This window comes from Stenella coeruleoalba (genome assembly GCF_951394435.1).
Source record: "Stenella coeruleoalba genome assembly, chromosome: 6".
Lineage (NCBI taxonomy): Eukaryota > Metazoa > Chordata > Mammalia > Artiodactyla > Delphinidae > Stenella > Stenella coeruleoalba.
Genome location: NC_137151.1, coordinates 6,315,958 through 6,457,610, shown reverse-complemented (window position 1 = coordinate 6,457,610; position 141,653 = coordinate 6,315,958). Strand labels below are relative to the sequence as shown.

At 40.7% G+C, this 141,653-nt stretch overlaps 2 protein-coding genes across 6 annotated transcripts; one reads left to right on the top strand and one right to left on the bottom strand.

The window, feature by feature from the left end:
* The first annotated feature begins 27,325 nt into the window (after positions 1–27,325).
* SFT2D3 (SFT2 domain containing 3) lies at positions 27,326–30,176 on the top strand. The gene has a single exon (XM_079924106.1). It carries the CDS (start codon positions 27,668–27,670, stop codon positions 28,322–28,324), a length of 657 nt encoding a protein of 218 aa, XP_079780232.1. The 5' UTR covers positions 27,326–27,667; the 3' UTR covers positions 28,325–30,176.
* A 1,760-nt stretch (positions 30,177–31,936) lies between these two features.
* On the bottom strand, positions 31,937–135,438 carry WDR33 (WD repeat domain 33). 5 transcript variants are annotated; one of them, XM_079924101.1, is made up of 24 exons: positions 135,294–135,438; positions 93,092–93,318; positions 91,789–91,857; positions 91,100–91,204; positions 88,537–88,632; positions 88,198–88,349; positions 86,387–86,484; positions 52,887–53,013; positions 51,463–51,617; positions 51,291–51,369; positions 50,757–50,867; positions 50,298–50,392; positions 49,998–50,084; positions 49,627–49,766; positions 48,834–48,986; positions 47,114–48,199; positions 43,847–43,955; positions 42,453–42,557; positions 42,186–42,293; positions 40,189–40,627; positions 35,684–35,847; positions 35,483–35,575; positions 34,415–34,630; positions 31,937–32,502 (listed from the first exon to the last, which is right to left on the bottom strand). In XM_079924101.1, exons 2-24 carry the CDS (start codon positions 93,293–93,295, stop codon positions 32,273–32,275), a joined length of 4,221 nt encoding a protein of 1,406 aa, XP_079780227.1. In that variant the 5' UTR covers positions 93,296–93,318; positions 135,294–135,438; the 3' UTR covers positions 31,937–32,272. The 5 variants fall into 5 exon arrangements, with proteins under 5 accessions (XP_079780227.1, XP_079780228.1, XP_079780229.1 ...); XM_079924102.1 differs by having other exon boundaries at positions 34,415–34,561; XM_079924103.1 differs by having other exon boundaries at positions 34,415–34,531.
* Positions 135,439–141,653: the final 6,215 nt, after the last annotated feature.

Below are 141,653 nucleotides of genomic sequence, written 5' to 3'. Positions count from 1 at the left end.
CGCCCCACCCGGCGCTCCCCCTCCGCTGTCGCGGGCCGCCCTGGAACGCGAACACACGCAGGGGGTGGGAGGACGGTGGAGAGAGCGGCGCTGCTGAGACCACCTCCCTCCCCGCTGGCCCCCAAGCCCGGAGTGCCCGCTGCGGCCCCGGGCAGGAAAGGGGGTCACGTTCGCGCTTTAATTCCGCAGACGGATGTTTCTGGGCACCGACTCCCTCCCGGGGCACTGGGGACTCCCAGTCCACGCAGTCTCGCCTCCAGGGAGGTCAAGGTCGAGGGGCGCCCCTCGGAGTCAGGAGCCAGGTTCTGCATACTTAGATGCCAGGCCAGGAGATTACCTAGTGCCCTCCCCAGGAAATTACCATCTCATCCAAGTCTGTGAGCAGCCCCCTAACCCAGCAGAAGGTACTTTGTAAAGACAGACCAAACGCCGAAGTTGGGGAGGAGGGCCAGGTACTACTCCTCCTGCCTGTGATGAAGCGCTCGCTATTGGTAAGCTGAAGAGCCATTAAAGTGACCTGGCGATATAAAACCATTTAGGGAATCTATTCTGAGAAAAGTATTAAACAAACAAACAAAACAAAAACCTCACTCTGCCTAAAGGCAGATATTTCTAGCGGGGCTGTGGAGTGTAGCTCATAATTGAAGACGGCCCAAATGACACCGTCGGGGGGCGGGGGGGGGGGAGGCCCAAATGACACCGTCGGGGGGCGTGGGGGGGGGTGGGCGGGCAGAACTGAGCAGCCTGGTCTATTAACCCGACTGAACGTCGCGCATTACTTCTTGGCAACAAAGACTGTCTAGAAATGGCCATGCAAAATAGCAACCTATGAATAAACGGGAATTCAGAAAGACGAATTGATACTACCGTGCAGCCTTATATCTACAGAATAAGCTTGGAAAAGGCACCTGTTCCTAAGTAGCTGATATCTTGAAACTAGTGTGGTTTGCAGTTGTTCTTTTTGCGAACGTGTCTTAGCTGATTCACTGTAATTTGATGGTTAAGTGTAAAACGTGGATGATTTCTTGGGTCGTCTGCCTGTTGAGAGACAAATGCTTTCCATAACTGCGAACACAGAGAAGCAAGTGTGCTGGGGGCTGTGCACCAGAAATGGACTGGATGCTTAAGCAAATACTGGGGTCCTGTGGGAACCAAAGGGGATGAAAAGTAGACGGCAAAACACCAAAGGGACCTGCTGCCTACCTGTAGGGGATCCCATGCCTGCCCTCCAGCCTTCCAGCCCCCCTTTGTACTGTTGCTGAGCAGGAGACTATCTGCCTGTGGCCAAACCAGAGCCCTCTGCTGCTCACCCATCATCCGGAGTGCCTCTTCCCTGTGCCAGGGGCAAACTCAGCTGGGTGACAACTGTGGCACCGTTCAGCCCCACTGGAGACGTGGAGCCTCCAGGAGTCATGGGCCAGCCTCCTACAGTGCACCTACAGGTCAGATTTGCAAGAAAGAGCAGGCAGTTGCCTGGCAGTGGTTATTCAGATGTTCACTCACTCATCACCCCTTCATTCAAGACTGTTCATGGTATATCAGCACCAGGGGTACAGCTGTGAACAAGAGGACCTGGGCCAAGCTCTCACTGAGTTTAGCTGGGGGTGGGGAGAGACTGTAAACAAATAAACATGATTTTAGACAGAGACAAGTGCTGCAAAGAAAAGGCAGTGTGCGGGGCTGCTTTAGAGTGGAGGGGCGAGTGGAGGTGACGCTTGAATGAGGAAAGGAGTTGGCGGAAAAAACAGCAAGTGCTGGGTTTTTTTGTTTGTTTTTGCTTTTGTTTTTTGCTGCCCTGAGGTCAGAAAGAAGGTGGTCTGGAGAGCGGGAGGGCGGGGCATGGGGAATAAGGGAGAGGGTAGGGCCAGAGTGCAGGGGCGGAGTCTAAGCAAGGACGGACAAAACACTGACACCGGGCTTCCCTGGTGGCGCAGTGGTTGAGAGTCCGCCTGCCAATGCGGGGGACGCGGGTTCGTGCCCCGGTCCGGGAAGGTCCCACATGCCGCGGAGCAGCTGGGCCCGTGAGCCATGGTCGCTGAGCCTGCGCGTCCGGAGCCTGTGCTCCGCAACAGGAGAGACCACAACAGTGAGAGGCCCGCGTACCGGAAAAAAAAAAAAAAAAAAAAATTAAAAATAAAACACTGACACCAACATGGATGAAATCTCCACACATGACTCTGAGTGAAAGAAGCCTTACGCAGAAGAGCTCCTGCTCCATTTATATCAAGCTCTACAGCAGAAAAACTAGCCAGTGGTGGAAAAAAGTCAGGATGGTGGCTGCCTCAGGGTGTGCGTGGGGGGCAAGGGTTGGCTGGAAAAGGACATGAAGAAACTTTTGGGGGTGATGATAATGTTCTATATCTTAATAGGGGCTTGGGTCACACAAGTGTATGCTTTTGTCAAAAATCATGAAATGTACAGTTAAGATTTGTGCATTTAATCTTGAGAAAGAAAAACAGAGCTGGAGGAATCAGGCTCCCTGACTTCAGACTATACTACAAAGCTACAGTAATGAAGACAGTATGTTACTGGCACAAAAACAGAAATATAGAGCAATGGAACAGGATAGTAAGCCCCGAGATAAACCCACGCACATATGGTCACCTTATCTTTGATAAAGGAGGCAAGAATATACAGTGGAGAAAGGACAGCCTCTTCAATAAGTGGTGCTGGGAAAACTGGACAGCTACATGTAAAAGAGTGAAATTAGAACACTCCCTAACACCATAGACAAAAATAAACTCAAAATGGAGTAAAGACCTAAATGTAAGGCCAGACACTATCAAACTCTTAGAGGAAAACATAGGCAGAACACTCTGTGACATAAATCACAGCAAGATCCTTTTTGACCCACCTCCTAGAGAAATGGAAATAAAAACAAAAATAAACAAATGGGACCTAATGAAACTTAAAAGCTTTTGCACAGCAAAGGAAACCATAAACACATGGTTGCACGTCCCAGGGAAGGTAGTGGGGGAGTGGGCACTGTGAACCTGGAGCTCAGAGAGGTCCCATCTCTGCAAAGATGTGGAAGGTTTGGTGCAGATGGAGTTTCAACCCTGGGGCTCATGAGGTCACTGAAGGTGTCTGTGCTGAGCCAGGAGCCCTCCAAGGGTGAGAGGTCAGGGGACCAGGGAGTGAGGAGGAGAGGGGTGAGGTATCACAGAAGCCTGGAGGGTATGACTGCTCCCATGTGCAAGCTGCTCTGGTTGCAGGACAGGGAGGGACCTGGGTTTGGTGTCAAGAGCAGGCCAGTGCGTGTGAAGGGACCTGAGTCCAGCTGGAGGGGTGCGGTGGGACCCTGCAGTGTCCCACTCCTAGGAGCACTCCTCACTGTGGCCATGCAGACGGTGCTCCCCTGCAGTGGGACATGCAGCACCCTAGGGGGAGAATGGAGGTGACAGATAACGTTATAACTGCTTGGAGAAATCCTGCTCTAGGGGAGCAGAGACGTGGGAGGGAGGGAGGGGGAAAGGGTGCAGTTCGGAGGCTGGGGTTTGACAGGGAGGGAGCCCCTGATGACACTCAGAAGTGAGGCGTGAATCACCCACTTAATGTGATGATTCAGAGCATGACAGATGAGGCTTTGAGACAGGCAAGGCTGAGCCACAAAGCAAGCAGTGGAGCGACACGGGAGCTGTCCTAGAAGGGAGGCGTGGGGTCCCCCCCGGGCGCAGGCTCCACACCTTCTGGGCATCTGTGAGCACCCCCTTCCCAGGGGTTTCCCTGGCTGCCCCGCCCATCCACCCTCTCACTCCCCACTCCAGCCCAGCTCCACACCTGAGCTAGCCCTGTGCCCAGGGGTCCCATGGTGGGGGCTGGGGGTCATGGGGGCCAAAGGAGGGGTTGGGCCTCCCTCAACCAGCATGGCCTCATCAGTAGGCTGAGGAGAGTGGGAACTGGGGGTCTCCAGGTGCCTCGAGTGGCCTCTCTAGGCCAGGGTCCTTCCCCCATGTGGCAATGGGATGGAGAAGGAGGTCTCAGGGTCTCTCCTGCCATGGCCCTTCCCAGCAGGCAGGACGGGTGTCACGGCCCATGTGATGTGAGGGCCCCAGGGGTCTCTCGCCCTGCGTCTGGTCTGGGCATTTCCCTCTCAGGGTGTTGGGGGTGGTCAAGCCCTGGTCCTCGTAGGGGAGGAATACATAACTCAAATTAGCCAGCTCTTTCGAGGGTAAAGTTTGTTCCAGAAGTGGCCTGCGAGAATCCCTGGGGAGGGCCAGGGAAGCACCTGGACTGTTCCAGCCGGAGCCTCTCCCCAGCCCAGGCTTCCCAGACTGAGACATGAACAGCGGGCAGCACACCCACAGACACCAGAACATTTGTCATTTTGACAAATACATTTTTCCATTTTAAAATGTGAGCATGCCCTCAGAACATACCGTCTGACCAGCACAAAACGTCCTTACTTCTTCTTGGACCACGCAGCGCTCCATGAAATAAGCCGGTGGAATCGTAACCCACTAATTCTTGTAACACTTGTAGAACAAACAGAGGACCCAGAGCCCTTCTTCAGGGTAAGGAGAACACAGGACCCTTCTTCAGAGTCTGGTTTACTCAGGGGTGTTTTTGAGCCAAGGAGCTTCACCACTCATGGCTCGGCGGCCTTTCCAGAGGCTGCCTGCCTTGCACTTGGAAGAGAAAAATGCATGTCACTCTTACCTTGGCTCTGGGGCAGACTTGACTCCCGAGTTTGGAACAAGAGTGGCCGGAGAACAGCCCCCAGCAGGCGTTCAGCAATGCCACATTTTTGCACTTCAAACATCATGGCCTCCGTCACCCGACAAGAAACCACCTGTGCACGGTGACCACAGAGTTCTTCACCTGCAGGGTCCCCAGCCTCTCCCTGCTTCTAAAAGCACCTTTCTTCCCTGCGCCGAGGTCTGTTTCACTTTCCCTTTTCCACGAGGACGACCAACCGCCAACCTCCCCATGGGAGCATCTCCATCCCATGTGCAGAATAAAGACCGGCTGTGCCCACGCCCACCCGCAGCCTGTCCATCCGTGGCCTGCCCAGCAGGAGGCCCAGCATCTGGCCAAGGTAAGCCGGGCATTCCCCCCCAGGGCTGGTCCCTCTCCCCCTTAGCGACATTAGCGTGACCACTTAGAAGGCATCAAGGGAATGGCAGGGAGAACCAGGAACAGGGCCCCACGCACATCTCCAGAGCAAAAAGCACCACTCGCTGGGCACCACGCAGCGTCTCTACCTCAAAGGGCTGAGTCGCCACCCGGCCTCGTCCTGCTGCTTCCATCGCCGAGCACCGCCCGCCACTTCTCTGGGGAAGAGCAGCTGCCTGGCCCTCCTGGCGTGGCCACGTGGAGAAGGCCTGGGCAGCCCCTGGGAGTGTCCAGTCACCACGGGGTACCCAGGCATTTCAGCCCCATCTCTCCCTGGACAGGAGGCTGGGCTGGAGCTGGCGCTGGGGCAGGAGGCCCTTCTGGGATGGGGAGAAGATGGAGGAAGCCGAGGAAGGAAGGGCCGGCCTCCCTGGGGAGGTGCCTGCTGGGCGGGCCATTGAAAGCCTATTCCCTGCCGGCCGGGAGCCAGGGCTGCAGAACAAATGGAGCGACAGCTGTCCTCTGAATTCAGAGGGGCCGGCAGAGGCGCAGCCGCCCCTGCTAAACTGAGCGTTCACTAAACTGGCTTCATGAGCCCCTGGGAAACCTGATGCTTAGAACAGGTACGCAGGCCAAAGCCACCCCGCGACAAGGGCACAAGAAGAGAGAACCTGCAACCACATGGAATAACCCAAGACCGCATACTAAGACACCTCCCTGCCAGTTACTGTTTCCCCGAGAAGGAAAGTCTCAAGATGATTCATGTCAAATCAGTTATAATCTTCTGCTATAAAACTTTCATTGTATTGGGAAATGCCCAGAAGTAGAAAGAAAGTAGAAAGAGGAAAAATTGAGTCGCACCGTCCAGGATGGGTGCTGACGGCACCTTTGTTCCAGTCTCACTTGGGCAGAGTTATTTGGTGATCTGCTTGCAGAGTTATCTTGTGCTCCTTTTGTGTTTGCAATTCCATGCTCTGTTTCTTCACGGCAGATGGCCGCACTGATGGGCACTGAGCAGGGCAGCCCCAGTCGTCCAGCTCTGGGCATCAGTCACACTGCGGAGTACCTAAATGCTGCTCCGGGATCTCCCTGGATTTGCGCTGCCGGCTAGGGGTGGGCCGGCATGCGTGTGCACCGCTCTCATGAGGATGACTGGTCTTCGTTTCTCAATCAAACGTTACACCCCTCGAGGTTGGAACTGTTGAACTTTCACACAACATAGCACCCAAGAGGGCCAGCTAGATCTAGAGCAGGCGCTCAGCCGTTTGCTGGAACCAGTGATGTTATACTCTGTTGACATGTTGTTTAAAGTGACTTGCCATCATGCTGTAAATATGCTAGACGCCACAATGTAAACTCTCCCAGAACAGACTCCTGCCCTGTTCGCTGCTCTACCCCCGGGACCAAGGACAGGGCTCTCTCTACTCAGAGAAGCTGCTCAGTAAATATTTGTTAAATGAACATTGTTTTAAACATTCTTGGTCAGTTTTATACACGTATGATGAGCTGCCTAATTGTAGAGTACATATCATACTCCTGTTGCTGAAAGCATCTCAAATATCATTTTACTCAACACATCAGTTCCTGAACTGAATTTGTAGAACTGAAAGAGTTTACACCCAAGGGAATCTATCATTCGAGGAAATCTTGATGGAAAGTGTTCTTTGAAAAATGGAATCTGTTTGGAAATGCAATTAATGCTCAAAGTCATCTTACACATGCCGGACTTTCATAGCTGTTCGCTAGTCTGAGATTTGCCCCGGGAGAAGCCGGTCTGGGAACACCCCCAGCCCCGCCAAGGCACAGTAACTTTAACTGACCAGCTACAGGGAGGCCCAAGGCCTCTGACCGGTGCCGCCCAGAGAAGCTGTAATTCCACCCGCGTGTCTGTCGATTAGGACCGAGTCCGTAAGGGTGGGGTCCAAGCACGAGCGCAAAGCAGAAATCAGCTGCACATCTTTTCCCCTGGGGCCACCCCCAGAGTTGTCTACGTGAAGACACTTGGAGCCCAAGGATTCTGCTGGGCAAGAAGGGTGCAGACACCTGGGACAAAAAGGGGCTGGGCCGGCATCTAATGGTTACGCTGAGGCTTAGAAACACTGTATCAGGTGGAAAAACCCACGCTCTGAAGGGCAGTGTGGCATCGTGGTTTGAAGAATATAGACCATAGAGTCAGGCTACGTGGGTTCAGATACTGTCTCACACTTCCTGTGTGACGGACAACTGCTTCCCTGCTCTGAGCCACAGTCTCCTCACCTGTAAAACAGGGTTGATAACAGTAATCCTAATAAAGATTTTGTGGGGATTAAATAAACTCATATATGTAAATGGTTCTCAAAAGTATTGAGGATACCAAAGATAGTTTGGTACCAAGGATATACCAAGGTGGAGCAAGGATACTTTTATTTATGTGGGTTATATCTATCAATATTTACCATATTAGAAATTAAAATGAAAAAATTTTAATTAGTTATCAATTCATTTAAAAATCAATAAGAATGGGGACTTCCCTGGTGGTCCAGTGGTAAAGAATCTGCCTTCCAATGCAGGGGACGTGGGTTCAGTACCTGGTTGGGGAACTAAGATCCCACATGCCCCGGGGCAACTAAGCCCGCGCGCCGCAACTACTGAGCTCGCGCGCCTCAGTGAGAGAGCCCGTGTGCCGCAAACTACAGAGCCCACGCACCCTGGAGCCCACGCGCCACATCTAGAGAGAGAAAACCCACACGCCACAACTAGAGAGGAGCGTGGGTGCTGCAACACAAGATCCCGCGTGCCTCAACAAAAGATCCTGCATGCTGCAACGAAGACCTGACGCAGATTTAAAAAAAAAATTCAATAAGAACATTAGTACGTATTAACATGATACATGTTTATGAAAACTAACTATATTTTCCAAGACAAAAAATAATTACTAAGACTTCTATACCCAGCCAAGATGAAGTGGCAGGAACCAAACAAAATATGTAAAACAAGAGACAAAGTATATGAAGCAATTGTTTTCAAGATACTGAACATTAGGATGGTGATCATAAGAGACAGAACAGACAAGTGAACAGTGATTGCCCCAGCTTACTGCCTGAAGAGCGCTCCCAGGCCCGAGCCTGGAGAAAAGGAACCCAGGCAGAGCTGAGAGGACTCCCTTAAGGAGATGCAGCAGAGAGCCCAGGGAGGCAGAGGCAGCTGGACTTCGTGGGACTGGATCCTGGGAAGGAGAAGGTTGCACAGAGAGAGAACTCCGAAGATCAGAGGGTCCGCCTCAGGCACTCAGCTGAGTGCTGACAAGCACGTGCATGTGAGAAACTACTCCCTCGGGAAAACCACTGGAAATAGTGCGAGGAAACAGTGTCTGGTACCTTCACGGGGCCAAGAATAATGCCGATTTCCACCAGCCAGATTGAGAAATCCCAGGATGGAGGAACGTAAACTACCCAAACTGAACACAGAGGGATAGACTGAAAAAAATGTAGAGAACCCCAGGGACCTGTAACACTATTACAGAATGGTAAAATGTCGACACTAGTGGACTGTGCATAGGTTATGTATATATGACTTTTTAGAGCAAGTACTAAAAAATCTATACAAAGAGTTACACCTAAAAACACTACAGATAAAGCAAAGTGGAATTCTAAAAATATGTTCAAGGGTAACACGGGGAGGCAGAATAAAAAGGAATGATACATACGCAGCTTGGACATATCTCAAGAGCATTATGCTGGGTGAAAAAAAAAAGCCAGTCTTAAAAGATGACCTACTATGCAATTCATATAACATCTCTGAAATAACAAAGTTATGTTATAGAGAAGGAAAACAGTTTAGTGGTTGCCAGGGGTTAGGAATGGTTGGAGAGGGGGTAAGTGTGACTCTAAAGGAGTTTTCTGATCCATTAACATGGGTTGTCTCTCCATTTATTTAGATTTTATTTAATTTCACTGAACAATGTTTTGTAGTTTCCAGTGTACAAGTCTTGCCCTACTTTAGATAGTTTATTCCCAAGTATTTTATTCTTTTGGGTGTGATTGTAAATGCACTTGCTTTCTTAATTTCCTTTTCAGATATTTCCTTGTTAGTGTATAGAAATACAATTAAAATTTGTACACTGATCTTGTATCCAATAACCCTGCTGAACTTGTTTATTAATTCTAATAGTTTCATAGGGGATTCCTTAAGTTTTTCCACATAACAGATGTCATCTGCAAATATAGTTTCACTTCTTCCCTTCCAAACTTGTTGCTTTTTATTTATTTTTCTTGCCTATTTTCCCTGGCTGGAACCTCCAGTACACTGTTGAATAGAAATCTTGTTCTTGCTGTTAGCCTGAAAGTAGAGTCTTTCACCATTAAATATATTAGCTGTGTTTTGTAGACCTCTTTTATCATGCTGAGGAGTTTCCCTGTCTTGCTTCGTTGTTATATATGTTTTATCATGAAAGGGTGTTAGATTTTGTCAAATGCTTTTCTTGTATCTATTGAAAGGATCATGTCACTTTTGTCCTGTATTCTATTAATGTGGTGTGTTACATTGTTTGATGTTCATATATTATTCCAATCTTGCATTCCTGGGATAAATCCTAGGGTAATGGTGTGTAATCCTCTGTACATGTTGCTAGATTTGGTTTGCTAGTAATCAGCTGAGGACTTTTGTGTATATTCATGAGATGTTGGTCTGTGGTTTTCTTTGTTTTGTGATGTCTTTCTCTGGTTTTGATATCAAGTACCTGATCTCATAGTATGAGTTGGGAAGTGTCCCCTCCTCTTCTATTTTTGGAAGAGTTTGTGAAGGATTGGTGTTAATTCTTTAAACGTTTGGTAGAATTCCCCTGTAAAACTTCTGGTCCTGGGTTTTCCTTTGTGGGTAGCTTTTAAATTACTAATCCAATCTCTTTGTTTGTTATGAGTCTTTTCAGATTTACTATATTTCCTTGAATTCGTTTTGGTAGTTTCTGTTTCTATGAACTTGTCCATTTCATCTAGATTATCTAATTTATTGGTATAGAACTGTTCATAGTATTCTTTTTTTTAATATTTATTTATTTGGTTGTGTGGGGACTTAGTTGTGGCAGGAGGGCTCCTTAGTTGCGGCATGTGAGCTCCTTAGCTGCAGCTCACCGGCTCCTTACTTGCAGCTCACTGGCTCTTTAGTTGTGGCACACAGGCTTCTTAGTTGTGGCATGCGAACTCTTAGTTGTGGCATGCATGTGGGATCTAGTTCCCTGATCAGCAATCGAACCCGGGCCCCCTGCATTGGGAGCATGGAGTCTTATCCACTGCACCACCAGGGAAGTCCCCCAGAGTATTCTCTCATAACCCTTTTATTTCTGTTAGCTTGATAGTGATTCCTTTCTTCTTCTTTTTTTTTTTTTTAGTTGTGGCATGCAGACTCTTAGTTGCAGCATATGGACTTTCTTAGTTGTGGCATGTGGACTTCTTAGTTGTGGCATGCATGTGCGATCTAGTTCCCTGACCAGGGATCAAACCCAGGCCCCCTGCATTGGGAGCATGGAGTCTTACCCACTGGACCACCAGAGAAGTCTTGTGATTCCTTTGTTTCATTTCTGATTTTAGTCATTTGTGTGTGTGTGTGTGTGTGTGTGTGTGTGTGTGTGTGTGTGTGTGTGTGTGTGTCAGTTTAGCTAAAGGTTTATCAGTCTTGCTGATCTTTTTAAACTTTGGTTTCATTGACTTTTATTTTTCCATTCTCTATTTATTTCCACTTTGCTTTATTTTGTTTCCTTCCTTCTGCTTGCATTGGGTTTAGTTTTCTCATCTGTTTCTAATTTCTTAAGGTGAAAAGATCGGTTATTGATTTCAGATCTTTCTTCTTTTTTAACGTACACTTTAACAGGTACAAATCTCCCTCTGAGCGCTGCTTTTCCTTCATCCCGTAAGTTTTTGTATATTTGTCTTCATTTTCATTCATCTCAGTGTATTTTCTAATTTCCTTTGTGATCTATTCTTTGACCCTTGTGTTCTTTAGGACTATGTTAATTTCCACATATTTGTAAATTTCCCAAATTTCCTTCTGTTATTGATTTCTAATTTCATTCCATGTTGTCAGAGAACATATTTTGTATGATATTAGTCATCTTAGATATTTTGAGGTTTGTTTTATTGGCCTAGCATATGATCTATCCTGGAGAATGTTTCATGTGCCCGTGAGAAGAACGTATATTTTGCTTTTTTGTTGTTGTCGTTGACTGCACCATGCAGCATGTGGGGTCTTAGTTCCCTGACCAGTGATCAAACCCACATCCCTTGCATTGGAAGTGCGGAGTCTAAACCACTGGACGGCCAGGGAAACCCCTGTATTTTGCTTTTGTTAGGTGGAGTGGTCTGAAGATGTCTCCTTCCCTTCTCTGTGTTATTGTTATACACATTACATCCATATATATGATAAACCCAAGAACAAATTCTTATAATCCTTACTTTACGTAATCCTATGTCTTTTAAAGATTCTGTGAGAAGAAAGTGGAGTAATTATATATTTATAAAATTATACTAAACGTTTTTTAGCATTTCTGATTCTATTTTTCTTGTGGATTTGAGTTACCATCTGGTGTCATTACCTTATTCCAAAACAGCTTTGTTCCCACCTCCCTCCTCAGTGCTGTTATTGTCAGATAACATTTTGACAAAATTTCTATAAGTGAAAAGCCTAAGAATACAGTTACATACATATATCCTAGGTAATTACTTTTTAAACAAGAGAAGAAAAGAAGGGAAATATGCAATTATACTGTCTTTTGAAATTATCCATCTTTACTGACACTTTGTTTTTCACATGGATTTGAATTACTATCTTGCGTCATTTGTTTTCAGTCTGAAGAACTTATTTTAGTACTTCTTATGTCAGGCTTGCTAGCAATATATTTTTTCAGGTTCCCTTAATTTTGAAATATCTTTATGTTTTGAAAGACAGTTTTGCTGGATATAGAATTCTTGGTTGACAGGATTTTACTTTAAGCACTTTGAATACCATCTTCTGGCCTCCATTGTTTCTGATGAGATGTCAGCTGTCAATCTTACATGTGATGAATTGTTTTCCTCTTGCTGTTTTTTAATATTTTCTCTTTATCTTTGACTTTCAATGTTGTGACTATGATATATCTCAGTGTGGATCTCTTTATGTTTATCTTACCTGAAGTTCCTTGTGCTTATTGGATGTACAGATTAATGTCTATGATCAAATTTGGGAAAATTTCAGCCATGACTCCTAATAATTTTTATGCCCCCTTTTCTCCCTTTTCTCCATTATGCATATGTTGGTGCACTAAATAGTGTCTCACATTAGTCTGAGGCTCTGATTATTTTTCTTGTTTTTCAGATTGCATTATCTCTATTGAACCCATCTTCAAGTTCACCAGTTCTTTCTTCTGCCAACTCAAATCTGTAGAAAGCCCCAATGAATTTTTCATTTTGGTTATTGTACCAGAATTTTCATCTCCAGAATTTTTATTTGGTTCTTTTATATAATTTCTCTTTATTGGTATTCTCTATCTGACGAGACATTGTCATCAAGTCTTCTTCTTTTTTTTTCTTTCTTTTTTTTTTGGCCACGCCACACGGCTTATGGGATCTTAGTTCCTGGACCAGGGATTGAACCCAGGCCATGACAGTGAAAGAGCTGAGTCCTACGGACTTCCCTGGTAGTCCAGTGAGTAAGACTCTGCACTCCAAATGCAGGGGGCCCGACTTCGATCCCTGATCAGGAAACTAGATCCCACATGCATGCCACAACTAAGAGTTTGCATGCCACAACTAAAGATCCCGCATGCCTCAACTAAGGAGCCTGCATGCTGCAACTAAGACCCAGCACAGCCTAAATAAATAAATAAATAAGAACCTGAGTCCTGATCACTGGACTGCCATTGAATTCCCAAGTCTTCTTTTAATTCTTTAAGCATGGTTTCCTTTAGTTCTTTGAAAATATTTATAATGGTCGCTTCTTTTCCTACGTATGGGTCACACTTTACTGTTTTTTTGTGTGTGTCAAATAGTTTTTGTTGAAAACTGGATGTTTTAGATATTATACCAGCAACTCTGGATACCAATTCTCTCCACCCCCCAGGAATTGATGCTGTTCTTTGCTTGGTCATTTATTTGTTCAGTGACTTGCTGAACTAACTCTGTGAAGTCTATTTCCCCTGCAGTGTGAAGCTTCTGAGGTCCCTATTCAGATCTTGTCTTGCTTTTATATTTTAGTCTGGCTTCCCAGGGGTCACCCCTGAGTCAGCATAAGCCACTTATTGGTCAATGGGTGTGCTTAAGCCCCCTTGAACAGTTGTATTTTTTACCCTTTACCATTGGGTGTATGTGTGGTTTGGATGCTGCTGTCACAGCTTGAGGATCTTTTTTTTTCTTGGCCTATGTTCCGCCAGAGACCAGTAGCTTGGATTGTCCCCATCTGATCCCTCCTAAGGATGTTCAGCCTTGGCCATGCACACAGTCTTCCAAACTCCTTTAACTTTTATGTTAAAGCCTGACTTCCTAGGCATTGCCTCTGCGTGAAAGTAGCTTATTGTTCAACTAGTGTTCGGTCAGAAGTTCTGCTTAAGGCCCTTGTGCCAAAGAGGCTTCCACATTGTGCTGAGTTTTTGTTCAGACTGGAAAGTGTTTCCAAGACTGCTCACATCCTGCTGTGATTGCCCCTAAGCGGGTGAAGCCTAATGCTTGTATACAGACTTCCTGACACCCATGGTTGACTGTGATCCCTGGTGAATTTTTCTTGGCTGTCTCTTTCCCTGGATTTCTCTATCAAACTTCTGGTTGCTCTGCCGTTTTGCTTGTTGCTACTAGTATCATGGAGCTGTGAGTGCCTTCTTAATTGCTCTCAACCAAAATCTCGTTTTCAACAACACCCTTAGCATGAAATTTTCCACCCTCTCCTCCAAGTAAAATCAGTCCCCCTCGGACAGAGCTGGAAGCTCTTAGTTCTTATGGTCTGACTCTCCCCTGGAGAGAATCTCTGCACCACCACACAGGATCTAGGCTTAGGGACAGCAACCCACTTATCCTAAACTGAACATGTCTTCTCTAAAAGTGGGCTCTGGGCTAAGAGTAGCTCCTGGTCTTCTTGGCCTGCCCCTCTCGGTGTGGAACCTCCCCCCATAAGCAATCTGGGGTGGGGATTGCAGCCCCAGGATTCTCAGCCTGTGCACCTGGAGTAGAGCCTCTGCTCTACTGGTAGGGTCTGGGGGGGAGTCCCTCCTCTTCTTGCCTGCACCAAGTAGCGTCCCTGGAATAGAGTTTCTGTAAGGTGGAGCCGACAGGGGAGGGAGTGGGTTGTAGCTCAGTTGCCAAAGAAATCTTACTGAGATTTAGGTTTTCTTGAATGAATGTTTCTCCATTTGCTGTATGCCCTTAGGACAATTTCCAGAGGCTTTTAATTATTCTTTTTAATCATTTTCTCCAGTTACATGGTTGTTTTGTTGGGGGGAGAGTCCACCATGCCCTTCACTCCAACATTCCAGAAGCAGATTCACTTCTGTGCTTTTTTACTGTATTTTCATCCAGCAATGTTGAATGCATAGGCTTTACTGGTCTCTCAGCTATTGTGCATATTTCTCTAGTCAAGACTGCCTGATAACTTAACCTGTAAGGTGTCCTAGCAGTTTTTTCATATCTAATTTTAAAAGATGGGAGATATAAAGTTGGTCTTTCAAATATTTAAATCATTCAATTCCTTTAAATTCAGAATTCTTGGTCTTAAAGTGATAATGCAACTTAAGCGGCACAGTAGTACTGAAGATGTTCCATTGCATAAGATACAACAAACTAAAGTACGATTTTAGCACTGTGGAAGACAAAATGCACTGGACAGTTAAGGAGATGATTCTATTCAGCCTACTGCGCTAGGGAAAAGGGTTCAAAGAAGTGGAAGGGGGTCTGGGACTTTATAGAGGCAGATAAACAAGGGAGTCATGAAAAAGGGTGGAGGCAGGTCCAATCTGCAAGCACAGGGTGGTCCTTCACAATTAGCCATCTCCCAGAACATTAGGGGGTCAATGTGGTTATTCCCCTCAAATTTCAGTTGTTGCTGAACTCAGAGGCAATCATAAACCTCCTGTGCAGGTGAGGAAGGGCCTAAGTGTTTATATCTCAGGCATTCTTGTTGGCGTTTTGTAAAACCATTTGAACCATCTGTTGGAAGGTGGTGAAGGTCAGTTCTTTCAGGGTCCTAGAGATCAGACTTCTTAAAAGAGGGAAACCTAAATGAAAAAGGAATATAAAAGCTGTATGAAAGTAAGAGCCCCAGATTGAATGCCGAAAGTACCTAGTCCAGCAGATTCTAAGAGATCAGTGGAGGAAAATCTTTCAGCTATGCAGTAGCACTGATTATTCAGCCTCTTAAAGCCCCCTTGCTAGATGTCAATGCTTTTGGTAATGCTGTTCACAGTCTTGGTTGCCTCCATACAGGACATGTATGATCCGAGCCTTTGGCCCACCTGTCCAGGGAAATCCAGCTCATGAAATGTCTGCTGCAGCAATAACTCCTTCCAGATCTGTAACAAGTCACCAAGCTTCTCCAGATCCTGGGGAAATGGCCAGGCAATCCAGAGACCCAACAGGGATCTAGCTGGTCAGGCTTCAGCCTTAGTGATGCCAAGTTGGGTGGGAAGGAGGAAAACTGGAAACATTCATTTGGAGGATTGTTGCCAGGTGCTGACACAAACTGGAAACACTGAAAATTCAGTAAGGTTTGACAATTTGGGGAAGGTAGCAGGGTCCAGTTCAATGTGCAAGTAGGTACCAAAACCGATTCTTCCAGTGTCAAGGAAGTCAATTAAATCTCTACCAGATAAGGGCTTCCCTGGTGGTGCAGTGATTAAGAATCCACCTGACAATGCAGGGGACACAGGTTCGAGCCCTGGTCTGGGAAGATCCCACATGCTGTGGAGCAACTAAACCCGTGCACTACAACTACTGAGCCTGCACTCTAGAGCCCGTGAGCCACAACTACTGAGCCCACATGCCACAACTACTGAAGCCCATGTGCCTAGAGCCCACGCTGTGCAACGAGAAGCCACCACAATGAGAAGCCTGTGCACCTCAACGAAGAGTAGTCCCCGCTCACCGCAACTAGAGAAAGCCCGCGCACAGCAATAAAGACCCAACGCAGCCAAAATAAATAAATAAATAAATATATATTTTTAAAAACCTTTACCGTATAAGACAAAGTTTGCACCTCCATCAGTTACCTACAATTTACAAAGGAAGTGCAAAGTGGCTCAAAGGCGATGAACAGGGCTGGAATCTGAATACCTAGAAGACTGTGCAGTGCATAGTTTTCTACTGAAACACAATTTTTGCTCTCAGGTCTCTAATCTCAAAGATACACTAATCTTGCCTGCAAAATAAGTCTGGTCTCATTAGATCTGGCCTGGTGTTTTCACAGATGCAGCAAGAATGGTAATTTACCTTAGGCCTTCTAAAGTTCGCTTTACTGGAAGTTTTCCTAAGGAATCTGAGTGCACTTTTTTTTTTTTTTTTTTTTTTTTGGCTGAGCTGGGTCTTTGTTGCTGTGCACAGGCTTTCTCTAGTTGTGGGGGTTACTCCTTGTTGCGGTGCGCCGGCTTCTCATTGCAGTGGCTGCTCTTGTTGCGGAGAGCAGGCTTTAGTGGTTGCAGTACACAGGGGCTCAGTAGTTGCGGTGCAGGGGCCATAGGGCACGTGGGCTTCAGTAGTTGCAGTACGCAGGCTCAGTACGTGTGGCGCATGGGGTTAGTTGCTCCACACGGCATGTGGAATCTTCCCAGATCAGGGATTGAACCTGTGTCCCCTGAATTGGCAGGAGGATTCTTAACCTCTGCACCACCAGGGAAGTCCTCAGAGTGCACTTTTTTTTTTGCGGTACGCGGGCCTCTCACTGCTGTGGCCTCTCCCATTGCGGAGCACAGGCTCTGGACGCGCAGGATCAGCAGCCATGGTTCACGAGCCCAGCCGCTCCGCGGCATGTGGGATCTTCCCGGACTGGGGCACGAACCCGTGTACCCTGCATCGGCAGGCTGACTCCCAACCACTGCGCCACCAGCGAAGCCCCAGACTGCACTCTTTTTTTTTTTTTTTTTTTTTTTTTTTTTTTGCGTTACGCGGGCCTCTCACTGCTGTGACCTCTCCTATTGCGGAGCACAGGCTCCAGACGCGCAGGCTCAGCGGCCATGGCTCACGGGCCCAGGCGCTCCGCGGCACGTGGGACCCTCCCAGACCGGGGCACGAACCCACGTCCCCTGTATCGGCAGGCGGACTCTCAACCACTGCGCCACCAGGGCAGCCCCAGACTGCACTTTTAAAAAAGCTTCTTGAGGTTAGGAAACCAAGCAAAGAACCGCCACCAGATCTCACTGCAGTACCTATAGACTTAGGTGAATTCCTCTCTTCTCAGGGTGCCCAAGATATCTTAAGGTTCCTGGGCCTGCCAGGAAGTGACCTCCTTACTCACCTGTAAGGCTAGGAGACCTGTAAGCCAGGAAACAGGCTGCTGTTCCAAAGAGGGTTTTGTAAGCCTTGGCTCCATAAAGTCAACCTTAGCTTCTTAAAAGTGTCTGGTCATATCTGGTTAAATGATCATCATGCTCAAATACGATATTCCAGGCAAGGCTTTGGTTCCATAACCAATATTTCCAGCTACATCCATTAACAAGGAAGACAATCTTACTGAATTTATTATAACAACTTATACTGCTATGAACTTAAGAGAACTCAGTAAGAGTTCCTACAGGTAGGAGTTCCTACCTGTACGGGTCAGGTAGGAAAAACAAGGTATTTTATAAACTGCACATTTCTGTTTATAAAATCATAGTCTACTACATTGTTATGAGTTGCAGATAACTTCAACGAACAGAGGAAGGAGTTCCTTATATATCCAAATAATTTTCAGAAGTTAGAGACTGGATGAGAGTTCATTACAAGACTAGTGCAATTGACAAGGAAATCTGGTTATTTCTGCAGCATGCAAAACAATTAAGTCAACCCCCCCCAATTTAGATAAAATAATTATATACAAAATTAGCCCTATTTTCAAAGAAGAATAAACAAGAACAAATGCTCTGTGATTTTCCAGGTATCCTCAGGGAAATTCAAAGTCAGTTTTAGGTGTAGAAGATAACCCTGAAGGAACATCATTCTCAAATACGACATTCCAGGTGAGATTTCGGAATTTTGTTACTTCATTTTATTATACATTTAGGATTCAATATGAGAACATAAAAATGAAAGTTATCAGATTTAAGATAGGAATCAAATCATGGGTGCCTGAGAAACAATATTTGGCTATTCATTTCAAAGTGACAATAAAACATTAAAAAAAATAGACGGTAATATGATTGCAAAGAACCTTAGCCCATTCTTAAATGAGAAACTCTGTTTTCTATTGATAAATAATCAAAGACATAATACATGAATATAAACCAAAGAAGGCTATTCTGGTCAGATACAGAATTTTTGTTGTCTAGATAGATTAAATAACAGAATAAGTGATCCTTTATGTTGTAGGTGAAGGTAATAACCAGTAAACCAAGGAGACAAGCCTATCAAATTGGGCAAACTTTGCCAACATTTTAACTTCTCAAATTCAGGTATTATAAATCAAGGTGAATAAAATTCACTTCCAAACTTAGTCTTTCACTGCACTCTTTCATATTCCAGGACAAACACCGTACTCTAGACCAATCTCAAGGTGTCTTAGCTCATTCAGGCTGCTGTAACAAAACACCACAGACTACGTGGCTGACAAACAACAAGAACGTGTTTCTCACAGTTCTGGAGGCTGGAAGTCCAAGATCAAGCACCAGTGTGGCGTGGCGAGGGCCTTCGTCCGGGTGGCGGATTTCTCCTTATACATGCACATGACTGAAAGGGGTAGGGAGCTCCCTGGAGCCTCTTTTGTAAGAGCACTCATCCCACTCATGAGTTAAGCACCTCCCAAAGGCCCTACCTGCTAACACCATCATCTCTGGAGGACAGGATTTCAACGTATGAATTTTAGGGGGGCATTTTCAGCCCATAGCACTGGAGGTCCACATGGTCAGAACTAATTCTATAATATTACTAAGATATTAACGTGCAATGTGTTCATTGCTCCTACTGTCAAATGAATCAGTGAGTAAGCATTTCAAAGTTTTCTCAGTTTCCGCTTCCAGTATAGTAAACGTCAATAGTTACAACCACAGAGAAAGCTTTTCTCGGTCCTCAGTAAGCTTGAAGAGTGAAGAAAGGGGATGGAGACTAAAAAAAAAAAAAAAAAAAAAAAAAAAATCACTTCTTTAGGACAAAACTACTGTTTTCCTTGAAAAATAGATATATGCACTCAGTTGTATTTCTCTAAAATTCTTTCTACTTAGTCTAAACCACAAATTAATGATACTTTTTAGCAAAGTGACTAACTCCCGGTTGAGAGATAACAGGGTGGACAATTGTGCACTGTCTGTCCCACAGCAGCTCTCTATCGCAGACTAGCAGCACTCGTGAAGACACACAGGACAGCTGTGTGTGGCCTTACACCTCACAAACTGTAAGAAATGAGCGGAAGTGCGCATGTTCATTACAGACCCAAAGATACAGCCCTCTGTAGCAAATAAAAATAAGAAGCAAAAGAATGCAAAATTTAGGGACTTCCCTGGCGGTCCAGTGGTTAGGACTCGACACTTTCACTGCCAGGGCCTGGGTTTGATCCCTGGTCAGGGAACCAAGGCAAGCTGTGTGGCAAATACATAAATAAATAAATAAATAAATTATGCTTAGTAACAACGTTTCAGCATTCTCTTACTTGGAGATGATCTAGGTAGTTTTGCTTAATTAACTCAATACACTATAAGTACAAGGATTAAGTTACCTAAACATCTTGGCAATTATCTTCAAGAAAAGTAATTACTGTTGAAATAAAGTTTGTCAGAATAATGATTTGATTTGGTTAGATACAAACAGGTGTTTCATAATCTTCAACACTTAGTGTAAGTAATGCTAGCTTATTTGATCACTAAACCTGCATAAATTTAAGAAGAATATACCCAAGTAGAATAAAAATGTAAGCACTTAATGGTCAGAGAAGACATGGCTGTTTTTATTAAACCAAAAATATTAAGCTAGTCTCATTTGCCTAAATAATGTGAACTTATTCTTAAAACATTTCTGAGTTAATTTCTGTAAGAATGTATTTTTTCTTTCTGTTCTTTGAAAGTATTAGAAGTTCCCTTTCCTTAACTTCTGGAAATTTTAAGAATATTGCATTTATAAGGTGCTTATTTATCTCTAAGTCAATGAAAATAGAGCTCCTTTAATTTAAGCAATTTCATAATCTGATCCGGCAATACCACCCAGAGGTAGGAAAACATCACACACTCACATAATGAGAAGTCAAGGCCTTTCTGAATGACAGACACAGACCAAGAGCTTATAGCTCCAATTCTAAAATTTCAGCCCTGGGCAGCAGTCAACAGAGATGAACAGAATTCACTAGTCCACATCAAAGAGCTGTTCTCTTCCCAGTGGATACGAATCTTTAATTGATGAGCTCAAAGTAGATGAACAGAAAAGAGTAACAAACAAGACTTCCTGTCTTTTTTTTTTTTTTCTTTTTTTGCTGTACGCGGGCCTCTCACCGTTGCGGCCTCTCCCGTTGCGGAGCATAGGCTCCGGACACACAGGCTCAGCGGCCATGGCTCACGGGCCCAGCCGCTCCGCGGCACGTGGGATCTTCCCGGACCGGGGCACGAACCTGTGTCCCCTGCATCGGCAGGCGGACTCTCAACCACTGCGCCACCAGGGAAGCCCCCTGTCTTCTTTTACCCAACAGAGACCTGATCTCTATAACCCAACTGGTCAGACCATGAAACCAGGTGAGCACTCAAAAAGAATCAAAATAAAACCCTTCTGTGCTACTGATGGACACAGTCCAGAGTACAGGAGCAGAAGTCAGAAATACCATCGGTCCCAAATCTACAGTCAGGAATGAAGAGGCTCCCCATGAGGGTGGAGGAAGCAGGGATCCAAGCACAGGCTTTGCTCCTGAACAAGTCACGGCACCAAAACTATCAAAGACAAAATGCACTGACAACTAAGGAGGTGGTTTCACTCGGGCTGCTGTGCTGTTCATTAACGAGCAATGTCTCAAACAGGAAGGGGTCTAGGGTATTACAGAGGCAAGTGGAGAAGGGGTCATGGGGATGAGGGGTGGGAGGGGGCCCTGTCCCAGACATAAAGATTGGATTTGAGACACGGGGATCTCTCAACTGCCACTGCTTCCAGGAGCACAGGGCTCAGACAACGTTCAACGTGGTCAACATCTATAAAGCCAACGAAAAGAGAGCTTTTGTCATCTTTCCTTTGCTAATGTATAGTTTTGCCCAGTTCTACGGAGTTGACTCCTGTCTTGCAGAGAACAACTCTGCTATACGTCAGTTTCCCTTTTCTGGGATTTTTTTTTTTTTTTTTTTTTTTTGGCCGTACCATGCGGCATGCAGGATGTCAGTTCCCTGACCAGGGATTGAACCCGGGCCACCACAGTGAAAGCCCAGAATCCTAACCACTCAAAAAGAAGGGAACTCCCTTTTTCAGCATCTTTAGATGTAGATGGTGCAACTGTAGGTTGAGAAAGCATGCCTCCTATTTTACAGTCAAAAATCCATCTTAAAATATAAAAAATTAGTATAAATACATTTTGTTTACTTGAGCATAAAATGCTAAATTCTAAATTAGTAACAGTTTTAGATAAAATGTAAATGTACAAAGGTTTCTGACACAATTTTTTTCAATAATACTGCAAAATAAGAAAACAATTTGTATGTACTTGTGTTCACTTAAGTTCAAGGAAAACGTCAGGATTTCACAGGCTATTAATTGGACAATAGTGAGATTACAGAGCCTGTGGCTGGTATACCGGAAGAGGCCTAGGAAGAGCACAGTACAAGGACTGAGACGAACTGAATTAACTGCTCTACGGTCACACATCCACACGCCCAAAGCCCCACCTCAGCAAGTCCTAGAACACACACACACACGCACTTCCCGAGCGCAGTCGCTGGCCGCGCAGCCCACTGGGTGCTCCTCTGCCCCTGGCTGGGCCACGCCTCCGGCAGCTCTGCACCCCGGGGCTGTCCCAGCCGGGCACCACCAACAGCCACACTGTCACGTCTTCTGCTCCCGTGTCCTGTCGGTGGCGGGCTGTGCTCCTGGTCCCCCGGCATCCTGTGCTCTCAGGCCCCCACACAGATCACCCTGCTTCTTCCGTGCCCACCGAGCCTGGGACACAGGGAGAACCGTGGGCCCCTTCCAGGTGACCAGGTCCCACCTCTACCCTGGGGCTCCGAGTGGGAAATGACCCCCAAGGTCCAGTCTTTGGGATCAGTGGGTGGAGGGACAGGCGGGGAGGGTTAAACCAGCACCCTGACCACCGCCCCTCTGAGCCCTCTGCTGGGCTACAGTCAGACCAAGCTGCAAGTGGCAAATAAGACGTCCTGATGAATCCTTTGACAGCGGCAAGAGGTGCGGTGCACCAGGGCAGCTATGGTCCCGGCCGGGCCACAGAAAGGGCCCTCACCTCAGCTTGAGTCTCCCCTCAGCCCTCCTTTGGGACTCGGCAGTGCCACCTCACTGCCCCATGACACCCAACGAGGGCGCCGGTGCCCAGGGTGGCTACCCAAGGAAACAGCACAAGGATGTCTCTCAGGTTAAGCGAGCTGGACACACAAAGCCCTGCTCAACAGTGAGACACACTGTGATGGGCCCTCATTACGCACAAGGAACTCCTTGTAGGAGGGCCTGCTTCCCTGGTTTCCCCCAGGGGAGGGCCCCGACTCAAGCAGCCCTGCCACGGAGCAGGCAGCGAGGTCTGCAGAGCTGAGCTGAGAAAACACTGTGTTCTCAGATCAGACTGCTCTGCCAGAACCCCTGTGGAAGAACAAGCCATCCCAGCCCAGACGCTCTGACTTTCACCAAAGCCTGACATTGCAGGCACTGTGGAACAAATGCTTCCGGTGCCCGCTGGTCACAGTGATAACCAAAATGCCCATGTTTCCAACGTGCTCCAAGCTGTGCTGTCCAATACAGAAGCCACTGGCCACATGTGGCTCTTATCAATTTGATCATATAATGATGCTATGTTATAATAAATTATATTTTATAAATTATGTTGATAATATAAGTTATAGTATAAATATAATTCATTATAAATAATGAATTAAAATTTAAAATGAAGTTCTTCCAACTCACCAGCCACCTTTCAGGTTGCTCAAACTACATGTGGCTAATGGCTACAGAACTGAACATTCACCAAGAATCTCTCCCCATCAATTTACCAGTGGCATTTTTCACAGAACTAGAACAAAAAATTATACAATTTGTATGGAAACACAAAAGACCCTGAATAGCCAAAGCAATCTTGAAAAAGAAAAATGGAGCTGGAGGAATCAGGCTCCCCAACTTCAGACTACATTACAAAGCTACAGTAGTCAAGACAGTATGGTACTGGCACAAAAACGGAAATATAAATCAATGGTACAAGACAGAAAGCCCAGAGATAAAACCACACACCTATGATCACCTAATCTATGACAAAGGAGACAAGAATATACATGGAGACAAGACAGCCTCTTCAATAAATGGTGCTGGGAAAACTGGACAACAACATGTAAATGAATGAAATTAGAACACTACCTAACACCGTATACAAAAATAAATTCAAAGTGGATTAAAAACCTAAATATAAGACTGGACACTATAAAACTCTTAGAGGAAAACATAGGAAAAACACTCTTTGACATAAATCACAGCAAGATCTTTTATGACCCACCTCCTAGAATAATGAAAATAAAAACAAAAATAAGCTAATGGGACCTAATGAAACTTAAAAGGTTTTGCACAGCAAAGGAAACCATAAACAAGACCAAAAGACAACCCTCAGAATGGGAGAAAATATTTGCAAATGAAGAAAAGGACAAAGAATTAATCTCCAAAATATACAAACAGCTCATGCAGCTCAGTATCAAAAAACAAACAACCCAATCAAAAAATGGGCGGGAGACCTAAATAGACATTTCAGCAAAGAAGACATACAGATGGCCAAGAGGCACATGAAAAGATGCTCAACAGCACTAATTATTAGAGAAATGCAAATCAAAACTACAATGAGGTATCACCTCACACCAGTTAGAATGGGCATCATCAGAAAATCTACAAATAATAAATGCTGGAGAGGGTGCAGAGAAAAGGGAACCCTCTTGCACTGGTGGTGGGAATGTAAATTGGTACAGACACTATGGAGAACAGTAGGGAGGTTCCTTAAAAAACTAAAAATAGAACTACCATATGATCCAGCAATCCCACTACTGGGCATATACCCTGAGAAAACCATAATTTAAAAAGACACATGTACCCCAATGTTCACTGCAGCTCTATTTACAATAGCCAGCACATGGAAACAATCTAAATGTCCATCGACAGATGAATGGATAAAGAAGATGTGGTACATATATATACACAATGGAATATTACTCAGCCATAAAGAGAAATGAAATTGGGTCATTTGTAGAGATGTGGATGAACCTAGTCTGTCATATAGAGTGAAGTCAGTCAGAAAGAGAAAAACAAATATCATATATTAACACATATATGTGGAATCTAGAAAAATGGTACAGATGAACCTATTTGCAAGGCAGGAATAGAAAGGCAGATGTAGAGAACAGACATGTGGACATGGGAGGGGGGAAGGGGAGGGTGGGATGAATTGGGAGATTAGATTTGACATAAATACACTACCATGTGTAAAACAGGTAGCTAGTGGGAACCTGCTGTATAGCACAGGGAGCTCAGCTCAGTGCTGTGGTGACCTAGATGGGTGGGATGGGGGGTGGGAGGGAGGTCCAAGAGGGAGGGGAGATATGTATACATACAGCTGATTCACTTCACTGCACAGCAGAAACTAACACAACATTGTAAAGCAATTATACTCCAATTAAAAAAAAAAATCTCTCCCCATCCTCAAGCCAAACTTACTGCTTGGACTCTGGCTTGACTCCCTGCTCTAGGCACTCCTTGCTCATAAATACAGCCCAGCCCAAACCTCAACAGACTCCCTTGTAGCTGCTACAGTTTGCTTTTCCCGAAATGCAATTCCTCTGCTATTCCCGAATAAGTTCAATTTCTGGTAACTTAAGCTTGCCTCGGTTTACCCCTTTATTTAGGGTGACACACGTGAGATAACAAATTGGAATGTATTTGAAAAAGCATACTGAAACCAAGCAGGACCCTTCCAGGGAGAGACCTCCCCATGTCTCCACTTCTTGTTTGTAGAAAAGCTTTAGCCTCCTAGGTGTTCCCCGAGTTCCAAAGAGCAAAGTGAGAAAATGAAGAAACAAAGGAAGCGGTCAAGCCAGACAAAATAATAACAGTTTAGCCATAAAACAAAGTTGAGGACCTTTACCTTCTCAAGGGCTGTAGACAATATCCTGAACCATACCCTTGAGCTGTTTTGCAGACACTAAAACCTCCACTAGGTGGAGGAAGTTAACTGCATGCTCACCACCAGCAAGTAGACTCCAGACCTGTTAGAACCAGAAGGCTGATGACTGAGATTCCTGAAACATCATCCTCTTGACCTCACCATCAACCAGAGAACTGTGCACAAGCTGATCATGCACCCTGTGACCCTCGCCCTCCCGCTGTCTTTAAAAGCTCTTCCCTGAAAGCCACTGGGGAGTGCGGGTCCTCTGAGCATGGTGCTGGGCGCCCTGCAATAAACGCTGCGCTTTCCTCCACCACAATCCAGTGTCAGTGGATTGGCTTTGCTCACATCGGGCAAGTGGAACCAAGTTTGGTTCAGGACCAACAGTAACTGCCAAGATCCAACCAGGAAAACAGAGAGTATTAAGGGGAATTTAATGCGGGAAACAGGTTACACAGGTAACAGGAAGACTGAAAAGTCAGAGACGACAACAGCAGAAAGCCATTAATATCAACCTTTCCATAGAAGAGAGAACAAAGGGGTGTTACCAGCCTATCAGCAGGAGTTGCCCAGGGGAAGCCAGTACAGCCAAAAGCAGCAGACACGGGGGAAATATCCTGGGTTCACCTCCTGCAGTGCCTCCAAAGCCAGGGATACCGGAAACAGCCTAGAGTGGTCAGCCCTGCCTTCCACTCCCAGTACTTCTGGGGCAAGTAAGCCGAACACTTGTACAAGAGTAGACTGCTGTATTATTTAACTGTATCGCACTTTACAGTACAAAAGGACTTCCATGCCATCATGTTCACGTTCACAACAGGCATTTATAAAGTCTAGCAAAATAGGTTTTTCAACCAATGGCTTCTACATCTACAAAAGAAGTATCTACAGGGGACTTCCCTGGTGGTGCAGTGGTTAAGACTCCGCGCTCCCAATGCAGGGGTCCCAGGTTCAACCCCTGGTCGGGGAGCTAGATCCCACACACATGCTGCAATTAAAAGTTCGCATGCCACAACTAAGGGGCCAGCAAGGGAGCCTGCAAGCCACAACCAAGGAGCCCGACTGCTGCAGCTAAGACTCGGCACAACCAAATTAATAAATAATTTTTTTAAAAAAAAGTATCTACAAAGCCTTTCAGGCAGCTTTACTGTACACAAATTGATAACTGTGTCAATCTGGTCAACATCTGTTTGTGTGCTTTTGCAGCAGCCTTCCAGGCCCCAGGAAAAGGGAGATAGAAGAGAACCTGTCCTCAGCTGCTGGCACTGCCTTAAACCAATAAACTTTCACAACTAGAACAGATGAGAACTCAGAAAAAGTGCACCTAAGCGGAATAGGAGTGAACAGCAGGAGGTGCAGCTTGATCCAACGTCCGGGAATGGGAATTAGGTAGAAACCAGAGGGGGGTGAAGCCCTGGCAGAGACCCGGAAAGTTGTGACCTACGTGACCACTGGCTGAAGAACTTCAAGGAGGCTCTGAAAAAGAGCGGGGCTGTGGGAGCTACCTCAGAACACCCAGAAGTGCGAGGAGCATGGCAAGGCGGGCCAAGGATACATGATAAGGGGCCTGAAAGACTCAAGAATATTTCCAGGCCTCTGCTGAAACGGGGAAGAGAAAAGAAGCAAACTGGTGGGAGTGGGGGGGTTAACTCTTCTTCACCTCTGTAGCTTTCCCAAAGAAACCACCTAAGACCTGCAGTCTGAGCTTCTAAAAACATTGAATTCATTGACATAGATTAGCATGGTTTTAAGAAATATGTAGATCCCGTGAACCCCTTCCCCATTTTCCCCCAATAGCAACATCTTGAAAAGCTATAACACAGTATCACAAGATACTGACATCCATAAGGTCAAGACACGTTAAGTTTCCTTCAAGTTCTTTTATAACCACACCGACTCACGCCCCCCAACTAACTTTTAATGCTGCCATGATTTATCCAGGCCCTCATAGCGCCTACACCGGACACAGGACAAGGTCCGGGGCTGGGAGGGTAAACGCACAGGCACCAGCAGAGTCCCAAGCCCCGGGTCCAGCGGAGGCAGCTGAAGGAGCGGAGCCGCAGGCCCCGCCCCTTCCGCCAAGGCCGACCAACAGCCGACCGGAGCCGAGCCGCTTCCAACGGCGACCGAGCAAAACCGGAAGTGGGCGACAGCCCTCCCCTTCCCGGACACCCCGCCCAAGATGGCGGACCTCCACCGCCAACTGCAGGAGTATCTGGCGCAGGGGAAAGCGGGCGGGCCGGCAGCCGCCGAGCCGCTCCTCGACGCGGGAGAGGCAGAGGAGCCCACGGCCGGGGCCGGGCCGGCGGGGGCGTGGCTCGGCCGCGCGGGCCTGCGCTGGACGTGGGCGCGGAACTCCGCGGAGCCGACGACGGCGGCGGGACCGACGTGCATGCCGAGCGTGACGCGCGCTCAGCGGCTGGCGGCGAGCGGCGTGTGCCTGCTGCTGGCCGCGCTCTGCTTCGGCCTGGCCGCACTCTACGCCCCAGTGTTGCTGTTGCGCGCCCGCAAGTTCGCGCTGCTGTGGTCGCTGGGCTCGGTGCTGGCGCTAGCGGGCGGCACGCTCCTGCGAGGCGGTGCGGCGTGCGGACGCCTGCTGCGCGGCGAGGAGACGCCGTCGCGGCCCGCGCTGCTCTACGTGGCCGCGCTGGGCGCTACGCTGTACGCGGCGCTGGGTCTGCGCAGTACGTTGCTCACGGCGCTGGGCGCCTGCGCGCAGGTGGCTGCGCTGCTCGCCGTGCTGTTGGGTTTGCTGCCTCGCGGCGCGGGCACCGCGCTGCGCATGGCGCTTCGGCGCCTGGGACCGGGCGCCACCCTCACCAAGGCGCTCCCCGTGTGAGAGGCCTGGGGCCCGCGCCGTCGGAAAGGACGCAGAGTCCGCCCCCGGGACGCACCGTCGGGAGACCACACGGAGCCGGCCCAGGGGCCCAGCGCTCGCCATGCCGAGGACTGCGCCCGCCTTTCCCAGAGCGCGCGGGGCAAAGGCTGCTCCTTTACTGTGCCAGCGAAATCTGTAAACTGAGCAGCAGTTGTAAAACTGAGACATGAGCTGTTTCGGAAGCTCCTCAAGTTCAGCGTTTTGTGCTATACTCAGCAGCAAGTGCTATGAGAACTAAATTTTGTCCTTGAGTTGGTGACATACTGTGAAGCATTTATGATAAATTGCTTTTGCGTTAATCGTGGTCTTAGTTTACACTCAGTTGAAAAAGAAAAAGAACACTAGCTCTTCCGTTTTAATTAACTGCCCTTATTACTTTTCTCAGACTTTTGTTCCACGTTTTGTCACTTTAAAAAATCCAGTGGTAGACTGTAGTAGCTTAGCTACAGTAAACTTGTTCTCTTCGGCTCTTGGAAATTATTTTTCCGTATTCTTCAATGTGAGTGGATCCATAAGAGTTACTAAAATAAATACTGACTTTAGCCACCGGAATTTTTAAAAGTACTTTAGTTAAGATGGTTTATCTCAGTTTTTTCTTTTAGTGGAGTTGTAAACATGGTACCTTATAAAATTAAAGGAAAATTGATTCATGTATTAGATGAGGAAAGCGATGGACCAAGAAGCGTCCTGTAAGAAATACCCAGTAAGGTGCGCGTAAACGCTGTGAGAGGTCCGTGGGCAGAACTGGGCTAGGGGACTCCTGGGAGACACATGATTCTACGTGCGGTTTCCCTATTTGATGGAAACCATGGATTTCTACAAGGCCTAATTTTTTTCATTCCTAATTTTATGATCTGCTTTTTAACTATAATTTACACTTTACAGTCTGATCTTCATGCAATGTAAGATGCTTTTCACATCTAATTGCCAAATTTCCTTCGTTTTAGGTTTAGCACTTAATTTTGTTTAGGACCTTCTTACTTACCTTAATTTATTGCCAGAAAGTATGGGCTCAATATTCTGAGGAGTCCAGAAAACTACATGTTTTGTCACTAGCTGTATATTAACTAGGAAGTAAACTATTTAAAATGTTTAAATCCTACGCCAGTGGTTCTCCGTTCACATGAGAATTACTTGACGACTCAAACCTCACATCAACTCAGTCTGTCTCTGCGGGGCTGGGGGTGGGAGCCATGCATTAGCATTTTTTTTGAGCTCTCCAGATGATTCCTTTTCCAGCTAAGGTTGTGAACCACTTTTCTGTATGTTGGATTGCACGATTTGAAAATAATTGTCTCCTGGGGCTGGATTCCAGTGTTGCCGAAACTGGGTGTCAGGCAGCAGTCGAGCCTTGCCCCTTTGTCCAACCTCAAAATTTAGATTTTTATCAGTGTCCTAAGCCCTGCTCCAAGAAGTGGACACTAAAGTGACCAACATCCACACTGTAGACTTACCCCAACCCCCCATATTCTCTAAGAATGCTCCCTTGTTCCCCTCTCAGTAAATAGGGTTACCTACCTCAAGAGGAACAACCAAGGGGGTGTTTGTAAAAGCAAATCCACTGTTTCGGGGGAGTGATTTTTTTGACTGGAAAACTTGTACCATTGGCTGCTCTTTCTACCCCCTTGTTAAATCTGCATTCTAGTTCTAAATTTCTCTACAGTTTGCATGGCTGAAGATTTCACAGTGTTGACTTTTATGTTCATGCTACTGTATTTTTAAAAACTGTTTTCCCAACATTTTTTCAAGAATTCACTGTTTGGAAATCTAAGCTTTAATAAAATTCAAAGCACAACATCTGGTATGTGTTTTGACAGTGATACTTTAAAATGCATCACCTACTAAGTAATGCATTGCTAAGTAATTAATGAATATGTAATGCTGAGTTTTCAGTTTTCTCTAAATGAATTCATTCTCAAAATGTGATCTGGTTATCTGCTTACTGAGGTTCTGTGTTTTTCAAGTTAAAGCCTTGGAATGTTATGATAAAGTTCTTACCACACAAATCTCAGAAAAAAGGAGCCTAAATCTCTGTATGGATTTGCTCTCTGGATCCCTTTTGAGCTTCTTAGAATTTGATTACAACTTCAAAATTTTTAAGCTATACCAGTGGAGGGCAAATAAAGAATATCCTCAGGGCTTCCCTGGTGGCGCAGTGGTTGAGAGTCCGCCTGCCCATGCAGGGGACACGGGTTCGTGCCCCGGTCCGGGAGGATCCCACATGCCGCGGAGCGGCTGGGCCCGTGAGCCATGGCCGCTGAGCCTGCGCGTCCGGAGCCTGTGCTCTGCAACGGGAGAGGCCACAACAGTGAGAGGCCCGCGTACCACACACACAAAAAGAATATCCTCAAACCTAAAGCAATCCTGAGTCTCCTAAACATGTGTTTAGAGCAAAGTGCTGATCAATAGGATGTTTTAAATCGCAAAGTAAAGAGAATATCTCTTGTAGTCTCTAGGTTCTAACACCCTAAAAAAGCAGTGTGTGTGGTGTCAACATTTTATCTGCAGAGATAACGTAGCACTTACCATTTTTTACATTAATGGAGAATCAGTTACGAGTTTTTTTATATACTCTCCAACTATGTCAGTATCCCTTTCCTAAGCAAGTACTGACACTTTCCAGCACCACTAAATTTGTCAAGGAAACTTTTCTCCTATGCCAAACTGAAGCTGGCAAAGTAATGAGACGTTAGGGTGGCCACAGGACAGTCCTTTGAATAATAAAAGGTTTCTTTTTATAAAAACAAAGTAAGGGGTCAGTATAGAAAGTATGCTGGGGTTATCTCAAACTGAACTTTTGGCTTTCAATTCAAACTGGGCCAAATGTTCCATTTATTTAAAACTAAAGGAACTTGTTGTGGATGAGAACTTCCTGGCTTACTTTAAGTTGGAACAATCCTCTGCCTTAAGCACTGGTGTTTCCACATAGCTAGTGTGGAAGAGGAAGAAATTATTTAAGTTTTGCACAACTGTTTTAAGAGATATTTTGATCCATTCCTTTTCAACTTAGAACCATTTGTGAAATGATTTACAGTATTCAGAAGGTATGTGTAGTTGATTTCTCGTTTATGTCAAGTTCCTCTCTTCAGAAAAAGGCAATGCAAGTCTACGGTGTGATTACTAGGAGATGCAGCCAAGGAAGACCCCTACTTGGACATCCAGATTTTTTTTTTCCTCTGGTGTATAATTTTCCATCTGCCAGAGTAGATCTAACTAATTATAAGGCTTTGAATCTACTTCAAACTTTTTTATAGTTTTGAAGTATTTTTCATGCTACTACAAAAATAAGTGTGACAGAAGGGCTAGATAAGAACTTGTTTAAAAACAAAAAGTTCACAGGTGACTTTAGATGACTTAGAGATTCCCATCAAGTATGCTCACAAATATAAGCAATAATTGTACCCCCCTCAGCAGACCAGATGCAATGGAAGCTAAGGGTTTCCTTAAGGCAAGCACTTGACGACTAGTTGTTTTCTGTTAATTCTTGCGTAAATCACATTCTGTATTCATACAAAAACAACTTTTTCTCTGACAAACTGTACATATAGAAACAAATTTCCAATTGGACATGAACTTAAATTTGTGGAGGTTCCATGTCTTGTGACACTTTAAAAAAAAAAAGAAAAAAAAATTCCAGCTCTTATCTTCACAAGCCCACATGGGATTTAGGGCAGTGTGGGTGGACAGGACAAAACAAGGCCAGCTACTCTGGGTAGCCAGCTACTCTGGGTAGCCAGCTACTCTGGCAGCAGTCTCTTCACCTTGAAGACATCAGGGGCTCCTGGGATTCAGCTGCCCCAGAAAGAGTTCAGGGCTACACGGTGCAGGTTTCCTTTTGTTTCTCTTGGAAAGTCCACAGAAGTTCTTAAATACTGTCCAGAGAGGCCGAGGGGTACTGAGCCCCAACTTCTACCGACCCCTTCCACCCCCCCTTGAAGCTCCTCGCCTTGGCGGGCCAGAGTTCATGTTACTCCCTCTACCCCAGTTACTGCCACTCCGGCCCCCTCTAGAAGGGGTACCACTGCCTGGAGGGCCCCCAAAAGGTTCATCTCTGTGGTATCCATCATGGTGATCTCCATCCAAGGAGCTGGAACGTCCGGACTTTGGCACTCTCTGAGAAGGTCCGGGGCCCCCTCGGCCTGAAACAAAATAATGGTTTTACATGTGACTTTTTTTTTCCATCAGAGACTGTTAACAACTCCTGGTACAAACTTTTACTCTATGATGACAGACAGTGGAACACTTCTTTTTAAAAAAAAAAACACCAGAGTTCTGAGGACATGAGCACAGCCCTCAGAGCACTGAAAGCTGTGCCTCTGCTTTTCTGGACCACCATCTCACTCCTGCCCTGTCTTGTGGCTGCGCACCCCTCGGCCTCACCTACACACGTGTTCCCCGCGGCTATGACGGAACTGACAGGGAGCCAAGAGATAAACACGGAGCACCTCCTGGAGGTCACCGATCACATGGACCATGCCTACAGTCCATGAGATGTGTATCTTCACCCTCCTACGCCACCAGGGGTATTCCAGGGGAAGGTTTGAAAAGCACTGACTTAACATTGGAAGCAACTAAGAAATACAAACTGTTGATGACGTTAATTATTACAATTGCTCTAACCAGGATAAGTGTTTACTATGATTATCCTACAACTATATAGCACTTTTGATTTCCTTTTAAATAATGAGATAAAACATTTCTTGAAAAACAAAAGCACAAAAAGAAAAACACTGGCTTTTAGTGATTCTCCCAGGGATACTGTTATTTGTATCAGACTCAGACACACAAACCTCTAGGTATCTTAATGATTTTTAAGATTCTGACCTTTAAGATTTTTTGTCTTGAGATGATCGGATTTGGACACATCTCCCATAATGCATTATCAGAAGACTACTGCCAACTTCGTCTTAAATTTTTGAATGGAATTTGAATCCAGCTAAGACAAGGAGGTGAGGAAAGCTAGCCAAAATAGCCAAAGGCATTTTGGCTTCTTTTCTTACAAAGCTCAGCCTAGGTACCCTGGCTGAGTACCACCTGAAGGTACCTTGGCAGAGAATTTGTCAGCTAGGACATCATTTCCACACTAGCCACGTGGCCTCAGCCCTGGACCTACAAAGGTGTCCCCAGTGCCCACCCCAACCGGCAACAAAATGAGCGCTTGGGTGGGGGGATCTACTGGTGACACGAGGTAATTTCTGAGGGCTTTGCACTGAGAAGAACGGAACTACCGAGAACAAAAGGCAGAACTTTGTAATGAAGGGACTACAGCCACGAGGCAGGTGAACTGAGGAGTGGAGCACAGGTTGAGGCACACAGGCAGTCTTTCCAGCAGCCTCCAAAGTACACCACATGTGCAACGGCCCAGGCCAACCTGAGACCACAGCTGTAGTTAGCATTTGGTGGCTACTGCTCTGGGCTAAAAGTCAGCGCTGCCTCTAAAATAAAGGTCCAAAGTTTCAAGTAGTAGAAATAATCCACTGCTCCCCTGAAAAGAAAACCCCTTCCAGACCATATTCCCCAAAGTCTTTGTGACTCTGGGCATAAGCCAAATTCCTCCTGGGTTCAGACTCCAAAAAAAAAAAAACAACCACAGAACCTGAGAGAGGACAATTCTTTCTGCCACTGGGGACACCCTTCAAGGTATCAGAGCAGCCACTACCAGAGAGCACAGCTGCCAATTAGAGCAAGAGTCTCACAGATCAGCAGAGAAAGTACTGGGGCAATCTGAAAGAGAGCTGGAGTGGAAAGTGTGAACAAACCAGAGATTCCTGGAAGCAAGAGGAGGAGAACTGCGTAGAGGCTGAGCTTGCAGTCACCCAATGAGCGCTCCAACTGGCTGTACCGCAGCTAGGAACATGTGCCTTTGCACAGTCTAAGCCCTGGAGGGTAGAGTGGAGAAAGGACCCCCAGTACCCCAGTCGGGGACAGACAGAACAGGCATACACTGGGATGGGGCTGGCCCGGAGATGAGGCTCCCCGTGACACCTGCAGCCTTCTCGGCAGGGCTGTGGCATCCGTAGCTCCTGAGCTGAAATCACCGGCCTCACTTACCTTTGCCTCCTCGATCCTCAGAAGGACCCCCTGGGGCTTCCATTTCTCTATGCTCAGAGGTTCCTGGCCCATCATGCCAGGGGCGCTTTCGGGGTGGTAGGGATGCCATGTCCATGCCTTGGAGAGAAGAGGACCGTTCTCTGCTAGCTGGGGAATGACCGTCGTGAGGGGGATGGTCAGGGCGGGGAGCATCACGGAAATGTTCATGACCTGGCCCTAATATAGAGAACACAGATCCAGAAGGCTAGGAATCTAACCATCTCATTATATCAAAGTACAGCGTGGCTAAAAGCAGACAGGAATTGCACTGTTAAGAATAAGTGGCAACTCTAACTACTGAGCCTGCGCGTCTGGAGCCTGTGCTCCGCAACGAGAGAGGCCGCGATAGTGAGAGGCCCGCGCACCGGGATGAAGAGTGGCCCCCGCTCGCCGCAACTAGAGAAAGCCCTGGCGCAGAAACGAAGACCCAACACAGCCAGAAATAAATTAATTAATTAATTAAAAAAAAAAGAATAAGTGGCAACTCAAAAACCAATACTCACTCATGCAAGAAACATTTCCTGAACACCTAGTCACATCATGAGTACACAAAAAGGGTCAAGATTAGAAATAAACATGCCTCCTGAAATAAGAGGAGGCAGGGAAGGGCCAGAAAAGTGGTTCTCAGACTTTTTAGTTTCAGAGTGTCTTTACACTCTTAAAAATTACTGAGGATCCCAAAGAGAATTCATTTATGAGAGTTCTAACAACATTTGCCATATCAGAAATGAAGACTGAGAAAACTTTAGTTCATTTAACTGTACTTTCCCAAAACGAAACAATTTAGTGAAAAGAGTGGTATTTAGACAAATCTCTTTAATATCTGGCTCAGTAGGAAAAAGCTGGGCTCTCCCATCTGCTCCTGCATTCAGTCTACACTGTGGGTTGAAGATGTGGGTTGAAGACAATGCGGCCTGCCACGGAGAGGTGAGTCGCTAAAGAGAGAACCCAGTGGACCCCTGGGAGAGTCCTCAGACCACACTCTGTGAACTGTGGGACCCTAAGCCACACGCAGCTCTACTGCCTTACCTGGCTCTCTATTTCCATCCCAGGAGTCTGGTTTCCGACCTCCTTCAAAGCGAGGGAACTCATCAGGAGTGGGAAGTAAACCCTTCCTTCCTCCTACACAATAGAACACAGCAACGCAGCACTCACAGACTATTTCAGGGGTGTCCACAACAACCTACCTCTCCACCCCTGTCCTTCCCACACCCGGGGTTCTCAGCTCACCTCGTGGGGTACCCCGACCTCGACCTCTGAGATCTCTTCCTCGGGCTGTTTCATCAGAAGCATCAAAATTCTCCTCTGGTCCAAAGTCTTCGGGACCAGGAAAACCATCCCTTCCTCTGGGGGGAGCACGGCCCTCATGTCTCGGGGGGGCTCCTCGTCTGAAGCTGTTAGGGAAAAACAACAGAATATCCACCTAATGGAATACCTTGTAGTCCTCAGTTCATGTTTCAAAGAAGCATAATGATGTGAGAAAATATGATACAATGTTAAATGGGAGAAAAACAAAATAAAAGTATGTATTTTTTAAAGTACCCATTTTACAATCCCAATATGGCACATAAAAACAGGCAGGAGGGAAAAGCACCAGAATGTAGGGTTATTTTAATTTTGTTTTAGGCTTTGAGGAATAATAGCAGTGAGCATTTTTTAGGTGCTTAGTTCATGCCAAGTGCTTTACATGTACTATTTCATTTCATTTTATCCTCACAACCACCTTATGAAACGGACACTATTACTTCCCTGGCAGTCCAGTGGTTAAGACTCCGTGCTTCCATGGCAGGGGGCACGGGTTCGATCCCTGATCAGGGAACTAAGATCCTGCATGCCATGCAGCACAGCAAAAAATAGAAAGGAAAAAAAAAAAGAAAAGAAACTGACACTACTATTCTACCCATGTGTACATTGGGGCTCAGACAGGTTAAGTCATTTACTTAAGGACTCACAGTAAGTGTTGGGATTTGAACTCAGCCAGTCTTGACACCCAGCCCAGGCTCTTTACCATTGCCTCTCAAATACTTTCCATATTACCATTTATGTTTTTATAATGAATATTACTTATATAATCAGAAAAAAGGGGGGCACAGATTCATGCCTGCTAACTGTACCCAACTTGTTTTGGGGCATCTGCTCTGCCATCTGCCCCGGCCCACCTCTACTCAGGGGCAGGCCTGGTGGCCATGAACTTCACCAGTGGCCCCAGCCCACAGCTGACTGGTGTACTGGTAGGGCCTCTGGCTTATGGGTAGCCCACCCGCTGGCAAGCTGGCAACCTGGTGCCTGGGCTGGTGGACAATTTCACCACCTCTCAGAAATTCTGGAACTGGGAAACTAAGTCATCCAGGAGTGTTACTGAAGCAGGACCATTAATGAGGGGGTGCCAGAGCTGTAGCAGAAGCCTGTGGGGAAGCAGGAACAGGGGCCTGCCAGCAGGAAAGGTGTGTGAACACCCAAGAGAGGCCATGGAAACTGGAGAAAGGATCAGAAGGGGGAAAGGGGCTGGGCCATCTGCATGAACTGCCTGCTCGTGGCTTCCTCTCATGCCAGGCCTTCTGCTTTTTCCTGAGTTTCCACTCAGTTATATTTTACTCCAACATTTTATTTCGAAAAATTTCAAACTTACAGTAAAGATGGAAGTATAGAGCAACAAATGCCCATACATCCTTCACTGCGATTAATCAGTTCTTAAGATTCTGCCACATGAGCCTTTGTCTTTTCTCCATCCATCTATTTATAAATTCATTTTCTAAACCATTTCAAAACCAGTTGTGACATGATGCTTCACCCCTAAATCCTTCAGTAAATTTCTTTAAGAACAAGGACTTTCTCCTACATAATAACACTACTATCACTCTAAATAACATGTAATATTATTTAATATACAGTCCAACTTGAATTTCTCCAATTGTCCTCAAAACGTCTTTTACAGTTGTCTTTATAGATTTCAGTCATCATCACACACTATTATTTAGTGGTCACGTCTCTTCGGTCTACCTTAATCTAGAACAGTCCCCCCACCCCACCCCTCCTGCATTTTATCTTTCATGACCTCGACTTTACTTTTTTTTTTTTAATTTTTACTGAGATAGGCCCCAACATTTTTGAAGGATCCATCCTTCAAAACGGCTCGTTTTACAGAATGTTCCACAATTTGAATTCATGTGATTGCTTCCTCATGATTAGATTCAGGTAAAACACTTCTGGCAAAACGTCTTACACCTTCACAGTGATGCCAGTCTGTCTCATTGTTTACGATGCAAAAGTGGTATGGCAACAAAACATTGTTGCAAAGGTACATTTTCTCCTTTGCAATTAAGTAATCTGTAGGGTGATACTTTGGCAGCATGGGTGATTCTCCACAATCTTTTTACTCAGTGGCTTTTAGCATCCCCACTGATGATCCTTGCCTGAATCAACTATGACACTGGGTGTTAAAAGAAGTGATTTTCTAATTCTATCACTCCTCCTCCATTTATAACTTGGTGTTTTACTGTAAAAAGAGCTTTCCTTTATTCACTCCACCGTTCCAGCTACTAGCTACCTTTTTAATACCCTTCTTGTCCTGAGGTAACTTAATGAGCCATGCTCCTGCAAGCAAAGGGGGTATGACCCAGACGCTGGCTGAAATAACCACCTAAGGTGAGGGTGGAACTGACACGGGGAGGTAAGTGGAGCAGGGAGAGTATCAGCAGAGGGCGCTGTTCCCCCGAGAGGGATTCAGGGGAGACTCCCCACACGTGGCAGGACTCTTTTCTTGTCCAGGCAGCCATTATACAACTGCCCTAGCTACAAAAGGACAGGGGGAGTCTAATGTGCCCTAATTAGAAAACAGTTCCTGTTATGGACTAAATGTTTGCGTCCCCTCCACCAAATTCATATGCTGAAGCCCCATCCCCCAAGGTGACTTTGGAAATGGGCCTTTGAGAGCTATTTAGGTTAGATGAGGTTCTCAGCACGGGGCCCCATGATGGGCTTAGATAAGAAGAGATACCAACAAGAGCTTGCTCACTCTCTTTCCATCATGCAAGGACAAAGGAAGATGGTGGCTGTCTGCAGGCCAGGAAAAGAAGTCTCACCAGAAACCCACCCTGCTAGACCTTGATCTGGGACTTCTAGCCTCCAGTACTGTGAGAAAATTGATTTCTGTTGTTTAAGCCCCCCAGTCCGTGGTATTTGTTATGGCAGCCCAAGCTGAGTAGCACACCTCCTAATGAACTGAACCCTGTCAAATACATCTCCCCCTTTAACAGACTCATTTATTCAACAGTTACTGAGAACCTACAGGGCGTCACCACTACTGCTCTAGTTTCTGAGGACCTGCCTTCAGGAAGCTACCGTGCTTCTGGGAGATACAAGTAATACAGAAATAAGTATACCACTTAATGTCAAGCAGTGCTAAGTGCTATGCAGAACTATAAAGCAGGGTAAAATAAAGGAACAGGAGGAGAGATCTAAGTGGAGTGAGCCACAAGCATCTGGGAGACTGTGCTCCAGGCAGAGGAAAAAGCAGGCACAACGTGAACAGGACACGTTTGGCACACCTGAAGAGGAGCACAAGCTGGACACAGCACAAGAGTCTAGGTGTGGGTCTGTCACTGACAGATGAAATATGACAAACCGAAGCACAGTAAAATCTGAGACTTTGCACAGGATGCAGAGAGTCAAGAACTCAATGAAAGTTATGTTGATGCCAAAGCCATTGGAAATGAGGTTCCTGCAGACTTGTGAACACTTGGGATGTCATTAAGAGAGCTCTTAAATCTTTTTATTAAAAACTCCCCTCTGAGAGCTGCTTCCTTTAACCCCTCTAGTTCACCCTCCCTGGCCATTTTATCAGCCACTCTTTTCTAACACCCACCGTGAGAACGGAGATCGCCAACCCTTACTTCAATTACCTGCAAGCGACAGTCATGAGAAGTATGATGGGAAAAGAAGACACAAGAGAGAGGACTGAGGCAGGAAAGGCAGGAGTGCTGGACAGCACAGCTTGGGCACTGCAGTCGGATGGCCCAGGCCTGAAGCTGCTCTTACACTTACCACCTATGGGACCTTCCAAAGTCAAGAAACTGCACTGACTCTCCATGTCATCCCTTATCTGTAAATGCTGACGGTAGCACCTATCTCACAACTCACTCTAGCAGTTAAGCGAAGTAACATCTGGCACAAGGTAAATACTCAATTATTATATCACTGATTACTCTGAGTCTCACTTGAGATTTCACTAATTCTTGTTTTTTTCTCCCTACTACTTCTATTCCTTTCGTTACCCCAAGCAAGTTGAGTGTTCAAGCCTGACCTCAACCTAATTTAACAGCAAGATTATTTTTCAGTTTGATTGGATTTTGTTAAGATCTTTAGGCAATTACACAGAAACTATCTACTCAGTAATTCCTTTATTCTCAATCTAGATATCTGTCTCCTATTTCATCATTCTAACCAAGAGAACCTGGAGATTTCTATCCAAATCCAAGAAACTTTACAGTACACTGACCCACCTATCTGTTTAAAAGGACCAAGTAATAAGCAAAAAGAAAAAGATTTCTAAATTGTAGAGACAAAAAAGAACCACATAAATGTTAAAGGCATATACATATTTTTAAGTCTAAACACAAAACCTAGAGGGGGGAGGGTACTCTCTCCCCAAGTGAGAGAGGAAAGAGACTTTTGTGGAGAGAACAGGTGGAAAGCTCCAGGGAAGAAGAAACGGACCCATGAAGTATCCATCCCACCTTTCTTCTCTGCGCCCTCGAAACCGTGGGTCCTCAGGATCCCGGGGGAAGCGCTCGTCTCCAGGTCTGCGGCCTTCCCACGCCCCTGGAGGGCCCCGGGCCGCGCCCCGGCCATCCCCCTCACTGAACTCCCTGTGATCAGGAGGAAACGGAGGCCCAGGGCCCCCACGCCTCCACTTCTCTTCTTGCGGTAAAGGTCCTCCTCGCCCCTCAAATTCACGTAACCGGTGGCCAAAGCGCTTGTCGGGGTGGAAGTCATCTGGTCTGCTGAAGTCATCGGGGAAGTCGGGGTGAGGGCCGCGCCTATCAGGGGGACCCCTGCAGTCCTGGCCGCCCCGGAAAGGACCCCTCTCGGGACCGTGCTCGGGACCGCTGCTCTGCTCGTGCCGTCTCTCTGACATTGGGCCCATGTGATGGTTCGGAGGGCCACGTGAGTCACCTAAAGGAAACAAAACTGATTTTTACCTTGTCTTCCAGGAATCCTGCCGACGTAGGTCTGATTTTCAGCATCTTAAAATTTCAGAATGCATGCTTTTATTAAGAATGTTTTCCCTTTTTGGTTCCCGGCATACTTAGGAGACAAACGTCCCTAAGGCATCATATGATGAAAAGAACAAGGGTTTTGGGGGTACAGATTTCATCACTCATTAGCTAAGCAACTCAGCCTAGGGCAAATTATCAATCTCAAATGAGATTAGCAACTCAGCTGATATGAAGATTCATTTAGAAAACACAAGAGAGCCTCACCGGCATAAGAACGGGCTTCCCTTCCTGCCCCCATTCCTTCAGTGTTTTTGTTGGGCCCACTCCCCATACCCAGGGAGAAGGCAACAGGGAAAATTCATGCTGAAAGCCGGGGAGCCAAGTACAAGGAATTCACCTCTGCGTTTGTAAAAGCCCGCAAGCTCACCACAGGGCCACAGGCCTACACTGCCATGATGTCTCTCCTTTAACTCCTAGTTCATTTAACTTGATTTGTTAGCTCATACTTTGATTCTTAACAAAATCCTCTGTAAGGTACATGGAAGCATGGGCCTCTCTAATAACTGCTTTGTGACCAAACAGCCTTGCTGTACTTCAGTTTCAGGGTTTATATAAACACTTTTTCTGTCCCTTTCCATGAATGATATCCCTCGTCTATAATATCATCACCATTCTTCGCAGATAAGAGCTTGGAAACCCACTAAAGATTTTTTTAAAAATATTTTAATATATGTAATATATTCAGAGTACTGAATAAAATTGGAAAGGGGCCAATTACACTGAGTTTAGTCTGAAGGGATTTGTTTTCCTGGCTACTGAATGATTATTGCAGCCATTGTAAATGTACACCTATTTTCTGTCAACATACACTTTAAATCAAATATATTTTTTAATGTAGATGGCAAAGGGACACTCTTGCTTCTAAAACAACTAACTTTTAAAAGTGAAATTCCTCCACTTGCCCAGCTCATGCCTTTTACTGCTTTTCCCTGGCAATCAAGACGAACTTCCTTTCCTTACGGCACAGTCGGCCATAATCCTTACCCTTCTAACAGCCTTCCTCTCTCATTTTTACGCATTTCTCTTGGCCATTTCAATTCCTCCTCACCATTCAACATGTTTAAAATACTTGGAAATCTTAGTATAAAAATACACCATGAGAAGGACTCTCTCTTCTTTCAAGCTTTCTCTGTCCCCTCTACCTTCCCTTCTTTCCTTCCATTAAACCAGTCCTCTCCATGCTGAGGAAAGCGCCTTCGAAGTTGCCTTTTTGTTCAAATACCCCAGGCGTCTTTCCTCCTGGTAAACAGCCCCTCACTTCCCAGTGTGACCCTGCAGCTAATGGCTCCTTCTCTGCCTTCATGTTGCTTGGACTTCGTGTGACCTCAGACACAGCAGACCTTTGACCTGAGGAAGCTGAACACATTCCATTCGAACTTACCTATGAATAATAATCCTCCCATTACCTCTATCTGCTTAAAAGTACCCTGGCTCCTCCAAAGAAAGAAACCCACCACTACAAATCAGAAGGGATGTGGCCCCCGGTGACGGGCGGTGGCGCTGGTTAATCCAGTGGGGGCCGGCAGGGCCACTTTCTCGGCTCTCCCTTCTCCCTTTGGTCCCTGGGAGGAGAAAGGAGGAAGAGAGAGACGGGGGTGTGGTGGGGGTGGGGGTGGTGAAGAGAAAAGGGGAAGAGCAAGGAGGAGAGGGAAGTAGGTGGAGACAGACACAAGGTGGGGGAGAGGGAGAGAGGCAGGCTCTCGGTTTGCTGATGGCTGTACCTTGTGGGAAACAGACTTCTTTTCTTAGGGTCCCCAAATCCAGAATTGGTTCTTGATGCTTTCTTTCTCTTTTTCCCTGTTGGCCACGGCTTCCATAGGATGAAACTAAAATAAACATTTTCCTAATTCCTTTACCTCTCCCTTTCCTACCTCTAGTGACTCATGTAAATTCAGGACTAAGCTTTAAATTCCCAAAGTCCTAGGGCTGAAAATGCTGACAAGGACTTTTCTTAATCTAATCAAATGGGGGCAAGAAACCTAACATGTACCACAAGGTGCTGTGGGCTTAGCCAATTAAAAATTAAAAGGGGTCTAGTTCTTTGTAGTGACGTCTCCACAATGCTCACGATTCTCTGGCTTGTTCCCCCGTGAAAAGGCGCACTGAACGTACAACTCCATCCACCCGCACTCCCTCCCGGTCCCACCCTCTAACTCTCCACCCAGGAGCTGCCCACTCACCACAGTCCCGCTCCAGCTCTTCCTGCGCGTGTGAGAGCTGAACACCTCGCAAAGCAGGGACTGCGGCTCCTGCGTGTGCCCCCTTCCAACCCTTAGGGGTGACTCAACTTCCACAGAGCCTCACATCTCAACACTGACAATTCTCATCTCTGTGCTTTTCATATCATCGACAGCCTGAGGCACAACACACTGGTACATGGCTTTCTTCTTTTCAAAGGGTACAGAACAATGTAACCAGCTAAAGAATTCAGTATATGACACAATTTGAGGGGAGGAGGGGGTGATATTAAAAACACCGTCAGGGCTTCCCTGGTGGCGCAGTGGTTGAGAGTCCGCCTGCCGATGTGGGGTACACGGGTTCATGCCCCGGTCCAGGAGGATCCCACATGCCTCGGAGCGGCTGGGCCCATGAGCCATGGCCGCTGAGCCTGCGCGTCCGGAGCCTGTGCTCCGCAACGGGAGAGGCTGCAGCAGTGAGAGGCCCGCGTAGCGCAAGAAAAAAAAATAAAATAAAAAAAAAACACCGTCAAAATCTCTGAATTCTTTATCCCATCAAAAATTTAAACTGAGCCAGTTCAGCTCTCTGGGATGCTAAAAACATACGCTTGCATTCAGTTAGCACAGGAACCACTCCCATTCCCAGGAGATGAGCAAGGCCGGCCTGTGGCCCAGGCCCTGCTCTTGGTGGTTGTCCAAGGGGTTTCACCGCCCACTTCTGGTAGTAAGCAGCTGTTTCCTCTGGGCAGAATTTGGGCTAACTAAAGCAAATCTACGAAAACAACATAAGACAAAGCTATTGCCTGAATTGACTACGCTCTTATTTTTCCTAGAGGTTCAAATGACCATTCTATCAATTACTTACCAGTAAAACTATTGTTAAGATTTACCCGAAGGAGATAGAATATAATCTCTTATTCAGCCAAGCAGATATTTACCTTTGTTAGGGCCAGGTCCTTGTCCAGGGTTAAGAGGGGGGATGCGACCTTGTGCTCCCTGCTGCCCTAGGCCTGGTATCAAGGGTGGGGGGCCTGCGTTCTGTCCTTCCTGAAAAGATGTTTTTAAAGCGGGGGTGTGAAATCAAAGGCTTGTGCTTCATGAACAGCAATTGTATCATAATGTGACACGATAAAAACACTAGGTTACCCCAAAGCTTCCAGGAGTAAATATATACCTAGTGACATCATAGCAAAATTGTCATTAAATTGGGGGAAAGGAGATACTTCTCTGACCATAATAAAAGGAAACACTTGTATTTTAAACCTCCTGATAAGTTTTATTTAAAGCTAAATCTTTACTTGTAATGCCAAGCAAGAACCTCAGTGGAAAGTCAGAAATCATAACATAAAACAACAACACTCTGCACACAGGCGGAACTTCTAGCAAAAGTAAAGGCTTGGAAACCCGCCAGGACAGGTAAACTCTGCTCTCGCATCCATGACCCCTTTCCAGCTATAGAAAATATCCATCCTCTCAAGAGGTTATGGCCAGGTTTAAAAGGCGGGGAGCAGGAGAGTAAGAAAGGGGTTCCTGATGAGCAAGGTGTTCACTCACTGCTTTCTCCTTTCACTCCCTAACCTCTACTGTCTAACTCCCCCGTGCTCAGCACCCACTACGCATTCCCAGCTACGTTACCCGGGACATGGGTTCGGGACATGGGTTCATGGGTTCTTGCAGCTTCTGTCTGATGCAAACCTACTGCTCTGATCCTCTTAACCTCCTTGCTCTGCAACCCCAGCTTGTCCCCAGTCCTAATATTCTGTATTTTTATCCAGCCATGTCTAAATTCAGATTCCCCACACTGCCCAGTGACCTTGGATCTGGTCTCTTGACAAACAAATAATCAAATATATATCTAGTCATTCCTTCATATAAAAAATGCATTTAGTGACTGGACCTACCATGAGAATAGCAGAGTTTCAAAACCATCAATAGCAAAAGTGCTTTCACATTCCAAAGTAGCTACAAGAAAGAGCAGCGTTGATAGGACTCATTTATAGCACTGCAGTTAAATTGCCATCAGTAACTCAATACCAGTAATTTCCATATTCCTTTGTTTCTTGTCCCTTTTATTCAAGGGCAGCTCTTATCAACATCTTTCATGCTATCACTGTAACACCTGAAGGCAATTCCATTAAATTTAACCAACTGGTTAAAACAACTGGTTTAAATAACTGACCTGGGGGACTTCCCTGGTGGCTCAGTGGTTAAGAATCCGCCTGCCAATGCAGGGGACACGGGTTCGAGCCGTGGTCTGCAAGGATCCCACATGCCGCGGAGCAGCTAAGCCCTCACCACAACTGCTAAGCCTGTGCTCTAGAGCCCGCGAGCCACAACTACCGAGCCCACGTGCCACAACTACTGAAGCCCACGCTCCTGGAGCCCGTGCTCCGCAACAAGAGAAGCCACCTCAATGAGAAGCCCGCACACCGCAACAAGGAGTAGTCCCCGCTCGCTGCAGCTAGAGAAAGCCTGCACACAGCAACAAAGACCCAACACAGCCAAAAATAATAAATAAATAAATAAACAAATAAATAAATAAATAGCTAGCTGACCTGGTCAAAGTGAAGAAAGTCAGATATCAGTGTAAGAAATATAAGCAAAAAAAAAGAAAAAGAAATACAAGCAAAGCTTTTTATCAGACTTCTGAGATGTGAAATGCCCTATAATATATTAATCCTCCATTCTCATGCCACCAATATTTCTATAGGTCAATTAAATTTTTAGAGCCACTTTGCTTTTCATGTGTAAAATCTTTTACTATATGATACAATAAAAACGTATTAAATTGTCCCCAACAGACCTGTCCTCTGGAATATGACATGTTTCTATAATTTCAGTCACAAGGTGATAGCTACAGTTCATTATGTTTTTATCCTCCAAAATGAAAACTGTTCATTCACTAACATAAGGTTAGGTAGGTAAATATTATAAACACACACAAATATACTCTGCATTAATAAAACATATATTACTTTTAAGTCTTAGGACAGTTCTGGAAGGTAAACCTAGATTTATTAAACATCCTAAACTGTGAAAGTGCCCAATAAGTTCTGGAAATAAACTCAAATGCCATCAGATTCTTCATTGGTATGACATTTTTAAGTTCTGGAAGATGTGCTGAAGAGGAACATATAATCTAGTTATTTTAACTCAGTTGAATCCAATGGTCACCTTCCCATTACAGACTCTCTGAGGTGTTGTGTGTTCTACACACAGCATCCACAGCAGGCCCTCTTCCACAGGAACTGAGTGCCTTGCAACACCAGCTCGCTCAGTCACTCACTTCCTTTTGGTCCACGACTGACTTCAAGGACACAAACCCAGTTGTGCATACCCAAATAACGCTTTCAGACTATGAAATTCAGAAAAATGCAGACACCACAGAGCCAAACAGTGTTCAATCCACTCACGCCCATGCAGTCTTCTGCAATTCAGCCCAAGCAAACTGAACTCTCATCACACCACCTCTCAAGCACAGCTCAGAGAATGGGTAGAAAAACTTGGCTGACAATAACAGAATCCTCTAAAAAGGGCCAAGAAAATTTCTACAGAAATACTCCCTCCTGTAAACACTTTTATATGTGAGCTAAAAAAAACAACTTGAACGGAACTTCATCCAAAGGGTCACCATTTGAAAACGCACAATTCTGGACTCAAGAGATCTCTAAAAGCATTCACTGAAATGAAAATAGTGAGATCACAGTCTACAGTATACTCATGAGTTAAACACCCCACACTATCTTAACAGTAGAGCCGGCAGGCAGATCAGCAGGCAGATAGGGGGTGGCTCAGCTGTCCGGCAAGCCCATGAAACACCAGCCTACAAAGGCAATAGCCCAGAAAATAGAGCAGGACAGGATCAGAGCCACCCATGCTCCCTCCTCACCCTCCTCAGGGCCACAGCTCTTTTGGAGCCCTGGGACAATTATGAACTGTATTCAACAGGGACTGCATCATTTCTGGAAGAACCTCTATTCAAAAACATAGGTTGAGAAGTAAAGATTCATATTGCGATGTATTTGGTATCTACTTAATTACTCTAATTTCTTTCTTCAGCCATGATGCTATTCTCAAGCCACCATCACTACTTGAGAGACATCTATACCAGCTGTGACTGCCTTTCTCAGCATTTGGAAGTGCCACCTCAGTGCAGAGTGTATTTTCCCAAAGTGTAATGCCTACAAGTTGGAAAGAAATAATACCTGGTTGAAGGGGGCCCGGGGCCCATCACCTAGCAGAGCTGTTTTCTGCTGCTGGAATGGTATTGGCCCTTGAGATGGATGTGGCCCTCTTGCCGGGTTCTGCTGTCCCTGAGGTCCAGGGGGCCCTTGCATGCCACCCTGGGGTGGAGGTCCCAAAGAGCCCTGGGGCGGCCCCTGCTGACCTTGTGAGCCTGGAGGCCCTCGCAATTCCTGGGGAGGGCCCATCATTGATCCTTGGGGTGGAGGCCCCTGCATGCCTCGCATCTCCTGAGGACCTCGCATCTCCTGAGGGCCATGTCCCAGCAGTCCACTTGGAGGATGAGGTCCTCTCATCTCTTGAGGCGGGTGGCCCAGCATCATCCCTTGGGGAGCAGGACCCTGGTTCTCTCGGGGGCCTGGAGGACCCTGCATTCCTCTTGGATTCAATCCCATCAGAGGTCCCTGAGACACAGGACCTTGGATCCCTTGAGACCCTGGCCCACCTTGCATCCCATGAGGATGGGGAGGTCCTTGCATTCCTCTGGGACCAGGTGGTCCCTGCATACCTTGAGTACCAGGTCCCTGAGGGCCCAAGTGACCCTGGGGACCAGGTGGGCCTTGGGGGCCTATGTGACCTTGTGGGCCAGGTGGGCCCTGAGGACCCATATGACCTTGAGGACCAGAAGTGCCCTGTGGTCCAGGTGGTCCTTGAGGTCCCAAAGGGCCATGAGGTCCAGGATGCCTTTGCATTCCTTGGGGCCCATGCATGTCCTGAGGCCTCGGCAACCCCTGGGGTGGGCCCTGGGGCCCTTGTGGTCCCATGAATCCTTGTGGCCCCCCACCTCCCTGATGCAGTGGAGGACCCTGTGGTCCCATTTGTCCCTGGGGTCCAGGGGGCCTAAACTGTCCCTGTGGACCTGGAGGCCCCATTTGAGCCATGTTCATTGGCATCTGCTGAGATGGATGAGGCTGTTGAAAACCTTGAGGAATCTGAGACATTGGACCTTGTCCTGGAAAGGGCTGGGGTCCCAGGAGAGGGGTGCCAGATGAAGGAGGAGGCTGAATTTGCTCAGCCTGTTTCTGTGCAAGTCTTTCAATTTTAAGTTGCTGGAAAGAAAGGAAGAAAAAGCATGCTGATAAAAATGCCAGAGCCCTTAAAGATGACAATATTGCTATCACTTATTTCATTAGGGGAGCCTCAAAACAAACATAAGGTACTGAGTGGCCTCTAGAGTCCATATGATATTCAGATGTTCTGAAGGTACTCAGGCTTCCAGACTCTAGAATGCTTCTTTTTAGGTGCTGGGAAACAGCAGTCAGGACTATTTATATCCATCTTGATCAGGGAAAGCCCAACAATTTACTAGTGTTTTACCATTCTTGGTAGCTGCCAAAGGTAGGGAAAATAAGAACAAACCACCTGTTCTAGAGCTGACAGAAAGAAATTTTTTATCCGTGGATAAGTAAATGAATCCAAATTAAAACTATGTTGGTTTATCCTGTCTATTAAAAAACGTATATTCAACTTAGGTCTACTTGCTGCTTGACTGATCTGGTTTTAAAAGTCTAAGAAACACGATTCTTTTAGAAACTAGCTTCCTAATGCAGCAATAAGAAATGATATTGCTCATCAGACCCATCTGAGAGTCCATTCCCTTCTCCTTAAGAGCATATCAATAAACAAAACGTTAATCACTACTTTCTTAGATGATCTCGAATCCCCCAGAAGAGCGTCACACACCTCCAGAAGCTGTGGGTTAGTATACTGCAATGTGGCCATCTCTTGTTCGATTTCTGCTTGTGTTTTTTTCTTCTCTTCCAATTTAATGTCTTCTTTTCTGTCATTCAGTACCTCGTTTGGGGCAGGAATTGGGACTTTATTTTGCATCCAAGCCTTGGGAAAGAAGAGAATATTAAAGTATACTCTAAGTGTGTAAATCATAATGACAGAATGAGAAAGCCATTCTATAATGTCAGTGGCTCATTCCAACCTGGTGAATACAAGTCGGCTCAGCTGGTAAACTATCTTTATTTCTAATACTAATTCTTAGTGACACAGGAATGGAGTCAGGCAAGCACATCACTAGGTAGAAATTGTTGTTGATAAAAGCTGCAAGATCTCACATGTTATTAAGATGCAACACCTGCCTGCCTCTTCAAAAGGACACGTGCACTCTGTGTTGAGGGAACAAAGTGGAAGACAGACAAAATATGTTGAAGAGGGTCAACATACTCTCCCTGCTCCATGTCTCTTTTTTCCTGCTTCTGATAGCTTGGAATGATAACAAGAAGGTGAGAATAAAAGAAGACCTAGAGAAGATTCATGACAAACTCAGGACTAACTGCAAAGCAACACATGGGAACTATGTCTAATAATGCCTGAAATATGTGAAGAATGCTCAAAAAATGTCTGTAGTACAGAAATACCTTCAACAGATGAGATAATCCAAGAGAAACCTACTTCTGCACTTCAGTTAGACTTACCAAGCGGAGTCTCCCACCAAGTGGGCAGGGGTGCACTTCTAGTTACTCACCTGCTGAAACTGAGCAGGAATAGGTTTTGCATAAGGAACTTTCTTCTGAGGTACTTTTTTCTGATCCTTTTGCATCACCTCCTCCATTCCCCAATCTAAACCTGGAATTGTCATTTCAATTTCGTTTGATTCATCTTTCCCTGAAACCATAAAGAGAAGTAGTTAGCCAAGGAAATAAAAGAAAGTGGTCACTTCATCAATGAACACATTTTCGGAAGAACAGATTCTAAATATCGTGCAGTTTACATCACTTTTATCAACATTTCTCAACATACATCATTTTGGCATTTTCAACATAATTTAATATCATGATTATAAGAAATAGGTAAAATTACAGAAAAGGTAAAATTTATAGGTACAACTTCTCTTACCCATCTGTTCTTGTTCCATAGCTAATTTTAGTTGTTCTGGTATTCCCATCCCTGGAATTACTGCCAGGCTATTAGGTTCAAGGTCATCTGTACATAGGAATACAGCCAGTGTCAATAGAGATTTTATAAATGTATCAGGCCAATAAAATTAACACTTTATAAAAATGAAAATTATTGCTGGCGATTTATAAATCCATAAACTATAAAACTAAAATTCGTTTTGCAAAATCTTCTCAACACCTAACACTTTTATAACAGAATATCAGATTTCAAAGACAGATAAACATGCAAGAACCTCACCGTATTCCACTCCATCTTCAGACATTCCAGGCAACAGGTTTAGATTGTATCGATCTCGCATTTTATCACCTGGTCGGTTTCGGGTCCAAAATTTGCTGTCAAAATAAAAGTATTTGGAGGGGGGGAGGAGAGGAGCACGGTTTCAGTGTATTTCTGGGCACTTAACAGTACTTAGCAGTCCTCTGGCAAAAACAACAAAGTTTTACAATGCCTTATTCTAAACATTTTTAATGTAGAAAGACACTTTTTAAATTAGAAGGCAAAACAAAATTCAAATAAGAAAGTCATATTCAATACCCAATCTCCTTGTAATATACATATTTATAAACCACTACCAACATGTCCTTAAGAGTAAGTTAGAAAACAAATTAATACATTCCTATATGAATAAGATATACATTTATCTCCTGCTGCTCCATAAATACAGTAATTCCTTGTTATTTTTGACATAAAGCTTACCTAGTATGGTCATTTGAGCCTGAGCAGAGAATATGTCCAAGAGGATGCCAAGCCAGACTCCAAATCATTCCTTCATGGGCCATCTCCATCCCACCCACTTCTTTCTCTACCCTGTAATGGCACCACAGAAAGTAGTCTTTTTCACAAAAGTTACCCAACCCCTCCCCCACCAAGAAAGACATTTTCTTTTAGCGCAACACAAAGCTACCAAAGTCAGTTACTTTAAATCTGGTCAATTCCACATGTTTCAGAGGTACTGATTTGTCATCAGGAATACAGTCTTTTATCCAGAGTACCTCAGAGGGGAAATGCTTCAGAAATGACCTCACCACAAGAAACAAGGAAGTTGGTCTTACTCTCCCTTCAAGACTTCCATAGCCAAAAAGAGAGATGCTAAGTTTTCTGTTCCAAACTGGGTTTACAGATACAGGACATATGAACACTCAGAAAAAATACAAAACACTATCATTTTTTTCATGTTCAGGTGCTCTCTTCATAAAATTTACAACTTTTTACATAGTAAGTGCCACATACCCAACATGCCAGAATAACAAAGAGCCATCAGACCCTCCACTGGCAAAAAGTCCTTCATGAACAGGATGCCAGGCCACAGCTGTAAACAAAAACACGGAGAAGGACAAAACTATTAGGATCTCAGAACACTACAGGTAACAGTCAAAATGAGAAGCATATCATAGCCGCCGACCTGTAGCTTCTTTCTTATGACCTCGGAAGACTTGAAGCTCTTCTTTCAGGTTTCGGATGTCGAAAAGTTTACAGAGGTGGTCACGTGATGCTGTGAGTAGCCAGTTACCATTGAGATTTAATTTCACTTCCATTACTGTGTTTTTATGGGCATGACTACAAACAAAGTACCAAGAAAATAATCTGTCAGAATTCAAAACAAGTATGAATCAATATAATGACCATTTTTCTTGAAAAGCACATGGCAGTCAAGATGGCAAGAACTTTGGCCTAGAAGTAATAAAGCATGTAACATTATAGGACCATGGTTAAAAGTACACGTGAAAGAAATAGGTCAAAGACAGAAAGAAATAATGTCCATTATCTAAGCACAGCTTTCACTAACTAGTTAAAATAGGAGAACTTCAACTGGATAGAAAAGTTTATCTGTGAAGCAGGGGAAGCACTTGAACACATAAATTAATATTCGATAAAGCTCATTCAATTTTAAAAATTCAATGAAGCTTCTCTCATTAAGTCAAAGCAATTTTAAAAAGGACACAAGATAGTTTGAGGGTTAATTTGAACTAAAGACTCTGCAACCGCTGAGGCCTGCACAATGCACATCTCCAAGGAGCACCATTCACAAGGCGTCCTATTTGGTTGTGGCCACTGGAGCTGTGCAACAAGGCAGCCTTGCTCCAGCCAGCTCACTCTGGGTATGGCTCAATTCCCAATCAGAGGGACCAGGATACAGCTGCTTAGTCAAAAAAACGTTAACAACATATTCACAGAACTGTGAATGTTTACTGATAATTCAAAGAGAAAATTTTTTATGATGTGGAACTGATTCAAATATGAAGAACTGATTCAAATATGAAGGGAAAATTTCAGTTCTCAAATATGAGAACTGATTCAAATATGAAGGGAAAATTTCTCTATAAGTAGATGTAGTGAGATGGAGAAAGCTGGGCTGTGTCTAACAAATGGCACACATGTCGGGACTTCCCTGGTGGTACAGTGGTTATGACTCCGCGCTTCCAATGCAGAGGGCGTGGGTTCGATCCCTGGTTGGGGAATATGATCCCACATGCCGTGCAGCCATAGTTTAAAAAAAAATGGCACACACATCAATTCCATACAAAATGTATTATGATGAGGAGACAGTAAAGCTAGAAGAGTAGCAATAACCACCTCCTCCCCACCCCCGTGACGCCCCAATTAAATTTAGATGTATGTGGCAGAACAAAAATCAAGCCTTATTTTATCAGGAATTTAGAGAGAAATCATATTTAATAAATAAGAAGGCTCTAGGTGTAAGTCCATCTGTTGTCTACACTACTTTTTCAGGAATATATGAGAGGGGAAAAAAAGCTAAAAGGTAAAGAATACAGGCAGCTTTGCTCCCCTTGGTTTAGGGACCAAGGTGGGGTTCCTATCACTTACAGTGTTGCAAGACTCTGCCCAGTCTTGGGATCCCAGAACTTGATTGGCTGTTGACTATCTTTACTTCCTGAAACAACTAACCCTTTTGTTGGATGCCAGTCTACACACTTCACATCAGCACCGTGCCCTGTCGGAAACAAGTTAAGATAAAAACCTAATCAGCATAGATATTTCAAACAGGACTCCATTCTAATTTAAACCAAAATAGAGAAACCTATTAAATGTTTTGATCCTAGTACTCAGTCATCTTAAACTTTTAAAACAAACTCTCTTTGGCCTTTGTGTCTGGAAGACTTTTGGGTACAGCAACCTCTCCTCCTATGCCACAATGCACAGGGACCATTCCTCTTCTGGAACTAAGCTCACCTTCTCACGTACTTGCTGGTAGGCCGGTCAAGATTTTTGGAAGCCCCTGTAAAGCTGTGCAAACTTTTCATGATCTTCTATGTATTGTCCTAATTATTAGAAACAATGCTTGTCATTCACTTTAGCTTTCCTGCTTTGAAGTAGTCCCTATAGATCAAAAGTCCTAAATTCAGATTCAGACACCACCACTTTCTAGATGTGACAATACGAAAAGTATTCCATCTTTCTGATCCCATTTACTGAAACGCAGAATGGGAAAAATAATCCCTGCTTCATTCACACATATGTCAGATGAGATGCCAATAAAAGTTAGTCTATCGAGTGCTCACTATATGATAGGCAGTGTATCGAGCACCTCTTTAAATCTTCTCAAAACCCTGAGAAAAGCTAGTCAACAATAACAGGAGCTGGAATCTGAACCCTGTCTGTAGGAATAGAGATAGTTCTCTTAACCACTGTGCTAGAGCATGAGGTTGCTTCAAAAACGCAACAGATTAACCGTTACTAAAAATTACGAAAGTGAAAACCAGAATTTACAAAACTGAAAAAAATGAGCATGATTTTTGAAAACTTGTTGCTGTACAAAAAGAGCCTCAAGAGTATTTTATATAGCAAATGCACTAAGAAGCAGGTGAAGGGGAAGGTAAACAGCATTTGAAACGGCTCCTTCTCTAACCAGGCTCAAATCCAGCTTCTATGGAGTATGAGGTGGGAAGCAGGAAGGATACAGAAGAATAGAAAAATAGGGAAGTAGGGAAGAAGGAAGAGATGGTTCTAGAGGCGCTGGAGAGTGAATGTGCACCATGCAGAAGGGAAATTCGCATCTCACGTAGGCAAGGACTTATCTAAAGCTCATCTCAGGGCTGGCGCTCGGGAGATACCAACTCTCTGGAGGAGCTTGGCAACGTGTATTAAAAGTTCGGAAAAAGTACGTATCCTGCAACCCGCTAAACTCCACGTCTCAGAATTGATCATCAGGATACAATGGGTGTCCAAAAAGATTGGCATATAATGATGTTGACCGACATAGTTTATTTTTAAATGCTCCTGAATAGGAAATATACTACAGAATAAATTTCAGCATGGCACATGTGCTCAATGGAATATGATGCACCTATTATAAATGATTCTATAGATAATTTAATGGCATGATTAAAATGTTCATGATACTAAGTTTATTAAAAAAAACAAACACCAGTGTGTATAGCATTCCTGATGCCATCACTGTAGAAGGCAAACAAATTAATAACGAGTGACTGTGTGTGCATATCTATATAGAGAAATAAAGGCAGGAAGTCTAGACACCAAGCTGTTATAATACTAAGCTGGATAGGACTTTTAAGGTGATTCTTATTTCTGTGTCTTCTGTTTTTATATTTCCTACAATAAAAATATATTATTTTGTAACTAGGATCTGAAGGTGGGAAAGGGGAAAGAGGTCTCGTTGTTGCCTTAATTTTTTATTAAGAACTGAGGATGGAAAAGTTGGACAGAAATATAATTCAGTCCCCCAGCCCCTTGCTTGCCTTAAGAACTTTTAATGTTATTAACAATTTTATCCTTAAAAGATATGGCCAGGGAATTTTAAAACTTTATGGGCCACTATCACCTGAAATTGAATATTATGTATAGATACGTATGTATTTTTACCAAATTTGAGTACAAAGTGCGTGAGAAAGTATTTTTAAAATGTGATGCACTATGCAAAAATGTTCATATTCTTAGCTGCCACCTCTACCCTCACCTTCTCTGGGACACTTTTATTACATAAAGAAAGTTGAGTTTAGTTTAAAGAAGTATATGCAAAAACAAGAAAACTATCAACCCATAAGAAAAGAACAACAAAATGTATTTTAGCTGCTTCACTTTTGTTTTCGGAAGTTTTCTAAAATATTTCAGTAGAATTCAAACAAGTGAAAAATCCCATCCATCCCTTTCTGTTAAATGAATTTACCCATATCCATATATATCACTAATATACATCAAACTGATTGGAACTGATTCGTGGATGTTATTTTATTGGTCACTGTCCCTAATAATAAAAATACTACTACTAGCAAACACATATACTCCTTATGTATGGTACTATTCTAAGCAAAGAATGTATACTGAGTCATCATTTTACATGATTACAAAGCACAGACAGGTTAAAAAAGTTGCCCACGATTATACAGATGATGTGTGGCAGAGCAGACACCTGAATGCAGGGAACCGGCCCCCGAGCCACTCTGCTCTTAATGCCTATTCTATACTGCCTGATTACGTGTGAAAGGTTACTTTGAGAGTTACAGAAGGAAAACAAAAATATGTACCTTCCTATTTGCTTCTCTATGCATAAAGACTCACCAAAGGGCGGTACGTTGCAGACAGGGTACTGAAATAGAAGGGGGACTATTCAAGCCTTTACATTATTTTACTTTTGAAAAATGTATATGTATTATCTACTTTAAAAAAATTAAATACAAATAAAATAATCTAAGAAAATATGTACAAAAAAGTATGTGCAGGTTGCTAACATTTGTGGCTTAAAAAGAGACACACACACACATACACAGAGCACACACATACATTTGCTTAAAAATGCATAAAATAGGGCTTCCCTGGTGGCGCAGTGGTTGAGAGTCCACCTGCCGATGCAGGGGACGTGGGTTCGTGCCCCGGTCCGGGAAGATCCCACATGCCGTGGAGCGGCTGGGCCCGTGAGCCACGGCCGCTGAGTCTGCGCATCTGGAGCCTGTGCTCCGCAGCGGGACAGGCCACAACAGTGAGAGGCCCACGTACCGCAAAAAAAAAAAAAAAACTGCATAGAATATGTCTGAAAGAATATGAAAGAATCTGATAATACTGACTGCTACCAAGAAGGGGAATTGGTACCCTTGTACCCTGGGAACAAGGGTAAGGAGAGTTCACTGTATATTATTTGGTAATTTTAAAATATTGAAACACATGAAATGATCTATTGAGAAAAATATTCAATTAAAAAATTTTATTTACTAGATAACACATTGATTACCTGTATGAAATCTTTACAAGCAGCATATGTCATTTTCATAATTTTTCATGAAAAAGAATAAATAGATTAAGCTGGCATAGAAGCAAATTGATATGCAACTGCTTCCTTCTCCAGGGAAAAAAGTTACTGAATTCCCAATGAAGTGACAAAAACTATTTCAAATGATAAAATTCTACCCTCTCATGTCAATATGATACATTTAGATCCAGAAGAATCTGACTGATAGAAATCTATCCTAAGAAAATAATTTTCAAGGATTTTTAAAAACTCTTATTTTTAAAATATGGTATTTGAAGTCTTGTTCATAAGTTTAAAAGTATAAAAAATTTTAGAAGTGGAATGACTAAATGAACTGTGCCACAGTCCCAAAACAAAAGAAACATACAACTACTACAATGAAGATTCTGGGAACAAAGAAAAACATGCTTATGAAATAAAGGGAACTTTTACAAGCAAACAACACAGGCACAACCTGTGCATATGCTATGAGAATGACTATAAAAATGTACACATATATTTGCAAAAATGTAGATACAAATAAGCAGGAAATGAAAAACGTATTGGGATTGTGAGAAAAAAGGTAAAATTTTTCTATCCACATTTCCTCTAATGTTATACTGTGGTTTTAACCATAAATAACATGGGTTAGATTTTTGTGTGTGTGTGAACTTTTTGATATGTTTTTAAAATGAGAAAAAAAATGCAAGTTACTTAGCTAGGTAATGTCTTATCCATCAAATTAGCAAAAATTAATTTTGGTGACACCCAGTGTAGTAAGTTACAGACGCTCTTATGCATAACTGGTTGGAAAGTAAATCAGTACGACTTTGCAGGGAGGCTTTTGGCCCTATCAAAATGTTAAATGCTCACCACCTTTAATTCTGTAATCCCTCTGCTAGGAATTTACCCTATGTTTGTAGCTGTAAAAGCACACCAAGATTTATATACAAAGGTATTTATTACACCGTGTTTGAATTATAAAACTGGAAACAACCTCAATATAAATCAGTGAGGGAATATTTAGAAAAATTAAGATAAATCCATATAATTGAATACTATACGGCTGTTAAAACTGAAGCTGAAACTGAATCTGGAGTGACAGAAGTGTTTTATATCTTGATTATGGTGGTGGTTTCAAAAATGAAGCAGTGAGGGCTTCCCTGGTGGCGCAGTGGTTGAGAGTCCGCCTGCCGATGCAGGGGACACGGGTTCGTGCCCCGGTCCGGGAAGATCCCACATGCCGCGGAGCGGCTGGGCCCGTGAGCCATGGCCACTGAGCCTGCGCGTCTGGAGCCTGTGCTCCGCAATGGGAGAGGTCACAACAGTGAGAGGCCCGCGTATCGCAAAAAAAAAAAAAAAAATGAAGCAGTGAGAAGGAACTTTCTGGAGGGACTGAAATGTTATGTATCTTGATTATGGTGTATATATTTGTCAAAATTCATAGAACTGTACACCTAAAAAAAGGTAAATGTTACCATATGTAACTTACACCTCAATAAACCTGACTTCTAAATAATATAAGCAGAAAAGCAAGGTGTAATTTAGCCCCATTTGGAAAAAAGAAAACTTAAGCTGTTAATAGTTTTTTAGGGAGAAGAAATGGTATGGGAATAAGAAGAAGTCATTTACTCTTCTGTACTGCTTGAAGTTTTTAACATGCGCTTTTATTACTTTACTTAATGTCAACTGGCTTTGGTTTCCCTCTATTCAAAACTCAAGGGACTGACTGACATCAATTAGCGCCTGTGTTTGTCAATACAGAACTAACCAGTGCCTGTGGTCCCGGGAAGATGTGCTTCAGAACCTCAGTGGGAATGAAAGTTTTCGTTGAAAGCTCTTGGACTCGCTATGGCTGAACTAAGTTTCAAGGATAATATGGGTTTTGTGACCTGGCATGCTATATATAAAAACTTAATCTTATATAAATTATTATCTCATAGAAAAACGACTGAGTCCCAAACACATGGCTTATCAATTTCAACCATTAACCCTGAAGAACGCCTTTACAACAATTTTTATCATTTCAAAGGTCCAGAATTTCAGCATAGAATCATTCAAAGTTCTTTGTTACCCCCAAACATGGAAATTTTAAGACTGTAGTATCTGCAGTGCTAAAGCAATTAACACAGACTTAATGGAAAATTCATTCATGTGACAACTGTTTTTTATTGGCCTACTGACCTAGGTATTTTAGTACTAAAAACATCTTTCTAATGGCTCAAGATTTTAGGACTGAAAACTTCTTGCCAATGAAAGACCAAGTATTTTTTAAAGTGGCATTTAAACGTTTCAGAATCAAGCCCATAAAAAATACAAAGATACAACTCTCAACACCACCAAACCTCCTCCGGATACTATAAAGCCTAACACAGGAAAACGTGGAGCCCTGCAGGGGACTGACAGGAGTCTAAAGGCAGATTGTAGTAAACACATACAATCCTTAGTAGGATGGCAGAGCTTTAAGAAGCCAGTGATGTGGGCACAGAGTTACCAAGTAAAAACTCTAGGATCCCCAGGAAAGGTAACAAGTAGCTCGGCCATACTGCAACTACAACTATGCTTAAAGAAAGATTTCAATATTGAGGTTTGGGGGTACAACTGCCAAATTCTAAAATATCCCAACTGCCAAAATCATCAAATAAAAAACAAGACTGTCATGATAAATCTACACGTGACATTCCCTTTGAATGCTTATAAATATTTAAGAACTTAACCTGCACTGTTCAATATAGTAGCTATTAGCCACCTGTGGCTATTTAAATGTTTTAATTTAGATTAAAAATTAGGTCGCTCAGTCACACTAGCGACATTTCAAGTGCTCAACAACCACCTGTGACTAACAGCTAGCATACTGGACAGCATAAACACAGAGTATTTCCATCATCTCAAGAAGTCCTATTAGACAACACTGATTTAGACTGTAATTAGACATTTTAAAGAAAGTCTCCTTGAATTTCCATAATCACATTATTTTTATTCCCTATCTCAGTTACACAATGAATAGCAACAACAAAAAAATTACCTTCAATTGATACTTGAGCTAGTGAAGACCTACAAAGTTATACAGCCTTGTAATTTTTACAAGAGAAAACTGAGGCCTAAAAGGGTTTAGGCCAGTGGCCAGGTGGCCAGGACTGCCTTCTTCCCGTTCCAATCTTCCCTTCACCTCACTAAATATAACATCCAAATGAAGTGGCAGAAGAGGTCCTTTTGTTTTGTTTCACTTATCAAATTTTGCTTGCTCAAATGTAACTGAGGGTGTAGAAGGCAAACTTCTGCACACCTTTCCATCTCTCAGAACTGTACAAGAAAAGAATTTAGGGGTAAAATCTAAAGATAAACACATAAAAAAGAATTACTTTTTAACTATCTGAGAAGTAACCAGATTGACTTCGAAGACCAGGGTCCTGTTAAATGTGGCAACCATGACCCAACTCCACCCAAAGAAATTCCAAATTAATCTAACCATACTGGGTTACTCTCAGAGCTTAAGCTTTGAGGGCAATGAGTTCTGCATCATTTCTTTGCTAGCTAAACATTCCCACAGGGTGCTAGCTAAATGAATAGTGACAGAATTAGCATCTCTGAGACACTGGTGGCATTGCTTTGTGGATTAACCTGTGTCTGACATGCCAGAATTGTTTAGCTTATTATTTCATAATTATTTGCAGAAAGCAACCATTAATTGTGCATTAGAATTTATACCAAATGGGGAGGTAAACAGTAATTTTACTTATTCCACTTGATTATACTTTCACACATTCATCTATCTTTCACTTGTTCACTAATTCAAAATAAGTGTGCTCAATAGCAACATTTATTGGGTTCCTGTTATGGGTGCTCAACCTCTAAAATATGTGACCACCAAATGAAATAGAATTGAACACTGGGGAAGTATCTGTGGAATCACACAGTCCAGGTACAATAACTTTCAAAAAAGTTAATACTTAGAATAAATGTTTTCTGAATATAGACTGAAATTAAGCCAGCAAACAATTAATGCAGGTGTTTTAGAGACCCTCTCCACAAAATAAAAACAGAAAAAAAACCTCTTTTAAAAACAATGTTACATGACTATGCTTGAAATAGGAAGGTGCAGAATGCAAAAAATAATAATAATAATATTTTTCCTAATGACAAAATGCTTAATGTGTTGTTGTTTTTAAAGGAGATCCTAGAAATATAATGCAGAGACTCCTTAATAAACCCTAAAATTCTGAGAATAACAGGATAGATGGTTAGGTCCTTAGCTGTTTGGCAAACAGCTCTAGACTTACTTTTGTAGAAAGTGGAGTCTTCCTGTTGATTAATAATTTCCAATCTCAGAATCGTAAAGTGTAGTGCAGTGAACGCTAGGAGCCAACAAGGGAACAAGGTCTGTTTTTGTACTCTTCCCTTATCCGAGGAGGTTCCCTGGCCTCTGTGAAATTGTATGTAGACTTTGTGCCCCTGTGCATTTTTCAAGAACCTCATCTCTCCTCCACAGCCTCACCAGATCCTAAGGGACCTATCATCCCACACAGGTAAACAGCCCTGCCTTAAGACAATGCATATGCCCCCAAGGCTCGGTGAACAGTCTGAAAATCAAGATACAGAGTTTTATTTGAAGGTCAGAAATAGTGTCCATTTTCCCATTTTATTTTTCCTGGATCAGACCATTATATGAACAAATCTTAAGGAAAATTTCTTTTATACATAGCTTACAAAAAGCACCAAGATTTTCTAATACAGGAAGGAAAAAAAGCAAACAAAATTTAAGCGCCACCTTGTACAACATTAACAGCTGAAGAACTGTTATTCAAGAAAGTGTGTCAAGCATTAACAAACTCAAGCTACTTCCAGCCACAAGAACATAAAATGTAACAGATCAGTTCAAGGCAAAGGGTATGTGTAGCCATGGTCCATAGGCAAACACTTCAGTAGGTCAGCGGAATCAAGAATTTAAAAAATTAAGGAGCATAAGCAACTTGTATGTTGGTCAATGAATATGCAATTTATTAACATTTTTACCTTCCTTTTTTGCAGAATGATTTTAAATTTGATCGAACACTGAACATCAACTGGAAGTAATTACTATCTTTGTCATTTAAATCTAGAAAGTTACATTAGTAAAAAACTATAAAATTAAATGGAAAATAAATTTTGGAAAGAGTACACCTCTAGGCAGTGTTTACACAAAGCATATTCCAAGCAACAACAGTGCACAGAATCATGGGGGAAGGGTTTCTCCGGTCAAATAGCTGGGCAATGCTGAATTTTAAAAATTGACAAGTTTCTTTTCATGTCTGAGAGCCTTCAGTGCTTTCAATATGTATTACAAATCTGTAGGTGAAAATTTGACCGCAAGCCTTTTTTTCTCAGAATACTTCCAAGTCCCTCAAAAGACCAATCTGTGAAATTTTGAAATGCTAGCTTAGGATGTGGTCTGGCAATGATGAACCTAAATTCAGGTCAGCAGACACCTCTGGAGCAGGAGAGGAGCAACTAAAGGGACCTTTAACCATATCTGCAATGTGTGTAATGTGTACTTCTTTTTAAAATTCAGAAATAAGTATGGCAAAATGTAAGGATTTGACAGAGCTGAGTGGTAACACAGAAAAGTGTTATAAAAAACAGTTAAACATACGGTGTCAGAAAAGCGTCCAGTATACAAACAAAAACAAACTCAAATGGCACAGGGGGTAGGCACATCATAAATTTGCCCATCTTCTACTTAACTTATATATTTAATTTGCGTATGCAAGTAAAATGGTTTCTATTTATTTGTACCATGTATTTACATGGTACTGACAAAGGCTGACCTAAATGAAATTGTCAAGTAGGTTAAAAATTGAAATTAAACACACATCTCATAAGATTAATGCCATGTAACTACTTCTGGCATAAAGTGAAAAAAATTATGAATATATGACTAAGTATATAATTTCTGAGTCCAATTAAAAATTTAAAGTATTCAAAAAAGTACAAGGCTATTTTGGAGAATATTTATCAAAGCAGATTAAAGCAAAGGAATGCAACAACCAAATATTCTTTCAGCCTCATTGTTGTTGTACTCCCCCAACTGCTGGATGTTAACAATCAATATATCAAAGCACTTCAGCCATTTGTCTGGGATGGGAGATACCTGGGGTCCCACGCAACGCAGAAACCAGTCACAAAGTCCTTTGTAAGAAAGGGTACACTGGTGTGTGCGTGTGTGTGCATGTGTGTGTGTGTGTGTGTGTGTGTGAGCATGTGCGTAATTAGTCAAAGTTCTCTAGTAAACATTTCTGCACACATTCATAATTCAATAGTAATATACAGATGACACAATATTCTTTTAAAGGATCAAGAAGAAAAGCATATAGCCATTGCTTGAAAAATCAGAAAGAAAATGTAAATCCAAAAAATCCTTTAAAAGAATGAGCAGGGGGCTTCCCTGGTGGCGCAGTGGTTGGGAGTCCGCCTGCCGATGCAGGGGACACGGGTTCGTGCCCCGGTCCGGGAAGATCCCACATGCTGCGGAGCAGCTGGGCCCGTGAGCCATGGCCGCTGAGCCTGCGCATCCGGAGCCTGTGCTCCGCAACGGGAGAGGCCACAGCAGTGAGAGGCCCGCGTACCGCAAAAAAAAACAATGAGCAGGACTACCAGAAAGTGCAGTACCTACGCGACATTAATAATAAAGTTATTAGTGCCAGCAGGTACCTTGGCCAAGAATGAACAGAAGTCATGATTGAAACTCCTAATAAAGAAAAAGCAAAACCATTTATAATGATACTTTAGGGTACTTCTAGAGTAAGCCTTCCTTCTGAAAACAAGGTAAAAAATATGGTTCACCCACTTGGCCATCTAAAGGAGACTGTTTTTTTACATTGAAGTTTAGATACATAAAAGCAACACATAATCTTGGTCAAAGTAGAATTAATTAACCCCATGGCAATCATGGCCATGCACAGCATCAACCGTACTTTGAATCTCTGAGTTTTGCCTTACTATTCTTGGGTATATCTGCACACTTTTGGTAAATGTGGTTCCCTATATAATCCTCTCCATCTGCTACTATTCACCTCTTGGAAGAAAGGAAGGTAACAATGGCAAGATTACAGAAATTTACCTGTACCAGAACAAAAGGGTTATGTGAACCCCGAAACACTGCTGGGGTTAAGTATATATCACATGATTCCCAGCACATTGTGTGATTTCTACCTATAACTGAAACTTTTCCTACAAATGAATATTCTGATATGGCATTATGCTCCAACTGGATCTTGATAATTATCTTCATTTCTGTTTCAAAGCAGAAATAAGATAATGGAGAAAACCTCAACTGGGAGCTGGTCCATCGTAGTGAAAACATATTCCAATAAAATATTCATTAGCCCATACTGATATAAATAAATAAGAGGGGGAGAAGAGCTGAATTTCTCATACGTGAAAATTCCAAATAACTTAGGTTCACCCTCAAGGATGTGGAGCGTAATTCCCAACCCCTCTGGTGTGGGCTGTGCTTCACGACTTCCTTTCAAAGAGAACTGTATGGAGAGGGGGAGAAAGAGTAGCCTTACACTGGAGAACTCTGACAAACACTGCTTCAACCTGTTGACCAAAGTCAACATCAAGTCATGTCGATAGCATACACCCTCTTGCTCTGATGTGATAAAAATGGCACTTCACCTCTGTGGTCTACCTCCCCAAATCCCATAAAACCAAAACCAATCATGAGAAAAATATCAGCTAAAACCCAACTGAGGGCCATTCCACAACCACCATAACACCCATCAAAACACTGGCAGCAAGAAGACAGAGGAACAAAATCTTGATAGTGCTAACGTGGGGGAGAAACTTTGAATCTAGAATTCTGAATCCAGCCAAAGCCTCATTATAAATGAAATGAAGACGTATAATAAATTTTCAAAATTCTGCCCATAAATCTCAGAAAGAAAAAAAATGTTTGACCGTTCTAGAAATGTGGAAACCAAGTAATACTGATTAGGAAATGTGAAAATCCAAACCAGCTCAAATTAAACTTAACATATTATAAAGAATACCATTATTCCCTCGTGGAGGTGTTTTAAAATCTGCCATCTTCTTGTACTTTGTTGAATGAATGAATGAATATATGATGAAAAGCCCAGAGGAAAAAAACCAAAAAACCAAAATTGTGTTCTTAGGAAAAACAGATCAGTGTTTTAGTTTGCCCTCCTCCCTGAGCAGCGTCGTGAATCACAAAAATTCTCATCTCCACCTACAATCTACCATATACTCCCTCCCTCTGGAAGAAATAACCACGAGACAAAGTGAGCTTTGTCCAACAGGCGCACAGGTACAGTGTCAGAACAGTTTTATTTGGAATCAAGGAAAGGATATGTTAAATATAATTTAATTCATGTAGGTACTATGTTTAGTGCTCATGTGCTATACAATGGTTATTAGTAAAAAGATTTGAAGTGAACTTGATCTGTTTAAACCTCAAATGTCATTTACCATCTTATATAATTTACTTAACCCTTGCTAAGCCTTTATATTTCCATGTGTAAAATGGACTACTCAATCTTTGGATTGTTTCAGGAATTAAATGAAATGTATGAAGCACTTATCATCATGCCTAGCACACATTTTGAATAGTCAAATTTTAAGAACTCTTGTTTTGATCCAATCTCTGCCCTGAAAAAGCTCACCATAAGGACAGCGATTTCCATGTAGAGCTAAGAGCAAGAGCTGTCATTACCGTGAACAGAGTATAGGATAGCAGAAAATGGCTCGATTTGAAAGTACTTCCCAAGTGAGACTTCTTAAGACTTCGCTAAATTTCAGTCTTCAAGTGACCCAAGATAAAAAGAACAGAGTTCTAATTACCAACATCCAACCTAAGTATTAGATTTGATCTAACGCCATTTCTCTCTGAGAACTGGAAAACCTACAATGGGGGCCATCACTGCCTTTATTATATTATTTTGACTGTGTTTTAAGTAACTAAGAAAAACAGGTAATACTTCTGATGACAGATAATACTGTTAATTCCGCTAGACTAAATGGCAGTCTCCAATACTGAGATAAAACCAATCACTTTTTAAAAATATTTATTAAGTAAATATTTGAAAATTCTCTCTACATTTTTTTCTATTTTTATTAACACATTTCTAGGAAAAAAGAAACCTATGGGAAAAATACTAGGTTTAACTCAAGTGTCTTTCAGTTATTTTAATTGATCACTTACTCTAAATTCCCCTAAATGCCATGGATTACCTTAAACTAGAAATACATGATTAAAAATTTAAATGTATAGTATTTCTTAAGAAATGGAGAAATGACAGAAGTAGGAAGAATACCAGGAGAGATGTAAGGGAAACTGTCTCAAGGTCACTAATGTGAAGAAGGAATTGAGTCTTGGAATAAATCATGATTTTACTACTAAGTTAAATTATGTATGCAAGCCCCTTCCTAAATTACTTTGAAAGATTTACAGTGGATGCACTTATTTCCCACGACTGTCGCTGACCACAAACGTTATGAAAATTTCAAAAAACTTCAACCTAAATGTGGGCAATTCTCCAAAAATAGATGGGCTCAGTGATGAATAAACCATAGCACAGAAATAAAACACAAAATACACAAAGGGCTGTTGGGGCCTTAAAAAGACTCTAGGCTCCAGGACAGCTCAGTGACAAAGGCTGTGATGCTGTAATGAGGGTAATTACAGAACTCTCCACAGAGCAACTTGCCCAGGCCCCTCCTCCTGTCTTCCCATTTATATAGAACAGCTGCACTCAGCTAAAGCCAGACAACGGCTTTCTAAAACAAAGCAATAGTAAGTCTGGGAAGAAATCCCCAAACAGGACTTAAGGCTGGAGGGAAAAGCAGCACAAAGCTTGTGCCAATGCCATACTATGACCCTGGAGGAAGGAAAGGAGAAGGGAGAGGAGAGAAAGAAGGAGAGAGGAGGGGAGATGAGACAGGAGAGGAGGAGGAAAGGAGAGGGGGAAGGGGAGAAAGGAGGGTAGTTCCATCCACCCAAGGGTGAAATAAACTGAGCACTGCATCTCAGAATACAACACACTTACTTTCTTACTTTGGCAATTGTGGCAGGTGCCCGTTTACTCCAAGACTGTCCTTCCCCACACAGCTCACTACACACGTGCACACACATACACACACGCACACAGAGTCCACAGCGAGGTCTATTATTGAGCAGAGAGTCCTTTGGGCCAGTGGACTTACTCAACTGCAAAAGAAATGAAAAACAGCTACTTATACTAACCAACACAAATCTTCATTCAAATATTTGGCCAAGGATCACTGGACATTTGAGAAAAATCAAACAGGAGGAAAGAGAAAGACCAGGAAAAAGAAACAGATTAAGTGGTTCTAGGGAAAACAAATAGGAACAGACTCAACCAGACTAAACACACATATACACTCATACACACACACCTCGATTACTATGCTAAAAGTTTTAAAGGGTATGTGCATTTCAAAAAAACAAACAACAAAACAGGCCACCATGAAAAGTGAAAAGACCAGAGAACCACTAGGGGGTCCTGGAAATTAAACACGGCAGTGGATAACATAAAAATTTCATCAGAAGGGCTGAATAACAGATTGGGCATGACTGAAGATCATATTCTGAAAGATAAAATAGAAGAAATCTCCCAATACTTGGAGCAAAAGATGGAAACAGAAAATATGAAAGAGGTAATACACGGTAGATACCTCCAAGAGGTCCAACATTCATATATCAAGTTCCATAATACAAGCAGAGACAGTACGAAATGATAATCAAAGAAAAACCCTTTGACTAGAATAAAGATTTGAGATTGTAGATCAAAGTGAGCCAATGAAGATGAAGTTTAAAATCTTATGCCTATACTCACAGTAAAAATAATAATAAATAAAATAAGTCCACAGAAAAAAAGAGATCATTTAAAAAACATTCAGAAGGGAAAACTAGGGTACCTACAAAATAATGAGAACTAGAATAGCATATGACTTCTCATCAGCAGAACTGACAGAAGATAGTGGAAGCCTTCAAAATCCTGAGGGAAAAGAATTTCACACCTAGAATTTGAAACACAAACTATGAGTCAAGTATGATGGCAAATTATAGACCTCTCCAGACATCAGAATTTTGAAATTTACCTCTCAAGCACTGTTTCGGGAGGGGGGGAGGGGGGGAGTATATTTTTAACTAAATTGAAAAACAAAACAGAGTGGACTTAACAGGGGAAGGCAAAGAAATCCCAGTATGACTGCGGTCACAGGCACAGAAGACAATCAGTCCAAATTAGAGCAGGAAGTCAGAGAACCAGGTGAAGAATATCTTCAAAAATAAAAATAAAATGCATTTACTATAATTGCAAAATTAAAACTTAAAAACTTGCTACGATAAAGGCTTTTAGTGCCATTAAGAAAGAAGGGAAAGTAATTACAAATTATAAGAAAAACTAAAGCAAACTTAATTATGGCATTACTTTCAACAGTTTATAGGACAATCGATTTAAGAAAACAGTCTCACTTGATCTTGATAATCTTCAAGTAGGACAACTTTTAACTGCCACAGAGTTTATTATAAACCTGCTTATACTACTTGTTTCTGAGGTCAACAGGCTCATTCATATTCAAAATTCTACTTATTGGTTTCATTTTTTTTTTTTAGAACTGAAACCTTGGTTAAAAATCCTTGGAGAGATAAAAGGGAGAAAAGTAGAAAAGACATTGAGGGGCATAGATTTCCTTAGGTAACGTAATGGTGAGTCAAGGAACATTGCCTAAAGTTGGTGGCCCCCAAAAGTAAAGAACTAAGAACATTTAAAGCTATATGGGAAACTATCAAAACAACTACAATTCATAACAAAGCCCAGAAGGTAGAAGGCAAGGCTGGTGGTGTAATTACTTGAAATTCTTCACCTTTCATGATAGGTAGTAAACAGACACTGTGTCAGGTAGATATACCAAGAAATATTTTAAATTCTGATGGTAACCACAGGAAATAAACAAATTAGCTTAAAAGGATTATCCACATTCCATCCCTCTACGGTGCTGGAGAAAATATTTTACCATATGTGCATGTTATTTATAAATTTTAAAAAATAAGCTTACATTTCTAAATGGTGGAAATTTCCTCAAACGTTAAGACTATGGTATCTCTAGAATTTCTGGCTGGATCACAACATTCTTAAAGTTTATTGTTAATGACTCCAGGATAGTGAGGACAACTCAGAAGTATCTTCCAAAAGTTTGAATGGTCATGCTCTGATCCATCAAGTTTACTGCTAGGATTCTATCCTAAAGGAAAATTTACTTAAGTGGGAACAAATATAAAGGTACAATGAAGCTTAGTGAACAACTTTGTCTTTGTAAAACTTCTTGCAAATCCTAAATGTCTGTCATTGAGAATGGTAAAATAAGCTATGGTAGATACATGTTATGTAATGTTATAGAGCAGTTACTTTAAAAAGACTGGAATAGTAATGACACGGAAGAATGATCATGATATACTGTGTTGTGAGAAAAGCAAACAGCAGAAGAATATATGTAGTATAATCCCGTTTCTTTCTGTATATGCGTAAGAGTTGTAGAAACATTCACACCAAACTATTAATGGAATAGTGATGACCTCTGAATGTGAGATTGGAAACAGGGAGGGCAAGACACTGACTTGTTTCTTCTAAGTGTTTGAACTTTTTATGAATGTTTATTACCCTTGTAAAAGGCAGAAAATTCTCAAGAAAACATCTTCAACATTAATCCTACCCAATTCTTTCCTTACCTTTCCACCCCTCCATTCCCCCAACACTGATGCATCATAATAGGTCTCAGCCTTTCATATGGCACATGGTAGGAATGTGTGAATCCAGACATTACAATTCTCTCCAAATCTCACTTCCACGTGATACACAGAATATACTTGTCGTCATGCATGACTGATGAAAAAATGCATCTTAAGATGCTGCATGTGGTCTTCGGCTTGGTTGGTTAGGAAATGGTGCTGCTAATAAAGCCAAGGTTGCAAGTGATATCCACATATAGGTCAGTAATTGTTACGAAGTCAGCCTGCATTTGTACTCATCATCTGTCATCTTTCCGGTGACAGGACACGATGTGGAAAAATCAACGTAAACCCATTTGAACTAGTGAGAACACTTCTTAAAAGATACATACTGATAGTGGGCTTCAGTCTCTTGGTTGTATTCTGAACACATTCGTGTAGACGTATGACCGCAGTTTATACATTTCTTTGCCAGTCAACCACACTAAGTTGTGTCATCAGTGTTTCCCAGAGAGAGAATGCCGGTTAACCAGATATCTGCAGCAACACTGCCTGTCTGTGCTCTGTGGGACCAATGTGATGTTGGGGTGTGTGGGACCACAAAGTTCTCAGTTTCTGGTCTTTAATTCTCATCTTCAGCCTTCATACCAAACACAAAATCAAAGTAATGTGGCAGAGTGAAGGTTTCTCAACCTTAACCGTGCTTGAAGAATGATTTTTCTTTTACTACTCATTTTTAGAAAAGGCAACTATATAAGGAGAAAATCAAAGACTGAAGAAAAACAGAATAAGAACTTATAATGTGACTGCACTGCTAGAAATGGAGTATGTGATTTTGATCTAACTTAAAATGTCTATTTAAAATGCCCAAATAACTCACACTGCAGAGATCTATCATTTTTCTGGCCGTTATATCCTTTCAAGATATTATAAACCTAGTAAAAAGTAGCAACGGGAAGAAAATTCTGCTGCATCTATAGAATAACTTAGTATATCTTATATTCACCAAATATGAATCTACCTAACTAGAACTCAAAAAAAACAGCTAGTGATTCTCAGGAAAGATTCAAACGTATTATCTATTCAAAAACCAAACAAGCAAGCAACCAAAAAAAGGAACAGAACTTTGGGGACAGTGCATGGGGAACGGTGGGAGTGAATTATTGCCTTAAGGTAATGCTGTGATTCTGAGATGACAGTGGAAATAAAGTATGAGGACTTATATAAATAAAGCTTTAAAAAATAAGTCATAGTTCCATTTCAATATAATGTTATTTATTTAAATGTGGCTTACAATACAATTAATTTTATCAATGACACATCTAAACCTAAGAATCACTACTGAAATAGGATAATGACAACCCATCCCAATTCTTGATCTAGTCATCTCCTCTTAAATGAACCCTTTATAATATCTTTCCTAATCAATTCCAACTTCCTCTTAAACCAAATTAACTTAAATGTGTTACTTTCTTTACACCCTCCATGCTTTTTGCATCTTTCCTAGCACATATATGACTTAAGCAACATTTACTTCATGCCTACAACATGAGAAGTGCCTTCTTCTGTGTACTTCTGGGACCCTCACAACAACCCTGTGAGGTAGGTACCATTAGCTCCACTTTACAGAGGAGGAAGCGCATACTGAGAGAGATTGACCTGCCCAACAGCAGAGCTGGGATTCAAAGCCATACCTGCTGCTCTCAGATGAGTAATGTTTAAAGTACCCCAGACGAAAAAACAAAGATTGCCCAAGTAGAAACTATGACTGTAGCCAGAATTTTGGAGCAGCTGGAGAAGAGGTTCGACAACATTAATGATTTCTTCTTCCTTGTCACTTAACCACTGTAAACAGCAATTACACTATATTCTTCTATACTTTATTTTAAAAGGAAAAATTTTTTTGGCTGTGCCGCGTGGCATGCAGGATCTTAGCTCCCCGACCAGGTATTGAACCCATGCCCCCTGCAGTGGAAGCGCAGAGTCCTAACCACTAGACCACCAGGGAATTCCTGTATTCTCCTATATTTTAAAGGTAGCAATACACAAACAGAAAATTTACCCCTCCCTTTTTTATAGAAAAAAAATGACACATTACAAACAGACTTGCACTCAACATTGACTATAAAAAGACATAGTAAACTGGTACTATTTTACAACAACCCTTATGGTAAGTGGATAGTTACAAAGAAAACATAGATGCAAGTCTACTGGTTACAGTAAATAATAGGAAAAGAGTTTTGTGGGGATCATGAAAATGGGTTGCTGCCCAGATAGATTTAATTTTAAATTACAAAACCTTATCTGGACACTTTAAATCAAGAGAATGTACCACAAACCTTTGTGCCTAAATTACATGAAGATGTATTCTGGCACCTACATTTGGCCCAAATCAACCATATTCTAATGCTACTACTGCTCTACTAAAAGCATCAAGAGTTCAAAAGTTTTGCAATCTAAATCCTTTCTTAAAGGTTTTTGAGATTCTCATGAACACTCAAAGCTATCATGAAGATTTCAATGACAAAATATGATTATATTCTTTATTTCTATAGGAAAATTCTATAGACCAATGGCAAAACTAGTAGCACCACATAAAGAGACTGGTTTGCCTACAGTGTGTCTTGCTTGTCTAATGGAGCTAGACATTTTGAATTCTCTAATCATGTGACACTATCCTAATGTGCTCTATACTTTTAATAAGTACCCACAGTCAAGTCTTAATTACAAACCTAGCTTTTCTAGTATTAAAACTTACTCAGTTTTTACCAAATGACAGAAAGATTCAGTATTAAGAATACTCCCAGTTTATTATTCAAGGTAAAGATTCAACAGAAGAAGCCTATCTTGCAGTTTCCTAGGAGACAAATTTTGTTCTGAAGACCTTCACATTTAAAAAACATTATGTCCAGACTTGCATGAGCAGATGCTCCACAAATACATGATTTTTAAAAGCTACCACTTTCAAAATCACAAAAATGGTAAGTACTACCTCATTAATCACAGGGATATTTTTCTATGCACTATAATACAATAATACAATGCTTACTTTAGTATATGAAATTAAGATACCATTAAAAGTGATGCTTTGAAACCAAAAATCTCCAGCTATCACTTGTATTGCTCAGGAAGACAAGAATAAGTACTTGACTCCCTCCTCCATACCCAGGGCCTGGCACCTAGCTTGGCACACAGTGCACAGCAATTACTTAAATAAATGAATAAATATACACTTCTTTTCAGTGATCTTTGATGCACATGAATAAACTACAGAGTGGAGTTTCAAAACATGGTCTTTTTTTGGCCTTAAGTCAACCTGAGAGTTCATAAAGAATTTTACAATTATTATAATTATTAATTGTAAGGCTTTTTTAAACAGTGTTCATAGTCTTAAAAACCTTTAAAATCCCTTTGGTGTATACTGCTATGTATTATAATAACAAAGACAACAGAGAAAATAAACAGTTGACTCTTCCCAGATCTAAAGAACTCCTGAAGTATGAAAAAGTAATTCCTAGACACTAAATTTAGTAAAATAAACCCTAAGATCCCCAGAGAGGTTAATGAAGCAAAACTGACTCATCTTATTTCTTAAAAAGGACATGTTTTTACCCACTAAAGGTACCCCGTGCTTTTCCAAAGTTCGCTTTACACCACTTCGCTTTTATGAAAGATCTACATTAGTACAGACATACCTCCAAGATACTGTGGGTTCGGTTCCAAACCACCACAATTAAGCAAATATTGCAATAAAGCAATTCACATGAATTTCTGGTTTCCCAGTACTTAAGTTATATTTACACATACTGTATCTATTAAGTGCGCAATAACAGTATGTCTTAAAAAAATGTACCTACCTTAATTAAAAATTAACGCTATTGGAAAATGGCGCTAATAGGCTTGCTTGAAACAGGATTGCCACAAACCTTCAATTTGTGAAAAATGCACTATTGTGAAGTGCAGCAAAACGAAGTACAATAAAACAAGGTATGCTTGTACCTGTTTTTGCTAACAGAAAGAAATCCAAAGAGAATTTCTGCTTTTGCAAAAAAAGGCAAAAAGCATTTGTTTTGCAGCAAAACCGAGATAGAGGCAGTGGACACCCTGAGCAACAAGAGTGGCGCCACCAAGCTCCTTCGCTAGGAACTACACTCAGCATCTCAGCAGCAAGCCATGGTAGTCTGCGAGCACCTGCACTTTGTCTCGATTTATTTTGTGCATCCGTTGGCAAGCTGAGTCCTACTTTAGGATAGTGGGGGAAAACTAATTACTTCTAGCCAGCTGAAAACTAGCATGATTCCCAACTGCCTTTGTAAAAATATACCTGTCAGTATCACCGCAGCTTGTTCAAGTGACAGACCCAACAGGTCACTGCTATTAAACCCTGACCTCCCCCAGCTGGTCCCTACATAGTGAGAAGCCAGTTGGACTTAAATGCTATTGCGGGGCGGAGGGGGGGCGGGGGGGGGTGAAGCAGTTGCTGATCTCTGAGAACTAATCTGAGGCTCACAGCTAAGCCTCCATGTTATTAAAAACTGATCCGACATTTACAGCTAAACCATGTTGTTCTCCTGTTGGACAATCTCACTGAACATCTGTATCAAATTAAGTCATTCTGAGATCACGATGACGTGAAACAAAAACAAGGTCCTGCAAAACCTACAAAATACCAAACATCTCTCTTATGCTAAAAGAGTGATAGACCTCACTTCTTTGAACCCTTACCTCAATTACCCAAAGTCCAAATCCTATAATATAATCTTTATAACATCCTCTTACTGAGATACCCCGTGGTTCCCTATGGTCTGTGTTCTTTGCTTACGACGAGTAATAAACCCAATTTGTTCAACTACAGGTATGCTCCTGGTGATCTCTGACTACAGGCACTTACACTTGTCAATACTAATAGTAGAATAAAACAGACTGAGTGTTCTGGGGTTACAAAATGACTCTAAAACATGCCTTATTAATACACATCTCATAATTCACAGGGAGGGCAGCTTTGGATGATTTTGGCATAAGATTTCTTCCCTTTTGCTTTCAATGTCAAAGCCATGCTAGTGTGTGTTGAAGAGTTCAGATAAAATAAAAAGCATTATTGCCAATCATACTGAGAAGGCATAGGAGAAGCCTATCTAGCCAAGATGACCAAGAGAACGAGTTCATCAAGAGTCTATTCAACTGGAGGCATATGCTCAAGTATCTGGGCTACACGCAGATTCAGAAGTATTTTTAAAAAAGGGTTCCAGGAAAATACTCAGCAACAATAAAACCAAAGGTATGTAAGGAAAAGGTGGAAGGAAATAACTCTGAAAAAAAAAAAGTGCTCACCATAACTACTGGAAAATCTAGATAATAGGTTAGTATGAGAAGAAAATGAAGATTTTCATATGTACTTTTCCACTGAAAGATTTTTTTAGATGTGCAAAAAAATCTCCCAATTTACAGCTGAATGTTACTTTTGTAAGAATTAATCACATCCAGAGGTTAAAAAAACCAAGAATGCCAACTTAAAACAAACAAGTTTCTATAACACAAACAAATCTACTAGACACTAAAATCAACATTTTGTCAAAAAAAATTTTTTAAAGCTAATCTATTCATAACTATATGTTTAACACAAAAGTTAAAATCTAGAAGTCTTAAAGAACTTGAGGATAATAATTTTTAAAAAGCCCCTCTCTGGCCCAAAGAAAAAACAGAAAACATCTTTTAACTTATCAACTATAAAATCCACTTTAAAAGAAAGAAAGAGGGCTTCCCTGGTGGCGCAGTGGTTGAGAGTCCGCCTGCTGATGCAGGGGACACGGGTTCGTGCCCCGGGTCGGGAAGATCTCACATGCCGCGGAGCGGCTGGGCCCGTGAGCCATGGCCGCTGGGACTGCGCATCCGGAGCCTGTGCTCCGCAACAGGAGAGGCCACAACAGTGAGAGGCCCGCGTACCACAAAAAAAAAAAAAAGAAAGAAAAAAACTATGAAAAAAAAAAATCACCCATTACTTACCTTCCAGATATAACCGGAAGATTTTCATGTCTAAGGTTGGGGACATGGGTAAATGTATGCTGTTCCCCTAGCGCCTACTGTGTCCTTCCTGGCCACAGAAGATGTAAGTTTGGAGTCTGAGATCCCAAACATGAAAGTCATTGTCTTCAAAGGCACATCATTTCCTAGGAACCTACATTGTGTGGGCATTTTGCGTGAGAGAAAACATTTTTACCACCACTGCCCTCTAACATGTAGCACACAAAGTGCTGCATATATTACAATCTGATTTCCCTTGTTATACAGGCATTACCATTTACTTTTTATGGATCATGAAAACCTGGTTATTCAACAAGTAGAAGGAGCAATGATTTAAACTCATCTTCTGATGCCATCATGCAGTTGAAAACCACGACTTCAATATAGCAATAAAAAATGTTTAAAAGTTTGTTCAAAAAAAAAAAAAAGTTTGTTCAAAGACAATATATATTATACCATGTAATGTCTGTGTAACTTACAGTAGGAAAAGGAAGTTTGTGGTAAATGAGGTAATAAAAGATTTTAGGGAACAACGGGCTAAATATTCATAAGTTACATTTTACAGTAACCTCCTCCGTAAATCTCTTCTAAATTTATTTTTTCAAGAAATGCAAATTTATTGCCTGCTGGATTTTAGCACATTTATTTCAAATGTGATTGTAAAATAATGATGAAGGAAACACCACAATATTGACTACTCGCTCTTTACAGTCTAGACCTTAATAACAGTGCCAAGCCTTGTCCTTTACAATTATCACGGTCCTTGGTGAGCCTCCTCCAGGACTGAAACTCTCCTCTACCAAACTGAGTCTTTCAAGCACCTATCATCTCACGGGCTTCAATCTCTAAATATCCAATTCCCAAAACAGAGCTGTGTCAGCATCTTATTTCCTCATGGTGGAAGGATAGCAGATTTTCCTTTTTTTAAAAAAAAAAGGTACAAAAGCAATTATACCCCTAAAAAAAAAAGGTACAAAATAAAAAGGAAAAAACTACATTTAAAACACTTAATTCAAAAAGTTAAAGTATTTTATAGTAACATTTAATGATTTTTCTGCTAGAATTTAATAAACCAAACAAAATGCCTAGTGTACTCTTGAATCTTTGTTTTAATAAAGATTTTATTTTTACCCAGAAGACCCTTGGTGATTTACATTTGCATGGCACATTAAAACATTAAATCTGTAAAACTAAAAATGTCCTAAAAAATTAGACTAAGCCACTTGAAAAAGATGTAAATGGAAGTTTCCATAAATCTCTGAAAACTAAATTAAATGATCTGATTTGACCATTACAAAAAATATGTAAAATATTAAAAACACCAAACTTCTGAAGTATTTCAAAACATTGAGGGCCTACAGAAAGAACATTAGAAGCGGGTGGTGTACTATATGACCTCAAGAAAGAAGCAGGATTTATGTTCAGAAATCATCACACTTACAATGAATGCTCTTTAACTTCTAATACCTCCTGTAATATCATCCTGTTTGCTCTTAGAATCACTTTATCAGTCGGGCCCATGTCTGCTACATCCTATGTAAGGATCTAGATCCCACCCTGTAACAAACTCCACCAAAGACTTCTGGGATAGAATAGACTACACGCCCAGCCAGTCGGCTGTCAGCTGGCAAGCTGGATGGGATGGGGACAGAGGATGATCAGGAGGCTGAAACAGTTGATACTAGATTTCTATATTTAAGTCCTGTCTATTGTGACAAAAAATATGTGGAATACACTTTCCCCAAAACTTCTAACTTACTGCTTATCACATTCCTCATCAAAGATGACAAACAGAAATGACATTTTACCAGAGCTATCACTAGCTCACCCAACTTTACTATATTGCTAAATGGAGTCTGAAGTTTAAAACTGTGATCAAATTCAGTCAATAGGAAAAAAATACCTGTTCTTTCCTCAGAGAAAAATAAATGCTGTCCCAAGGAATCAGACTAGACACCAATTACCACAATCTGCTGCAGTGTGATAAGCTGTGAAGACTGCTGGATTTCAGTTATTCAGCACTATTTCACCATAGTACTAGGCCAATTTACAAAACATCTGAAGAAATGAAAGAACTAGGGAAATGCTGAAAATGCTGCTTAAGAGACAAGATCATGCCTTGTAAATATATCAGCAAAAGAATCAAGCACAGCATCTTGACCAGTAGGTAATCATTAAATATTCAATTCATCTAACAATTAAAATAGAATCTTTAAATGTTTCCATATGAGATCTTAAGATCTAAACTTCCCTTTACTCTTTGCCCAATTCTAAGCGCTGAATTTTTTACACCTGAAAACATTGGAAAATCATGACAACTCTGTTTAAACAAGTGTTCATATTTATGGACTACCTGTAAATAAAAACTTGTACTACTGTAAAAACTAATGACAATGGATGAAAAATATTTAAATGAGAAAAGTAGAATACACTTCTGAAATAACCATTTTAATCCTTAAATAGGCAGAGACAGGGAAACAGGCTCCGAAATTACCTTTGGAAATGACATAATTGCTGGCATCCACTGAACACTCTTTATGGCACTAGTTAAGTGCTTCTTATGAATTAACCCATTTATTTCTTGCAACTTAGTAGGTTGGTACTATTATTAATCCCCATTATACACATGAGGACACAACCACAGTAATGTGATTTACATGGCTGCTAACAGCTAAAACTGTGAATCACATTCAGATTGTGATTGTAGTAATACACAATACTATCTCTTTATACACTAACTTCTGTTATGTAACAGGAAACTGGTAAAAGAAGCTAATCAGAAAAAATAGTAAAACATTATTTTCAAAAGAGTACAGAAGCAAATCAAGGAAAGGAAATTAAGAAAGCTCCACTAAGGGAAAGTGAGATGATAGAAACCACAAAATGACAAAATAAAGAACAGTAGAAAAAAAGGAAAAATAATTTAATGAAAATATCTTGGAAAGTCTAAACTACCTAATAGAAGGCTTAGGTGGAAAAGAGGCAGGAAGGAATCTTTAGAGTGCTGAAAACACTCTGTATCTTGATCTAAGAGGTGGTTAGATGAGTGTGTAAATATGTAAAAATACATCATACTGTACACTTAAGATTTGTGTACTTTACTGTATATGCGTAATATGATCTAAAAGTATAAATATTTTAAAATATTTTTTATAAGATGAGGTGGCTTTGAGGCTCCATTTATTACTTCAAGCAGTAGGATTAATTAAATGATCTTATGTCTCACCAAAAATATTTTTAGAACAGAAGGTGGCAGTATCTCCTCATGGGATAATATCCCATCCACTTAACCCTTTGTAATGAATGTATCCACATGCTTGACTTTCAGGCTTTTGGGTCTGCCTTAAAACATGAAACTACAGTTAACAGACAACCTAATCCACGTTAATGAATTATTATCAAATAGAACCATCCTTCTGAAAAAGGAGTGCGTTCTATAATCCCCGTAACAGTTGGCAAAGCTAAACGTGGCACAACTTCAGCAAAGGAAAGCCTAACAGCTCACAGAATAATAGCCCATTCTCTTTTCAACAAAAAAATTCCATAATTAAATCCAAATATGATGTCCTATTTTCTCCCCATCCCCTTTATTCTAGACATATATACAATAAATCCAATCCTACTTCCATACAAAAGCCTTTAAATATTTGAAAATGACAAAACTTTTCTTCAATCTCTTATCGAAGTTGAATACTAAACTTCCCTTTACTCTTCCTCATGATTTCCAGATCCTTCTCCATTCTAATCATCTCCCGTCAATAATTAAGCCCCATCATTCTGAACATCACTTTTACAAATAGGGGAAGGCATGACACCTCAAGAATTCACACTTATCATCTAACACCCATGATCGTTTTCATATGAACTCTCATAAACCAGTCTAATAAACTCCAGAATTGAGGTTGAAAACCTAAATACAGAACTTTACACTCATCTCTATTTAAAATTTAACATAATACTTTTCTATTAAGTTTAACATCACATTATCTTCTTGAATCCTGATGAGATTCAAGAGGTTCTCTCTAGGTGAGAATTTCTGCTTGTAATTTTGAATTACCTGTACATTTGCAAAGCAAGCCATCTTTAATAAAAAATGTTAAACATGACAGAGGCCAAGTAAAGGATCTTGCAGCACTCTCTGCACACTTGCCTCACAGATAACAAACATCCAATGAAACTTTTTTGGAAATGACCAACCATGCAGCTATAAAGCCATGATCCTCTACCATGACTCACAGATGAATTCAAAAGATTGACTACGGTTTGGCTACAATTTCCTTGACCCCCTCCGGTAATTCTAGAAAAACAGGGTTGTTTTAGCATGACCTATTCCAAACCACCGGTTTTCAATGGAAGCAGTAATGTCCCTTAATGAGCATTTTGTAAACTTTTCTTCTCAGAGCCTGTATGCATGTGCACTGGTGCCTTTTTAAAAAAGTTTAATGTGTAGCAGTTATTATCAATGAAGTTCATTTCAGAAGAGTTAAAACTATTTATTAGAAAAAGCAATTAATAGGCTTTACAGGACCAAGACCAGCTACTCTAACCTTTGATGACTCCTAGTATCAAAAATTACTTTTGTTTAATAATATATAAAAAGTTTCCACTGCAGATAAAATATTGAGCTCCCAGGTATGAAGTTTCTTGGACTCACCTTTGTACCTTGGTTCTGCACTCATGTTGATTTCCCTCAGTATTTCCTAATTGTTTTAATGTGGTAGAATACTTATGGTTTCCACCTTTGACAAAACAAACCTGGAAACTGAGTAGGGATTCCCACAAGCTGTCAAAGGGAGATGCCAGGTGCAGAAAATGCTCAAGGTTTAACTCTTGAACAGATAATTTAAAAAGGAGAAAAAAATACATACATAGCCTGAAAACAGCAACAACTTGGCCACTTTTAGCCACATACCCTAAACTGGATCTCTACATGATGTCTGCACTTTTGCCCACTCAGAACTATAGACAAAGGGGCATACACTAGTCGGGGGGGGGCTCTAATAAAGCAGCACACTGGGCTACGGAGAAGCTCCACCTACCCCTGCTCAAAGACACCTTGTGGTGGCTGGGCCTTCCTTGGGGTTCCCTGGAACCAGTGCAATACTTAAAAACATCAAGTTAAAGCAGGTACAGTTCACTGGGCTAATGCAAGTAACACGATATTCTAAAATCATGCTAAGAAGGTAAACTTCTCTCAAAGAGAACTATATTAAATTATATTCAGCGGAAAAAAACATCAAGAGGACTCAGCAGATTGATTTTGAGACATAATAGTGTGTTCTGGACAAATTAAGACTATTTTATGACAATCTGTAAAAAAGGATAAATGACCAAGAAACTACCATTTCTTCCTTTAAATAGAAATTCTTCTAGTCTCTTTATAACTAAAGAGATCACAGCATGGCAGGTGCTTCTTAGAAATTCCTGAGATATGATTTAAATCAAATTTTAAGATGGTTTTCAAATATATAATAAAAAAGTGAGTAAAGGGAAAAAATGACTATGAAAAAAACAATATTTGTTTTGGTACTTAATGTCCCTCACTGGCAAATAACTTATTTGTGGTGATACCATATTTTAATCATATACTTTTATTAAGGATCTACCCAGTAGAAATGAAGAAGCCAGAGGGGTATTATATATTTATCTACTTTTACCAGCTCTTTCCAAAGCTCTGAAATTTAACTTTAAAAACTATCAAAAACTTGATTAGCTGAGAAGCTCTATAAGAGGGTAACTAATTCCTCAGCAAATAGAAATTTAAGCCTCACTCAAAATAAACTGAAGCAATTACAGAATATTTACTAAATGCAAAGATGAAAACTGACTGCCTAGATTACGAGTCACAGTGATTTGTTGCTGTCAAAAAACTGGAATCTTTATACACAAAAGAATGTCTGGAAATAACTCGACTCTTAATTATAACAGTGGATAAGACAGTAACAGTGTGTAGCACTGGCATCCCAAGAAAGCTAAGATCTATTTTCAACAAGTTTTTGCCACATTTGTGCAATATCTTAAGTGTAGAGTTAGAAAGGACAAAACCCGGCATAAAAATCTAAAACAATTCCTGTAAAACTGTGGATGGATTATATAAAATGACTATTTCAGGACACTACTACACTAATTTCTTCAAATAATTTGCTTTAGAAGTAAATATTAAGTCTTCTTCCCTCTCATGATATACCCAGATAGTTATTTATCAATACATAGGAGAACCTACCATGATCCAGTCTGTTCAGCAGAGCAGAGGAAAAAGAGCCTTAAATAAACGCTTCCTCAAAATAAGGGATCACAGATAAGAGAAAACAGGTGTCAATCAATATATATATGGGCCCACATGATTGTTTGGATGATTATATAAGATGTGCCTGAAGTACTTTTAATATTAAAACATGCTATGTTAGTGGAAGGAGTTATTCTGCTATAGGCTATTTATTTTAAAGGAAGCTGGGTGTTTTTCGTCTTGGAGAGAACAGAAAGGATTTTGTGGAATGTTCTGTACAAATACATTAGGTCCATTCATCATAAACTTCATGGTTTGCCAATTTTACTTTAAATAAGTAAAATTATTTCCAATGAAAAGCATCAGAGGGGACTTCCCTGGTGGTCCAGTGGCCCGCACTTCCACTGCAGGGGGCATGGATTCGATCCCTGGTAGGGGAACTAAGATCCCACATGCCGCAGAGCACGGCCAAAAAAACAAAAAGAAAAAAAAAAAAATCAGATTTTTTTGAACACTCAGACTTTGTAAACATGTCTTTACACAGTTCAAAAACACACTTTTTGAACCAAAAGATCTTTGCAGAGGAGTTTATCTCATTAAGAACCACAGCCAAATACAATCAGGCACGGATAAGCAGAGATTTAGTAAAAATACTAATAGTATTCTTTTCCATAAGCTGTGTGTACTCAGGTTCATTTCCTCTCCATGAGTGCTATATTTTAAAACTGAAAACAGATCTTACCTCCTGAGTAAGTCTCAGTACAACTCCTTATGTCCATGTTCTATTTATATAACCTAGCTTATAACTCATTTGCAGTTTGAACTATTCGTTGTGGTTTAATTTTTTTGGTTGTTAAATATACATTGAAAACCTATAGCCTATATGGACAGCTTTAAAGAAGAATGGTAAAATAAACTTGAGTACCTAAATTCTCTCTACCCACACTTCTCTCCTTTCCCCCCAAAAATCTCGACAATTCTGTCATCACAGCTCAGGAGGACATTATTACATCCATGCTGATGATATTTTTAAAACATAAAAGAGGCAGTTTAACATAATGAATAAGAGCATGAACTCTGGAGTGAAATAACATGGGTTCAAATCTGAGCCTCAAAAAAAAAAAAAAAAAAAAAAAAAATCTGAGCCTCCCCTCTTACAAGTTATATTACCTCGGGGAGGTTTACTTAACTTTCTTGTACCTTGGTTACTGATTTGTAAAATGTGGAATAAACAGTATTTATCTCATAGGGTTACTGGTAAGATTAAATGAAGTACTGGTTACTGGTAAGATTAAATGAAGTACTTAAAATATGCCTGATACATAGTAAGTGTAATGTGTCAGCTACTGTTGTTAAAATCAAGAAGGTAAAACAAAATTAAAGCATGCTAAAGCTGGTAAACTGGATTCTGTTTAAGTTATATATAATATACATGTTATATATCATATAATATATAATTATGCTTCTCATTAAAATTTACTCCGTATTCTTACTGATTCTACATTTTCAATCTTTCACATTTTCATTTTAGTCACAAGTGATTTGCTTCTAACTTTACACTGATAAAACTACATTTTTTTTTTTAAACTACACTTCTAATACTCTCATGACTCTTCTCCCCTAATATCCAACAATATTGTTTGTGACAATATCTTACCTTTCCTACTAAACTTTAAGAAGCAAGAGGGTAGGAGGTCATCATACCTTATTTTCTTTTAAATTTCTTCTACCTATGATAGCATGCATATAATATATGCTAATTAAATAAATGGATTTTAATGCCTCTATTTCTCTTAGAGTCAAGTGCGTAAACACCTAGAGGCTCATTTAGACTCATGTATTCCTGGTGCTTAAATGTTATTTTAATCACAGTCCATAATTTGAGTGCTGCAATTCATAATAGAAAAGGATAAATGTGTATAAATTATGCTGATATGCATATGCTTTGGAAACGGGTGGACATATACATGGTACTTCTCAATGTTGCAGTATATTCAATTTCACAAGTGTTTCCTCTTCCCATCTATGGACCAAACATTACAACTTCAAAGTAGCAAATCTGGCAATAGATCGATGCTCATTTTTTGTTAAAAATACTGATTATTTTCTCTTGTGCAACTTCTTCTTTTTCCAAGAAGCATAAGAATAATCTCAGTAATGACACTAAAAAGCAACTGTAAATTCTGCACTCACAGGGATCCTGTAAGCTTATAGCTGAAAGACTGCATTAAGAAGACATGAGAGCTGTCTTCAAATACTTAAAGGGCTACTATGTAGAAGAGTACAGACTTGATTTTTTGTGTTCCAGAAGGTAGGACAAGTTATAAGAAAGTGGGTTTCTGATATAAAGAAAGAACTTTCTGAAAATCAGAGCTACCTAAAATTGAAAAAGAGATTCATGTGCGGTAGTGAATACTGTATCACTAAAAATGTTTTGTGAGTAGAAAACTGGTTTTGGGGAATGATGTAGAAAAGTATTAAAGAGTTGGACTACGTGATCACAAACATCCCTTCAATCAAAATGTTCTTGGATTTTCTTAACTTAATCCCAAGTGATGGTCTGATGCACAACACTAATATGCCTTAGGAATATACCTACCTGCCTGGCGTCACACAGCCTATGTAGGCTACATGAACATCACCCCCTTTCTATAGGGCAACTGACATTTTAGAGGCCACCCTATTTGCTTAACTCTGTGATCCACCTTTCTCTCTACGAACAGAACTAAATTAAGTTCACTTCAAATTTTATTTGAAGAATTTCACATCACCCCTTGAGACAAGTGGAGTTCCATCATCCCCTGATCACCAAGTGAAGAACAGAAAAATTATAACAACACTGGTTTCACTATTTTATAATCACCTCTAAAGTTCAGAAAATTTAGAAAAATGAAGAATGATAGAAAATGGATAATTGGAAAAACCCGTCTACTACACCAGATCCACTATCAGAACTACTACTTGGGTGGTATAATTAACTTGGCTTATATATTTATACTTCTCATATACTCATTGAGGTACAAAGAAAAAAATCATGACCATAAAGCAAGTAGAATACTGTTTAAAAGAAGTAAAAAACATGAATAAGCTAGAATACAAATCCTAAAAGTACATGCAAGTTCATTATACTCTTGTGCATGTTTGAAATTTTCATAGTGAAAACTTAAAAAGAACACCCACATAAAAAATAAAATTCAACTCTCAGTATAGACATGATATTGGTGTATTTTTAAGCTACGAGAAGAACAGGTAATGACCCAGCATCCACATTATCCAAATCCACCTGGACTCAAATCTGAAAATATTTAACTGCTGACTAATAACTCATGTACACTACATTTCAGAAGAAAAGTTCCTAAGCACTATTTAGAAACAGTTTCATTACCAAAACTGAATAACACTTCATTGGAATTTGGGATCGAAAATGCTATCTTATAGTAGCTTTTCTTCTTCTTCTTTATTTAATCCAAGATGCAGAGTGGTTTTGTATCAGACTTTACAGTTATTATAGTCCTAGGTCACTGTAAAATTAATGGTTTTGATCCTTTAGAATTACTTTCAATAAATAAAATTATTTGGTTTCCTCTATGTTTCTTAGGATTTTCAAAGGCTAGAAAAAGTTGTTTCCCTTATCACTGTTTAGCAGCTAAGACTTCTACTAATAGTGAGGAAAGATGCAACATTAGTGTAGCATCAGGCCAGTTGTCAAGTGACAGGATGCTAGTCCTGGCTCTGAACTTCTTTTACCTTGAACATGTCACTTAAGCCTTCTGGGTCATGATGCTCATCCATACAATAACTCAGATTAGATGATTTCAAAGGCTCCACCTAGTTCTGAAGCTGTACAATATTATGACCTCATTGTCAGGACACCCCTTCACTATGACAGGTGAAGGTGCTATATCCTTATGCTAGCTATCACAATACGTTACTGTGGGTAAAACCAACACAAAATGTGCAAAGCCAGGAATGTTTAAAAATTGTGATTAAAAAAAATAACACTGGCTTGAAATATGGGTTAAATATCAAGAATACTTGGCTTCTTGTCTAGAAAGCATCGACACTATATGCTGTAAATAAAGCTCTGAAAAAGGTATAAAAAACTTGTAAGTCAACCAAGGTAACTAACTCTGCCAACTCTTGAACAAAAAGGGCAATCTCTGAATAGTAATTGCTTGACACCCAATGTCTGTGGCACCCATTCTCCCACCCTGCATTTATGTGTCAGAGGAAGATGTTACTTTTATGGCATATTGGAATGAAGAGTATGCAACAGAATGTACGCCTTGTTAAATCAGCATAGGTTCAAATTAAGCACTTGAGAAAACTACCTTCCCAATTAATAATAAACTAATGAGATTTAGTTAAAAGCGTAAATGTTTTTTGTTTCAATGTTTGTAATGAATATATAAAACACACAGTTAATTTCCTTAACTTACTTTAACAGCACTGAATTCACATAAATGTTGTTGATGTACTGTGAGTATTTCAACAGCCCCACCTTAGGAAGTCTAAAACTAAGTTAATCCAAGTGAAAATACGGATTTCTTTTCTAGGATAGAGTAATTTATAGATGTTAGTTTATAATTATGAAATCAATAAAAGTAAATAAAAATCCCTCCAAAGCTTAGTAACAAGTGGGCCATGTAGCACAAATGTGGTATACTGAAAAACCACCTCTTTTCAGAAGTACCAATACTGAGAAGTGTAGCTAGTGAGACCTTGGTTAATGCATATTGTAAAAGGCCTGCCAGGAGAATGTGAGTTATATAAATAAAATTATCGTGTCAGTATGTTGGTGAAAGCTATCCTGGGTACAAGGCAGGAAAAGGAATATAGCCCTAACGGATGCATACAGATAAGTAAGTAATTGGGAGGAGAGGGGAGAAGAAGGGGAACATGTGTATTTAATTTATAGCTCAAAGAATTCAAAGATAATATTAGTAGTAAAAATCTAAAAAATGACTGTGAACCAGAGAGTTCAGTTTTCTTTAAAGAGCCTGACTGAGAGGGTGTGTATGTAAAACAACTGAATGAAGATGTAAGCTGGTATTGTGGTATTGTGATGATTTAAACCACAAATGCCTTCCCTATTTAAATATTCCAATCAGTACTGTTAGTACACGTACCTCGGAGAATTCTTTCCTCATGGCAACGAAGAAAGTCCCAGATTCTAACAGTGCCGTCATCAGAGCATGTAGCAAATTTATTATCCGTGGGTGAGAAACTGTTACATGAAGACACACAGCAGGGGAAAGAAGTCAGCATTTAACAGATTATCTGTGCTTCTCAGACAGGGAAAAATAAAAACACTGTGCTGCGTTATAAACAGGAGAGGGAAGTATCCACAGTGAAGAAGCCCTTAAAGAGAATGTTGTCAGCTAACAAATGTATCTCATCAAAAGAAGAATTCAACAGAGTAGCTGCTTCTTAGTTTTCAATCAGCAATATTCAGAGAACTTTATGAGTGTATTATTAGTACTAATGTTACCCACACTCTCCAGTATAGTATTTCCTATGGTACCAACAGAAAACATGGAGCGGATTTAAGTGGAGAAACGAAACAAATTCTATCTTTGCAATATTCCTGTAAAGTCTTTTAAATCACATAGGAATACTGCTCAAAAAATTAGCATCAGCTTCTGCTTCAAACTTCATAAAAGTTTCAGACAGGCTGTTTAAAGACTGGTTACGTGCTCGCTTCGGCAGCACATATACTAAAGACTGGTTGCTACACATCCCTACAGATGATGTTTCTGATTTATGTAAAAGGTCTGTGGAAAACGTTCACACCTTCTTCCAGGCAAGCTATCCCATGAATGTTGCACTTTTTGAAGAAAACTAACATGGGGACCTTCTGACTGTTTAAAGCCAAAGAATATGCTTGCAAAGGAGGAATCCATTTTTTCCTCCCTGTAGAAGACCATCAAGTTTCTCATCTAAGAACTCCCCTGAACTTCTGAACCCTTTGCCTAAGAAAGGACCAACTGCGAAAATTCAATGTATGGTCAGGACAATAAGGCAAAGTCTTTGCAGAAGCGTGTTTATCCAATAACTTTTGTTAAGATTCTGAAAGTAGAAACAAGTGACTGCAGTGGATGATGTTTCTATAAAGATGTCAACCTCCTCCCACACGTGGGTGGCACAACGGTCAAGAATGCTGCTTAGCTTTCTTTATTCTTGAGGCTGCAGCAATTCTTCAGGCTTGTTTTTTGAAACTTTTTTTTTCCATTTCTACTATACATATCTCACTGATATGTAAAAATATACAACTCACTGAAAATATTTTAAACTCCCACTTATGATACATTTGCATTACTGATGTTATCAACAGTGAATCAGAAGGAAAGTCTTCTTGACATTGGTCTGCTTACAGTTTCAAAGCTTGAAAGAACCCACTCATTAATCCATTAATGTTTGCCACATCCAGAGTTACTTGTGAGAGTTTTTAGTCCTATACTTTCCTTTTGAAGTCGTGGCATAACCAAGCCAACCAGGGTCTTCACTTAAGCCTTTTTTATCTTGTATTTTGTGTGAACTCTGAAGGTGTTTTCTGTAGGCTTTAGATTTTATTCAGTTGTATAATTAAAGACTGAATTCTTTATTTGGAATGAAATATTCTTGTCTTACATAGTAGGTAATAAAAATGAATAACGTATACACATTATTAACCATAAACGAAAAGAGAAAACCAGTGCAAAATGCGGCAGACAATACATCTCTAACATATTGCAAAGGCTGATACCGGGACAACACTACTTCAGAAAAGTGCCAGCAAAATGGTGAATGTGTGAAAACAAAGAAAAATATTGTGTTTATAGGGTGCAGAAAGTTTCCCAGAATCTGACAGAGCCCATGCATCTCTGCACCCAGAATACACTTAGAGAATAATTTAACCATGACAATAGGGACTACAGAAAATGGTATATTGTGTATAAACCTGGCCTCTCTAATCGCCTCCTTATGTGCCTGGAACATCTTGACGTTGTTCATGTTCGACTGCCAATATTTCACATATCCTCCGTGGTCCGCTGTCAACATCCACATGTCATTATGTGACCAAGTCATGGCTCTTACTGGGCTATCGTGAGCCTGTGAAAACACAAAACATTTGTAAACATTATATAAAAGAATATATGATGGAAGCCTTTACAGGAGCATATATTAACTCATAACAATAAGCTGTCCAATTGTAAGTTTAAAATGCCAAGAAAGTAACTATATATCAAGTTCTTTACAGTAACAAAGGATGATGCTACCATCTGATGATTACTGTTACCTGTAATATTGTTTCAAAATTGAAAGTGAGTCCATTCCACAAGGTGAACTCTCCACTAGAGGCTCCAGTGACTAACCGTCTTCCTTCTGGAGTCCACTGGGGAAAAAAAAAAGACATTATACAAGGTCACGAATCCTCAACCTTAATTTTTAGAACACTTAGAAAGTCTTTATTTATAAAATATCCAATAATTGACATTAAGTGGACGATACTGACTTTCACTTAAGACTATAGCTCAGATTTATAAGCAAGTACTTTGTCAGAAAAGAACTTGTATTAACACAGTGCAAGGAAAGCTCTAGCACTTTAGCTCATTAATTAAAATTAATAAGTGCTTTTTTTTTTTTGCGGTATGTGGGCCTCTCACTGTTGTGGCCTCTCCCGTTGCAGAGCACAGGCTCCGGACGCACAGGCTCAGAGGCCGTGGCTCACGGGCCCAGCCGCTCCGCAGCATGTGGGATCTTCCCGGACCGGGGCACGAACCCGTGTCCCCTGCATCGGCAGGCGGACTCTCAACCACTGCGCCACCAGGGAAGCCCCAATAAGTGCATTTTAAATACATGTTAAGTTACACACACCTAGGCACTCTAAAGAGCATTTCAAAACAAAATACGCAAAGACTTAATTTTTCTAGAATACATGGCAGACCAACATAAATAAGATGGTCAGTCACCAGAAAAATTCAAAGACTAAATGTATAAAGGATATGGTTTATTACAGCTGCTAGTGAACCAATTCAGGCAAAAATGTTACCAGTGTCTTGTGAAAAAACAGTATTACATACCAATTTAAGGACATCAAGGCTATCAAACTTTTCCTGGAAGCTAAACGTACAATATATACTATATACATGTATATATATTTTTTTAAGTTCTTCGTTCACAGTATTAGGCAGTGACAGGTCTTATGCTAATCTAGTCTCCAAAAAAATGTAATACAACAGAGGCATGACTAACAGTACCCCAATATTTCAATGTCACAATTTGCACACTGAAGGGAATCTGTGATATATGCTTATCAACTCAAAATGCAACATATTTTTTCTTACTTTTATTTTCAAGTTTCTATGATAGATTACACGTTCATTTTCCTTAGATGTAAATACATGAAATATCAACATAAGAATCCTATTAGTAAAAAGTGTGACACAGAGTTGAAAACTACAAGTGTGTTTATAGGATGAGATACACGAAATGAAGTCTGTTTGGTAAATTTCACAGATATATATGACAAGCCAGCCTTTTACTGTTTACCTGCAGATCATGATTTTGATTTTTATTAATAAAATCCTCCTACTTTCCTAGTTTCTGTTATCTGCTATGGATCCCAACCCAGTAGACACTACAAGCAATCAAACTGCTGACACAGGACTCACAGTCTTTATGTCTTTAATACCTTGTAATTTGGACTTGCCTCTACTACGTGCAAATTTCTTAAGACCTTATAGCTTGATTCCCAAATGAGAAATCTACCCATCTAATAAGATACAGGACACAGAATGCTTCGATGTTATTCATTCCAAAAAGGTTTTGTGTTATGCTAACAAGATATTAAAATTAGCTGCCATCGTACTCCTTTTCCCAAATTCCCTGGCAAGCAAAATTACACTACATACTGGTTGGCTCTCCTAATACAAAAGCCATTCAAATAATATTTCTTTACTAATGGTTTCTACTCTAATAGGCCTCTGAAGCAAACAGGAGGCCTAAGACTGACTACCACATTTGTATGGAACTCAAGCCAGAGTCTCTTCCAGCCCCTCTCAGTTCTCCCGGCTGTCTATCACAACAACTCCCTAATAAGAAGACCTGCTTATTTTGCTCATTTGCCACAATGTTTGCCATGACTGTTTTTTCTCTGTCCCATTATTTTTTTCAATTCTTATTTGCTCCACTTTGACTATTAACTTTCCTACATTTCTGGACTTGATATACTGCTAACCAGCAAGTGCATTCTTACTAGCAGACCACAAAAAAATGATTATACCATTATCTATGGAAATATTAACAGGATGCCTGGGAGACAGAGATGGGAAGACTTTTTTATTGCAAACCCCTTCAAATTTTAATAATTTGAACCATGTTAATATATTATTTATTTTTAAATTATATTTTAAAAATTCTAGTGAAAATGTATAGAGTACCTACAATGTACCTTCATGGAGCTGACAATTATGGTCTACCATTGGTCTTCAGCTCTTCTTAGGTGTTTTCCTTCCTAGTAACCCTAAGAGTTTTCATTCGCCTTGAGATGCTGCTCTCTAAACAGTAACAAAACAATCCTATTCAAGAGCAAGTCAGACACCTGCTGCAATATATATATATCCATGGCCAGCTCAGAGAGAATTCTATGGAAATTGCAACATGAAGAAAAGCAATCCAAAAGTACTACCTTACTAAATGTGGATATAGTGGATAAATGATTGGATATTTCAAAATAAAAATACAAGCAATACACTGATTTTTATCCCAGATATACATTTAAAATAATGTTTAATTTTCTTTGCAAATATATTTGCAGGCTAACTCAGAGTTAATTTATCCAAAAAATATCAAATACTTACCCTAACAACAAATACTGGACACTTTACTTTATTTGTTGATGTTCGAACAAACTTTGTTGTTACTGCATTCATAGGATTATTCAACATCCCAATAGGTGGAACCAGCTACAAAAAAAAAAAAAATGGGGTTTAAAGATCACAAACAGGGCATAAACCAGGGACATGACAAGGTAATTACTTCAACATTTAAAGACAAATTCAGGACCATATAGGACTTTCAAAACACTATTATAATAGATTGCAATTAGTCTATAGTAATTAAATGAAGAAAAAGAAGATACAGGAAAGTTAAATGCCCATAATTACTAAATAAACAATAAAATCAAGTGCCAGATTTCCCCCAATTACTTCTCAAAGTCAACACAATTAAACACATTCATAACAAGCCAAGTTTAAAATTAACTTTCTTGTTACAGAGACTCTGAGGCAGTGCAATCTTTTGCTGGACACTGCTTTAAACCCCAAATCAAAAGTTCATCCGTTACCAGATTAAAAGGAAAATTTAAATTGAGATTTAAAAAAAAAAAACCATGGTTTACACAGATATGTTATATTATCCCTTTAGGAATGTTTTGTTTTAATTATAAAAATGTAAAAAGAAAAGTCCATGTTTGAATTAGAGATCCCATAGTTCAAATGTCCAAGCAAAGAGGTTTCTATTAAGCTAGCATGACATATCTTATACTTACATCATTATAATAACCTGCATCAGGCTGAATTGCCCGCATATCTCTCTGGTCTCTTTGCCATATTCTATTCTGTTAAAAATAAATTAATCAATCAATCAATATATTGTCTAATTATACTCAATCTGAAACATAAGTAAATATTTACAAAATGCAAGCTGTCGTTAAATGGGGAAAAAAGAAGACTAAAACTTTTTCATTATGTTCTAAAACAGATAATAGTGGGTATCTTAAGAGATTTCCCCTCTTATCACACTGACACTGCTTAGAATTTCCCTCCTTTCTTTACTCATATTATGCCCAACCAATCATCCAAGATGCTGCTGACCCCAACACCTTCTCACTGACCATACCTTAGCAAAAGGAAAAAGGTCAAGGGGTAGACAGACGTTCCCAATTCCTTCAAAATCCTCAGCACAAAACAATTCCTCTTATCTTGGTGTTGGTTTTCTTAATTCCTCCCAAACTTTCCTAGGCTAGTTTTCCAACTGAAACACCTGAAAAAGCCTAAATCTGTCTTTACCTCTGAATGAATATTTTTGCTATGTGCCTGCAACATACTAATTATGCCCAATATGCATATAGGTCTTTTAACAACTTGTCTCAGGTAATGAAAAGCAGACAAATTTTCTTCACAGGAGGCAGAGCAGACCAAAACCTGATTAACGTGGAGTTAGCAATGAAAAAAGCAAATCACAGAGGCTTAAGACAAGAAAGGTTAAGACAAGTAAATAAAGAAGTCAAAGGGGAGATAAGCCAAGCTGACACAGGTTTAGGCAGACCCCTACTCTGCCTTTATTTGCCACGTCAGAGTTGGTTTCACCCTGTAAGACTGTAGTAGGTGCTCAACCCTCCAAGTAAATAGAGCCCTTTTCCCTGAGGGGTTTGGAGAGTCGTGTTCTGATGCCAGTGTCTTGGACATGCAAGTCACTATTCTGAACACATGTTCTAATACAAATATTCTTATGTTGGTAGTCTCTTAACATTTCATATACACTGTGGGTTTAACAAGTGTTTAAAAGTTGGCCTAGTTGGACAAAAGTACCCTCTTCTGAAATACAGTGTGAACCTTTAGAACAAAACCTATTTTTAAGTTGGAGTCTAATAATTTTTGAGATTATTCATGCATGCAAAGAGTAAAAAAAAAAGTACTCTTTTTTTATTGAGGTGATTGGCCTCATTTGAAATTCTACTTCATCCTACTAATTCAAAAAACACAGGTATACTTATTACCCTGCATTATAAAAACTTTCTTCTTTTTAAGAAACCAAAGTTTGGTCATCTGAAGTACATTAACTATACTTACCTCCAAATACTTAATTACAGATGGATTATAGTCTATGGTTTTTCGGTTTACTGCTTTTCTCATTCGTTTTCCATCAAAGGTAAGCTGTTGCATTGCTTGCTGCTGTGCAAAATCAGGTCGCTTATAAAATAGCTGTCGAGGTGCCTGGTGTTGGAACCTTGGCATATGGAAAAAACGAGGAGGAGAACCAATTTCTGTAGCCATGGTGATGTTTTCCTTCTAGGACACTAGGGTAAGGAAAAAGTACTGTCACTACAAATATATCAGCACTATAACACTGCCTGAAAATATTTTTAAATGAACATTTTTTTACACTTCTCTTCCTTTTCCTAATATGCACCATTTTTAGCTTTTAGTCAACCTATTTCCAAAATGAACTATTAAATTTAATGGCAGAGACCAGTTACACATTTGAAAAAGGTCAATTCACAGAATAAATGCGAATAAGTATTTGCTGTAAAATTTAGCCTGATGGAAGGAAAAATCACTGTTTATAACAGCTTGGGGCAATTGTGTTGTGCACGTGTGGGGTGGGTAAATTGTGGAGGGTAAGGAAGGTAAAATCACTGAGAACTGTTCACATTTTTAAAATGAAGTTTTCATTAGATGTTTGATAGTAAAACACATCATTTTAAGTTTATCGTAAGACCCCCATTTTATACAAGTCACTAAAAAATTTTAAAACCTGACATTTTGTCCTTTTAAATTTCCTAGGACTAGTGTAAAAAGTGGAATAAACTATCTTACTTCATATGAATGCTAAAAGTATGTATATCTAATTTCAGGCTCAAAGTAACTACCACAGAAACTTATTTCTCAATATGTGGATTTACATATTTATAAGGCAATATTAAGCTAACATCTGAAGAAAAAAATGTTAAGAGCTTACAGTTTTTCAACTTTAGTGTTCTCCAATTAAACTTACATTCCAATAATACAAATATGCATGATTTAAAACCACATTTTCAAGCATATTTTAAAAATCAGACCATGAAAAAAAAAATCAGACCATGAAAAAACACATAAAGGGTGTTATAACCATTTTGGTAATTTTGTTTGAAAATGAGGAATGATTAGACTCTCCATTATTTTTCTATATTCTTACATTTGCCTTTCTTCATTCAAGACACTAAATAGGGCTTCCCTGGTGGCACAGTGGTTGAGAGTCCGCCTGCCGATGCAGGGAACACGGGTTCATGCGCCGGTCCGGGAAGATCCCACGCGCCGCGGAGCAGCTAGGCCCGTGAGCCATGGCTGCGGAGCCTGTGTGTCTGGAGCCTGTGCTCCGCAACGGGAGAGGCCCCAACAGTGAGAGGTCCGCGTACCGCAAAAAAAAAAAAAAGAGACACTAAATAAAGGACCTGAAAATAAATCTGTGATTTCCTCTGGATGAAAATAGTCTTAGTGCTAGCTAATTCACCCTTGTCCCTTTAGTATCTCCTGAAACCATTGAATAATGATAACAGAAAGGAAATGGGGCAGGAGGAGGGGTAGGGGTGGGGGTGGGGGTGGGGAGATAAGTCCTGACTCCCAAGACACCAAAAGTAAACAGTGCAATTAAACGTGCATCTAATACATATTACTCCCACTACTCTGGAGCAATCCCAGAAGACCCCTGACAAATGTTCATCTGTAATGAGATGAGACACATTCTCAGGCTGTGTGTATATTAAATTAGAATGCATTTGCCTCAATAAGGTTGGTGAAGGAATATGTTTATTCAGCTATCCCATAAATCCAACCAAGTTTCAGCATGCAGATTTCAATTAACGGCTTTAATTCAGATGTCTACTCCAGTAATTCTAAAAGGATGCAGCTTTGAAAAGTATATTTTAAAATTACTATTTTTTTCACTTTATAATCATCAAATTTCTAATTTTATTAGAATAAAATTATCCTAATATTCTAGTTTCTAATATTATTGATATCAAATGAGAATAAAGATTTTTACACGTATCAAAAGAGGCTTAAAAATTATTCAGCCAAAAAAACAAGGGAATGAGGTGCTGACACATGCTACAACATGAATGAATCTCAAAAACACTACCCAAGTGAAAGAAGCCAGACGTAAAAGGTCACATATTGTATGATTTCATTTACACCCAAATTCAGAACAGGCTAATACATAGTGACAGAAAGCATATTAGTGGTTGCCAGGGGCAGGGGAAGGGCAGAATGGGCAATGACTGCTTAATGGGAATGGGGTTTCCTTTGGGGACGATGAAAATATTTGGAACCAGGCAGAGGTGGTGGCTGCACGACACTGTGAATATACTAAGTGGTGCTGAATTACACACTTTAAAATGGTTAAGACAGTGAATTTCATGTTATATGACTTTTACCTCAGTTAAAGAATGGGGGGTTTAAACTGCTGGAAAAACTTTTATATGGAGAGTAGATGAAACATTATCAGAAAGCTGATGGTATTAAAGCTGGGTGACGGGTACCTGGATGTAAAGCACTAACCAAGAGCCAAACCAAGGATCTACTGTACAAATATGAGGAAAATGACTGAAGTCAAATACAAAACAACCAGTGTGTTATTACTAACACTCTTGAATAATTCACATGTTAAAGCTAGAAAAAATATTACTCCTTCATTTAAGACCTTTCCATTTACAGATCTGTTGAGCAAAACTTGTTCTGTAAAAAAGGCCTTTAACTTTTCCTTGAATGGTCAAGTACCACTTGTGTTCTAGAAATAAAGGTCCGGCATGGGGACTTACTTCCCTGGTGGCGCAGCCCACATGCCGTGGAGCAACTAAGCCCATGCGCCACAACTACTGAGCTTGTGCCCTAGAGCCCGCAAGCCACAACTACTAAGCCTGAGTGCTGCAACTACGGAAGCCAGCGCGCCTAGAGCCCGTGCTCCGCAACAAGCCTGCGCGCCACAACGAAGAGTAGCGCCCGCTCGCCGCAACTAGAGAAAGCCCGCGCACAGCAACAAAGACCCAACACAGCCACAAAAAAAAAAAAAAAAATTAGAAAGGTCCGGCATGAAGAAAACGAAAAAAAATATTATATTCTAAACCAAAATCCAGCCCTAAAATAAAACAAGAAAAGCTCCTAACAATACAGTAACCAGTCTTCATAAATGCCTTACACACTTCAGCTTCACTTCTGCAAACCACTGTAATTTGCCCAAAGTCAAAACAGAGCCTCTTAGTGGCTGTTATGAGCTCAACTGTGTCCCCCCAAAAATTCGTACATTGAAGTCCTAACTTCCAGTACCTCAGAATGTGACTGCACTTGGAGATAAAGCCCTAACCCTTGTGACTGGCATCCCAATAAGAGAAGGATATTAGGACACAGGCATGCACAGAAGGAAGGCCATGTGAAAACATGGAAGACGAAAGCCATCTACAAGCCAAGAAGAGAGGTCTCAGAAGAAACCAACCCCCTGCTCACACCTTAATCTCAGATTTCTAACTTCCAAAACTGAGAAAATTAATTTCTGTTGTTTAAGCCACACAGTCTGTGGCACTTTGTCATGGCAACCCTAGCAGACTAACACAGAGGCAGAGGCAGAGCAAAATACCTGGACCTCCTGACTCTCCTTCAAATCTTCCTTTGGGTTGCCAAAGATTTCAGCAATAATGATATAGCAGCTTTCAATGACTGAAACAGCAGAAAACTTGAAATATGAGGTTGAAAAATGAATGACCCAGATAGAAAAACCATCAATCAAATCATTAAAACTATCCTTTTCAGGCTTCACTCAGGACTATACTTCAAGGAACTATATATATAACCAAATACAGAAAAAGAAATAAGAGCTTTATCTTTCATAAAAATAATTACTGTAATTTCTACTCACTGAAGTACTCACACTTGAGCTACACTAACAGAAGAGAACAATTTAAACCAGAAGGCAGGGTTGTCCCCAAAGCATATTCATCTCATATCTGGGGTAGAGCGGGAGGGAGGGAGATAAGAGGGGATGGGGTGGGGAGAAGGGGGCTGTAGGCAACACAGAAACTGAGGCAGAATGAGCATAAGTAATTTGCGTATGATTATTAAACACACACTAACAATAGAACCAAATTGCTAAGGAAAAAAAATCACCTGAAACATTGAATTCATCATGTCTTTCTCATACACACAAACCTTCAATGTTTAAAGAAATCAGCACAATTTTATCAAATGCCTACTTTTTATTATACCTAGCACAGGGTACAACATATTGTCGTAATTCACTGAATATCACTTCTAAGTTCATAGATTTCATACTTTGTGTTTTTTGGTCCCCATCTCTATTTTTCGCAAATACAAAGACTCCTCTGAAGTCACAAAAGTCTGCAGCATATTCTTAGCCTTCAAGCTTAAAACTACTCTCCAAAATTAGGCAGGTCATGCCACTTCTCTGCATCTGTTTTCTCAACCTGGACAACAAGTCTAATGTAGATAACTTCAAAGATCCTTTTTGCTCAAAGATATTATTTTGCATGAAATATATTATTCTTTTAGCCAATGTACTGACTAGTCTGTTGAACAAACTGGAATACCCAGACGCGTTTGTGTATGCAAATCCATACAAGCATTATAATTCTGCTTCTTGTCCCAACTATTACAAAACAACCTTTTATAATCTTAGTCATGTGATACTACCAAGGTTATAAATGAAGATAGGGAAAAAACCACAAATGCTTTTTTTTTTAACAGCTTTATTGGGATGTAATTTACATACCATAATTTCAACGCTTTAATGTATACAATTCAGTGGTTCTTAGTGTAACCACTAAAAGACTTGTGTAACCATCACAACATCCAATTTTAGATTTCTGTCCCCCCACAAAAAAACCCGTTACACATTTACAATGCTTTTTCATTCTCCTCAACCCTCTCAGTCCTAGGCAATCACCAATCTACTTTCTGCCTCTACAGATTTGCTCTTCTGGGCATTTCATATAAATGGGACCATACAATACGTGATCTTTTGTGAGTGGCTGCTTTTACCTTACATAATGCTTTCATGGTTCATCCATGTTGTAACATGGATCAATATTTCATTCCTTTTTATAGCTGAATGCTATTCTATTGTACGGATATTCCACATTTTGTTTATTCATTTAACAGATTGACATTTGAGTTTTTTCCAACTTTTGTTTGTATAAACATGCTTCTGTGAACATTCACGTACAAGCTTTTGTGCAAACATAAGTTTTTATTTCTGTTAGGTATATATTTAGTAGTGGAACTGCTGGGTCATACGGTAACTCTATGTTTAACATTTGGAGGAACTGTCAAGCTGTTCTGCAAAGTGGCCACCCATTTTACATTCCCACCAGCAATGTATGTGGGTTTCAATCTCTTGTCTTTTAGCCTAGCATGTCATCTATGCTGGAAAACGTTTCACATGTAGTTGAGAAGGATGCGTATTTTACTGTTCGGTTGAGTGTTCTGTAGACATTTATTAGGTCTTGATAATTCAGAGTGTTGTCCAAGTCTTCTATATCCTTGTTGATCTTCTACCTAATTGTTCTATCCATTATTGACCGTGGAGTACTGAAGCCTCTACCTAATGTTGTGGAATTATCTATGTCTTCCTTCAATTCTTCGTGTATTTTGCTATTTTCTTCTTCATGTGTTTTGGTTTTATCTTATTCAGGACACATATGTTAATAATTTTTGTATCTTCCCTTTTTTATCATAAAATGTCCCTTTTCATATCTAGTAATTTTTTGTTTGTTTTAAAGTCTATTTTTTCTGGTATTAGTATGGCCACTTCAGCATGCTTATGGTTGCTATATGCATGATGTATATTTTTTCATCCTTTTACTTTGTACACATTAGACCTTTGAATCCAAGGAGTGTCTCCTACAGAAAACATTTTTTTAAACCCAGTTTGACAATATATGACTTTTGATTGTATTGTTTAATTCATTACATGTAGTTTTTATTGTTGATATGGTAGGATTTATTTATGTTTAACACTTTACCTTTGGTTTTCTACATGTCTCATGTATTTGTTTTTTGTTATTGTTCCTCCATTTTCCTTTTTTTTACATATTAATTTTATGATTAATGATTGTCATGTTCTACCAAATAAACAGACAACTTTTATATATGAATTGCCATTACAGCAAATCTCTAGATCACTTTGGGAAGAATTGATATATTTAAAATATTGATAGTCATTATTTACAAAGATATCTTTTTTAACATCTTTATTGGAGTATAATTGCTTTACAATGGTTAGTTTCTGCTTTATAACAAAGTGAATCAGTTTTATATATATATATATATATATATATATATGTTCCCATATCTCTTCCCTCTTGCATCTCCCTGCCTCCCACCCTCCCTATCCCACCCCTCTAGGTGGTCACAAAGCACCGAGCTGATCTCCCTGTGCTATGTGGCTGCTTCCCACTAGCTATCTATTTTACGTTTGGTAGTGTATATATGTCCATGCCACTCTCTCACTTTGTCCCAGCTTACCCTTCCCCCTCCCCATATCCTCAAGTCCATTCCCTAGTAGGTCTGTGTCTTTATTCCCATCTTGCCCCTAGGTGCTTCATGACCTTTTTTTTTTTTTCTTAGATTCCATATATACGTGTTAGCATACGATATTTGTTTTTCTCTTTCTGACTTACTTCACTCTGTATGACAGACTCTAGGTCCATCCACCTCACTACAAATAACTCAGTTTCGTTTCTTTTTATGGCTGAGTAATATTCCATTGTATATATGTGCCACATGTTCTTTATCCATTCATCCGATGATGGACACTTAGGTTGCTTCCATGTCCTAGCTATTGTAAATAGAGCTGCAATCAACATTTTGGTAGACGACTCTTTTTGAATTATGGTTTTCTCAGGGTATATGCCCAGTAGTGGGATTGCTGGGTCATATGGTAGTTCTATTTGTAGTTTTTTAAGGAACCTCCATACTGTTCTCCATAGTGGCTGTATCAATTTACATTCCCACCAACAGTGCAAGAGGGTTCCCTTTTCTCCACACCCTCTCCAGCATTTATTGTTTGTAGATTTTTTGATGATGGCCATTCTGACCAGTGAATCACAAATGCTTTTCTTAAAGAAGTCATTACAAGTTTCACATTGTAGAATTGTGCTAAACAGTAACTCATTTTATTGAACCTAACTTCTAATTAAAGTAATAAAAGCTCTATACTAGTCGTAACACAAGCTCAAAAATTAGAGCAACAATAGCAGAATGAACAGAAAGAGATTTATGAGATGTAAGACTTAAATTGAAAATTATATAGCAAAAGTTATTAATAATGAGCAGGCACCATCAAATTCACTGAGGCAGTTACTAGTTACTAGCTATGAATACATACTTACGAACTGTTGAATCTGTTGAAAAAACCCTGTGACATGGGGAAGCATAACAAGAAATGTAATTCATTTCAAGAAGTAATCAATGAGCACTAACTACTTGACAGGCTAAAGACAGAGACACACATAAAGTCTGTCCTCAAGACTGACAGTTCATCAGAACAGAAGAGCTCATCAAGAAAGCAATGTGAGAATACTACTATATTGAGAATCTACTATGCTTGTTTACCAGGAACTATTCATAGGCAATAGGGATATAACACAGGATGCTTACTGCACAATTCAGCCTCAAGAAGTTTAAATTCAGGGTGGGGTGGGGGAAGGTTGGAGGAAAAGACAGAAGAAAGAAACAAAAATAAGTAACATTCATTCATTCAGCACACCACATCCTGAATAATCTTTTCCCCAACCAAACGTAATCCAAAATAATCTTCCCCAAGCAAACATTTCTGACTCCATGAGAAAAATTTTACCATCACAGCCAATCTCCAACTAAAACACAGGCGGAAATGTGTACAGTTGACTCTTGAACAATGCGGGGTTAACCTGAGTATAACTTATAGTCAGCCCTCCATATCCACGGTTCTTCGCAACTTCAGATTCAACCAACAAATGGACCATGCAGTACTGTAGTATTTACTATCGAAAACTATCTGTGTCTAAGTGGACCTGCACAGATCAAACCCACATTGGTCAAGGGTCAAATGTATTTTTTATTGGAAAATAACATTGCTAAACCTTAACTAATTCGACAAATTCAATCCAAAATGAATTTACTAAATGCTTCACACAATTGAATAAAAATATCTTTACGATTCAGGAGGGTAGATCTGAAAAGAAACCTCCATGGCCTGAAAGTTCATCAATTGCTCTGAAGTAATGTTTTTCCTTTAAACCAGAAGTCATATCCTATTGGTGGTTCCTAAAATCAATGTGGCTGACAACTAGTATTACTTTAAAAATTTAAAAAATAGAACAGACAAGATTGAACCACACATTTTAAAGGAAAGAACTGCTTCTGTAAAACTTGTTTCGGTTGTACATGTGTGTACACTAGGTCACAATGTAAAAAAGTATTTCCTTCCTGTTAATTTGTCAAAAGTGAAAGCAGGGCTTCCCTGGTGGCGCAGTGGTTGAGAGTCCGCCTGCCAACGCAGGGGACATGGGTTTGTGCCCCGGTCCGGGAAGATCCCACGTGCCACGGAGCGGCTGGGCCTGTGAGCCATGGCCGCTGAGCTGCGCGTCCGGAGCCTGTGCTCCGCAATGGGGGGGGGGGGGGGGGGGGCACAACAGTGAGAGGTCCGCATTCCGCAAAAAAAAAAAAAAAAAAAGTGAAAGCAAATGGTTTAATGTTAACAAACCGTTCAGTGAAGACCACAGTTTCTTATTTATGCTATCTTCTGCTTATGATGACTTAATTTCTGCTGCCACTGAGAATCCATAGCCAAATAAGTTCAAATACAGCATCTGTCTAGTGTGGGTACAGTGCCTGGCTACAGTAGCTATGGCACCAGAATCTGGCTGAACTATGAAATATAACAGTTCTTACCGTGTCAACCACTAATCAGAGCTTTCTGATCAGCACATGAAAGCTTGTTTCCCCAAACTGAGAGGAAAGAATTCTAACCGAAAGCAAACTACTGATGCATTAAATAGTTAGGAGAGCAAGTACAATTACTGAAGGGCTTTTAAAAGTAACAAAAGATTTTAAGATCACCACCCTCATTAACACAAACCTGGTCCCCTAGGTCAGAACCTCAGCCTGGGAACCTCTACTGAAGATTATCACCAGACCATTAGGTCCTGAGATGGAGAATCTACCCTAAAAGAGATCTGATACCTAATCTGCCAAAGAACTTTGAGGGGATCTACACGAGTGGTAAAGAACAAGGCCAATAACACAGTGATCAATACGTTCTCTCTTCAATGTCCAATCATTGATAAATATGAATCCTGAACAAATCAGGAGACATTATGTTGAGACCATTCCATCTTTTTTTTTTTTTTTTTTTTTTTTTTGCGGTACGCGGGCCTCTCACTGTTGTGGCCTCTCCCGTTGCGGAGCACACGCTCCGGACGCGCAGGCTCAGCGGCCATGGCTCAGCGGCCATGGCTTATGGGCCCAGCCGCTCCGCGGCATGTGGGATCTTCCCGGACCAGGACACGAACCCGTGTCCCCTACATCGGCAGGCGGACTCTCTACCACTGCGCCACCAGGGTAGCCCTCCATCTTTTAAAGAATAAACAAGAAGGCAACTGTTTAAATAAGTAGTTTTTAAAAGTTCACGATTCTGTATCTTGCTGATGACTAACTCTGACATTAAAGATCAACTTTACTTAACTCTCAGTGTAGGAGTTTTCCAACTTTTATTGCTTTCAGCCTCAGATTTACCTGCATAATTCTTTGTAACTTGGGGTAAGCAGCTTTGGTTGTATACTTAGGTACAAGGGTACTGAAACATTTTAGTGGATACTGCACTCGACCAGTTTAATATACATGTTACCTGATACTGTATTTGGGCTTTTACATTCAGTTTTCTGTGCCATTTCAAAAGCTAACTTTAATATTTAATGTACATATGACCACAAATCTGACTGTCTACTCAACTGGAAAGTAACAACTCAATATTTCAAAAGTGTGATACTGGGATAAGGGACCTGTACCATCAACGGTTTTCAATGGAGATAAAGTCAGTGGTTATTGGATATGTTTATTTCCCCTTGTCATTAGCATAGAAAGAGGATTCTCCATTCTTAAACTTTTCAAACTGCATTGCAATTTATCAACTGTCTAAACCAATAAAAACTGGACAAACCAATTCTCACTGGATTAGCGAACTACCTTTGTAAAAGTAAACAGAAACCATGCCCCATTTTCTAGATAAGGTAAGTAATCATAAAGTGACCTCCTAAATTAAAGATAAGGAATTCAAAGATTCAAGTGTGAGTTGAAGTCAGCAGTTCCTAAGGCCAGACTTTAAGAGTCTCATCTTCATTCTGATTTAATAGTATGGGATATGAACTGGGCAGCAGAGTTTTAAAAGCTCCCAGGTGATACTTTAGTGTGGCAAAATTTGGGAACCACTGGACAAAGTAACTTGGATAGCTTACTTCTGAAACAGTTTCTTTTTTTTTTTAGCTGCACCCTGCAGCTTGTGAGATCTTAGTTCCCCAACCAGGGATTGAAACCCGGCCACAGCAGTGTAAGTGCCAAGTCCTAACCACTGGACTACCAGGGAATTCAATGAAACAGTTTCTTTATAGCAGCAAATTCTTAAAACTTTTTATTTCAGGACCACTTTACTCTTTTTTGTTGTTGTTGTTGTTGTTCTGTGGTACGCGGGCCTCTCACTGTTGTGGTCTCTCCCGTTGCGGAGCACAGGCTCCAGACGCGCAGGCCCAGCGGCCATGGCTCACGGGCCCAGCCGCTATGGCTCACGGGCCCAGCCGCTCCATGGCATGTGGGATCTTCCCGGACCAGGGCACGAATCCGTGTCCCCTGCATCGGCAGGCGGACTCTCAACCACTGCCCCACCAGGGAAGCCCTACTCTTAAAAATCGAGGATTTCCCCCCAATTTTTGTTAATTGTTGTATTTATATCCATAGATACTTGCCATATTAGAAATTAAAACAGAAAAATCCAAAGTATTAATTTAATTTAGAATAATGATAAACCTATTATAATAACTATTTTCTCTTCACCAGAAACAACTAATGAGAGACTGGCATTGCTTTTTATATTTTTGCAAATCTCCTTAATGTCTAGCTTAACTGAAAACAGCTGGATTCTCATGTCTGCTTCTGCATTCAATCTGCTGCAATATGTTATTATTTAGGTTAGAGTACATGAAAAATATCTGGACCCACAGAGATATACATTTGGAAGAAGGAAGATTTTTATTTTAATAGCCTTCTCAGAAAACTATGGGTATTCTTTGATATTCCAACAAAACTTGACAAGTGATAGTTTATTAAATATTAACTGTAATGCAGCCTCTGAAATCACATCAATAAGCTTTCTGTACTCTATCATATTAAAATACACTGGTTTATCTTGCACTTTGGAACTTTAAACCATGCATGGTTTTTCAACACCATGCACTCATCACTTGGAAAACACTGGTTCCACAAAATCAGGCATTTCATCTGTCACACTTCTTACAAAACATGTAATAATCATTTTTATTAAATCAGCATTGATCTCATCATAAAAACTATTAACTACTGGGAAACTCAACCTCACAGACACAAGTTTTCCAAAACTCTAATTCTTGCTTGAAAACTCAATTTTTATCACTGGCAACAAATACTAAGTTTCTTTCCTTGAAGCAACAGTCTACTTACATTCATCTTCAAGAAAAGTATTTAACATATACTCAAGAAGTCTGAATGCCATAGCTTGTCATTCTTTTCATTTAAATTTAATATTTTTATATACTTTAAAAAATTACAGTTGATTTACAATATTGTGTTAACTTCTGCTGTACAGCAAAGTGATTCAGTTACACATATGTATACATTTTTTTGTATATTCTTTTCCATTATGGTTTATCACAAGATATTGAATCTAGTTCTCTGTGCTGTACTGTAGGACCTCGTTGTTTATTAATTTTACATGTAATGGTTTGCATCTACTAACCCCAAACTCCCACTCCATCTCTCCCCCTCCCCTCCTCCCCCTCTGGCAACCACAAGTCTGTTCTCTATGTCTGTGAATCTGTTTCTGTTTCACAGATAAGTTCATTTGTGTCATATTTTAGATTCCACATACGATAACATACGGTATTTGTCTTTCTCCTTCTGACTTACTTCACTTAATATGATAATCTCTAGGTCCATCCATATTGCTGCAAATGGCATTATTTCATTCTTTTTTATGGCTGAGTAGCATTCCACTGTATATATGTACCACATCATCTTTATCCATTCATCTGTCGATGGACATTTAGGTTGCTTCCATGTCTTGGCTATTGTGAATAGTGCTGCTATGAACATAAGGGTACATGTACCTTTTGAATTATAATTTTAACTGGATATATGCCAAGGAGTGGGATTGCTGGATCATATGGCAACTCTATTTTTAGTTTTTTGAGGAACCTCCATACCATTTTCCATAGTGGCTGCACCAATTTACATTCCCACCAATGGTGTAGAAGGGTTCCCTTTTCTCCACACTCTCCAGCATTTGTTATTTGTAGACTTTTTAATGATGGCCATTCTGACCAGTGTGAGGTGATACCTCGTGGTAGTTTTGATTTGCATTTCTCTAATAATTAGCAATTTTGAGCATCTTTTCATGTGCCTGTTGGCCATCTGTATGTCTTCTTTGGAGAAATGTCTATTTAAGTTTTCTGCCCATTTTTCGATTGGGTTTTTGTTGTTGAGTTGTATGAGCTGTTTGTATATTTTGGAAATTAATCCCTTGTCGGTCACATAGTTTACAAATATTTTCTCCCATTCCACAGGTTGTCTTTTTGTTTTGTATTGTTTCCTTTGCTGTGCAAAAGCTTGTAAGTTTGATTAGGTCACATTTGTTTATTTTGCTTTTATTTCTATAGCCTTGGGTGACTGACCTAAGAGAACACTGATACAATTTATGTCGAAGAATGTTTTGCCTATGTTCTCTTTTAGGAGTTTACGGTGCCATGTCTTATACTTAAGGCTTTAAGACATTTTGAATTTATTTTTGTGTATGGTGTGAGGGTGTGTTCTAACTTTATTGATTTACATGCAGCTGTCTGACTTTCCCAACACCACTTGCTGTAGAGACTATCTTTCTCCCATTGTATGTACTTGCCTCCTCTGATGAAAATTAGTTGACCTTAGTTGTGTGGGTTTGTTTCTGAGCGGTCTTTTCTGTTTCATTGATCCAGATATCTGTTTTTGTGCCAATACCATGCTGTTTTGATTGCTTTAGCTTTGTAGTTGTCTCTGAAGTCTGGGAGGGTTATCCCTCCTGCTTTGTTCTTTTTCCTCAGGATTGCTTTGGCAATTCTGGGTCTTTTATGGTTCCATATAAACTTTAGGATTATTTGTTCTAGTTCTGTGAAAATGTAATGGGTAATCTGATTGGGATCACATTGAATCTGTAGATTGCTTTGGGCAGTATGGCCATTTTAACAATATTAATTCTTCCAATCCAAGAGCATGGATACCTTTCCATTTCTTTGAATCATCTCCAATTTCCTTTATTAGTTTTATAGTCCTCAGCATATAAGTCGTTCACCTCCTTGGGCAGGTTTATTCCTATACACTTTTATCTTTTAAAGCAGTTCTAGGTCCACAGCAAAAGTGAGCAGAAGGCACAGAGTTCCTGCGCACAGTACCCCTCCCTCACAACATTCAGCATCAGACTGAAAGTTAAAATCAGCGTACCAATATTAACACATCACTATCACCCAAAGCCTAAAGTTTATATAAGGGTTCACTCTCGGTGTTGTACATCCTATGGGTTTTGAAAAATGTATTCAGATTGACTTCTTTCACACAGCAGTATGTATTTAAAGTCCCTCCAGGTCTTTTCCACAATAGCTTAGCTCATTTCTTTTTAGCACTGACTAACATTCCATTGTCTGGATGTACCACTCTTTGTTTATCCACTCACCTATAAAGTATATCTTGGTTACCTAAGTTTCGGCAATTAGTAATGAAGTTACTATAAACATTCACATGCAAGTTTTTTCTATGAATTTACTTTCAACTAATTTGGTTAAACACCAAGAAGTGCGATTACTGGATCCTCTGGTAAGAGTATACTTCATTTTGGGACTTCCCTGGTGGTCCACTGGTTAAGACTCCACACTTCCAGTAGGGGACCTGGGTTCGATCCCTGGTCAGGGAACTAGATCCCACATGCCGCAACTAAGACCCAGCACAGCCAAATAAATAATTTTTTTTTAAAGTATACTTCATTTTGTAAAAAACTAACAAACCGTCCAAAGTGGCTGCACCATTTTGCATTTCCACCAGCAATGAATGAGGCTTTGTGTTGCTCCACAGCCTCACCAGCATTTGGTGATGTCAGTGTTTTGGATTTTAGACATTCTAACGGGTGTGCAGTGGTATCTCGTTGTTTTAATTTGCAATTCCCTAATGATGTATGATGCTAGGCATCTTTCCATATTCTTATTTGTCACCTGTATATCTTCTTTGGAGAGGTGTCTGTTCAGATCTTTTGCCCGTTTTTTAAACTGAGTTATACATTTTCTTATTGTTAAGTTTTAAGAGTTCTCTGCATATCTTGGGTAACAGTCTTTTATCAGATATGTCTTCTGCAAATATCTTCTCTCAGTCTGTGGCTTATCTTCTCATACTCTTAATTAATTTATTTTTAAAGTTACATGCAACGGACTTCCCTGGTGGTTCAGTGGTTAAGAATCTGCCTGCCAATGCAGGGGACACAGGTTTGAGCCCTGCTCCGGGAAGACCCCACATGCCACGGAGCAACTAAGCCCGTGTGCCACAACTACTGAAGCGCATGCTCTAGAGCCAGCATGCCAAACTACTGAAGGCTGAGCGCCTAGAGCCCATGCTCCACAACAAGAGAAACCACCGAAGTGAGAAGCCCACACACAACAAAGAGTAGCCCCCGCTCGCTGCAACTAGAGAAAGCCCACGCACAGCAACGAAGACCCAATGCAGCCAAAATTAAATTTATTTTAAAAATAAAATAAATAAAATATACCTGTAAAAAAAAAAAAGCTACATGCAGCAAAATTCACTTTTTGGTATACCTTTCTAAGTTTTAACAAATGCATAGAACCATGGAACAATCAAGATGTAGAACAGTTTCACCACCCCCATATATTCCTTCACACTGGCCCGCTGTTACAGATCTCCTACCACTACTCCTAGTCCCCAGCAACCATTGATCTGTTTCCTATCCCTGTAATTGTGTGTGGGTTTTTTTGGCCGCTAGGTGCGGCATGCAGGATCTAACTTGTGACCCCTGCAGTGGAAGCATGGAGTCGTAACCACTGGACCACCAGGGAAGTCCCCTCATCATTGTAGTTTCTGTCTTTTACAGAATGTCATATAAATAGAATCATACATTGTATATAGACTTTTAAGTCTGGCATTTTCTATTCAGCATAATACTTTTGAGATTCGCCAACGCTATCGCAAATTCCTTTTTTTACTGTTGAATTCTATGGACATACCACAACTGCTTATCCATTTACCAATTCAGGAACATTTGGCTTTTTGCAGTGCTTGGCAATTTAAACAGAATTGCTATAAACATTCACACGTACTTTTTGTGTGACCTAAGTTTTCATTTTTCATGGGTAAATATCTAGGATTGAAACTGCTGGGTCATGTTAAGTTTATGTTTAACTTTATGGAAAGCAGCCAAACTGGTTCCCAAAGTGGCTGTACCATTTTGCATTCCCAACAGCAATGCATAAAAGTTCCAGTTGCTCTACATCCTCACTTATACTTGGTATAGTCTACTAGGGGGAGGACATGGTTGTTTGTTTTGCTTTTTAGTCATTCTAATAGTAGAGAAGTAGTATCTTGTTGAGGTTTAGTTTGCATTTCCCTAGTGACTAATGATGTAGAAGCCTTTTCAGATATTTGTCACACATGTATCTTTACCAGCAAAGCTTCTTTTCAAATCTTTTGCCTATTTTTAAATTGGATTTTAGTTTTTTGGGCCACGCCACACCGCTTGCGGGATCTTAGTTCCCTGACCAGGGATTGAACCGAAGCCCTTGGCATTGAGAGGGTGAAGCCCTAATCACTGGACTGCCAGGGAATTCCCTCTGGTTATTTTCTTACTGTTGGGTTCTGAGAGTTCTTTCCATAATCTACACACAAAATCTTTATCAGATATGTTATCTGAGAATATTTTCTCTCAGTCTGTCACTTCTTTTCATTCTCTTCACCATTTCTTTCAGAGTAGAAGTTTTTCATCTTAATGCAATCAAACTTATCAACTGATTTCGTACTTTCGATTACATCTAAGAAGTCTCTATCTAAGCCAAGGCTGCAAAGATTTTCTCCTGTCGATTTTATTGCTTTACATTTTCCAATTGTACTGTAAACAATTATAAAAAAGACTCATCTTTTTTCTACTGAATTGTCTTTCACATTTTGTGGGGGGTCTACCTCAATATCTTGATTACCGTAACTGTAAAGAATATCTTGAAATCAGCCAGATCTCATATCAGATTCTCCAACTATGTTGTTCTTTATCAAGTGTTTCAGCAATCTGTGCTCCTTTGCCATTCTATGATTTTTTAAAGCAGCTTATCATTGATTACCTACAAAAAATGCTCCTGGGATTCTGAGCTGGTGAATCAATTTGAGGAGAAATTACACCCTAATGTTTAGTCTTCAAAACCACAAAAAGGTAAATTCTCTACAATTTCTTGGGCCTTCCTTAATTTCTTTAATCAGTTTTGTAGTTTTCGGCTCACAGATCCTGTACACATTTTGCTAGACTTGTATCTATTTTTTGGTGCTTTTTAAATGGTACCATTTTTTACATATTTTCATTGCTGCAATTCCAATTAATTGTATTTCCATACTGAAATACAATAATTGTATACACTGTCTATATAACCTGAAATCTTGCTAAACTCACTTATTAGTTCTAGAAGCTTTCCTGTAGATTTCTTGGGGTTTTCTGCACAATCATGTCATCTGCAAATAGGGGCAATTTTATTTCTTCCTTTCTGTTCTAAAAGCCCTTTGTAATTCTCTTTCTTGCCTTATTGCACTGTTCTTAATTTCAAGGGGAAAAGCATTGTCTTCCACTATTAAGTATTCACTATTAAATATGACATTAGCTATAGACTTTTATAGATGCCCTTCATGAGTGAAAGAAAATCCCCTCCATTCCTAGTTTGTAAGAATTTTTAGCATGAAAGTATGAAGAATTGTATCAAACGCTTATTCTCTATCTACAAAGACTAGTATATTAATATGGTAGATTACCCCAACTGATTTTCAAATGTTGAACAGCCTTTCATTTCCAAAATAAACCGCATTTATTGTGACATATTATATCCATTTTATAATTAGCTGTATTTGATACAGTCACTAATATTTTGTAACTCTTCCATCCATGTTCGTGAGGAGTATTGGTATAGTTTTATTTTCTTGTATATCTTTATCTGGTTTTGTATCAAGCCTCATATAGCGAGTTGAGAAGTGTTTCTTCTAATATCTCCTGGAAGAGACTCTATAGAACTTGCATTATTTCCTCTTTTTTTTTGGCTACGCAGCATGTGGGATCTTAGTTCCCTGACCAGGGATCAAACCCATGCCCCCTGCAGTGGAAGCACGGAGTCTTAACCACCGGACCGCCAGGGAACTCCCATGTATTATTTCCTCCTTACGTGTTTGGTAAACGTCACCTGTGAAACCATCTGAACATCAAGTTTCTTGTTTTGAAAGGATTTTAACTATGAAATCAGTTTCTTTAAAAGATATAGGACTGGGACTTCCCTGGCGGTCCAGTGGTTAAGACTCTGTGCTTCCAACGCAGGGGGCACAGGTTCAATCCCTGGTCGGGGAACTAGGATCCCACATGCCACGGAGCCAAATAAAAAAAAGAGAGAGAGGGACTTCCCTAGTGGTCCAGTGGTAAAGAATCCAAGCCAGGAAGAGAGCTCTCACCAGAACTTGACTATGCTGGTACCGTGATTTCAGATTTTCAGCTTCTAGAACTGTGAGAAAACAAATTTCTGTTGTTTAATCACTGTTTCAGTCTGTGGTAATTTGTTATAGCAGCCTGAGGAGACAAATACGTACTGTGTGATGAAATGGGAAGTGTAGATAAAGTGCTTTTTCTCACTTACAAAAGTATGTCATTTCTCTTGAAGGACAATTATGTAATGATAATACTCACTTTTTTTAATGGAACACATTTTTTACTTAAAAGAATGACAGACTGTTCAGACAGAGGTGGGGAGAGTATAGAGAAGGAGGTGCCCAAATGAACCATCAGGAATGAAAGAAGGGCTATCACTACAGAGCTTACAGACATTAAAATGATAATAAGGGAATAATATGAAAATTCTATGCCCTAAAATTTAATAACTTGAGTGAAAATGAACAATTCCTGCAACAACACAAACTACTAAAAGTCACTCAAGAAGAAATAGATAACCTGAATAGTCCTGTCTCTCTTGCTCTTTTTTTTTTTTTTTGGCTGTGTCAGGTCTTAGTTGTGGCATGCGGGATCTTTGTTGAGGCACGTGGGATCTTTCATTGCGGTGAGGGCTCTTCATTGTGGTGCGCAGGCTTAATTGCCCCCACGGCATGTGGGATCTTAGTTCCCCAACCAGGGGTTGAACCCATGTCCCCTGCATTGGATAGGGCAGAGAGAAAGAAACAGCAAGTTCTCTGGTGTCTCTTCTTATAAAGACACTAATCCCATCATGAAGGCCCTACCTTCATGATTTCATCTAAAACTAATTATCTCCCAAAGGCCCCATCTCCAAATCCCATCACTGGGAGTTAGTGTTCCAACATACGATTCTCACAGGGACACAATTCTGTCCACAGTACACTACACTGTATTTTAAAACACACATTCAAGGTTTAACATTTAAATAAATTAATTATTTTTACTGCTTGTCAATGACATTCTTAAGTAAAATGCTTTTTTCATTTTAACTACCAGTGTGAGGTGACAGTAAACATACAGTGACTACTAACACAGTTGGTACCACTGCCTTGAATCATGTTAAGGAGCCAGCATTTTTATCCATTATTGCTTTTATACCATAAGTGCAAATGTCAACACAGTAAAAAAGCCTAATAATATCTTAGCATGATTATAAAAATAGTTCTGGCCTCACCTTGAGAATTCACCACTGCCTTACAAAGTTAAGTTCAAATAACTACCACAGAAAAAATTTTTACAAACTGCAATATTTATTAGGAATTTAAGATATTCACATAGTATTCACAATAGATACAACTAATATTAAAAACTTGATCCATTCCTAAATTTTCCAAATTCACTGATGAAAATGATCAATCTATGCTTTCATTTGATGAATGTAAACCTTAGAAGGAAATATAAAGTTCTACAGGATCTAAAATAGAAGAAACTACCTTGGTTGGCTATCTTGGTTGTGATAAAACAAACAAAAAAATAAAGCAGGCCATTTGTAAGCTATAAGCACACTCATGTTTTTATAGGATTATATCACTTACAGACAGATACACCAGAAATATTACCAGTGATGACCTCAGGAAGGGAATTAGATGACTTAGGACAAGAAATTTAGTTTATGTTCTCTTCCAGTTTTATAGGGCCATGTCTTATATTTAGATCTTTAAGCCATTTTGAGTTTATTTGTGTTTATGATGTGATGGAATGTTCTAATTTTATTGTTTCACACATAGCTGTACAGCTTTCTCAACACCACTTGAAGAGACTGTCTTTTCTCCATTGTATAGTCTAGCCTCCTTTGTCATAGATTAATTGACCACAGGTGCATGTGTTTATTTCTCAGCTCTATTCTGTTCCATTGATCTATGTATGTGTTTTTGTGCCAATACCATGCTGTTTTGATTACTGTAGCTTTGTAACATAGTCTTAAGTCTGGAAAAGTTACACCTCTAGCTTTGTTCTTTTTTCTCAGGATGACTTTAGCAATTCTGGGTCTTTTGTGGTCCCATATAATAATCCCATCTATGATTATTTGTTCTAGTCCTGTGGAAAATGTCACTGATATTCTGATAGGGATTACACTAAATCTGTAGATTGCTTTGGGTAGTATGGCCATTTTTTTTTTTTTTTTTTTTGCGGTATGCGGGCCTCTCACTGTTGTGGCCTCTCCCGTTGTGGAGCACAGGCTCCGGACGCGCAGGCTCAGCGGCCATGGCTCACGGGCCCAGCCGCTCCGCGGCATGTGGGATCTTCCTGGACCAGGGCACGAACCCGTGTCCCCTGCATTGGCAGGCGGACTCTCAACCACTGTGCCACCAGGGAAGCCCTACTATGGCCATTTTAACAATATTAATTCTTCCAGTCCAAGAGCAAAGAACATCTTTCCATTTCTTTGAATCATCTTCAATTTCCTTCAACAGTGTTTTATAGTTTTGGGCATATAGGTCTTTCACCTTCGCTAAATCTATTCCTAGGTGTTTAAGTTTTTTGACACAATTTTAAACAGGATTGGTTTTTTCTTTTTATCTTTCTGACATTTCATTATTAGTATACAGAAACGCCACAGACTTCTGCATATTAGTCTTACATCCCATTACCTTGTTGAAATCATTTATTAGTTCTAATAGTTTTTGTGTGGAGACCTTAGAATTCTCTATATAGAGTATCATGTCATCTGCAAATATTGACAGTTTTACTTCTTCCCTTCCAATTTGGATAGCTTTTATTTCTTTTCTTGTCTGATTGCTGTGGCTAGGACTTCCAACACTATGTTAAATAGAAGTGATAAGAGTGGGCATCCTTGTCTTGCTCCTGAATTTAGCAGGAAGACTAAACTCCTAGAAAAAAACAGGCAAAACATTCTTTGACACAAATCATAGCAATATTTTCTTCGATCAGTCTCCCACAGCAAAAGAAATAAAAGCAAAAATAAACAAATGGGACCTAATCAAGCTTACAAACTTTTGCTCAGCAAAGGAAACCATCAACAAAGCAAAAAGACAACGTAGGAATGGGAGAAAATATTTACAACCCATGCAACCAACAAGGGATTAATTTCCAAAATATACAAACAGGTCATACAACTCAATATCGAAAACAAACAACCCCGTCAAAAAAAAAATGGGCAGAAGATCTAAATAGACATTTCTCCAAAGAAGACATAGATGGCCAACAGTCACATGAATAGATGCTCAACATTGCTAATTATTAAAGAAATGCAAATCAAAACCACAATGAGGGGCTTCCCTGGTGGCACAGTGGTTAAGAATCTGCCTACCAATGCAGGGAACACAAGTTTGAGCCCTGTTTCAGGAAGATCCCACATGCTGCGGAACTAAGCCTGTGTGTCACAACTACTGAGCCTGTGCTCTAGAGCCCACAAGCCACAACTACTGAGTCCACAAGCCACAACCACTGAAGCCCACATGCCTAGAGCCTGTGCTCCGCAACAAGAGAAGCCACCGCAATGAGAAGCCCGCACATCGTAACAAAGCATAGCCCCCACTCACCACAACTAGAGAAAGCCTGTGCGCAGAAATGAAGTCCCAATGCAGCCAAAAATAAATTAAATAAATAAATTTATTTTTTTTTAAAAACCCACAATGAGGTTATCACCTCACACCAATCAGAATGGCCATCATCAAAAAGTCTACAAGTAAAAAAATCCTAGAGAGGATGTGGAGGAAAGGGATCCCTCCTACACTGTTGGTGGGAATGTAAATTGGTGCAGTCACTATAGAAAACAGTATGGAGGTTCCTTTAAAACCTAAAAACAGAGCTACCATATGATCCAGCAATTCCACTCTTGGGTATACATCTGGAAAAAATGAAAATTCTAATTGTTGAAAAGATACATGCCCCCCAATGTTCATAGCAGCACTATTTACAATAGCCAAAATGTGGGTGCAACCCAAGTGCCCATCAACAGACAACTGGTTTAAGATGTGATAGAGTGCTCAATCATAAAAAAAAGAATGAAATATTACCACTTATAGTAAGATGGATGAACCTAGAGAATATTATGCTTAGTAAAATAAGTCAGAGAAAGACAAATTCTGTATGATACACTTACATGTGGAATCTAAAAAGTAATACAAATGAATCTATATACTAAACAGAAATAGATTCAGATACAGAAAACAAATTTATGATTACCAAAGGAAGAGGGGAAGGGACAAATTAGGAGTATGGGATTAACAGATACAAACTACTGTAAATAAAATAGGTAAGCAATAAGGATTACTGTATAGCATAGGGAATTATACTCAATATCTTGTAATAACCTACAATGGAATATTATCTGTGAAAAAAATTGAATCATTATGCTGTACCTGAAACTAACACAATACTGTAAATCAGTTTTAAAAAAAAAAGAAATTTAGTTAACACATTTTGAATTTTAGACTATCTATATTTATTACCCCAAAAGTAAATGAAATTTGTTTCACAGTTAATACATAATGATTTCGTACATTAGAAACTCAATTTAAAACACTGTAAAATTTCACCCCCTCACTCAACTTGGGAAACAGAAGCCAGAATTCAGTTTTGTTTTTAAGAAAATATTTTTCTATTCCATAAATGGTATGTGTATAATTTTTCTACAGCAAAAGGGGTCTGACTGGATCTCCTTTAATGACTGGATAGTATCAATTTATAAGTGACAAAAACATAAATTCAGTTGCTTATTCTACGTTGGATTAAGTTTTCAATCAAAAACCTGAGATAGTTCTCAGCTGGAAGGTCTGTTAAGACTGAAAGGCAGGGCTTCCCTGGTGGTGCAGTGGTTGAGAGTCCGCCTGCCGATGCAGGGGACACAGGTTCGTGCTCCGGTCCGGGAAGATCCCACATGCCGCGGAGCGGCTACGCCCGTGAGCGATGGCCGCCGAGCCTGCGCGTCCGGAGCCTGTGCTCCGCAACGGGAGAGGCCACAGCAGTGAGAGGTCCGCGTACCGCCAAAAAAAAAAAAAAAAAGACTGAAAGGCAACATACATGTCATATATGTGGATCAGTCCCTCCAAGGAGAATTCAGTCCAGTAAATTTCTGGAGAACTGACAATCAGCTTCATCATAACATTATTTTAAACAAATGAGTAAGACACAAATCTAATATCTAGAGTCTATCTTAAACACTTTTAACTAAAATTAACTTAAAACAGGAAATACAACTTTCAAAACAACAGCTGTCCTTTCACATGTGCTTAAGCAATACTTCCTATTCCCAAACTGCAAGCTACTAATAATTTAAAAGCCTCTGGAGACTGATGGCTATCAGTACAAGGGGAGTAAGCTATAAAACAGTGTGGAGGTTTCCACCAAAATTAAAAACAGAACTACCATACGATCCAGCAATTCCATTTCTAGGTATTTATCCAAAGAAAACAAAAATACTAACTCAAAAAGATATATGCACCCCATGTTCACTGCAACATTATTTATAACAGCCAAGATACGGAACCAATGTGTCTATATATATATGTGCGTATACATTACAGACACATATATATGTATCACAAAATTATTCTCAGCCATCAAAAAGAATGAAATCTTGCCATGTGTGACAACACGGATGAACCTTGAGGGCATCATGCTAAGTGAAATAAGTCAAAGACAAATATGTATGATCTCACTTACATGTGGAATCTAAAATACAAACAAAAAACAGAACTCATGCAGAAAACAGACTGGTGGTTGCCAGAGGAGGGGGGTGTACAGTAAGTGAAATGAGTGAAACGGATCAAAAGGTACAAACTTCCAGTTATAAATGTCATGGGAATGTAATGACTAAAATGGTGACTACAGTTAATACTACTATATTGCATACATGAAAGTTGCTGAGAGTAGATCTTAGAAGTTCTCATCATAAGAACAATAATGTGTAACTATGTAAGGTGACAGACATTAACTAGACTTATCTGGTGATAATTCTGCAATGTATACATAAATCAAATCATTATGTTGTACACCTGAAACTAATAAAATGCTATATGTCAGTGATACCTCAACTTTTTCAGAGTTCAGAAAAAAAATAAACTGAATGAATAAGTGAAAACCATGCTGTACACAGTTTAATCTCTCCCTAATGACTATCAGAAGGCACTTGAAGATCCTGTTCCACCTCAGTGTCACATTAATACAGACACTAATGATATTATATATACTGTGAGCCAAATCTGTATTACCTATTCATAATTTGCATGTTTTAAGCCTTGGTCCACTGTGAAAACAATACATGGTAATGATAGATATCTGGGAAAAGAGGAGAAAGTAAAGAGGAGTGGGAGCAAGTAAATATAGTCAGCCCTCCATATCCACAGGTTCTACATCTGCAGATTCAACCAACTGTGGATGGGAATAAACCTTTTTTAATTCCAGAAAGTTTCAAAAAACCTGAATTTGCCACAAACCAATAACTATTTGCATAGCATTTTTCTTGCATTTACAACTATTCACATAGCATTTACATTGTATTAGTTATAAGTAGTCTAGAGATGATTTAAAATATAGGAGAGAGGGCTTCCCTGGTGGCGCAGTGGTTGGGAGTCCGCCTGCCAACGCAGGGGACGCGGGTTCGTGCTCCAGTCCGGGAAGATCCCACATGCCGCGGAGCGGCTGGGCCCGTGAGCCATGGCCGCTAAGCTTGCGCGTCTGGATGACTGTGCTCTGCAACTGGAGAGGCCACAACAGTGAAAGGCCCGCATACCGCAAAAAAAAATATAGGAGAGGATATGTGTGGGTTACATGCAAATACTATGCCTTTTTATATTAGGGACCCCCACCTCCTCCAGGGATCCTGGAACCAATCCCCCATAGATAGTGAGGGACGACTATATGGCACCATTGTTACTTGTTAACTGTATGTGAAATCATGGATTATACCTAAATTTTTACTCTTTTTTTCCCCGCTTAATAATTACAGCTTAAGAGTTTTGCATGTTACAAAACTATTTGCAAGTGTTTTTAACAACTTCCTAAATGTTCCATTAAATATAACATGATTTACTTAAGACAGTAAAAATGTAGAAAGACCAAGCTGGTTTCTTGGGTACCAGTTTCTTAAGCAGTCCAAATCTAAGCTTAGAAGAAAAGTTTAGCATTAAGCACCTTCACCTTAATGCTAAGTTCCAGCATTGCTCTTGCCAAGAGTACAGTGCTTGAGTTACAGAAGGCATAATTAGTTTGAAGAATTCAGACTTACATATCAAAATAGATTTTGATATATAAATGAGTTTTGTGAGGTGACGGCTGCCTCTATTCCTATAACCATTTCACCTGGACTGTCTAATCAGTCCTATGAATACATACCTAAACGTGGGGGTTTTTTTGCCTTTTTTTTTTTTTTTTTGCGGTACGCGGGCCTCTCACTGTCGTGGCCTCTCCCGTTGCGGAGCACAGGCTCTGGACGCGCAGGCTCAGCGGCCATGGCTCACGGACCCAGCCACTCTGCGGCATGTGGGATCTTCCCGGACCGGAGCACGAACCCGTGTCCCCTGCATCAGCAGGCGGACTCTCAACCACTGCGCCACCAGGGAAGCCCTAAACGTGGTTTTTCTGAAAACCAAAAAGCTGCCTCATGACAATTAAGTACATGTTATTTATGGAGGAAAAGATATTAAATTTTGAATTGAGCATGTAGGCTCCCTAGTCAATGACTTTAACTTAAATTGTATGTGTTTGTAAAGCGTTCATTGTCCTACATCAGACTTATATTAAATAATTCCATCCACTTATGGAGAAGAGGATGTAGAAGAGGTAGAAGCTGGGCACTAGTTCATGTGCCTATGAGTCAGTAAAGATGGAAATAATGTCCAAGGTGGAGTTGGTTATTTTGAAATATGATAAAGATTATCATTGAGGTAAAAATTCTATTAACTGGAAGATCACAGGATATATCCATCATATTTTTCAGAACAGGTAGTTTTTCATGTGGGGCAAATAGGTAAAAATTATACTGTATGGTAATTGCAATAAGGTTCTAAAGAAAGAAAAAACTGCAGAGAAATCTATGCAATATATAATTTGTCCAGATTGGTTTTCATTTGGGCAAAGAAGTTCTGAAAAATCTGCAAAGCAGTTTACTCATCAACTGAAAGTCTTCCAAAAACAGAACTATTGGGAAACCGTGGTATGTGGGGATGGAAAAGAAAAGCTCCCTTAAGTTTTTTGGAAGAGAATAACTTTAAAAATACTTAAACAGCTAAGTTTACTCAGTTCAGTTAATATTAAAATTTGTTGATTTTAACACTGCTGTTACATCTGAAACAAACTTATGTAATATTCTGGGTAGAAAAAAAAATTATATATATATATAATATAAACATGATTTACTTAAATGTCCCACTGTTGGACATTTGAATTGTTTTTAAGATACATCCTACTAAAATGCGATTCAAATGAACATATCTACGAAACAGAAACAGACTCAAAGACACAGACAACAGACTTGTGGTTGCCAGGGGGCAGGGGGGTGGGGGAGGGAAAGATTGGGAGTTTGGGATCAGCAGATGCAAACTAGTTTGTGTAGGACGGATAAACAACAACGCCCTATTGTATAACACTGGGAACTATATTCAATATCCTGTAATAAACCATAACGGAAGAGAATATATATACACATATCCATGTATAACTGAGTCACTTTGCTGTACAGAAGAAATTAACACAACACTGTAAATCAACTATACTTCAATAAAATTAAAAAATAAAATAAAATACATCCTACTAAAATTCAAATCACACTGATCATCTTTGTACATAAAGCTTTTTCTGTAGAACCATTTCCATCATAAGCAAGAGGAACTACTGAAGTCACTTTTTTTGATACTTTAGGTTTAAAAAAGAAAAATCACTTTTTCTTGGTTCTTTTTTTAGTTTTCCTGATTAATAAAGTTGAATACTTTTCCAGTTTTCAATTTTATTAACCAGTTTTACTCCCACCAGTGTAAAACTCCCAGTTTTAAAACCAGTGTAAAACTCCCAGTTTTTAAAAGCTGTGAAATAAAACTCCCAGTTTTACACTGTCATGTCTTTCGAATACCGTTTTTGGGAATAAATCTACATTTAGGTCTTTGTTGTTTGTCTCCTACATGATTAGGTTCAGGGAAAAAAGTTTCAGTATGCATTTTAGTTGTTTGGATTCTGAACTTAAAAGGCATACTTTTTATACTTCTGGAATTTTTATTGTTTCCCTGTGCTCAAACTAGAGTGGATCCTCATTATTCAAAGATTCGGTATTTGCAAATTTGCCTAATAGTTAACTTTTTCTGTAGCCCCAAAATCAACATTTGTACTCTTTGGCAGTCATCTGTACATCATATGCAGAGTTGAATCACCCAGAACTCAAGTTCCCAGCTGAGGTATACCCTCCCCTTCCCCAAGTGTTGTGCTCAAGTGCTGTCTAGTGTTCCTGAGTGCAAGAAAGTTGTGATGTGCCTTATGGATTAAATACAGTTAGATACTAAAGCTGTAAACAACTAATGCTGTTCACCATGAGAACAATGTTAATGGATCAGCAATATACATTAACTAAGGCATCTTTAAACAGAAACACAGGGCTTCCCTGGTGGCTCAGCGGTTAAGAATCCGCCTGCCTATGCAGGGGCATGGGTTCGAGCCCTGCTCCGGGAAGATCCCACATGCTGCGGAGCAACTAGGCCCGTGCACCACAACTACTGAACCTGCGCTCTAGAGCCCGTGAGCCACAACTACTGAGCCCACGTGCCACAACTACTTAAGCCCATGAGCCACAACTACTGAAGCCCACACACCTAGAGCCCGTGCTCCGCAACAAGAGAAGCCACCGCAATGAGAAGCCTGTGCACCACAAGGAAGAGTAGCTCCCACTCGCCACAACTCGAGAAAGCCTACGTGCAGCAACGAAGACCCAACACAGCCAAAAATAAATTAATCTTAAAAAAAAAAGTAACTATCCTTAAAAAAAAAAAAGAAACACATAAAATCAGGTTATGTTTTGGCTGACTGACTCAAATACTGTCACAGAGGCTCACAGGAATCTAAATTTCCTAGGAGCAACAGTTCAGTATTTGCTAGTTCAGTGTTTGTGGCAACTTTATAGAACATAACTACCATGAATAACAAGAATCAACTGGAGTTGGCAGCACTTACTATGTACCATGCAGGATCTTAGTTTCCCAACCAGGAACTGAACCCGGGCCCTTGGCACTGAAAGCACAGACTCCTAACCACTGTACAGCCAGGGAATTCCCTCTCATTCTCTCCTTTTAAATCTCCTTCAACTGAAGAACTCCTGCTTCAAGCTACATCTTAAAAGTAAGTTCAAGATAGACTGCAAAGTTGCACCACTCTAATACTATTCACAACTCCTCCACAGAACCCCTAAGCCTTGGGGGAAGGGGATACTGAATCATTAGAGTGCAAAGAACAACAAACTATGGAAGCTAGGACTCTATTTAAGGCTCTCCTATCCTGGAGAAATTTTTGACACCTCTGGGTCTTTGTTTCCTAGATCTCTAAAATGAAGGAAGAGGATTAAGAACCATTAATAACACTCAATACTTAAAATGTGTAAAGCACAGAGTGATTATGACTTATAATCTTATATTTGATATTCAAGGAAACTTCTGCAATTTTTAAACCATGTTACAACTAGCTGTGATTTCCAGAAATACCTTTATATGTTTATAAATTTCAGAGAACCATTCTATGATTTAATAGAGAACTACGTGGGCAACTAAAAAATCCTGTCTTGCAACAAAGTCTTTCAGTTCAGTTCACAAGCATAACAGGCAACCAGAGAGGAATGACTAAATTACTTCTGTGTATCTATATCACGAAATTTTACATAATTAAAAATGTTTGAAATATTTTTAACGAATTGCACATGATCTAATACTATGTGGAAAAATCAGATTATGAAACAATTACAATTATTTTAAAAGAACTATACACTTTTGCTCAAAAGCCAGAAAATGGAAAGAAACACATAATGAAGGTAATAAGAGCATGGACTTATGGTAATATTTTGTTGACTTTTTTTTTTTTAATTTATGTATTTTTGGCTGCGTTGGGTCTTAGTTGCTGCGCGTGGGCTTTCTCTCGTTGCAGTGAGCAAGGGCTATGCTCCGTTGCGGTGCATGGGCTTCTCATTGCAGTGGCTTCTCTTGTTGCGGAGCGCTGGCTCTAGGCACGCGGGCTTCAGTAGTTGTGGCACAAGGGCTCAGTACTTGTGGCTCACAGGCTCTAGAGCACAAGGCTCAGTAGTTGTGGCGCACGGGCTCAGTTGCTCTGCGGCATGTGGGATATTCCCGGACCAGGGATCGAACCCGTGTCCCCTGCACTAGCAGGCGAATTCTCAACCACTATACCACCAGCGAAGTCCCTTGTTGTCTTCTTTACACCATGGGTTTTTCCAAGTTGTCCACAACAGACAAGAAGGTCTGTATAAGGAGCTAGGAGTAGTGTTTTTCTGTTTTTTGTTTTAAATGCTATTCTGAAATCTCTAAGTTTGCCAAACATTCTCACAACCTTTGTTGGCATATTCCTAATACTTTTTTTTTCAGTACATGGGCCTCTCACTGTTGCAGCCTCTCCCGTTGCGGAGTACAGGCTCCGAACACGCAGGCTCAGCGGCCATAGCTCACAGGCCCAGCCGCTCCGCAGCATGTGGGATCTTCCCGGACCGGGGCATGAACCCATGTCCCCTGCATCGGCAGGCAGACTCTCAACCACTGCGCCACCAGGGAAGCCCAATACCAGTGTTCTTAATTACTTTTATAAATTTATGCTTATTTATTACACTCAATTTATTCAGCAGTCTGCACTTCTAAAGTATATTATGCATAATCATGGAAAAGCATGTATCATACTGATAAAAACCACGTATCTGCCTTTCTGTCTAAACTATAAATTCCTTGTAGGCAAAGACTGAATGTTTCTAATCTCTATATTCTCAGTGCCTTGCGTACAGCCTAGCACACATGAAAACAGTAATAAATATATGTTAAAATATATGCTAACAGAAAATTATCATTGGAACACCCATTAATAGTTGCTACTACAGGGTCTACCAATGGATGCTAAAAATTTGAGAACAAACAGTATACACAGTTTCCAAGATACTTACAAAAGAAAAACTATTAACTATACAGTGAGAAGTACAGCAAACACAGTTATTTGCTCACAGAAACAATTTTTGTGTTTCTGTATTACAGGTAATGAGCTAAGAGAATTTTCACCAAATTAAAAGGGTCTGTTTGCAATGATCTAATTTAAAATACAGAATGTGTAGCATACACAAAATAAACATTTAGAGGTAAGAGGGCAACCCTTAAGACGTACAGAGATAAAGTCCATTCTCCAGAACAACTATAACAGAGAAAATATAACAGCCCTCTTAACTGTCCATCAAGAGACATGCCTTCTGTATTAAGACTCTTGGACAGAGAAAGCAAATGGTGGTTTCAACTAGTCTTAATCAGGTTGGCAGAGCACAGAGGCTTGTCCTGCAACTGCGACACTGTAAGTCTTAAAAAAAAAAAAAAGTATATATATAAAAAATAAAAGAGCAAAAAGACTGCTCCAGTTAAACATGTCCAAGGAGACAACCAAATGATTGTCTGGTTTGGGGGGAAAAGCTATTAAAGACTGTTTGGGAAAAAAAAAAAAAGACTGTTTGAATGTGGACCATATATTACATAATATTAGGAAATCATGGCGAATTTTCTTAGATGTGTTACTGCATGTTGATACTGCATGCTGAAGCGTCATTTGTCATGTATGCAATTACTCTCAAATGGTTAAAAAGTATGTATGTATGTCTGTATGTATATAGACACAGATTGTTACTGGTTGAATTGCATCCCCTCAAAATTCACATGGTAAAGTCTTCAACACCACCACCACCCCGTACCTTACTGGGAAACAGGGTCGTTGCAGATATCATTAGTTAAGATGAAGTCATACTGGAGTAGGGTGGGCCAGTAATTCAATATGATTGGTGTCTTTATAAAAAGGGGAAATTTGGACAAATGTAAAGATTGGAGTTATTCTGGCACAGGCCAAGGAACTACCAAAAACTAGGTAGGGAAGGTCTGGAACAGATCTGTCCCTAGCACCTTCAGAGGGACCATGGCCCTGCTGACACCTTGATCTCAGACATCTAACCTCTATCTAGAACTGTAAGACAATAAATGTCTATTGTTTAGCCACTCAGTCTGTGGTATTTTGATATATCAGCCCTAGCAAGAAAATACAGCAAAACTATAACAAATGTTGAATTTAGGAGGCAAATAAATGGTATTAACTTCTTTCTTCAACTTTGTGTATATCTAAAATGTTTAATACTGTAGGGTAATACTTTAGAATTGTGTGAATATTCTGTTCTCTAGTAACCATTCATTTAACAGGCATTGATGAAACTTATCTGACTAAAAGGAGCTTTGTTTGTTTATCAACATCCACAAAATAACTTGCTGGGATTTTGATTGGGAGCATGTTGAATCTATAGATCAAGCTGGGAAGAACTGACATCTTGACAATACTGAATCTTCCTATCCACGTACTTTACATATTTTGCTACGAGAGAGAATGCCATGGGAAGAAACAAGAACTGAGTGGGGGAGCACTGATGTGAAACAAAAGTTTCAGATTAACTAACTTATAAGGGTAATAAAAGAAAGTATACACCAAGTGGAGAAGGGGAAGAGGAGCAATTCCAGGCCGAGGAAACAGTAAGTAGAAGTAAAAGAGAACTACTTTTTGGGTTTTTGTTTTGAGATATAATTGACATATTGGGTTGGCCAAAAAGTTCGTTCAGGTTTTTCCATAACATCTTATGGGAAAACCTGAACGAACTTTTTTGGCCAACCCCACAACATTCCATTAGTTTTATTAGGTGTACTCAAGTTTTTTAAAAATGGTTCAAGGACAGGGTAGTGGGGAGAGGGAGCAGCAGAGGAAGAAGCTGAAAACCTGAGTTCATACAGTGGGGCTAGATTCTGAAATGTCCGTTATGCCAATCTAGACACAAGAGTTCATATGTATCGAATAAAGCAGGAGGCCTTAACTGGGGTCTATGGATACATAAATGGGCAAAAGGATTTAAATTACCTCTCCACCTCACAGTTCCATGCAGAATTCTAACATGGATACTCACACTTTTTATAATGGGAAGAAGTATAAAACTTTCATAAGATTCCTATGGGGTCCAAAAAGGACATAAACCACTATTATAGGTAATGGTGAATCATCCCAGGAATATATATCACATGAAAATGATCAAAAAGGGACAAATTAGTGATTTTAAACTCTCATTGCTATGCATGCTACAGAATGACTCATCGTTTACTGAGAAGCAACAAAACTCAAGAAGGCAAAAACTATGATAAGGCTTCCCTGGTGGCACAGTGGTCAGGAATCCTCCTGCCAATGCAGGGGACGCAGGTTCCAGCCCTGCTGCGGGAGAATCCCACATGCCCCGGAGCAGCTAGGCCCATGTGCTGCAGCTGCTGAGCCTGCGCTCTAGAGCCGGCGAGCCACGGCTGCTGAGCCCACATGCCACAGCTACTGAGCCTGCGTGCCACAGCTGCTGAAGTTCGCGTGCCTGGAGCTCACGCTCCGCAACAGGAAAGGCCACCGCAATGAGAGGCCCACGCGCAGTGGCGAGGAGTGGCCCCTGCTCACCGCAGCTGGAGAGGGCCCGCGATCAGCAGTGAAGACCCAACGCAGCCAAAAATAAATAAATTTATAAAAACTAAAAAACTATGATAATACAAGTGGTGGTTTGGTGCGAAAGAAACCACCATATTCACACACTGATACTGCACCTACTTTGACCAAGCAATCCCACTTCCATGAATTTATCCCTACACATGTGCTCAAACATGCACAAACACATATGCATAAGGTTATTCAATGGAGCACTGTTTTTAATAACAAAAGACTGGAAACCATCCATGTCTATTAAGTAGAAGACTAGTTAATCATGGAATACCCATACTATATATATAAATTTTTTTTTTTTTTTTTTTTGCGGTACGCAGGGCTCTCACTGCTGTGGCCTCTCCCGTTGCGGAGCACAGGCTCCGGACGCGCAGGCTCAGAGGCCACGGCTCATGGGCCCAGCCGCTCCGCGGCATGTGGGATCTTCCCGGACCAGGGCACGAACCCATGTCCCCTGCATCGGCAGGTGGACTCTCAACCACTGTGCCACCAGGGAAGCCCAAATTTTTAAACAGTTTCTTTCCTTCTTAATGTTGCGTATATTATTTTTTATTTATTTGTTTTGGCTGCATTGGGTCTTTGTTGCTGCGCGGGGGCTTTCTCTAGTTGTGGTGAGCGGGGGCTCTCTTCCTTTCGGTGTGCGGGCTTCTCATTACGCTGGCTTCTCTCATTGCAGAGCACGGGCTCTAGCACGTGGGCTTCAGTAACTGTGGCACTCAGGCACAGTAGTTGTGGCTCGCAGGCTCTACAGCACAGGCTCAGCAGTTGTGGTGCATGGGCTTAGCTGCTCCACGGCAAGTGGGATACTCCCAGAGCAGGGATCAAACCTGTGTCCCCTGCATTGGCAGGCGGATTCCTAACCACTGCGCCACCAGGGAAGTCCCCCCATACAATATATATTATGCAACTACTGATATTATCAAGAAGGTAGCTCTATTTAGGATCTCCAAGATATACCGTTAAGTGAAAAAAAGTACAAAACAGTGTATAGACTACAACTGTGTAAGCGAAAAGCAACAAAAAAGGGACACATAAACATCTGTGGTAAATACATTTGCTATATAGAACCCAAAACATCTCTGGAAGAATTTACAATGAACTGATAACTTCAGCTACTGGATAGATGAAAAAGGATTAGAGAATAGCCATAGGGAAGAGACAGATCACTGTATATCCCCTTGTACTTTGTACTTTTTTTTTCTTTTTTGGTAATTCGTTTATAAATGAATGAATGAATGAATAAATGCATAAAAATAAAATAACTTACATAAGTAATGCTACTAAGTAGTGTTATGAACACAGGCACAGAAATAGAAATGACTAATCTGGGCACAAAACTGCTGTAAAAAACATAGTTGCAAATAAGCATCATGGGTAGAAAATGTGGGTGAAAAAAACCTCCCTCATACTATCAACTATAGTTTGAGTACATAAAACACATGAGGGAGGCACCTTGCTACACACTTGGGATGTGGTGTGTGTGGATAAAATCTACCAAGAGGGAATTCCCTGGGGTCCAGTGGTTAGGACTCTATGCTTCCCCTGCAGGGGGCACGGGTTCGATCCCTGGTCGGGGAACTAAGATCCCACAAGCCTTGCGGCACGACCTAATTGACTAATTACTTTTTTAAAAATCTACCACGAAACATTCTGCCAAATCCTGTGATTATCTGGCAGAGTTAAAGGCTGAAATTAGGTTACTATTAGGTTACTAAAATAGAAACAGACCGAAGTCCCAGTTTGATAATCAATTTTGAACAAAGCTAGATATGTCAAGTTCAGGACCACAGAATAATGTCACCACTTACTAACTGATGGAAGATTTTCCTATTTCAGACTTTTCTGGCTATGTAAACTTATAATTTTAGCTCTCTCCCAAAGACGATGAACCAAAAAACTCTCCCAAGTTACACTATGAAATGTTCGGGGGTTTGTTTTTTGTTTGGTTTTTTTGTAAAGGTGGAGAAAAGAACACTAAACTGGTACTCAGGTGACCTGGATTCTTCCACTAACTGTGATTACGAACAAATTTAATCTCCTCAATCCTGTTTCTTTAAGGGTCTAGATCTGATGACTTCCAGAAGTAAAATAATTCTAAAATTTCAAGATTATACAGGGAGTAAGCAACGATTTTCCAGTTTCTTTCAGCTCATTTTTAAACTTGGCTTAACAACTAAATTGAAATGTAAAAGCATTTAACAAAATACGTAATCATTACCAAAGGAAGAACCCTAAAGAGATAGTCTTGAATATTTCAAATTTGTCAACAGCAAGATGAAACTGACAAACTTAAGGCTCTGAGTGCCTCTTGATTTTGGAACAGTGGTTCTCAGTTTCTGGTTTTATTACCCACACTGGCCTAAAAGCCTAACTAGTTCCTCAGTCTTTGGCATTTGTATCTTTACCCTATGACACATACTGTCTTAGTTTGGTATTTCCCTCCAAACAAGTCAGTCTGGATTTCAAAAGTACAGTGATTATTAAAGATATAATCAGTAAGATTTAACCAAATACCTAAAAGTGAAGTTAAAAAAATTTAACCAATGAAACATATATCTATTATTTTTTTTTAAAACGAAGAGTTTTCTTTTTTAACATTTTATTTATTTTTTTTTGGCCGCACCACGTGTTAGTTGTGGCACGCAGGATCTTTGTTGAGGCGTGCGGGATCTTTCGTTGCTGCGTGCAGGCTCTCTCTAGTTGTGGTGAGTGGGGGTTACTCTTTGTTGTGGTGCGTGGGCTTCTCACTGCAGTGGCTTTTCTTGTTGCAGAGCACGGGCTCTAGGCGCGTGGGCTTCAGTAGTTGTGGTGCACGAGCTCAGCTGCTCTGCATCATGTGGGATCTTCCCAGACCAGGGATTGAACCCGTGTCCCCCACACTGGCAGGCGGATTCTTAACCACTGCGCCACCAGGGAAGTCCCTGGAATGATTTCTTGGATATATTGTTAGGAAAAAACAAGGGTCCCACACACATAAATGGGACTATATCAATCTCAAAAACTTTTGTGCAGTAAAGGATACAATCAACAGAGTGAAAAGGCAACCTACAGAATGGGAGAAAATATTTGCAAATCTGATAAGGATTTATCAGATTTATCAGATTTTATCAGAATATATAAAGAACTCCTACAACTCAGCAACAAAAAAAAAATCAAGTAACTCACTTAAAATTTGGGCAAAGGGCTTGAAGAGACATTTCTCCAAAGATGATATACAAATGGCCAACAAGCATATGAAAAAGATGCTCAACATCATTAATCATCAGAGAAATGCAAATTGAAACAGCAATGAAGTACTGTAACTTTTGAACACAGTTCTCTGTTCATTTTTAGTAGAATACATTCTAAGGAAAAAAAGGACTGAAAAGAAATTAACTGCACTCAGCAGGATGTAAACTGAATCTACTTTCTTTGTAGCAAATCCCAATAATAACGTTATAATATAAACTGATGATTTTTGAAAACATGTTTCCTAGCTCTGTCCACTGAAAGGAGCCTAGAAGCAAAGATACTCTAGTAACAGCGCATATACTACCTAGCACTCAAATTTTAATTTATAAATATCACTTTCCTTCAAAAGAAAGCAGAGCTTTCTGGAGAAATAGAAAAATATAAAAAACAAGAAGAAAGGAAAACACAAGAAAGACCTGGGTTATTCTGTTTTGCAAAAACCAAGAAAGCCCTCAGAGATTAATCAGTCTCAGTCAAAAAGGACATAAGAGGGAATTCCCTGGCGGTCCAATGTTTAGGACTCTGCACTTCTACTGCAGGGGCCATGGGTTTGTTCCGTGGTAGGGGAACTAAGATCCCTGGAAGCCGCATGGCACAGCCAAAAAAAAAAAAAGTGACACAAAAACCAGCTCGAAGAGGGACTCACACTGGCCAAATCTGGAACAACTTAAGCATCAAAAACAATAACAGGGGCTCCCCCAGTGGCGAAGAGGTTAAGAATCCGCCTGCCAATGCAGGGGACACGGGTTCCAGCCCTGGTCCGGGAAGATCCCAAATGCCGCGGAGCAACTGAGCCCATGTGCCACAACTACAGAGCCCACGCGCCACAACTACTGAAGCCTGCGCACCTAGAACCCGTGCTCCGCAACAAGAGAAGCCCCCTCAATGAGAAGCCCGTGCACTGCAACGAAGAGTAGCCCCGGCTCGCTGCAACTAGAGAAAGCCCACGTGCAGCAACGAAGACCCAACACAGCCAAAATTAAATAAATAAAATAAAATTTTTAAAAAAACAGTAACAACTACAACATACCAAAAAACAGTATTAGTAATTCTCCAAAAACGAAAACAAAACTAATAGACTATACTCTAAAAATAAGTCATTAAGGCTTCCCTGGTGGCGCAGTGGTTGAGAGTCCACCTGCCGATGCAGGAGACACGGGTTCGTGCCCCGGTCCGGGAAGATCCCACATGCTGTGGAGCGGCTAGGCCCGTGAACCATGGCCGCTGAGTCTGTGCGTCTGGAGCCTGTGCTCCGCAATGGGAGAGGCCACAACAGTGAGAGGCCCACGTACCACACACACACACAAAAAAAGTCATTAAAGAAAAAAAGACCACAGAACTGGTCTTGATTAAAAACTAAAGAAATATGACAATCAAATACAATGTTCAATTTTAGGTTGGATCCTAAATGACAGGGGGGAAAAAACTCTGTAAGGGATGTTATTGAGACAACTAGAGAAACTGGAATATGAAATTTGAATATCAAATATTGTATCAATGTTAAATGTGTAGAATTTGTTAATACTGTGGGTATTTAAGAGAATGGTGTTCTTAGGGGAAAGATGCATGGTGTCTGTGAAGGACTCCAGATGGTTCAGAAAAAATACATGGGCTGGCGGGAATTCCCAGGGAGCCCAGTGGTTAGGACTAGGTGCTTTCACTGCCATGGCCTGGGTTCAATCCCTGGTTGGGGAACTAAGATCCCGCAAGCTGCTCAGCACGGCCAAAAAACAACCAAAAACATGGGATGGGGGAAAAGAAGGGATGGAGGGAAGGAGGGATAAAGCAAATGTGACAAAAAGTTAACAACTGGTGAACAGGGATGAAAAAGTATGAGAGTTCTTTGTACTAGTATTCCAACTCTTCTGTAAGTTCGTATTTATTTCAAAATTTAAAAGTTTAAGCAGAGCGACTTCCGTGGTGGCGCAGTGGATAAGACTCCGCGCTCCCAATGCAGGGGGCCCAGGTTCAATCCCTGGTCAGGGAACTAGATCCCACATGCATGCCACAACTAAGAGTTCGCGTGCGGCTACTAAGGAGCCTACGTGCTGCAATTAAGGAGTTGGTGAGTGGCAACTAAGAAGCCCTCCTGCCGCAACCAAGACCCAGTGCAACCAAATAAATAATAAAAATTTTTTTGTAAGTTTAAAACATGAAAGAGGGGGAAGCTCTTTTTTTTTTTTTACAGAAAACAGCTAACAAATGTAAAGAAATAACAGAGCCATGAGGAGAATTTTTGTAGAAAGTTCACTCATTTAATTTTCATAACCCCCAATTAAATAAATGACTAGGCCAACAATCAACCACCAAATGAAGGGGAAAATGTACCTTTTCAACGAAGAAACCTGATGGACACCACACTAACCAAGTAAACTTAGCATAGTAAACAATGGGGCAAACTAACATCTGGTAATCCTCACCACCTTATTGATCACTAGAAACAGGAGAACCAGACATTCTGTCCTTCCTGATGTAACACAATGTAAATTACATATCATCATCTATGAAGTATTTTTGCCAAAAATATCTGACCCAAATTTAATCAAACCTCTCTAGATCTAACGTCCAATTTATAGGAAATTTTAAAAATAGAGAAATAAGTTAAATGCCATTTTAATCATTTAATCAGAAAATCCCAAATGTGGAACATTCTTTAAAAAGTCCATGCCAGAGACTTAATGCTAACTGTCTTACGCATAATAATGGTTACTGTTTTTATATAGTCTTAGCGGGAGGCTAGTTTGCAATAAAAATACATAAAGTGTAGAAAAATGGCATTACTTTAAAGAGATCCATCCTGAGGTATTCAGGGGACAAACAGCATGATATCTATGTTTAATTTCAACTGGTTGCTGCGGGGAGAGGTATACTGAGAACTAAAGCAAAATGGTTAAATGTAAGTAACAGATAAATCTAAATGAAAGGCAACAGGTGTTCACTGTGTTACTCTTTCAACTTTTCTGGATGTTTGCAGTTTCTCCTAACATAAAAAGATAGGAAAAAAGTTACCAGATTATCCCACATACAAATAAAGGGAAATTGCTCCTTAGAAGTATCTTACTAAGTGGGACAGTAAATAGAGCAAGTGCCTATAACAAAGTCAGCCTTCAAGCACAGTTGGGCATTTGTCAACCCACCCAACAATCTGTTCAAAACCGTTAAGGCATAGTGCCCGGTAGTATGAAGGCAGTCACACAGACCTTAGATTAACCGGAGAGACAGCTGTAAATAAATAAATACTCACTGAAGACCTCATTAAAGGGAAGAGATTTAGTTGGATGTTGAGGAATGGACAAGATATGCATAGTCTGAAAGAGGTCACCAGTAAGGGCCAAGGAGCAGAATAATAAACCAGGTCTGTGTGAAATATGGATCCCAACAGAGTCATGAAGAGAATTTTTGTAGAAAAATCAATCATTCATCCATTTTTATAATGCTTAGGCTTTATGAATATAAAAAAAATATAAGGCTCTGAAACATCTGCCTTCAAAGAGCTGACAAAGTAATGGAAAAGATACTGCTTCAATCAAAATACATTAGAGAGAGATATACACAAAATTCTTTAATAACACAGGGAAAGGAGTAATCAGTTTACCAGAGGAATGAGATTATCAGTAAGTTTTCAACAAAGATATTTGAGTTAGTTTTTAAACAGTGAGAATGGGAAAGGTAGGAATGGGCAAGATGGATGAAGGGGGGCCAAAAGGTGCAAACTTCCAATTCTAAAATAAATAAGTTATAAGGATGTAACATATGACATCGTGACTACAGTTAATAACACTATACTTCATATTTAAAAGTTTCTGAATAGATCTTAAAAGTTCTCATGGCAAGAAAACAAAATTGTAACTATGTATGGTGATGGACTTATTGCGATGATCATTTTGCAATATACACTAATAGCGAATCATTATGTTGTACACCTGAAAGTAATATCTCAATTAAAAAAAGTGACCTCATCAATTAAAGTCACAGAAAGAAAAATGCCAAAAATTACTGAATGCTTACTATGTACTAGACACTTTCTTTTACCTTTGAAATAAGTACTATAATTTACATTTTTATATATAAGAAAACTCAAGTTCAGAGAGTGTAAATGACCAAATGTAGAAAAGCTAGTTAGTGGTGAGCCTGGCATTCAAACCTAGGTCTGTCTACCGCTAAAACCCATGGCCTTTACAATACCACCCAGCTCTGGGAATTTACAAGCACTCAAGTTATGAACATAAGGTACAATACAAACGTTATAAAGTCAGTCACTACCAGAAAATACTAAAATGTTCTAGGGCCAGAAAGGATGAGAGTAATGTAAAGATTTTCCAATACTATACATACTTAAGAGTCTCAGAAATACTTCCACTATTCCAAAAGAAAAAGTTTCAGCACAAGCAAAAGTGTCAACACAAATAAAATCCTGGAATTACAAGCAACAGTTTCAACACAAAATCCTGGAATAATGTTTGGCAGAAAACTACGACAATCTGGAGTCTTCAACAACAAATCTGGAATGCTTAAACAACTAGTAAGTTTATGACATTTAATTAAACATACTTTGATAATGAAGATTTCTAATCTGCAGGCTCTAGCTAATGAATACTACTTTATCTAAAAGTCCTTTTTTCTTTTTTTTTTGGCTGAGCAACCTCAAAAGGATTACATAAATAGATTAAGTGAAAAGCTTTCACTGATATCTTTGTCAATATATTTGTTACAGTTACAAAGCTTTATTTTACCTTACCTGCTTCTTTCTTATTCTGAAATATGAAACAGTTCGAACTTCAGCAATAATCAAATAGCACGTTTTTCCCAAAGTAGTGTGAAAAATATACGGACTTATTACTTAGCAAAGAGAGCTTTGAATAAGCTCCTTAAGTGGTTACTAAAAGTATAATTAAAGCCTTAGGTCAGGGTAAAACTGTGATGGCAAATCTGTCGTCTTAGTATTTTTCACCAACCTAAGAATGCAGGTTAAGCCATCAACCTCAGGGATAAGGATTTATTTTTTCCTAAAGCACTGGGATGTAAGGCCAACTTTCTATGAAAATTCTTCCCCCATATACACAAAGATAAAAATTTTCCCTAAACTTCAAGAAAAAAGGCCAAATACGAAACTAGACGCCTCAACAAACTGAAACCGATACAGTATTTTGCCGCCTTCTAGGCAAGGAGACCAATTAAAAAGTGCAAAGGTTATAAAAGATAGGCGTAAAAAAAAAAAAAAGGTGTCAAAAGCAATTAAGATTAGGAACAGAAAAATGCCATCAGGGGAAGAATGAACATGTTTCCTTTTAACTAACAGTCTCTAAAAGTTTTGTTTAAATTAAACAGATCTACCACTGCATCACGTTCACAGGCAAAAAATGCTGCGTGCACTGAATCTCCAGAGTGTACCTGAAAGTCAACTCAGTGCTCCCAAGAGGTATTCCTTTTAACATAAGCTTTTTGTTCATACTCGTCTTCGAAATTTCCCGAACAGTCAACTGCATGTCATCTGTGTGGAAATTACTTCAAAACATTCTTGACGGGCTTTCTACAAATAATCCGTGCTTTTCTGACTTGATTTAAACAGGTCCAATTATGGAATTCCCTATCGACCCGCCTCCTTCTTCTTTCTCCGGAAGGACCACCAACCACTAGGGTTTACAACCAAGTAACCAGTTTTTTCCTTTCCGTAAAAAAAAGAGAATGCCTTCTAAGAACCTAAATATCTAGTTGTCAGAAGTCTTAAAGTCGGAAACGTGCAGAGAGTTCTTAAGGGACACTTGCAGGGACCATGATCTAAACCAAACAAAATACTAATGTAGCTATTCCAAAGGAGCAGGGGATTTCTGCCTGTCAAGCTGTGGACTTATCCCTGTTAAAATACCGACTTCCAGCCACGATAATAACGAGGTTAAACCTTCCGCCGTTTTACAGGTTTCCCATTAACTAACTTCCCGTGACCCCTTCACCCAACTACTCAAAACCACACTCCATTCCACTCTCGGCCCAACCCCTTCCACTCCCGCCCCAAATTCCAGTTTTAACGCGCTTCCCTCCTCCAAACTTCCCAGTTTTCTCCGTGGCCTACCCTACCTACGTCTTCTCGTCGCCACCGGTCCCCAGTCAGGGCCTTGGTCCTACCATGCCTGCCTTTCCCGGTCTGCCTCAAGCCTCCAGCCCCGTCCCCTAAGGCCCGAACCCGCCTCAAAGAGCCCTCGGGAGTTCGATCCTCCCAGCTCTTCCAACCCATCCCCAGGCACCCCCCAGGCCCCCAAAGCACGCAACGGCCGAGCATGAAAATGGCGGAGTGCCGCCGCCTGCTGCAGGCGAGCGGTCCCGTGCCGCCGCCGCACTCACCCTGTGGCGCTGAGCAGAGCTCCTAATGACTAGCGAGCGAAATGTTCGTCTTCACAGTCAGGAGTATCTCTCCTGTCTGGCCTCCTCCCTCCCCTCTCAATCCCACTCCTCCAAAAGAGCAGCCGCCATCTTCCCCTATGAGCCACCGAGCGCACGCCCCTGCGTCATCACGCACCGGCGTACGCTACTACGTCACGCGCGCCGGGGCCGCCGGGCTCCCTAGGGCTCAATCTGCGCCTGCGCATAGGTGAGAGGCGGGGCCTGACCGGAACCCCACGCGGCTTAGCTGAGCGACTCCTTTGTTCCAGCTGAGACGAGGACGGAGCCGCAGCCAGAGGAGTGACCGGGAGAGGGTGGTGCTGCCGTACTTTTTTCACATTGTGAGCTAACCTTGATGCTCTCAGAAGTACCCTGTTTTCGAAAATTGCATGAGAAATTTGTTCGAGGGCGGTGCTGCAGTTGCTAAGTCTGTTTATTCATCCGTGGAATTGGGGGTATATCTTAAGAATTTGAAGGAAAGCGCCGAGCTGAGTCAAGCACACAGAGTTTGCGCGTTCCCGGTGCCTCTGAGTTATCGCCTTTCCTCACTGAGTGGAGACCAAGTTATAAAAACTGAGCCCTAGGGTACGACCACTTTGGTAAACTGTTTCCAGTACTAAAACTAAGCCCTCCCTTGAGACTCAGCAGTTCCCCTCCAAGAGGACTGAGTGCATGCGTCCACCAGAGGCTTGCACGGGAATGTTCATAGCAGCTTTTTTTGTGATAACCAAACACTGGTAACCCCAATGTCCATCAGCAGTTGTACTGGTAAATAAATTGTGGTGTGGTCATGCAGTGGGCTGCTATGTAGCGACAGGAAATTCAGGCATACCTCGGAGGTACTGCGTGTTCAGTTCCATACCACCGTAATAAAGCCAATATTGCAGTAAAGTGAGTCATACGATTTTTTTTTTCATTTCTCAGTGCATATAAGTTTATGTTTGCACTGTACTTAGTCTATTAAGTGTGAAATAGCACTAAGTCTAAAAGAAATACATACCTTAATTTCAAAATGCTTTATTGCTAAAATATGCTAACCATCATCTGACAATGCAGGCTTGCCACGAACCTTAAATTTGTAGGGAAAAAAATGCAATATCTGTGAAGCGCAATAAAACAAGGTATGCCTGTAATTACTGATAAATGCAACAAACTGGATGAATATCACAGATACTGTTAAATCAGGCACAAAAGAGGACACGGATGATTCCACTTATATGAAGTTCAGAATACAACTTCAAAACAAAAAAGTTGTCTTCTAACTAGGAAAGTAATTCGGCAGTATGAATCAAGAATCTTAAAAATATTTATTACTTTTGCCTCTAATTCCTCTTCTAAGAATCTATTCTAAGGATGGTCACAGAAGTGTGAAAAATATATATATACAAAACTTCATTTAAGTATTATTGATGATAGGAAAAAAAAAGGGAGCAACTTAAATGTCCAATAGCAGGGAATGACTAAATAATGGTAGAGTATCTGTACATTACAGAGTATCTATACAACGTTTTTATGATGATATCAGAAATGCTTATTATCTGATTTTAGTGGAACATGAATATGAAGAACTATAAATATGTGTATGTAATGAGAAATAACCTAAGGAAATAATATGGTGGGATTAAGGATGACTATTGTGTTCTGTTTTTGTAATCACTGAGGGGGAAAGGGTGTGTTTTTTTAAAGCAGTAACAGGTTACTGACATGGTATATTAAATTATTAAATGAATCTCTATTTATTAACAATTACAGTTTACAAATTCCTGTTGATTGATTAACATCATACGTCATTTAGGAATTCTTTCTCTTTCCATTTTTTTGGACTAGACTTGGAAGTTCACTGGGCATTATTAACAAATATCAGAACCCCACACCTCCCCGGGTGCCAAAAGTTTAATCTTCATTCCTTCAATTCCAGGAAGGCAGGGATTATCAGAAACTTGGAAGCAACAAGCAAAGATTTAGGAAAGAAGGATTTTACTCCAGGGTAGTGTTAAAAAACAAAATTCGACTGCGTAAATTTTAAAGATCTTATTGGTTTTATTCAATGATTCATGAATCAGGCAGCATCCAATCTAACAGATGGAAAGGAGCTCCAAGGAGAGTATAGGCAGAAGGGTCCAGGAACAAGGAAGTTCTACTAGCAAAAAGTAGATTGGTCACTTTGCTTTAAGGGCTGGGGTTATCAGTCAGGTTACTTAACTAGAGCTGATTATGCGATTCCTGATTGACTGGTTTAAGATTGCATTTCTGGGAGAGCTGAAACTGTAATTAAGTCTCAGTTTGATGAGGTGGGGCTTAGCATAAGTGACTCCATTTTGGGCCTGTTGTCTTGTTTTTATCAATTCCCCCCAAACACTTTGTTTTTTTTGGCCATGTCATGTGGCTTATAAATATATGTATGTAATGAGAAATAACCTCTTAATTCCCTGACCAGAGATCAAACCCATGCCCCCTGCATTGGGAGCACAGAGTCTTAACGCCTGGACCTCCTGGACCTCCTGTGGTGTTTACAGGTCGCTACATTGGGTTCACGTTCTTTAAGTCAGTCATTCTCTTCGTTCCTTTTCTGATGTTCTAGTTTTAGGGAGATCTTTTGCTCTCTGGTTAGTGACTGCAAACATGCATTTGAAGGTTTTGAGAGAATACCAAGCCTCAGGAAGACTACTATGATTATCAAAAGCAGGATAATTCCCAATATCTGGCATGTACTTTGGAGCCATGATCCCCAAGACCCAAATCAATCAGAATCAAATAAGTCAGAGAAAGACCCCATGGAAGGAGTCACTCTCTTAAGACAACTGGCTTGTTCACTGATCTTATGTAGCTGAGTCTCAACTTCTTCAGAAGTGTCAATCCAAGTGCAACAAGTGGTGTTAGCCGTAGCACAAACGCCTCCTTGCTCAGTTAAAAGGTAACCAAGGGTTATCCTATTATCAAAAACAACTTCAGCCAGAGATTCTAGGGATGTTCGTTGGGCAGCTATGCTTTAGCAGCAGATTCTACAGTACAAGAGTTAAGGAGAGGTTCCTGATCACAGCCTCATTTGCGTTTACTCCTAACCAAGGAAGTAGCGACCTGCCAAAGGAAGTGAATTTTGAATCATAAATGCCTTCTGGTAATTCCCATTTGGGTCTGTGGCTCAGGACTGAAAAGGTGATAGCCATGGAGCTCAGTAAAATTTAAGGGTCTGTAAACTACACAGGCAGTTCTCTTAATCCATTCTGATGATCTCTGTCTTGTAATGTTTTTTTCCTTTTTTTTTTTTTTGCAGTACGCGGGCCTCTCACCGCTGTGGCCTCTCCCGCTGCGGAGCACAGGCTCCGGATGTGCAGGCCCAGCGGCCATGGTCCACGGGCCCAGCCGCTCCGCGGCATGTGGGATCCTCCCGGACCAGGGCACGAACCCGAGTCCCCTGCATCGGCAGGTGGACTCCCAACCACTAGCGCCACCAGGGAAGCCCCTGTAATTAATGTTTTAAGGCCATCCATATTTAAAGTGATTATTGAGATAGTTGGATTAATATATACCATATTTGTAACTATTTTCTATCCTTTGCCCCTGTTCTCTCTTTTTTGTCTTCCACTCTTTTAAACTATTTTTTGCCTCTGATTTTAATCAAAATGTGATTCCATTTTTTCTCTTAACATATCAGTAGTACTTCTTTTAAAATTTTTTAAACGGTTTCCCTACAATTAACAATCTAAATTTACAACTAACCTAAATTCACTTTCAAATAACACTGTCTTTCTTTCTTTCTTTCTTTTTTAATATTTATTTACTTATTTGGCTGTGCTGGGTCTTAGCTGCGGCAGGCGGGGTCTTCGTTGCCATGTGCGGGATCTTTGGATCTTTAGTTTCAGCATGCAGGAACCCCAGTTGTGTCATACAGGATCCAGTTCCCTGACCAGGGATCGAACCCAGGCCCCCTGCATTGGGAGCATGGAGCCTTAGCCAGTGGACCACCAGGGAAGTCCCAACACTGTATTTCTTCATGGTTATGTAGGTATCTTATAACAGAGTTTTCCCAGTTCCTCCCTTCCATCCCTTATAAAATTTCTCTCATACATTTCACTTATCCGTAAACTATTATCACCAAATGTATTTTTGCAATTATTAATTTGAAGACAGTGAATCTTTTAGATAAATTAAGAATAAGAAAAGTAAAAACTAAAAAATATTTTATTTTGGGACTTCCCTGGCGGTCCAGTGGTTAGGACTCCACACTTCCACTGCAGGGGGTACGGATTCAATCCCTGGTCGGGGAGCTAAGATCCCACATAGCCGCAAGGCGCTGCCAAAAAAAAAAAATTTATTTTACCTTAATTTATACCTTCTCTAACACTCTTCCTTTCTTTATGTAGCCCCAAGTTCCTGACCTACATCATTTTCTTTCTCTGAAGAACTTTCTTTAACATTTCTTGCAAGGCAGGTCTACTGGAGACAAATTCAGTTTCTATTTATGTTAGAGTCTGTATTTCATCATCACTTTTGAAAGAGAAATTTGATAGATACAGAATTCTAGGTTGGTGGGACTTCCCTGGTGGCGCAGTGGTTAAGAATCCACCTGCCAATGCAGGGGACATGGGTTCAAGCCCTAGTCTGGGAAGATCCCACGTGCCACGGAGCAACTAAGCCCATGTGCCACAACTACTGAGCCTGCGCTCTAGAGCCCGCAAGCCACAACTACTGAAGCCCGCACGCCTAGAGCCCATGCTCCGCAACAAAGACAAGCCACTGCAGTGAGAAGCCCGCGCACCGCTTGAAAAGTAGCTCCCGCTTGCCGCAACTAGAGAAAGCCCACGGGCAGCAACGAAAACCCAACGCAGCCAAAAATAAATAAATAAATAAATAAATTTATTTAAAAAAGAATTCTAGGTTGGTGGGGTGTTTTTTTTTCTTTCAACACTTTAAATATTTCACTCCACTCTCTGCTTGCTTGCATGGTTTCTGAAGAGAAAATCAATATATTTCTTATACTAGTTTCTCTACACGTAAGATTTTTTCCTTCTGCCTTCTTTCAGGGTTTTCTTTTTGTCTTTGATTTTCTTAAGTTTGAATACGATATACAAAGGTATTGATCACTTGGTGTTTATGCTGCTTGGTGTTCTCTGTGATTCCTGTGGTTTGATGTATGTTAAATAAAAGTTTCCAGCCATTATCAAGTATTTATTTTCTTTCTTTCTTTCCTTCTTTATTGTTTTATTTCTTTCTTCTTGTATCCCCTTTACACAGATGTTACCCCTTTTATAATTGTCCCACAGTCCCTGGATATTCTTTTCTACTTTATTCAGTCTTTTCTCTCTCGCTCTCTTTTTTTTTAGTTTGAAAAGTTTCTACTGATATATCTTCAAGCTCACTGATTCTTTCCTCAGTCATATCTAGCCTATTCATGAGTTCATCAAAACATTCTCCATTTCTGTTAGTGTTTTTTATTTCTACCGTTTCGTCTTAGAATTTCTATCTCCTTGTTTACACTGCCCATCATGTTCTTGCATGTTGTTCAATTTTCCGTTGGAGCTCTTAGCATATGAATTACACTCATTTTATTATTTATTTTTAATTTATTTACTTATTTTTGGCTGTGTTGGGTCTTTGTTGCTGTGCGTGGGCTTTCTCTAGTTGCAGCGAGCGAGGGCTACTCTTTGTTGTGGTGCACAGGCTTCTCATTGCGGTGGCTTCTCTTGTTGCAGAGCACAGGCTCTAGGCACGCAGGCTTCAGTAGTTGTGCCTCGTGGGCTCTAGAGCACAGGCTTAGTAGTTGTGGTGCCCGGGCTTAGTTGCCCCGCGGCATGTGGGATCTTCCCAGACCAGGGCTGGAACCCATGTCCCCTGCATTGGCAGGCAGATTCTTAACCACTGCGTCACCAGGGAAGCCCAAATTACACTTACTTTAAATTTCCAGTCTAATATTCCAGAATCTCTATCATATTCCAGTCTGGTTCTGATGCTTGCTCTGTCCCTTCAAATTGTGGGGGGAGAGGGTGGTTGCCTTTTAGTATGCCTTGTAATTTTTGGTTGAAAGCTGGACGTGATTAGTGTATTGGGTAAAAAATACACCAAACTGAGGTAAATAGGGCTTTAATGTAAGTTTTTTATGTTCTAGGAGTTAAACCATGTTTACTCTTTGCTGCTAGTCATAGGTGTCAGAAGCAATCATTTTCTCTGGGGTGCTTTGTTTTTTGCAGGTTTTTGTTGTTGTTGTTGTTTATTTTGTCTTCCCTGTTCTTTTTGTGATGATAGTTTGCCCCGTGACCTCATCTCTATGATGGATTTAGGAAGAATTGTTGATTTTCAGTTTGTTCAGCTTCTCTTCTTCTT

What these genes read in the sequence shown, in the direction of transcription:
- SFT2D3 (XM_079924106.1), top strand. Translation starts at nt 27,668, where the DNA reads ATGGCGGACCTCCACCGCCAACTGCAGGAGTATCTGGCGCAGGGGAAA.
- WDR33 (XM_079924101.1), bottom strand. Translation starts at nt 93,295, where the DNA reads ATGGCTACAGAAATTGGTTCTCCTCCTCGTTTTTTCCATATGCCAAGG. An exon ending in AGGACCTGGCCCTAACAAAG is followed by an intron (nt 42,558 to 43,846) that starts GTAAATATCTGC and finishes TGTTTATTTTAG; the next exon opens with TTTCATCCTATGGAAGCCGT. An exon ending in ATCCCTTCTGATTTGTAGTG is followed by an intron (nt 40,628 to 42,185) that starts GTGGGTTTCTTT and finishes TGTTTCCTTTAG; the next exon opens with GTGACTCACGTGGCCCTCCG.